This window comes from Megalops cyprinoides, chromosome 18, assembly GCF_013368585.1.
Source record: "Megalops cyprinoides isolate fMegCyp1 chromosome 18, fMegCyp1.pri, whole genome shotgun sequence".
Taxonomy (NCBI): Eukaryota; Metazoa; Chordata; class Actinopteri; order Elopiformes; family Megalopidae; genus Megalops; species Megalops cyprinoides.
Window position 1 is genome coordinate 12845288 of NC_050600.1, and position 119437 is coordinate 12964724.

The following is a 119437-nucleotide window of genomic DNA, read 5'->3' on the forward strand; positions in this document are numbered from 1 at the left end:
GCATACAGTCCAGCCTGGCCCAAACTTACCACATGCCTTACTGTTTTTGTTTCTCACTACCTTCCTGTTGTCTTTATGTCATTATACTTTTTTCCAAAACCTCTTGTTTGTGTTGTATACAACTGCATTCTCTTCTGTGCCATTTAAAAAAAGTGAATAGCCTATTCGGCTGTGTAAACAAATCACATTTAAGAACTGCAAGCAAGGGCAGTCACTCTGGGTAAGAGCATCTGCTTAGATAATGTAATTTAGTGTAAATTAATTTCACTGATTACTTCTGCTTGATGCGCTCAGCTTTGGAGCCAACCTATCATATGTTAGTGAAAATATGGTCTGCTCCAATCAGCATGACATGGAAACACCTACAGCTCACCTCCAGCATAAATACCCTTGAGCTAAGGCAGGTCAGAGAAAATGAGGCGTCAGTGTCATAATGTTACATGTTAACAGTTTAAGTATAAGTAAATAGCATTTTTCTACAGGAACGCAACTTGTGTGTATCACAGAACACAGCGCTGTACTGGATTTCAGTACAACAGAAAAAATTCTTGAATCTTGAGTTGGTTATGCTCTGAATCCCGCTGACATGCTCTAATAAAAGTGAACCAAGTCAAAGGCTAATCAATGCTTATCAGAGAATTCCTTTAATGTTTGTCAGTAACTGCAAAACTACTCCACAAAGCAAACCAAAAAGAGAACTCTGAGATCAGAGTTCCTCCAGTCTTCCTCTCTCCTCTCAGTCTCCATGTCTTCTGTTCTTTCCAAGTTTAGATTCCTTTCTTCATTTCATGGCTGTCCAATTCTCTTTCCTTTTTGAAGGAAGTCTTATCCTTTTCTCATCAGTGTCTCCTGCTGAGACTCCTGTGAGATTGGCAAACTAAGCTCCACAATGTCCTGGGCCATATAGGACCCCTTTCTGGATAAGCACAGGAAGGGCCATGTGCATTTCAAAACATGGACTTCATGCCACTTATTGTTTTGACAAATATTCTACTCACTTCGCATATATCTTGAGCATTGAGAAACTGCACTTAAGGATTCAAACTGGAATACATATAACTACTTCATATACCTTAAAAATCATTAAAAACAACATTTAAAAAAAAAAAAAAATCTCAACATACTCTGTTACACAGAATATCCACCTGAAGCTATGGACATTTTTATTTCAGTCCTTAAAGCATATCAAAGTCCACACAGACTATCTATCTAATTTCAAAATCTTTACAAATACTTGAACACTGGAATGGGATGGGCTTACGTACATGGTTGTTAAGTACTAAAATAATGCTCTGTTCCGAAGAAGTCAAACAATAAAACATGTTGTCAGTTGCTACCCTTGTAAATAGTTCAAATTAGATATAAGAGGGTTGCAAGACTATATAAAAGTTGGTGCATCAAATGACGACTTTGTCAGGTCAGCAAGTGGGCAAGTAAGGAATACATAAACTCCACAACATATGTCATTTACTAACCATATAATCCATTAATGGCGATTGTAACTGTAAAACAAAACCACATCAAGGGAACTGTAACACAGCAGTGTACTTTATGAAAGACAAATGCAGGAACACCCAAATACTGTGTGGCATTTTATATTCCCCAGACAAGCTGTAGGGTAGAGAAGCTGGTCTGTTTCATGCAAAAGACACATTAATCCTTGAAAGAAGTGCAAAAAACTGTGATGTACTGTGGAGGTTAAGTGCATATCCACACAAAGCTGTGAAAATATTATCAGTACAAAACTAAGCATCCGACATAATGAACAGACGTAAGACAGCTCCCGATACGTAACACAGTGCTCCGAGTATAATCTGAGAGGCGTAAAATTCTACCGCTTTCTTGCACAATGACAGGAAAGTGTATGAAAAGTTCAGTTAATATTGACTACTCATATATTAGACAGTAGTTTGTCTGCCAGAAACTGTGACATATTCCATTGAATTCTTTTCAAATTGCTGATGATCAGCTTCTTATGGTTAGTCAACATATAAACAGCAATATATTTCAAGAAGTCAAATATACCAAATTATACTTGTAAAAGACTTCTTTACATTTTTTACAGTTTTACAACAATAAAGCTTACAGCATTCTCAGCTGTCGTGGTAATAAAAAAATACAGATATGAATTATATCACCCACATGACAATAAACAGTCTAAGCAAAATATATAAAATATATGTCTGTTTACAACATAAAACAACTAAATGCTACAATAATGAACACCATCTGCAGTCTTGTTTACCATGAGCAGTCTTGGGTGTGTTACAGTAGGGTAATTCACATCTTTGGATTTACTTCTGAGGTGTTCTGTCCAACTATGGAAGCATGGATTGGCCTTCTCTAAGACACAACAGTTTTTAACTACCTTCTGGAGGAAAAATAAGACCATTTCCCAAGCTGCTACAGTACAAAATGTTTTACTATTTGGCACAAAACCATTTTGAGATTGCTAACTTTCCCTAGAGATGCCGTTAACTTTCTGAAATTCCTTGGAATAAGGGCTAATTTTAATATACTGAGGCCAGCGACCAACATAAATACAGTGCCTCACACATTGTGGTAATCATCATACAATGTTCCCACACATCCTTATCTATGCCTTCAGTGAGTAAACAGCTGAATAGAGTCCTTATTTTAATCTAAACAGTCTCTCAGACTTGACTGTGGGGGACCACGCAAAGAACATTTCAGAAATTACCCTTGGTTTCTTCATGCTAAATAGGGTCACAGCATGTCAGCACATCCAAGGTGTGAATGCACACAATTAGAATAGCCCTCTGTGATGTCATATTCAAAAGCAAATCCAGAGGTGTTTCCAATATGTCTGCAAAAAATAAATACATATACAAAGGGTCTTCAATTTCCTTTCATTGAGGGAGGTAAAATGATCCAGGGTGAGGTCTTCCCTTAATTCTGCTTGTGGATCACAAAGTTAGTCCGCAGTTTAACTGTTTATCTTTTATAGGTATTCACACTAACAGTTTATGTTGGTATGGGACACCAGGACACTCCTTTTTATCCATTAGCCGCATGTCAGAGTCACCTCTTTTGCGTGTTCCCCCACGCTGACAAGGAAACCTATTGATTTGATATCTTCCTATCAAGCACATCACTTTCTCCTGCCATTAGGTAGCAAGCCTGGCTTGGACTTTTCATTACTCTACTCTATATTTACAATGTTTTTTGAGGCTGTCTCTAGATGCATGCTGAGAGCCAGGAAAGTTTAGATTTGCATGGTGACCTATGAGAACATCAACAGTTTCCATGCACCGCAAAAGCATGAAAAACCCGGAGCTGTCGGCTGGCCCCGGTGTGTATAATGTCTACCCGTAAGCCCTCTGATGAAGGGATGATGGACGTCTGCCAACATCAGGGCTGGGAAGCACCAGTGCAGAGGGGGAAAAAGTGCTCTTCCCCACAGTCTCATCTCTCATCTAAACATATCCTCAGCAGAGAAACAATTTCCCCTGTTTATTTGTCATCACCATCACAAGACACAAATCTACATGGCTGTCAGTAGAGCTAACGGAATGTCAATACTGGTGTCATTTCACAGTGCCAATCATGTCCTCAAGGGTTGATCTGTAACTTGCTATTAGACAAACAGACTGTAATGTTTTGATATCCCCCACACAAGGAATACAAGGCCCTTTTGAAGACACAAGACTATATTTAGGTGCTGTATAAGGTACTATATTAAAATTAGTTTGCGTTTCTACTTAGTAACTACTGAGTACTAATTTGTTAGTAGACTAAGTAACACCTGGTGTGGTTTAGTTGTCTACAGCAAGGCCAAGGAATAGAACCAGTGTAACATAACTGAGCATGCTGCATATTGGTTTCCATTAAGGTTCAGACCACTGGCACAAGCGTTTAGGCAAACCTGAATTCAAAGGGTTTCCACAGAAAGGTTTCAAGAGCTTTCCTTTCCCCATTTCCATTTGAAAATGTCATGAATCTGGCACTCAACTCATCCACGGCATTTATTTTTGCATAGATGATTTTGATGTTGATAGTTCATACAATGTGAATGTGTCTGTGTACCCGTACCCTTATTGACCATTTGGACACTTCACCAACCGAGTAAGCACCATTTTATTACCAACACATGGCTAACTGTAATCCTTTTCAAGCAACGTTCAAGATGTGGAATGATCGGCTACGTTCTGCAGGGGTTCAGATGGGAGTTGAAGTCCAGGGATGTCGTACGTGCTCAACACCCCTCAGGCACTGGACTTCGCCTCCGTTCAGTTACCGTTACGTAACGTTTTGCCAATTGAACTCATCACACAACGGAATCAAGCTCAAATACCCCTTTAGCAACTGAACTGTGTAATTCAGTCCAGCGTTTCCCATCTTCAGAACACAGATGATTACATGTATCTAACGACGATTCTTAAGCGTGAACCTTTGTCAGCTACGACAATGAATCACTCCCGGGTCTTTGTTTTCTGTACCTCTCTACTTAGACATTTTTTTAAACCACTACGTTATGTTTGCATTTTTTTCTAAAGAATGTCGGCTAAGCAGAAGCCTGGGGCTACAGTTGTACTTCATTCCGAGGTAAAGATCCCTTAACTGGCGTACCGTATGCAATTTCGCCTCCCTCAATTTTTACGAGGCCCGTGTGCAAACCTTTAGCAACCCCTGATAAAACACAGGTAAAGTCTACATGTTCTGCTTATGGGTGGTATTACTATGAAATTCATGTTTCTGCGTCAAATACAGCCATGCGCTGTGCTTCATCAATTAGGCTATTATTCACATTTGATAATAATACTGTATCCTGCATTTTAACAATAACAGTCGGCATTAACTTGTTGTAAATGTTTACGTTATCTACGTCAACTGGTATTTTTGTCATGTCTGAAAAATATTAAACATTCTGTTATAAATAAGCATTTGCCATCATCACGTACATGCTACTCCTTTTGTGGAAAAAGGAAAAACATCTCTTTCAACCGGTATTCTGTGTGATGTAACAGACCAGCTCTCGCCGTATTCTTATTAATTCAACGGGCTATCGAACCACGATTCGTGCAATCCTTTGTTAGATTTAGTAATGATTAAGAACAAATACCATACACCAAATTGCATTTCCTATCTCCGAATCGTCGATATCTGCTAAAGCGTAGATAAACGAAAACCACCGCGAACAAGAAGAGAAATCCGAGAATGGCAGACTCGAGTCTTTGTTATGGTTCGGTTTTTATTCACCCTTAATTTTTTCCTGTGGTTGCTTACCTTCTCTGGCTTTCAGCAGCACAGTGTTGGCCACGATATTTTCAATCTCCATTGTCAGTATCTGGATCCCATGCAGGCTTGATACATTTCACTCAACTGAAAAGATGAAGATGGTTGTGCCGATGATGATGATGGCGATCAACGTATATTGTGATCTGGCACATACCAGGTTAATTGTACTTCTCCATTGCTTGATGTTAAACCCCCCACCTTAGAACTGCTTGTACAATTCACTCCCCTTGTTAGCATTCAATGCCTTGCCTTCCTTCCTGCCTCGATCACTCCCTCACCCGTACAGCCAAACCAAAAGTGGGAGGGATCACTCTACAACCACAGTATTACCGTCCAGTCCAAAGACACCAAAAACATGTAAATGAATTGATTTAATATTTTAGAACTATAATCTTAATTTACAATACCATGCTTTTCAGAGCGTCATATGCTAACAATATGTTCTTCTGTTTGCAATTGTACTGTAACACGCAATTATGTCGGTCTGCGGCTGGTCATTCGCCTCCATTTACCTAGGGTTTTTCATTTTCAGTAGAGGTGTGCACAATAAATTTGCAGCCAAGCCCAAATTCATTACCCTGTACACGCAAAGCAGTTGTAATGGAATTTCTCTGAAAAGGTTACTGTATCGGACCTAGGCCTAATGTTATGCTTAATTTCCAGGAACGCCACGATAGTTGTGTATAATTCCACGGGTGTTACCCCACATTGATGTAATTTATGAAATGTTGTTAATGGCTATATATAAAACCCACATAAACTACTTGGAGTAAATGTTGATATGTGCATTAATTTCGCATCCATTATCCAACATATTTGTTATCACACCACGTTCCAAAACACTGCCCCAGAATTTCACATGACAATGTTCACACGTGCCTGAGACGAAAAGAAATGGGCCAGATACTGGGCTGTGTTTTTTTTTTTTTTTTTTTTTTTTTGTCACTTGCCATTTCAAGCGATTTGACAAATATTTATGGATGTCGTCTTATTTCTTTGAAGCACTAAAATGTTTTTGTGATGTAAAAATAATTTTGTGTTAATATGTTGAACGTTGACAATCTTTGCTTCTCCTGATACTGAAACAAGTCTTGTAGTATTTCTACTTTATAAAGCAAGTTTTGTGTTGTTTTCCTGGGTGTATTTTCTTTATAGTGAACAACGCATTCACATAACATTTATGGATAAGATCTGAAGAGCTGCTAATTTTTATTGACTTGTGAATTTGCTGAGAAGAACACAGATTCTTCTCTTCTATTTTGAGCAATGGAATGGTATTTCTGAGGAGTATCCCTTTAGGCATCAAAACTCTCAGACTTATGTGAGATTTGATGCCCACAGATTTTCATGTAACTGCAGTATTTTGGACCTTTCAGCTTGAACCTACCAATTGTAGGTTAAAATATTTTTTATTTGTTGCCTTACATCATTATCAATATTTAAATATTCAGTAGATTTCTGTGAGGCAAACTTAACATGACCAATTCATCAATAAATTCCATGCGACTTTAAATGTACCTCTGAATAACTGAGCCATTCTCAGAAATGAAACAATGTTTTCCACCAATTACCACTGTTTTGTGTCAACAGCTGTGCTTGAACATTTTTTTAACCAATATTTATGGAGTAGCCTAGGGTATGTTTAACCAATTGAAGCCTAGGGTATGTTTATGTTGAACCAAAGCAAGCCACCTGTTTTGAGGCACTAACACCACAGAGGTATCTGAGGTTGCTGTAGGTGCAATCCTGATGTCTGTATATAAAACCACATAACACAAAATATATGTATTATTTATATGTACATAACATCCAAAAGGAAAATATCCAACATTTTCAATCCTGACTCCATGATCTCTAGAGGTCCTACTACAGAGTTTGTTATATGTCCTGCATTTCATCTTTAGCAGAGGATATTCCAGGATAAGCCTCAAACTCCAGAATGTTGTGGGAGCAGATGAGGTTAACCTTAGCCCGACTGCTGGTGATGATCAGTAGTGTGCCATAAAGCTGCTACTTTGTTCTGCATTTCAGATCCCCTCAGTACCCACAGGAGTGTTTTGATATTATCGTGTGTGCACTTTGTGAAATCCAGTCCACCCTAGCAGTTTATTGTGTATTTAGATGGTGTAGGAAGGTTAGATGGTGTAGGAAGGCAAGAAAGTGTAAGCATGTCCACACAATGCTCTGAAAGATAGAGCAATGCTAGACTTACTTCAGTACTGTCAGCAGTGCTTTGTGTTGCTGAACTTTGTTGACTTTCTTTTTTTTGTAAGAACCATCTTTTGTATCATATAGAATGAATTAAGCTTGACCATATGAAATAGCCATACCCTTGACCATACCCTTCACCTCCATTTCCTGAATTACCTCCATAGGTAGTGTTGTAGATGCATTTAACAGACCATGGAAAACTTAAGCTCTGTTCACTATTCCTTGGAGTGCACACACACAAAAGTAGGGACAAGCTCCTGGGTAACCCATATGCCTTCATTGCTGATCTTAGTGGAATGTATAAAAATAGGAGGAGCCAGGTAAATCATATAAGTTTCTAATATCCTAGAACCCATGCAAGACACACCAAATATATCACTAAATGTAAACTTTTTGTATTTTTGTATGTATTTAATAGATATACGGTGCATAATTTAATCTCCAGATACAGATAATATGAAATTATTTTATTTCAACATACAAAGTGTAAATATTATTTAAATTACTGAGCAATAATAATTCAAAAATAAGGGCTGAAAGAGTATCGTTATTGAAAATTTCAAGAAAAAGTTGTGGCCGTTGTTTTTATTTATTTATTTTTTTTTAACTTGGGGATAGTCCGGGAACGTTGATGTATTCTTTCTCCCAGTAACATGGACACTGTGGTGGCTTGACAATGCTGCCATCTAGTGTAAAATATGGTGAAGTGAAAGATGACTGCCAGTACGTAACTTCCTCGAAACATACAAGTATTATAAAATAACGACACATGATGTGAAACAACTCCAAGAATTTATAATCTTTTATTTTACTGTAGTATTAAATCACTTAGCTTTTCACATTACACATTGCAATACATGTATGCTACGGTGTTCAGGTAATTAAACGTATCATTTGTCACGTACAAATAAATATACTTCTTGGTTTGAATTACTATAAAATAATATAAATTACTATGAACTACAGTAAAATAAAAACGGAATTAATAATCCTTGCCCAACGCTTCTTTGGACTAATTCAGCTTGTTATCATGAGAGATGTTGAACTTTTTTATATTGCAACATTACGGTAAGCATTATATTTTAGTTTGATATTTTTAAAGCGAATTTAGAAAGGCTTTTAGTTCTGTTGCTTTCGTTTCATAAGGAATGTTCCTACAGTATTTTGTGCTTGAATTTATAGATTAATTAAGCATGGATATGTATTTTCGTTCAGGATCTGTTCTTGTTATTCTGTACCTTGCAAGATATCTAGCATTAGGGTATGCTCAGTCATACCTGATGATCTTTGGAGCTTTAACGTGGAGAAAAACATTTTTCCGAAAGAAATGTATGGTTTATAAAACACCAAAATAAAAACCAAAACACGTAAGAATTCCAAATAAGGATATAATAGTTTAATTTTACATTTTCGTAACAGCCCGGCTAGCTCAGTCGGTAGAGCATGAGACTCTTAATCTCAGGGTCGTGGGTTCGAGCCCCACGTTGGGCGCACACTTTTCTTGAACGAGAAGAGTGAACTATCAGTGCCGCACCTCCTCAGCAACCTTGCTGGAACAAACCGATAGGGTTCCTCAGTGACTGCCGAATTAGTTTGAATTGTGTGTGTTTTTCCCACTTTATGCAAGAAAAGTGACCTATATGTCACTGGATACAGAAAACGGGCAACTACGTATTAACAGCATTCACACTTCTTTGTAATTTATGTGTTTATTTTGTGTCATTTTAAGTAAAAGCTTCCTCTCCAACATATGCGCTAGCCGGGAATCGAACCCGGGTCGCAAGAATGGGAATCTTGCATGATACCACTACACCACTAGCGCGGGTGATAATGGTTTTTGATGACGCGATTAACACTTTAGTGACATTCTTCTTTGATTAATGAGCTGTTCAATACTTCGGACGTTCTTTGTGGTTCTAAAATATACAACTACAGAAGGTAGCGACAATTATTTAGTGTGGAAACATTTAAACAAATGAGCTAAGTTTTATAATTAGGTTTATATTTCTGAACACTTCATATTAGAGGTATTTGTGTGTTTACATGACGTTATACGTTGTGTTACAAAGGCGGTGTTCTGTCAAATTAACCAGCTGTAAAGGGTAATAACCACCTAACATCTGTAGAATTTATATCTCTAAATGTAAAGGTCTACCACACATTATTGTGTGTTCAGACATTACAGATATTTGTGTAACACCACAGAAGCCACAGATACGGGTAGGACCACAGGTATGATAGGAAATTGTCACAGCCCAGAATTCACAGGTAGGCTACTACTGTAGCACCACAAATGCAATTGGTATTTGTGAATCTTCCAGAATGAAGGGCTCAAGCCAACCCAGCTACTACCATTTGTTACAATCATCTCTGTTTTAATAAACACTCCAAAATGGGGTGAAAGTAGACAGAAACAATGTATATGTACAAATTTATCAACTCCATATATGATCAAAACATATTCATAAAAAGAAATAAACTACATTTTTAAAAACAAATTGAAAATGAATGAAAAGTAAATGACAAGTTATTAAAAAAAAAAAAACAAGGACCAAGCGTACACCTTGGTTACTTGTATCTTAAAAACATGGTTTTCATGTAAATTAGCATATATATACACATACATACATACACCAACTATAAATGTAGGCCTACATATGCATGTATAAATACACACATATTGGTAACAGTACAACCTCATAAACAGGTCATTCAAAGACCCAACGTAGACTGACTGGACAGGCCACCAGAGGTGGCTGGAGTACAAAACCGAGTTGGATATAGATCTTAAGCACATCTACAGGTGGCGAACAGAAGAGTCCAGCAGACTCTTCATTATGGTCAGTGATTCAGCTGAATCAGCTGCAGTCATATGCATGCAATACAACTGACCTTTCAATCCCCTCCCTTACCCACATGTAAGCGTACTCAAAACAAGTTAATTTTTTATGTTACCGACCCTTTTCATGCAGTCCCAAACTCTGTGTGAGCTACATTCAACTGCAGATAGGTACGAGGACTGTATATCACACTGCAGACTGCAGCTGAGGTCAGAGTGGCTGTCTACAGTCAAGACATAAAATGTGCTTATCTATACAAGTCCCTGTCCTAAGTTATACTGATCTGATACAGGAATGACAAGCATATATGTTAGACTGTAAATACTGGTGCCACTGGACTTGTCTTGGTTTGCCCTGGTACAGAATGGGAAAACGCCATGCACTTTAAATTTGTTCTGTGATTTGACAATAATATGCAATGAGGAGTGAAGGCTGCCCTACACATTAGCACAACCGACTAAGTAACTCCTTCATCAGACCTCTGGTAACCTGTCCAATCATAACTTCATGTCTTCGTACTTTTATTATTCAATCCTGAAACAGACCAGGAATGCTTACTCATTTGTGCGTTTTTTTCTTCTTTTTTTTTTTTGCAAGCTCACATTTCGAAAGCTCACACATTTCGAAACTGCAGCTTCATGACATGGTAATTCAAAGGCATATAATGCTTCATGTACCAGAATGGCACTCAGAAAGCCCAACAGATATAAATTTGGAAACATCAATGACGCATACTATGGCAGGAATCACTGGAAAAGATTCCAGGTGGAGGTCCTCACAAAAGTCAAGACCACATCACACACTCCAACCAACACATAAAGGGACTCTTTAAAGCATACTAAATAAAAGTAACACAAATTGAATGATATCAAATTAATAGCAAAAGTGAATTACTAATAATAAATTGGCATACATTTTAAAAATCATCATCTTCAAAGACTGGAATGGAATTAGCTTGCTGAGTGGAACCACTACAGGGCAAGAAAAACCCATGCTCACAGACACTGACTCCTGGAGTACCGTGCAACTTCTCAGAGTTTTGTGAATAAAAGTGTTTTGGTCAATGGTATAGCAGTCTCTCTCTCTGTTGTAATACACCATAAAGCAAAAGCCTCCCTAATCATTCTCTTAACCCTCTTTATTACCCTCTTCAGCCTCCTATTTCTGTACCCTCTCTTTCTCTTTCTTCTCAACCATCCCATCAAAAATTTCTTTTCTTTCATCCCTCACAAGCCTCAGTCTCCATCTCTCAATGTATCTGCATCATTAATGTGTTATTATAAAAACACCAAATATAGTGTTGAACCATTTCATTAGAATAGATTTTTTGTAGTACCTACTGTAATTATCTTTCCTAGTGCAGTTACATTCTTTAAGCTACATTGTACAATAGCCTTAAACCCTCAGTGCAAAATGTAAATCTGTATTAAGTGCCAGATATAATTGATTTATTGTCAGGCTATCACTAACACTGCAGCCACTGAGAAGCACTCTCTCTACCTCTCTCTGTATATTAGTGTGTTGTTACTCCATGCCCTGTACTATGTCCTACAGGATGGAGACCCCCTGTGCCTCTCAGAGTCCTACAGACTAGCCCTACAGTGCTGGTACTGTCTATCTCCCTCCCTCCTCACTCCTTTTGCACATTCTCCTCCTCAGTGATCCCCTGGGCCCTCAGCTCCTCCAGCACATTGTCCAGGTAGCCTGGGTCAGGGTACCCGTGGCCTGTCAGGTTGGAGCCGAACTCTGTCTTGTGGTGGATCTCGTTCCAGATGACGGTGTCCGACTCGCCCGTGGTGCTGGAGGTGCCCACGGAGAAGATGAGTCTGCGGTCCCAGGCTACCAGCAGCAGCCGCAGCACCTGGGAAGAGGGGCAGAGAGCACAGTGTTCACATTGTGCCCTGAGACAGCCCGCTATTCTCACACACACGAATGCAACAGTTTGTGCCCAAGCAAGCAGAGGTATGGGAGTGTACCTTGCGCCCCTTCTCGTTGTCTGGGAGGTAGCAGTGTCGTGGGAATCCTCTGGCAGTGAAGGGTTTCCCAGGGTTGGGGTGCTCAGGGCCCTGAGAGAGAAAGAGGGTACAGTGAATTACTTAAGAATTACCTCTGTTTGTAATGATGCATAGATGAGAACACCTATTCCTCCCCAAACTCAGATGTGCTCCTGCTCTCTGGTCGGTGTCTGTATTAAGTGTCATATCCTACCAGAGGCACATTCACTTCCTGTCTGAATTTTACTGTAAACTAGTGCCGTGTGCGTGTGTTGAGTCTTGTGTATATAGTGGACTGTCTGTGTTTTTGTAAATGTGTACATTGTGCGTGGTGCATGTGCATACATTTACCTGGATGCCAGGTGGGATGTTGTAGATGATCCGGATGGTCCTGCAGTCAGGGTGCCCTGGGAGAGAGTGGGGGATGACGTGGTACTCCATCTTGCCGGGGGGCTGGTTGCCCGTCTTCACCCCGTAGATGGTCTTGCAGGTGGGGCACTGCAGGCTGCCGTCCTTGTTTCCATTGTTGTACATGGCCACCAGGCACTGCAGGTGGTACTGGTGTCCACACTTGGCCAGACGCCCCACCAGCTCGCCCCGTGGCCCGCCGCTCACTACAGGGCCTTTGTACCCAGAGGCACTGCCCAGGGGCTCCATGCATATGGTACAGTCCTGGGGACAGGGGAATGGGCGTGAATAAAGGAGGGCTGCCATATTAATTAAAGTACGCTGAAATAAATATATAATGCATCAGAAATTGCATATGGTATAGTTTCAATATGCTACAGTTAATATCACTCTCACTATTATCATCATGTAACTGGTTATGTATTTATTATTTGTACTAAGGTTATTTTGTATTTTAAAGAAAGAGGAAAGGAATGTCAAAACGCGTACCTCCTCAGGGGGGTTTCGAACCTTCTGTAGGTATCTCCGCACCACCTCCTCCGGGGTTCTACCTGTGAGACAGAGAGACAGGATGGAAGACAGAGAGAAGGAGAGAGTTTTTATTTCATTAGTTGCTCTGCTAAGGCCATTGTCCTGGGCAGCATTCACATCACACTCCTATGCAGCAGAGACTGAAATGAGAACTCCTCAGTATATACCCCTCAGTGTGACTGTGTGAGGGTGACACAGTATATCTGAGTGAGACTGTGTGTCAGGGTGGCACAGTGTGTCTTTGTGTGAATGTGTGTGAAGCTGACACAGTGTGTGTGGGTAACTGTGTGTGAGGGTGACACAGCGTGTGGGGTGCACTGACTCACCTTTCCGGGCCTGCTTCTTGGTGGTTTTACGGCAGCAGTGGCCCAGTCCTGGGACAGGCTTGATGTCACTCCTGCTGACAGGGGGCGGGTGCAGGACAAGTTTTGGGGGGCGGGTCAGACACACAGGAAGTCCTGCAGCACTCATCAGGATACCTGTAATACCTGCAGGGAACAGGCAGGGGGTGGTAGTGAGGCACCACAGACACACAATGTCACTAATGCATGTGTCCATGTGTGAGTTTCTCTCTGTGATCACCAGTAATTGAGCCTGTGAGGTTAATCCCTCAGTTTACCTGCATCTGTTTGCTCAGACCAAACAGTGAGACTCATCTTTAAATTTTTTTTCAGTGTAATACCCTGAAATAGTCTGTTTGATCCTTCCATCAAAGTGTGTTTAAGTCAGTGTGGTTTACCTGTTCTTCTGCCTGTATCCTACCTAATGTATGTCAATAAGGACAACCACTCATTATTCCACGCACGTGTTATTCCTTCTCCTGTTTGTTAGTCAGCCATCTGTTTAACCCTGTGACTCCACTTACCAGCCAATGCAGGGTGAACAGGGCTGGAGCCATTGAGGTTCTTTACTGGAACAGTGGGAACCCTGAAACACAACACACACTGGAGTTAGGTACAATCCAGGAAGTACATACACACACACAGACGTACAGGAGCACACACCATGACCTGCTATAATCGGCCACTGGCCCTGCCATTTTCCCTGCTGTTCACGTATTGTGCCATCTTACCAGGTCAAAGAACCTGTACCATAGATATCACAACTAGGTCAGCTGTTGTATCATCACAACATGAGCAGAGAACCTGGTCAATAACTTTATGACTCTATTATATGGGCCAGCTGGTTACTTGTTGTGGTGGAGAATCATTATATTATCATTATTTATCTGGCAGATGCTCTCATCCATGCTCTGCATTGGATCATATCCAAACAAACATAAGCAATTTACAAAGTCATCAAGGTTCATTAAACGGATATCATTTGAGGAAGAACATCATCGGGAACATTGGTAAAACACAGCTGATAACAACGTACACAACATGGCTAAAATAGAAGTTTTCATCAGCTTTTTGCTTTCACATCTTTTCTAAGCAGTAATCTTTGGAACATCATGCCTACATTATACCAACACACAAAAACGTAGTCACAAACAGCTATCAAGCACCACACAACAAAATGCTATCACAGCAACAATTAGAGTCACTACCACGCCACACCTGAGGAGAATCATATTAGTCACTATGGTTCTGTGCGTTTCAGCAGCATGACCACAGGAGCTGGTGGTTTACACACAAGACTATTCTTGGGAATCACAACTATTACCCAATAAGTGCAAAAAGCTTTAAACTGTAGATGACTAGTCAGGGTAATCATTACAGTGTTGACCAATATTCAAACTAAACCATTGATCAGATCAATACTCACTGGAAATTCTTGATAACGGTCATCTTTCAAGATAAAGGTGGGCACAAGCAGGTCAATTATGAGCATAAAAGTTTTCTTCCTTAATCCCTCTTTTCTGGTTTGGGTGTGTCTCCCTCTCTGATACTGACTGGTTCTCTTCTGTAGCAACAGTAAGTGGTCCTTTTCTGATCTGTACGTCTTCTGTAACTCCGTCACTGTGAGTCTTTCCTCTCTTCCGCCTGTCTCTTATAGAGCTAATCCACTAGTTTCCATCTGTTGTGTGACCTCTCAGAGCCAAGCTGACACGTCACACCTAGGGATTACCTGCACGTCACGGACACCGCCATAAGGCACACACACTCCGACACATAACGACTACCTGTATACAGCATGATCCCGCACTGTAAGGCTTTTGGGATATGTGGGGAAGATTGTGTGCTCTCTTCAGAGGACAGAAAATAGTTCATTTTTTACAAGGTCACTTCATTACAGTGATTACAAGTTATGAATGGCTGGCTATAGAAGTGGGAATGTTGTGCTGATACAGTGCATTAGTATAAGCTGTCATGTAAAGGGACATGTCTTTGGGCAGACAGATTCACAGATTACTACACAAAAACAGTTTCCCATTATGACCTTCAAATTGTGTTGATCACGTTCATCAGAAAACCAGCAGGCGTTAAAGTATGTATGCTGTTTTATGTGGGTACACCATTTTAAGAATTTTATTCTACACTGAACTGTTGTTTATTGACTCAGTTGTAATGTAGGGTAAAGGAGACAAGGAAGTGAACTGAGAAGAAAAACTGGGCAAAATACTGTAAAAACTACAAAATTCACTATCAGCTGGGCAAAACACTAAATATTATCAATGTCTGCTGACAGCATTTTCTGCTTTCAACTGTCATTATATGGGATGATAGGGAAAGAGATATGGAGATAATAGATCTGTGTGTTTAAACACAGTAGGTTTATGTTTAAGTGTGAACGTGTAAGATGGCAGGGAGAGGGTGGAGCATACGGCGGCAGACTGTGAGGATGTTTAGTCACATCTGATCCTGGCTAATCTACCAGAATTAACAAACACCTCATCTGTCACACGTGTGCACCCGGAAGAGGAGTGAGGAAGGAGGGGGAACCAAGAAAGTGAGGGGAGAAAGGCTGGGAGAGGGGGCAAACCGAGAGTGAGAAACGGGTGCAGGCAGTACTTTTTAACATTACTGTTAAACTTTGATGGTCGGTGTTGTGTACAGGCTGAATAAACCCAGAACTCTCTTTGGCATGCAAACCTGCTGCTTTGGTGGTGAAGTGCTGTAACACTCTGTTTCTTACAGTTCTTACACATTATACTGTTTCATACAATGCAATTTAAAGGTTTTTCATTTTTTCGTAAAGCGAGATGACGAGAATTAGTAGGCCTACTGTGGGTCAGTTATGTTTTTCATAGTCTTCGTGCCAAATTCAGCCTTCTTGATTTAAATTACATTTCCAAAACATACATTTACTGTGATTCCTGTTCCATAGAAATATTAGTTCTTAACTGACAAATAAAGACAGGTTGGGAGCCACTTTTCAGAGTTAAGATAAATACTTGAATGTTAACACGTGACCTATGAGTTTAAAGTGTTTTGATTTAACCTTTGATGTCATTTCAAGTATTTTAAATCTAGACAGGCAGGTGACTTTGGTGAAAGGTGAAAAGAATGTGCAGGTAGCACACGTCATTAGTCAAATTAGTGACAGATGCCAGTCACAGGATCCCTTTGGAAAGCTGAATTAGATGCTCAATACCCACCCTGCTGTGATGCAAGAGAAGGAGAGGAAAAGGTAGAAGTGAAAAGGGGATGCACAGGCACGCAGCTTAGGAGGGGTCATTAGAAACTGACATACTGAGAAAACAGAAGGAGAGATAAGGATGGGGAAAGAATCTCCTGATCTGTGACGTCAGAGCTAAAAGACTCAAGTGAACAGGAGGCAGAACCATATGGAGAGAGAGGTGAAAAACTAATCCGTGCAGAACACTGCTCTGGTCCTGCATGACCCACACTGCAGGCTCACAAGCACATACACATACATACATACACAAACAATGAAGGTGATGACATCAGTGAAGCCATCCTGTTGTGGAAATGGTCTGCCTGCTAAAAGTATTACCTTGCTATTTACAAGAGTCCTATATTGCCTCAACACATAAGGAACCAAGCCAGATATTTCTCTATATATCATCAATTGATTTAGTGCTCTGGTGCTGAAAACAATAAAAAAAATCTAACCTACACCAGCTAGTAAAATATAAAGGTATCTTGACATCTGGTTTGCATTCAATATTCAAGAAAATTTAGGTGGTGTTCTGAAAAACTTGTTGAATTCAACCACTTAATCAGGTGGTAGTGCATAAGCAATACCAACCTAAATCCCCCAATCTCTTTAGGGTTTTACCCTCACTCAATTAATGGGGTACACAAGCCTTTGAACAAGTTTTTACAGAAATGAAAGCAGTTTTAGTAGAGAGAGAGGGTGAATTTCACATGTGTGTAAACAGTTTCTTTTGTGACCTTGACAGAACCAGCTATACCATTTGAACTACGTCCCCAATGCAACTGTGATGAACTATATTACAGTTTATGGACACTGGGTCTGAGAAATTAGAAAAAAAAATGGTTTTACCAGTCTCAACGAAATTGCATTGATGGTAAGCATTCCAATTGCAGTAGTAGATCACTGTGCAGTAGCAGTTTTTTAAAATAATTACATGACATTTAATGTGAAATGGAAAACATTACAGTGTATTCATATTCAGAGATAAACACTGTATCATACCACAAAATGTGTAACTCTTTCTCTTGATAGAACAGTATAAAGTCATCACCAGGTGGCACTGGCCTATATTTTCAACAGATGGCCTATGGTATCCTGCCACAAGTGGCCACACAGACCTACCCCAAAACCGCATGCACTGTGTATGGAAACAATACAACAACTGCAGCCATCATAAATGAATTTTTGCAGGCTAAATTGTTCATTTACAACACATGAATTGTTACGCCTGGTAAATATTAGACACAAGAAATATTCTGTGGATCCTGTTAAATTTTTTTCCCAAATGAACCTTTTCCCCGATTAGAATGGTTACTTCAGAGACTTAGAAGCAGGAGAACCTTGACTATTTAAATGAGATTAAGTGATCATTAATCAGAAAAAAATGTGTGTCTATCTCAGTGCCATCACTGTGGTATGTACAGATGACAGGTTTCGTAAGTTGACAGGACACATGGGAGACAAAATGAGTGAGCCTACAAATTAGCAGCACATGCCAGGTACAGTGCTTGTACTTACAATTACTGACTCAGCTAAGACACTAAGTGGTGAGCAGCCACTTGGTCAAAACATGGTATGTCAACGAGGGAACTTCATGCTAAAAAGTGTGTACTTGGCTGGACCTGAGCTGCTGGCTACCCCCTTCCCCTCACTCTCTTCCCTTAATTTTGCTCACTGCCACTCTCTTTCAAACTGTCTTCCCAGGGCAAAACACATTCCTTTCTTCTCCCTTACTATTTCAGCAAATATTGATTTTCTCTGTGTGTATGCATTTCTATCCATGCAACTAATTTGTATTCAAGGTGTTATACATGGTATCTATTGGAATAGAGCTTATACACATCAGAAAATCACTCCTTCATTTCTCCACCTCTTTCTCTCCGTTTCTCTTCTCATATCCTGCCCGCATGCTGATTAATTCAGCCTGTGGCTAATCTGTCAATATTAGCGTTTCAGTGTGCAGTTGAGACACTTCTTTGTCTCTCTTTGTGACTGTCTGAGTCTGCTTGGCTGTGCTACTCCCCCTCACAGGGAGTCTAACTGCACACCAACCCCCCAAAACCGATGCACAAAGCTAACTACTTGACAAATGCCTTAGGACAGACTTCAACAGATTCTTACAATAATGGCTGTGCCTCAACTTCTGTCTGCTCCCACCCACCTCCCCACCCTTCGGTCCTTCTTCCCCCTGCAGTAAGGCTGCATTGTGTTGCAAATGCGAACTAGGCCTCAACGTGCCAATAAAGGTTACTATGGAAACACAGCCTGCACACACACAATAGGACAGAAGGCCCCCAGGAATAAAAAAGCCTGGGAACTGAGTCAAGGGGGAGATGGGGGGAGAGTCTGTTGACCCGTGCTGACCTCACCTCCTCCCAACCCCCTCTCTTTCTCAGAAACCGTAATCTCTTCTCATGTACACTCCCTTCATCACATTCTTCCACTTAATAAATGTTCCATTTTTCTCCAGATGGTAATCAATGCCAGAAAAGCCAGCTGATTTGCCATAGCTTTTGAGCTCACCCCCTGAGCGAACTACCCAGTGACCACCTCAGAGAATCCAAAATCTACCTAAAACCTCAACAGAACTTGCGTCATCATCAGTAAACATGACCTACACACAGCACTCATCAGGTCCATGCGCTCCACCACAGCTCAGTTTCTGATAAGAGGTTTTGTTGTCAGGAGATGATCCTGGGATAAACATAGCATTGCTTTAAAAAGTCTATAATGTAATTAAATCCAGTGTACATGGGAGATTACCATCCTTACTCTAGCACTCAGTTTTAAATGACACATTTTCAGAGAGCTCCTGCATCAACAACCAGCTCAAACATGTAAAGACAACATGGGGAAATCATATTAGCAGCAACGTGTGAAAGGACAGGGTGAAGTAGCAGCTCACCCTGAGGCGATGAGCGCCCGCGACTGCGCCATAGCGATGCGGTGCAGGGCAGGACGGCTCAGCCCGGCCAGACTGGCGCGCGTGGGCAGCGGGGCGGCGCAAGCGGCCGACGAGGCGGCGGAGCCCAGGACGCGGGCGGCAGGTGGAAAGGAGGATGTGGTTGCTGTGGTGATGAGGGTGGCCGTGGGCACCACAGGGGTGGAGGTAGTGGGGGTCGTGCAGCTAGAGCCGGTTGCAGTAGAGGTAGTCTGCTGCTGCTGCGGGGGAGGAGGTGGGGGTGGGGGAAGCGGGGGCAGAGGTGGGGGAGGGGGCCGGGTAGAGGACCGAGAGAGGGTGGCAGAGGCTGTGCCCAAGAGTGAGAAGGAGTGGGCAAGGCTGCTGATAGCCGCAGTGTTTTTGCCGGGTGAAAGAGACCTGGACAGCGGCAGGGGGCGGGGCAGTGTTTGCGAGCGTTTGTTAGTAGCAGTGGACTGGCTCACCGGTGCTGGCTTGGGACTGGGGGGTTTGCTCGCTACTGTTCTACGTCCTAGCGTGTGCGCCATCGAAGTGGCCTTCACGTTAAAGACCATCATGCACTGCTGGCAGGCACAGGGCTGTCCCAGAGGAGTGAGGGAAGATGTGGAGCGCGTCCCGCTAGGGTATGTGCTTCCATTCATGGTGGCAGAAACCCCCGACACCCCCACTCCCAGAAGCGCTCCTGATCCGCTCCCACCTACGGCCCCTGGTGCCCAGCCGTGAGGTTTGGGCAGGGGCCCGGAGACCAGAGGGTAAGCCAGGTCCGAGCGTCTCTGGATGCGCCGGCGCCGCTGCGTCTGACCGTTTATCTGGGTCATGGTCTGGAAGTCGATGAGGTAGCAGAGCCCCAGGGGCGCCAGGTCCATCCAGGGCTGCTTCCGGTCCCGCGCCGCCTGGATGGCGATGCCCACATCAGTGTCGTAGGTCATCCACAAGCCCGTGTCGTTCTCCCACTCCCACACCCAGCCCTGGCCTGGAGCAGAGGTGGGGTCATAGAAGCTGCGGCGCACGGGGCGAAGGGTACCTACAGGGAACACCGAGATGGAGGTACACCACAGAGCTTCAACGCTGCACAGAGAGAGGGTTAACACCTAGCTTGTACCTTGTCTGGCCAGCTACTTAAATTTGTTCATACAGCACTTCTAATATTGTTGACTCCTCACATGGCTTTTTGCTTGCATTGTATTCTGCCCCACTTGTAAGTCACTTACATAAGTGATAAAGTGATAAAAAACTGAATAAAAGCATCTGCCAAATGAATAAATGAATAAATGTAAATGTAACACACCTGATCTGTTCCTTAAGCTTAGGCATATGCCTTTCTTACTTGTCTGAAAGTGAAAGTCCAAACATAGTAACTTTATTCATAGCTCACTTGCCTGGAGAACAGATTCAGACTCAATAACCATCTCAACAAAGTTTGTCACATGCATCAGATATTTCATCATACTCTTTTGTCATTCTCTTCAGCATCTTCTTTAAAAGTCAGAGCACATCAACAAACTTAGTAAGACTCCCAACTATCTTTCTGTGATGAAGGGTGGACTTAAATGGTGAGAATGAACTTGGCTATCATAACATAGTCAGTAAACCCCCTTCTGTAACTGTAATGTACATGTACGAATAGCTGCATACCATGCACTTTAGCTGGCTAGCTACCATTGAGTCAAAAAATGTGCGTTTAAAATGAGTTGCTATATTTACATGTTGTCATTTAAGAGACACTCTTATCCAGAGTAACTTACAAAGAAAGAGAACAAAGAGCATCTAATAATGCTGAAAGAGAGAGAAAGCTCCACGAAAGATTAGATCTACATATATGAGTGACAGTACACTGTACTCTACAGCAAATTACACTGTACCATACATAACACAGATAACTCATCAGCACAATTTGGGGAGGGGAGGTGGGGATTAGGGTACTTTTTCAATACTAAAAATAAATGGGCAATCTTCTTTAAGTTATACCTTATACCTTAAGGAGAAGGGTGATGCAATTTTGTTTTGTTAACTTTTGAATACTTTTATGCATTTTAACATTAATTCTTAATGAAATGAATCCTGATTGCTCGGAGCATAGTCACACCTTTTGCTCACTGAATTACAGTTATTCCTTCATGCTGCTTGCACCCCATGAGCACTTAGTGGCAACCAGACAGAGCTCTGACAATGGGGCATACACAAGGACTGAACCTCTGCTCTGGAAAAAAAGTTATTATAACCAAAGGGATGCAGCTAAACTCTAGCCCTGGGAAATGCTGTGGTGTAGTGGTAAAGAGCAGCTATCTAGATGCATAAATGGAAAACATGCAAGGATTGCAATCTATGTAAATCACTCTGGATAAGAGTGCCCACTAAGAAACTAAATGTAATGTAAATTTGATCGTCATCAGTCTGAAGACCAGCAAAATGCACTTTTTCCAGGCTGGAAAATCCCTGTTATTAATTCAACTACAAACACAGGGGATGTGACAGCATAAAGTAGTCTTTCCCTTCCTAGATTTTAAGTTTCCCTGTCCCTTATTCATCCCCCCACTCTTTCTTTTTCTTCACTCCCTCTCTCCATGCTCAGCTGCTCCTTCCCCTATTGTCCATCTCTCTTCTTTCTTCTGGATGACTAAAATTAAAATTCAGCATGGAAACTTTGGACACTGCTTAGTGATGGCTCCTTGGAAGAACCACCACAACAGTATGTGACCCCCCGCCCCCTACCCCTTCCAGGGTCAGCTGTGTGTGCACGCTTGAGAACATGTTGCATGCAGATTGACCAGCTGGTCTACCAAAGGACTTGGGTGCAAAACAATGGAACAGCAACCCTTTGCCTTTTCTTTGACTACCTTTCTGTCCTGCACCCCCCTCTTTTTTAAAAGACCTTAATATACTATAGCTAGTGTTACTGCACTAGAACAATCAGCGGTTGAGTATTCAAGACGCAGTGAAATAGGCAAGAAATGAGTAATTGGTGAAAAAGCAGCCGTAAACTTTTGATTCGTCTCTGATTATTCGGTCCGAGTCTGGTACTCCTTGGCCGCATGTCTGAGATGCGGCATGCGTTTATGCTTCCCATTGCAAGCATTAAAAACTGAGCACTTTAGCTAACAAAGCTATTCTCGCGCTCATTATTAGCGAAGTCTTGAGGTCTTCGTTGGTGGCCACACTTGGGGATTTGGGCCCATCATAACCATTATATGTATTTAGGTAAGAATCGCTAGTGAACATATATAGCTACTAAAGAAAAACATGTCGTGAATCAAGTATTATTTACATCTTACCTGTATCCTGCCTGAACTGGTGCATGGACTGCAGGTCTATAATATACGGCGATAGTCGGTTGTCAACCTGGCCTAACACAACGCTGCCGCCCCGAGGGTCGCCTCGAATCACCGCCTCGATATGATGAGACACCGCCGGGCTGTAAGGCCGCCAGCGCCCGTGTTCGTTCAGCCATTCCCACACGATCACTGCAGACGCCATCAACATCGTTCCCTGAGAACAGATAATAGCCGTTCATTACCGCATTGAGGTAGAAATCGGTCTGTTTATACCTACCCAACCTACATTCACTACGTGGGTATTAGTATGTGTTATAGTCTGGCTATTTGGCTCTCAGTGACAGTAAGTCTTATTGAGAGTAACAGGATCCTTATAGGGAATTTAGAAAAGGCAATGCATTTGAAATGTACATTATTGCAATTAATCATGAGTTAGCCATTGGTATATCAAAAAAAAACAAACATATCTAGTTAGCTCGCTAAATCACAGACCAGCCATTTTAGTTGGTGACTGCAGCCCTCCACAACAGTAAGAACACACCAATGTGGTTACCCTGCAGGTAACTTTAGTGAATGATGGATACGCTAATGCAATGTGCATGACTTACACATTTTACGTAGTAAATGTGCAATATAACGCTACTGTAACGTTAAGATGTAAGCCAAGTCGTTAGCTAGCTAACGTTAGTTAGAAAACCAATAGTTTTCTTAAATGCATTTATCCACAATCCCGTTTTTGTGTTAGTACTAAGACTGCGGTGACACGATCAGAAACAAATGTGGAGTTGTAACCTTTAAAAGCTAAATATTTTTCACAGATTTATTGTATGCAGGGTGTTTTCGTCAGTTGGTAGCTAGTGGTTAGTTGTTTGTGGCGTATAGCTGACGTTAGCTATATCTGTACTTGCAAACTGGGCCAGCAGAAACAAGTTTCATGGATGTTTTGACGGTCAGTGGTCAGGCCGTCAGAGATTGCGAGATTGCTAGCTACTAATATAACACTATAGTTTCCGTGTGTAACTGCTTATCTAGCTAATAGCCAACTAATTGCACAAACCAATTTTATCTGATTATGTAAACCTAACCGTTAACTGAAGACGTGGCAGAACCCAACTCACTAACAACAGGTAGACTCATGTTAGCTATGTTGAGTTGAGAATTACAATTATACTAACTACATGTTTTGTAACGTTTGGTTTGCGTGCTAATTTCCCTGTGCTATGAATAGAATTTAACGTGCTAAATCGGCAAACAGGCGAATGCATCGATGATCTCCTTTCAATTGACTGACACATTATTTTAGATTTGTATCTGCGCTTTGGTTGATCTGCATCGATTTATCTGTGTAATAATTAATGTTCACCTGGCCGGGTTTTCCGTAACGTTACATGTTATCTCAGAGTATCTACCGGGTTTCCAAAATTATCATTATTGCAGGATTACTTGTCACATGTGCATTCCAATGTAACCAAATACCCGCAAGTGCAACAGTTTAGGATGAGTGTCAACCCAGGCAATGGAATATGAAATGCTCTTTCGTACCATCATACCATCATAACATTAACTCCTTCACAACTTCCTTAAGATTGACATAGATATACAGCATGGATGTACGAATATTTACAAAAATATCATTCTCCATTTGGACATAAATTAGCATATTCACCAGTGTCTTTAGCGTGGTCCTTGTTGACAAAACGGCCTTTGTTTTCAGTCAAAGCCAAGATGAGATTGTCAATTTCTTGAGTTTTCTGTCTGCAAGTCTCGTCTCTCCATACAAACGAACTGTAACGGTATCCAGTGTCACAATAACAGCAGTGATAAATGTTATACAAACTGTAAGATGTCTTGCATTGCAGTTATCTGACTGGCTTGCTCGTAAGATAGCTATTTTTTTATACCTCAACGGAAATTTACGCTGTTTCTCTCAACGCCTCCGTTATGAGCTATCAGAAGCTCACAAGCCCCCATTTTCAGATAATAAAATGACGTCGTATCTTGTCTTTTTTGGATTATTTCTCGTCTTCCAGTGTACCCATCGCCTGTAACCGCTTCTGTGTGAAGCGTCTTTGTACCTATTGAAAGTGAGAGTGAGAGTGATGTTTGGGTGCGTGTATCATCAGGCTCTTTTCCACGCCCAGTCCGAACATTTAGCCTGCGCCAGTAACCAATCGCACCACCCTTTCACCATCATGGATTCCACCTGCGTCTCGGGATTAAGATGCTGTAAAAGTTAAACGTGAGATGGATGTTTGGGGGGTTTTAGTAGATATTTTATAAGTATTTTATAAATACAGCTAATGCTTTTATTTACGTCGAACAGGTAAAAATACAGGATAACAGCGATTCGGTTTATTTAAACGGATAAAGGCTACAGCGATATCTTTAGACTAACGAACAAAAGAATCGTCTGCGATCGGAAGGAAAAACAAAAAGTTGCGTGTGGAGATGCCGGGGATTGAACCCGGGGCCTCATACATGCGAAGCATGCGCTCTACCACTGAGCTACATCCCCTGCGCACGTCAAAGGGAACAATGGTTTCATAAGACCGTACGCGATGAAATGTGGTATCTAATGCTTCGCATTGTACTGCCTTCTCCTGGTTTTAATTAGAACTGCACTCATGAGTCTGTGGCAGCCAGCGAAACACCGACAGGCAAGGATTAATTTTAATTCTAGTCTAGTCTTCCAGTTCTAAAACGATATTATAATTTGGATGTTCGATTCTTCATTTGAAGCCGAGTGTTGTTGCTGCATATCTCAGAATCAGTATAATTGTTGAACATTCGTCCATAATGTTCCCTTCATTTGTGCTTTGGACTGAACACAGAACTAAATGTTACTAATGTAAATATAAACTAATGTTAAATAGTTGGTTAGTGTCTGTAAATAAACGCAATGGAAAATTAAATCACTAAGAGATCGTGTTACCAGGGTGCATTTCACTGCTAATTAGTACTATTCAGCTGCCTGCTTACAGACCTCAGCAGGAGCAAGTTTTAGTTCAGTGTGGATTTAGTTTGGACAACGTGAACTTCGTTGTTTCCACTGGACAGGGCACCTCATAAAAATGTCACGATTTTCAAAGTAGGAAGATGTTGATCTCATTTGAAAAATAGGATTTAAGACTTTATGCTGCACAATCGGCTCCATAGCTCAGGGGTTAGAGCACTGGTCTTGTAAACCAGGGGTCGCGAGTTCAAATCTCGCTGGGGCCTATAGTTCTTTTATACAGTTACCTCCTCAATCATGTAAATCAATAAATTAATTGCCGTTGATTTTAGGATATTTGATCAACTGGATTCACATCCTCGTCATAATCTGGAATAGAATCCAGCGCCTGGATTCCCACATTTAGCCGATGCAAATATGTTCGGGGTTTAAAATCCAGAGTAATTTGCTACTAGTTTTTCTGCGAATGTGCTTTGAGGGTTGACTATTTTGTCCATGCTTTACGTTTTTTGAGTTAGAGTGCGATATTAAGTTAATTTCATAGCCGTTCAAGTTTATTGTACATCTCGTAGATATTCATGTCACGTCTTTCAAACCACGGTATCGTGTCAACTGGACTCCTGCCATGTAACGAAATGCGAGTTATTTATCTAGTCCTTTGTACTTAAACAGTGTCTTGAACTCTGTCAGCTCAATGGTGTGTGGAGTTACATTCATCTCCATGTCCACAAATATGGGAGAAAAATGACATACTTGGAAATGTATTTTACTCCGTAAGCAGAAAGCCAAATGTCCCTTGTATTTTTACATGGTTGTGGAACATCATAATTGTCCAGTAACTGTATAATTACTCAGGTGACTGTGCCAACACTTTAAACAGTAATGATAATTGAACTCCTGCAGCGAAACTTGGAGCATGATCAGATGTTTATATTCCGCGGGTCACGTGATCGAGAAACACTGAAAGCCGCATTCGTAACATTTGAGTTTTAAAGAGACCCGAAAATAATTGAATTGTGGTAGTGTATGTAACCTATTTATTTTTTTCTGTACGAAGAATGCCATCTTTTTTTAAGAGCCCGGATAGCTCAGTCGGTAGAGCATCAGACTTTTAATCTGAGGGTCCAGGGTTCAAGTCCCTGTTCGGGCGTATGTTGTTTTGTTGTTCAGGAAGCAGAAATATTTAAAAATGAAATCAATACAATTACAGTATCTCAGATACAAAAGGCTTGTCTTCCATTTTAAATGTATTTTATTCTTTTATTTTTTGCATCAGCATGAATGGCAGGCATTTGGACACTAAGAGTGACTACAGTCTGCCAAGACAGCCAGAGACCTCAAAAAGCTGTTGCATACAAATTTAACACCCAAAGAGCCCGAAAAAGCAGCAGTTTGGTGGAGAGGTAGGGAGCAATTCTTGTAACTGATTTTGATTACCTGATGTTGCATGCTTCCACTTGGTGAGCTTGAAGGAAATAAAAAAATATCTAACAATGATTTATGATTGGTCAATCAGCATGTTGTTTGATAAGCTTGTGTAGGTGTGCATGTAACTTTCACAGTCAGTCAGAGCAGTTGAATTCTATTTAAATTATGTGAATATTGATCTAGTGTCACAACAAGGCACTGATGGTTTCAGTTGTTGTCTTGGCTTGCACCACTGTAGGACATTTCCTTTGCCTCTTTGCTTATGGATACAGTAACAAGCAGAGAAGCCAAATGATTTCAGAAATAAAGCATTTTTATATTTAAGTCATCATAATTATTGTCATATCCTTACATTTTAGGGGATTCAACAATAAGAAGTTAAACCATGTGTGGATTTGTGTGTGCATGCATTGAACAAATATTTCCAAATTACGTTGCTCAAAATGAAAAGAAAGACCCACTCTGAAACAGTAGTGAAAGTACTTAACAAGAGTTTTAAAAGGTTTGCAGAGGTTTGGGGGTCATTGCTACAAAACGTTATGGAAATGTATGTGGCATTAAATTGCTTTCTTTAATCCCGCTTTCCTTTTTTCCTCAGCATCCAAAAAAGTCTTGGTAATATTTCCATAGTACCAAACCAAATGTTTGTGAAATCATTTCATAATGTAGTCATGCATCTGATGAAATGAGTCGTGCCCATTCCAAAACTTTGATTTTATAAGCTTGTGGAAAGGAATCATAAATCAACAATTGAAATGTAGCTGTTCACGTATAGCTGAGTTGAAAAAAAATATTTAAAATAATACATTTGTAACCTGTATTACACACAAACAATTACGAAAACCATCGCACACATCTTTAATTTCAATATACATGACATACAGTATTAATCTGACACATACTTAAAAGTTTACTGTTTCAGAAACAAAGCAAATAATGTACGCATTAATCCCCTACTAAAATAAAACAATTACAAAATTTACAAGTCAGAGCTTTACAAAAATGATCATGGATAAAAATGATCGTATAAAAACATGTAAAAGTCCTGAAAACACAAGATACACCCAAGTTTCCCTTCATCTCTTGCTCTCATTATTTTTCCCTCCCTGTTTCATGTCTGACCCCCTTCTGTCTCCCAGTTTGTCCTCACAGAAGTGACCGCACATTAGTTGTCCCCTCCTCCCTTCTTCCTATTATCTTTCCTCCATTCAGTCTCACACACATCCTTCTAATATATATATATATTAGTTTTCTCTCCCTACCATCCCTCAGATCTCTTTTTCCTTTCTCCTCCTCCAGTCCTCCTCTCTCTCTGTCCTTCACAGCAGAGTCACATCTCCTTCCTTCTGCTCCTCAGCCCAGATGGCACTGCCCGAAAAGTCTTTCAGGTCTGCCAGCAACCCTCCCGCGGCTGCTCCAGTCTCAGAATTTTTCTCCTCTCCTCCTGTGCCCTTCTCCTCCTCCTTCTCCTTCTTGCATTCCCCTTTCTCCTCAGCCTTCTCTCCTTCACTGACTACCTTCACCTCCGCATTTTCCTGAAGTTGCTTCCTCTCCCTCAGGTCAACTCCTTCCAAGCTGGAGTAGTCCGAAGAGTCCTCGTCCTGCTGCTGCTCCTCTTCTGCTAGGCTGTCCTCGTCCTTCCTGCTCGCTCTCTCCCGCTCCCTTTCCTCTTCCTCCCTGTCATCATCCTCCTCCCCTCCCTCTATGTCTTCTGCCTTGCGCGGCCTCAGCCTTACGCCCAGCCTGTTCTCTATGGCCGTCACTCCATTTTGCACACGTTCCCTGACTCCGCCCTTCCCGTAGACGAGCTGTCTGACGGTGTACTGTCCATCAGTCTCCCGGTTCAGCCTCTTGTACAGGTACACCAGGAGCAGGATGAGGAGGGCGAGGAGTATGAAGAGGAAGATAACGATGCCTCTTTGTGGCTCACCATATACGACTTCATCACTTTGACCGCCCACTGCTTTGTGAGGCAAGATGCACAGGAGCAAGGCACTGAAGACTTGCAGTGGGTTTACTGTGGGTGACCTCATTGTGACTGTGAATAAGAGAGAGAGAGACAGTTTATTATTTACACTGCATATACCATTACCCAGGATAACATTAACATCACTCCTAAAATGAATATTTCTGGGGTTTTCAAATCTACTAGTGACTACTTACACACAGAGACTGGAGCTCCCATATGCTGAAAAAAAAACAGCAGTGGTGTGACAAAGTAAATGGAGATGAAGAGAAAGCTAACGAGAGGGTAAACAGAACAACTATTCAGAGCTCTCTCTGTTAATTTCTCTATACCACTAAAATCATATATAAAAACCAAAGCCCCTCCCCCACTGTCAAACAACACACATATTCTCACAGGAAGCAACTGCGTGCGGCCAAGTGTGTTATGACTCACAGGAAGTCAGACAGCTAGTGGAAACTTATTCAAGGCGCTCTTTCTCTCTCTCTCTCTCTTTCTCACTTCCGTATGTTCAGATTATTAACACCAATACTCAGTTATTAAACATGAAAAAATAAACTCAAAATGCATTGAACATTGTGATACCAATGTATCAATGCTCAGTCCAATGTGCGGTGATCACCGTTGAACTGGTGAACCTAACAGCCCAATGTCAAGTGGAGAAGTCACAGTCAGTATGCCTAATAAGAAGGTGGAGAAGCTGTAGTAGGTGATTCAACAGCATACACATTACAATGTATATATTGAAATCCCTGACCAACAGTACCATGTATACTGTTTTTGTCATGATAATAGCCTTAATATGAATGATAAAGAAAATGTTTTTGAACATGAAATAGCTATGAAAAAAATAAGCAAATTGCTTGGCGTCAGAAGTTAGACTTACTTTTTCATTTGTAATCTTTCTAATTCCTCAAAAAGTCTGTCAATAATACCAACTTGACGTGCATGAAGTCTGCCATCATTGATGTAGAGAAATCCATCATTAAGGTGTGATGCACATATGCAGAGTAAATGAAAGTAACTAATGCATTTATTTAGCCTTACCTTCAAATGCAAAATGTAACCCTAGTGTAAGTACAAAAATACGGGAAGAAAAAGAGGGCAAGAGAGAAAATAGGAAGTTCCAAAGATACGACAAGTCTTATGAAGGAAGCAAAAAGGATGGAAGACTGGGAGGAGAATAGTGCACAGTCAGTAGAGAGCAAGAGGTTAGGAAGAATGACATAAAATGGCACAGTGGCGTCTCGTGTCAGTTTAACGACTTAGAATGCGCAATTTGCAAATAACTTAATCAAGTATCAAAACTCGACTCACCTTCCTGCGTACTGCAGATGTAGATTGTAAACTGTAAATTGTAAAGGATTGAAACTGAAAAACCACCGGGGGGAAATTAAAGATGTGTGAGCAGAAAGAAGCAAGGTGGAGAGAACAAGAGTGAAAGCAGGGCGTCAAAAACTGGAGCGAGAGAGGAAGAGAGAAAAAGGGAGGGGGGGGGGGGGGGGGTAAAGAGCAATGAAGAGAGACTGCAACTATTATTAAATTGATAACGTGGGTGCTGTTGGCTGTATGTCTCCTTAGTATGGTTTTGAGGTGATTAAGTGTGAACTATTACAGTGAAAATGAGGAAGAAAGCTCTGTAAAGATAAGTTTTACCTAAAAAGATAGATAAAATGTGTGTTTAGAGTATGGCACAGTCACCTTAATTAATCTTTATTGTTTAAAAAGTATTAGTCTAGATGACGTTTACGTATGTAATGAGTAACAATACCGTACATATTTTCATAGTAAAAACTGTTGTAGTCACTAACACTACCAGAAGAGGGTATATGTTAGTCTTATGAGTTGAAATCCTTATTTGTGCTGGAGTTGTGCTACATGCTTCATTCTACTAATGAAAATCACACCGACTGCTCATAACCATAAGATCAACCTCATCTTTTGCAGGAGATTCCATTTTTTGTTAATGTTAAGGATATGTATATGTATAATATTCTGTTGTATTTAATTCTGTAAACTCACAAAACACACAATAAATCTAATGTTCCAATTAATGCTAAGCAATTCAGAAGCAATATAAATGCTTACCATACATTTATGCATGTGTTACAGTTTGAGTACAGTTTGAGTAAAAAAAAAAAAATTGATAGGTAAACTGAAAAGCTAACAGGAAGTGACTAGAACAGACTGCTGTCAAGATTTGCTCACATTTTGAAGGCCTGCAGCAGGCATTCTCCAGTGGTGCAGGTCAGTTAAAAACTGCAGTGAGTACACTGCATATTGCACTGCTGCAGAAAGTGGCTGGGGGAACAGGGTAGAGATTGAGAGATACAAGGCTAAGAAAGGCTTACTGTCAGACCACATCCTGTTTTGTGTGTGTGCATGTGTCTATGAAATCATACCTAAAAAAGCTTATAGCAGTACAGTGCAAATCCTCAAGCCCCCTCATGAGGGCTAAGATTAATAAATCTTATCTTTCAGTTTCAACAAATGGATATTTTGACATTCATCAGTGACATTATCGTGACATTCGTGATCACATTGTAATATTTTGGATGTGCTATTTTTTTTTTCATTTTAAAACAGGAGCAAATCAAAATTATCACTTTGTTTAAGGGGTCAAGTTTAGGTCCTTTCAACCAGGAATCAAACCCTTGATCTTTCACTCCAGTGTCACTACTCTGCATTCACAAATTATAGTAGTATGGACTGTATAGGAGCAACAGATATTTTAGCAAAGCATATGACCTTATGTCTATGACATACTCATGTGCATGTTTTCAGACACAGCAAAATCAAATGCAGTTGAAATGTCTGCATTTTATTAGGTCCAAAATACAATCTAGGGAAGTGACCTGAATATTAAGGATGATGAACTCAGAATCAATGAACCCAATCATATACCTCACCATACTCCTCTACATCCTGTTGCATACCTGACATAACTTCCTGTCACATGACAAAAAGTATGCCAATCATTGGACAGACAAGGTTTACTGAGGAAAGAATATTTATTTAAATCAAGTCATATAGTGACATTCTAGTTATTGGTTTCCAGAGATACATATTTAACATTATACATCCACACAAAGGAGTGTGCATGATGTAAAATATACCCGTGATTGCAAATCGCAGTTTGATTTAAGGCTGAGGTACCTGATATTGAGAAATGTCCCATCAGCATTTTCAGAGAGTAACCAGCGAAAAATCATATTTCATACTGTAGACCTTCCTCTCTAACATATAGTACAGTTTCACAGTGCACACCCTCCCATACAATGCAAACATGAAAGTGTCTAACATTAAAGATTTGATTTAGTTTACATATGACAGTCACACATGTCCTGGGAAAAGCCTGGTCAAAATCAGTCCAAGGACTACCAGATCAGATCAGTACATTACAAAAATCCCATCATCTGTTCTGGTTAATTACTAATGAACAAGACATTACTAGAGGAAAAAATAAAATCAGTTACACTCACTAAACATTTTCCCTATAATATTAAGAAAAGCATGTACTTAAGACCACAACACAAAAATACACACATGAAACATGAACAACATACATATTAAGAGTAAGCAAGCTAGCTTACCATTAAGACATTCACTAATCACAGCATTGGTAGGGAAAGACTCAGCTTTGTATCAAAATGAACATTGTTGGTATTTGTGTATTGATCCATTTGGTTTCCCAAGGCTATCCAGCCCATAGCCTGTTAGGGCACACGCATCATAATGTTCACTATAGTACACACATACAACAAGCATTGTATGTCAAGTACAAAATGCTAAAATTCAGTTCAATAAGAAACAGCTTTGCATAAAGTATGTTACTAATGTCTCCATGGGTTCATTCCAAATGTGATGAAACAATTGAGCTTTCATACAACCAAAAATACATGGTAGCAGACAGAGAGAAAAACCATGCAAACATAAATTCAAATGGAATGAAAAGAGACGAGAATTGAAGGCTGTGTGGATGTATACACACCTAAATGATACAGAGTTGAGAAAAAGATTTCTGCCAAAAAGACACATGTTTGCAGCTAGCAGCACTACCTGATAAAACATAATTACTAGAATTAAAAGATCTCCTTCATTTACGTCTTCCCTCTTTCTCTCAGTGCAGTGATAATGTACTGTCATGAACGGTCATTTCATCCAGACTGTCCTTTATTAACCCTTACTATTTCAGTAAAGTAATATAGTGTAGTGTCTAGTCAGCAACTCTACTGTATTAATTCTCTTTCAGTGCAAGAATGTATTGCAGCATCCAGTCAGTCAAAGTACCTATTCTATTCTATAACTGTTCTCAGTGAAGTGTTAATGTACTTTAATATCTTTTACTTTTATATCTTTACTTTACTTAGTCTTTAATAGTCTATAGCCGACAGAGTATGCATGTCCAGTCTGTGTTGTAACAGCCTCTCCCCCCCTTCAGACATCTCCATCCTCGATGCGCGCTAACTGTCTCTCCAGAAGCTCTATTCTCTGTCCTTGAGCAATAACAAGGGATCGCAGCGCCTTAATCTCCGCCAGCACCTCACTCAGCTGCTCCTCCTGTAACAGAAGGAGAAAGAGAAGAGAAGCTCTTCATTCTGCATCTTCATTCAGCAGTGTAGCACAGTGGTAAAGAGCAAGGCTTGTAAACGAAAGCTTGCTGGTTCGATTCCCAGCTGGGACACTGCCGCTGTACCCTTGGGCAAGGTACTTTACCCGGAATTGCTCCCGTAAAAATCCAGCTGCACGAATGGATAACATATAAACCTGTAACCCATGTAAGTCACTCTGGATAAGAGCTTCTTCTAAATGACAGTAATGTAATGTAATCTCCTCGCACCTATGATCTCCAGTGCTAAATCTCTCCCTCCCTCTCACCTCTCTCTTTGCTCTGTCCCCTTCTCCATCAGCCTCCTGAGTCACCGTCGCCACGCTGACCCCCTCGCTCTCCACGTCCCGGGTGGCGGCGTTTGCTGTAGCAGTGTTAGTCTCCCCAGCCCGCGGAGAGGTGGCGGCTGAGCCCTGGGACGGGAGCTTGGGTCGGCTCCTTAGAGTGTCCCTGTGCTTGGAGGGGGGCGCCGTGTACCCTCCGCTCAGAGACACCAGCACAGGGGGTGCGTCCTGTCCCGCTATCCAGTCCTCCGCCAGGAGGGAGGGTTCCAGACCAGCGGTGTCTGGGTACAGATCCCCCTGAAACAGATCAGACTGAGAGAGACTGTGTGTTAGAGAATGTTTCAGTAGCTCAGAGAGGTTGGCTCAAAAGCAGTCATACACACCTACAGTGGAAAAAAGAGAGAACTCTGGCTATGACAGATGCATCTCCCATCTCCATTACCTTTCTAGGCACCGTCATAGAAATGGGCTCCACCTTCCGCTCATGTAGCTTGTAAAACCTGACATATTAGAAGGGATAACAATGGTAAGAATGTGGGTGAGAAAATGAGGAAATGGTGTATGCACCTGCTGATCCAGCACTGACAGAACTAAAGAGTGAACACAGAAACGAAAGAGATGGGGCACCTGGCGATCTCACACTTGTTGACGTCCACACCCCTCTTGCTGAGGAAGCCAGCCCCTCTCTGTGGCTCCTTGCTGCTGTAGAGGCTGAGGAAGTGAACATAGGGGGGCTCCTCCGTCACCTCAAAGTAGCGGATTGTGCAATCCCCCTGACAGACAGTTGGGAGCGTGGGAATAAATTACTGGACAGTGTGCATTTCAAGCAGTGACAGATAACAATAAGCTCTTCTGTTGAAAATGACCTCCCACAACTGCACTGAAAATTATAGTCCCTACTCAGTAGATTCAATACTGCAAAACACCTTTCTACCGATCTGCCTTGTCACACAGGTATGAGAAAACCATGCTGAAGTCAGAATATAAGTAGAGAGATGATGGCAGAGATCGAAAGAGTGTATACCTTGCCACATAGGTAGACCATGTTGGTGTCAGGGTCATAGAAGGGTATGAGAACCCCATTACTGGTGTCCATCTCCTGCACTGCCATGGGCTCAGATAGGTCCCTCTACATAAAGAGAAAGATCACACACTGTAGCACAAAGCAGTATATCTCAACCAAGCTGGCAGGCAGAGAAATAATACACTGACATATAAACACAAAACACACAGTGTGCTTGTCTTGTCTGAAATGCTACAGCCCTGTGCTCCCCCCTCCCAATTCACGCTCCTCCATCCTCCTCCCTCTCCTTCTGCCGCCACCTGCCTTTCTCTCCTCTTTTTAAAATTTCCAGCCCACTGACCATCCCTCTAGTTTGCCCTCCGTTCCATGCCTTACCGTATCCCACAAGGCCAGCTGCCTCTCGCTCATGCGGCTAAATCCGGTGGTCAGAATTTTTCCATCAGAGAGAAACACTGCTCTCATTGGCCTGGAACCCTCATGTGCTTTCTCTCTCACCTGGGGATTAGATTAGTGTTAAATTGTTTGTACACTGTTCGCTTTGGGACAATGCAGATAAAATCTCCCCAAAGCAGCTAATATCTTTGTGGCAACAAAGCAATCCTCCAATGAAGAATTTAAAATACATGATTTTTTTTTGTTTTACCTCAATTAATAATCGATAATACTGAGGGAATTTTTCAATGAAAACTTTTTCGTCTGAAAATGAATTTAAAAAATTTCAATTTTTATTTTTTAGTGGAGTACTGCTTTAACATTTTGCATTGTGACTCATGTTCTCAAAACACATGCAAAATATATGCTAATATCAGAACACATAGTAGCAGTAGCAATTACTACTGTACATTCTTATTGTGGGCTTGTAAAGGTAATTGATCAGAGACACAGGCACAAAAACACACATATGAGCAGGCTGAAGGACTGGACAGGCCAACCTTGAGCACAGTTCCTCTTCGCGGGTCAATGACACGTAGAGCCTTGTCCTTACATACGGTGCAGATGGCGCTACCCTCCCTGTTCCAGCTCACACTATAGATCAGGTCAGGGTGGGCATCATCAAGCTGGTAAACCAGTTCACCTGTCCCCACGTCCCATATGCATAGGATGTTATCGCAACCTGAGAGAAACACACACATACAGGTTAATATAATAATATAATATTAGAGGTTAATATAATATCATACATCTGATCCATATCTTACTGAACAGCAAACCTTCCATTCTTGCTATTCACCACAGATTTTTGAACTTGCTGTGCGAAACCCTGTCCTGTCACATTTTCCTTTAATTTCAAAAATGTACCGGACAATCTAATTGTGACATGAGCAAGGTACACAGACAGGTACGGACACACAGACAGATTACCTGCGCTCAGCAGAATATTGAGAGCAGTCGGGTGCCAGGCCAGGATTCCTACTCTCTTACTGTGTCCCTCTAATGTCACAGCTGCCTCCGTCATGGGGCTGCTTAAACCCCCATCTGGGATACGCCACACCTGCCACACCACACAAAAGAGTATTGTAACACAGGATGATAACACATTGCTGTGTGGCAGCACACATAGCCTAACAGCTTATTCATCAGTCGTGACTCAGCACTGTTTTGTGATAAACAGTGGGATGTACAATATTTTCCGCTCATGTCCTGGTAAAACAATAATGGGTACAGTTAGACGAATGCAACCCCATTTTCTCCCTGTGTCACCTTCACACTGCAGTCCTCTGAGGCGCTGGCGATCACGTTGTCATCGTGGGGACACCACTGTATGTCAAGAACAGGGGCTGCGTGGCCACACACCGAGGGAGTGGTCTGGTCAACACGACCGCTCTGCGAGGCAGACAGAGAAAAATCTCAACATTTTTCGCCATAGACGTCTGATGAGCATGCATATGTTTAATGAATGTAAACTACAACACGTCATTTGTAAATTTTGTGAAATTATTTTCAATGAGGTGATCAGCTTTGTCATGGCCAACAGTTTCCAGCAAACACTGTATCAATCTTTATGTTATATGGATACATTCATGAATTGTCCATGTCAGCTATGAGCCCATCCAAATATTGTATGGATCAGTGCATTGACACTCTGCCTATTCTGAATTCATGCCTGCAGCTACACAGTTGTTTTTGAAGAGACATGCGGATGCACACACGTGCTCACACTGACACAGACACACACACCGCATGCACACACACAGACCTTGCTGAGAGGCAGCACAAGGAAGGCGCCCCCTCCACCAGCCTCGATGATGACAGCTATAAACTTTGGGTTTGCAGCGCAAAGAGGGCCCTCCCATGTGACACGTGTGACTCTGACATCATCAAGGCAGTGCTCCGCCTTCCACGCTTGAGCAAACACGTGTCTGAACTTGCTCTGTCTGACCACGCCCCTCCTGAAGGACATGTCTGAAAAGGGATGGGGGTTCAAAACATTTGCGTTATTGCTCTTCTTGTATCTCCTAATTTATGTCAAAGCTGACACTCTTCATTACTGTACATCAAGGAAAATCCCTCACAGAAAACACGCAAAGAATTCCTCAGCAGGTTTGTGAGATCATCTCTACATCACAACTGTGTAATTTATATGAGAGGGAAAGAAAGAAGACAATGTAGGTGTAAAATAAAGAGATTCTTGTCCTTGCTTGCAAAAAATGCAGAATGCACAGACAAGCGGACAGTTGGGGTATGTGTGCGTGAGGGGACTGGTTTAAGTACCTGTTGCTGATGCAACATACTTCAACTGCATGGGCATCAGAGTCAAGCAGGTGCCATGCAGGTCAGCTAAATTTTAATGTTATTTATCAATGTAATCACTGGCACCAATCTGTATATGTACACAGTACCTGCTTTGACCTGATAGCCGTGGGCTTGTTTTGTTTTTTGTTATTTCTTATTTCGGTGCTGCAAAGATTCACCCAGCTTTATAGTATGTGGTTTGAACATAACAGTAAATAAGCCAAGCCACACTGAGGGCCTATATATAAAGGTGTATATGTATATATAGGTGACTCAGTGTGTCAGTGTGGCTTGGCTTATTCACTGCTATGTCGTCTAAACCACATACTATGAAGATTATATATGGCTGGACCTGGGAAACCAACCCTGCAAGAGGTAACATCCTATCCACAAGTGATTAACATCTGGAAGTAAAGGCGATTCAAACTCCTATGAAGACTCCAGTGAAGATCACTGATTTTCATCTAACCTGTGTGGGAAGCCCTTGAGTTGAGGCACAGAGGACTCAAACACATGTCTGATAAAGATTATAAATCTGTCCAGCCTTGATCCAAAACAACAAAACAAGCATACACAGTATTCACACAAATGGATCATTCAGTCTAGAGCCCGTCCAAGTCTGCCACAGCCCAGTTGAGCTGATTCTGTGCTCCAGAATATCCGTCAATGCGGCCAAAATAAAATCCTGCAATCCCCGTGGCTCAGCAGAACGATGGCTGGCGCGGCTCTATAGGGACAGTGGTGAGAATTGGCATACACTATGGTTGGGCAAGGGGAGGGTCTGTATGCTCTCCACTCTTGGGGGGAGGGGTTCCACTAAACTGAAAAGAGAGAGAGGGTAGGAGGTGGCTTGATAATTCAATGTATTTACCTACAAAGTGTATACGACGATATGATTGTCTAAAAGGCAATGGCTGAAGTATTTGAATGAGGAAATAAATTTGGCTGGCACGGAAACACACCCAGGCAAACTAGGGACGGAGGGTGTAGGAACACACACAGAAACAGGAACAGAGTGGCTGGCAAAAGCTTATTACATATACAAAAAAGAACAGCAAGCAGGAAAACTAACTAGCAACACACTTAGTTGGCTATAGGCAGCTGGATTAATTCGAAGCGCTGGTACTAAACCGCTACGAAAACACGATAGCGATGGACGAACAGAATAAAGGCAGAAATGAGCTAATACATAAAATAATTACCCATTTACCGTACCTTGGTTTCAGGAAAATTGTTTCTTAATTGCAACCAGAGTGGCCGATAATACGACCAGTGCACCAGACGAGAACAAACAAGAACACAGGCAATAAAATAATCCGCCACCGGTGGTAACTTAATCCTTTCCTTTCTTGCGTCGGAATCAACGAAGCAGCAAAATACTGCGAGCAGGCATGTACTAGCTACCAGGCTAGTACAGGTGGAATAAGCAAAGAGAGAGGAAACGATCATCAAAAATGGTAAAATATTGAGAAGTTGTAGAATGTTTAGCGATAGCACCAGTCTAGCTAGCCGACGAGACACTGGGTAATATCTGAAGTTTAGTAAATTAAAATAAAGATGGAATGACAAGTGAAGGATGAAAAAGACAGAATGGATGGAGACGCAGCAACCAAATGAAAGAGGGATCTGCGGACGCTTCCCTCTCTCCGTGCTGGAATGATAACAGTGGAGCCAACACTTCCGTTCCCGACAGGATACAGTGTCACTGTAATTGGCCTAGTTGTTGTATTTAAGCCACGGCTCGTCGTTTTCGTCCCTGATTGGCCTAAATATTTAAACGCGTCAAACAATTGGCTCCTCGCAGTGCGCTTGATTTTCCGACCAGGTAAATGTCACCTGATGAGTGTTTGGTTCAGGACACAGGAGGGCGAGTTTTTAATCATGAAGGAAAACATCCGAATACATATTATCTGTAGAAATGTAAGTCACTGGAAAGCGGGTCACGTTTACCGCTCAGTGCAGATTAATTTCGTTAAAATTTGTCCACTAAGACGTCCTGTCCGTAGGTACATAGGCTACCTATATAACCTAGGTATAGGTTGTGCTTTTTGATGATAGCAAGTAAGTTACATAGCTTGCCAAAGCTTTGCTTTCTGAGGTTAACAAACTGACCCGTAGTTTTAAGACGTGTATTAAGCCTCATTTGGTCTTCTCTGGACACGATTTCAAGTAAAAATGCCTTAAATGTTCTTGCTGTAATTTTTATTAGGACTGTAAAATGGATCAGTATCTTTCTGGGAAACCCAATAATTACAGCCTGCGACAATTTCTGCACAACGTTATTAAAAAAAAAAAAAAACTGTTGAGAACAGTACAATTAATGTACATTTAATATACTGAACTGGCTACCCAGGTGATACTACTAAAAGCTGCATTGACTTCTCCAAAATGATTTTAATATTGTTTTTTCTAATTATACTAAGCTACACGGCAGTTAGTATGCACACTCTTCCCCCTTATTTTTATTGGTTGAAAGAACTGAACAGTGCACTCTATTTAATACATACTCTGCTATATTCATATTCCAATAAATGATATGGCTGTGCAAACAATTTTCATTTGTGAACTGTGAAATGCCCAGTTTTGTTTTAAAACACACATTCCTTTTCAGACTCAAGTCTGCAATTCTGTCATGATATTGAGAAACATTGCAGAAACGTGGGGCCCAATGTGTGGTCTTGATGAACAGAGGGGAAGGAGATGTCCCCTTGACATCTCAGTAAATCTGGCACGAGAGCTGGGAGGTTAAGAGCAGCCATACAGCAGCATTCTGAATTAGCTGAATTGGCACAAGCAGGGATGCCAACAAAATGAGAGCAGAAGTAATGCAAGATGGATTGCACAAGGGCCTGGACACAAATTTAGGAAGAGTTGGTGGTGAAAAACATTCTCCCAGTATTGTAAAATAATAACCTGATGCACAAGGTCAGAATCTGGCTTGGAGAGACTGAATTTCAAAATCATAGTTTGACAACAAGGTTGAACTTATGGAGGTCTTTACAAGGCATTAATATGTTCACAGACCTGTGGGTAAGAAATCAGATCCAGTGATAGTATTATTTCAGGGCACAAGGGGGCCAGGCACTTAGATCTTGGGGACTCCTGTTGAGACAGAAAGTGTCAGAGGCTGAGAGAGAGCCTCTTCGGATGAATTGGTATGAATTACCCTACCAGAGGTGAGGGATGCAAGTTTAAAAATGCACAAACCAGGCTGGATTTTAAGGAAGGCATGGAGAGGCGATAGCTTTACCTACTCTGCCATACCACCCAAAAGACTTTCAGGTAAGAGGCAATATGTATTCAACATTTGTGGCACCATTGGATCATGTTCTAGCTGCAGTCGCATTTGACCTGTGATCATGTAAGTAACGCAAATGAGTGTTAAACGGCACGGGTTCTCAATGGACTGTTTTGATAATAACGAAGTCTGAGGGTGAACAGCCAGCAGTTCCTCGGCTATCTCGTTATAAGCCAACATCGCTTCTTTTTTGCATGCAGGACACAGAAAGAGCATTGCAGTGCAGGACATTTTTATTCCTTTGCTGTACACAAACCTGACCGTGCGAACATGGAACCGCGATGACTCTTCTAATCATCACCTCAGCACTGTATACTGCGCACCGCGGCAGAGTAAGAGGACATGCCGCTGACATGCTAACGTTATTGTCAGGTAGAACGGGTACACAACTGGAAATCGCCTGCATTAAATATGCAAACGGAAAATAGAAAGATGACACGTACAGTTATAGCATCTGTATTTTCTGATGGAGGACATTATGCCGCAAAGAGGGATTCATATCAGATGCACAAGTTGCGTGTGTGCTGCAAGATACCTAGCTAGCGTGCTGTCTTGTCAGAATTACAATTAAATAGCAAAGACGCTGAATACAGTACATAAATCAAGAAATGTTTATGCAGATCGCGAGCTAGTCGATATTGGGCAGGGGAAACTAGTTAGTTATTTAGGACTAAGTACACTCAGTGATCAGATCGCTAGCAAGCTATTCTAGCTTCCACTGTCAAGCAATGGTGAATTAATTCTTGCTAGGAGGTTAGCATTAGTATTTTACGAATATTGGAATTGGAATATTGGAATGATCTAAGTAACCAGGTGTGATAACATTAATTGAAACTAAAATCTACATCATCACACTGTAGCATTTCTGGGCGTCCGATCCAACGTCAAGCTACACAGCCATTCGGACTTGAGAATTAGACCGAAGGGTTGAAATGAGGAAAAGATCAGCCTCGGGCATCTTGAAGACGCCCTTTTAATCGCTCACTTTTCATTTGTTGTGTTTGGTTTTTAATTTCAATTTAAATTGTAATTTCCCTGGTCGAGCAAGCTCCAACATACACAATATTTTGCATAAAAATACAACGAATAAACCAAAACGCAACAAGTAGGTACCCCTTCATAGCCATGTTTTTCTATGTCATCAACAGGTGGCTCCGTGGCGCAATGGATAGCGCATTGGACTTCTAGTCAAGCACTTGAGATGTGATTCAAAGGTTGTGGGTTCGAGTCCCACCGGAGTCGACTTTTTCTGTCCTTTTACCCTATTAACAATTTTTATTTAAAGAAATATTGCCCGAGCATAATCAAAAGAGAAACTCTATCGGCCTAATGTTTAAGGTATTGTTGTATGAAAGAGGAACAAAAATAGAAATCACTGACGTAGCATGTCACAAGCGGTTGGAAAAAAAGCCACTGAAAATGCGAAACAAAGCATTTATTTAAAACAAATTTAACCATTACAAGAGGTCATATTTATACAAACGCATTTAGATGGGATTATCTTATCCCATCTAAACAGTAGCATGTTATTCGTCCTCATAATAATAATAATGGTTTTCCAGTCGAGTAGCATCGCATGGGGATGCACAGTGTCTTCATACTACGAAGTTTACGTTATAACGTGTTATTTATACTTAGGCATTTTAAATCTATATACTTAAATTTGTACAACGTTGTTTTACATTTTAAAATCATTACGATTATCAGGATAACAATGGTAAAATGTATGGAGACAGTCGGGTGTTCGACATGAATCTTGTGAAAAAGCATGATGGGTTACTTTTACCAAATTTGAGAAAGGGGAATGAGGTTTTATGCACATTATGCCTTGATACTAGCCTATATATCAGATCTCAGATGACTATATAGATACCTAGGCTCTGATTTGTAGTTTATTTTGTCATCATTGCCTTGAAAGCTCGCTTGTATCAGGATGTTTCGGTATCAAGTGCTCCTTCCAAATCATTCCGGCTTAGTTGTCAGTAGGTTATGCATAGGGGATGGCCTGAAAAAAAATCCTACTGGTCATATACTGGCTAGCTATCCTTTCACTAACAAACAGCAAAGAAGTTATTTAGGTAAATTATTTTTTTTCCTCCTACAAGTATGAAGCTGACTATGTAACTAAACTACCATGTTAAACTACCATGTTGCAAATTCACTTGTCATGTGACAGTGCATTACGCATCTATCACATATGATAGCCTACTGATCAAAATTTGTCAAGAAAAACCTTTGCAATTTTTGTCTTATCGTGAGCTCACAGACAAATGAAAACGGAAACCACTTTGGTTAAAATTAATATACATAGCTCAACCGGAACTCTTTGCACGGACCAAGAAAGAAGGCAGTATATGTTGCTAGCTACATATCTCACGACCAACACCGTAGCAAGCGGCTTACTCACTTCCGTCTGGCTTGTCGCAAAAAAAATTAATAACAAGCACATAGCTACATATACGAGCGAGACTAAACAAACCGTATTGCTTTATATTTGTTCTCAGTGTTGGGATACACATTGGCAAATGGTTTCAATCATGTAGCTGCATAGGTAGCTATCTGTCATTGATCAACGAACTAACGTTAGCCAGCGGGAGCTGAACATTGAGAAGCCGTATGTGTGTCCTGTTGCCTGATCGCACCGGAGAGATAGCTTCACGCCAAGGTAAAATCATCATATAAATATGCAGGCTACGATTTTACGCATTCTTGTGTCGCTCCTTCTCATGAAATTGAGCCAGCCATGCACATGTCTACCTCTACAACAAGCGGATTGGTAAATAAATGCTGCGTTTATCGGTCCTTGCTAGCTAAGCTATTCATTCTAGGTAGTTTTGACATCGGTATGGTTTCATTATTAAGACTCACTTTGAGCCTTCCTTCAGCAAGATCGCAGATTTTGCTTGGGAGGTGGGTTAGGATGGAAATCGGAACAGGGTCAAAACGTACAAAGTCAACGTTTGATCAGGACAAGTTTTGGCGAGGGACTTGGAAATCATTGCGGTAGATGGCTAACTTACAGTGGTGGTGACGAGATACTCCAGCACCAGGCTTGAACGAATATGTGCAGGCCTCTAAACCAATGACGATACACCTACACAAGGAACTGAGTGAGATTGCTATCAAGTTTCTCAAGCTAGTGTTGACAGCACGAAAGGAATAGTTGTCGGCAGCTAGCCAGCAAGTTAATTAGTTAGCTCTCTATTTTTACGGTTGCCTTAAGTGTCAGTGTCGTTATTACATTTTACAAGCTAAAGTTAACTACTGTAAGTAGATACCTCGTTATCTTTACAACTAGACTATAGACTGGATAGGCAGAAAAATGAGATCGCTACAATTACAGCTAAATAACACGGCTAGCTGCTAACGCTGGGTACCTAACGCCAGGTCTTAACTCTAATGGTCTTTTTTAGGCCCCAGTCTACACAGTCATCCCTGGGGCTGTCGTAATGTCGGAGCCCAAGGCGACCACCCCGACCCAGGGAGATACATACAAAGGCTGGCTCTTCAAATGGACAAATTACATCAAGGGTTACCAACGACGATGGTTTGTTTTGAGCAACGGCTTGCTGTCTTACTACAGGTAAATGTCATGACGATAAGGCGTAAGCAATAAAATACATCACAAGTTTCAATGTCGTTTATTCTTTGCTATATACATACAGGACGTGTCAAAAATGGGTAGAGTTGTTCGTGGTGTAAACAATACCACGCCCACTTTTATCTGAAGAAGAATGTAGGGTTTATATAACATGGCTTTTGCCAGCCTTGGATTGTGGAATATCTCATGTAATGATGGAACCAAGGCTGATCTTAGGATCTCACTATTGGGAAGGTAAAGACTGCATGAAGTGTAAGCACTTCATGACTGGATGACTGTATTTGTAATGCCAAGCATACATTGACCAGCTTTGGCCATTTTTGGATCATGGAATCCCTCACCCTTATGTTGAGTGTGCATACTGCACAATTGTAAATGAGCTGACCAACTCCAAACCATTTTCAAGATGTGCTGAAATGTGGGCAGTACAGTACAGGATTGGGTGGTGATGAAGATGTGTGAGAGTCTGTTGTCTAACGATAATAGCCGCTTCGAACCATACTAGTATGTCCAGACAAAATTTTACTGTTAGAAATTTTGTATCCCCAACCCTGCATAAATGTGAATTGTGAGAGGTGCTGCCAGCCAGTAGTTATTGAGGATAAATGCAGTTTTTACCAACATACACTACAGTGGTGAGGTTGGTGACTGAGTGCTTGGCTTTATGTGATGTCTGACTTTTTGCTTCTTGATAACCACAGGAGGAAAGGAAGAACAACAACATAGTGGTGAGATCTAATTAGGAGCCATAACCAGTGATAGAAAATCTTAGAGTCCCATTTATATGCTGTACTCATTCAGAAGGGTAGTGAGGAATGGCTCTGATTTAACTATTGAATACACATTCTGTTTGTGACATACTCTCTTCTTCCTTGTACCTTATTATGCAACAGGACTTATATTTTAATTTGCTTTTAAAGTAATGGAAATAGGTTATTGTCTGAGTCGGAGGAAGTAACAAATTATGGAGAATGAGAATGAACAACAGGAAGTGTGTGTCTTTCAGGACACAGGCGGAAATGGGTCACACGTGTCGAGGCACCATTAACCTGGCCACGGCAAACATCGCAGTGGAGGACTCGTGTAACTTTGTCATCTCGAATGGCGGTGCACAGACCTACCACCTGAAGGCCAGCTCTGAGGTGGAGAGACAGCGCTGGATCACAGCCCTGGAGCTGGCCAAGGCCAAGGCTGTTCGCATGCAGGCTGAGTCTGGTGAGAAAGGGTGTCCACAGTGAAGGACACATCCCAACCAAGGGCAGAGGTTTTGTCTCCCTTTAGCTGTTCCAAAATGAATTTCCATTTCTGCAAAATAAACCCCAAAACTGTTTTTAGTGGTATTATTGAGAGTTGTGTTGATGTGTAAATCAGCTCTGTAAATGATTGTACAAGCATGTTTTCTGAGGGGACTCTTGTGTCTTTTCTCCTGCAAGTTGAGCTTTTTTAATGTATCAATATAACATTTAGTGGCATGATCTGGAGGACGAAAGGATCCACTGGGCCCTCCTTTTCTGTCTGTCTGCAGATGATTCTGGAGATGAGTGTCCCTCGTCCTCGCCGCCTCCGTCAGGACAGGGTGGAGGTGCACGGTGCTCAGAGGTTCAGTCAACGTTGCGTACGCTGGGTAGCAAGGTGGAGGACCTGAGCACCTGCAATGACCTCATTGCCAAGCATGGCTCCGCCCTCCAGAGGTCCTCTCTCTCTATCTCTCCTCTCCTTTTGCCTTTCATATAGTTATCATGGCTGTTTGTCTAGATCTGAATGATAACGCACGTGAAAATTATGATTGTTTTTTTTTTTTTTTCTTTCAGGTCTTTGTCAGAATTGGAGGGGTTGCGGCTCGGGGGAGAGACAGGAGACAAGATTCGGCAAGTTACGGAGAGGGCCACACTGTTCCGTATCACATCCAATGCCATGATCAATGTGAGTCTCCTGTGTGTGGAATTTGTCTTTCAGTATTTAATGCTGAGCAGCACAGCACACAGTTAGAAGTCTTGCTTTACACATTATGATGGTGTGAAACTTTCTATAATTATTTTGTAGCATCATAAAAAATATATGAATATATATTTAAAATTGTCATTTTGCAGTTTTAGCCACTACTGTGCATGCATTAGCCGCCTTTGGTAAAATTATGGCCTAACTGTCTGCTTTTGGGCAAAATGGCAAAGCACTAGCTCTGACTGTAAAGAGTGGGAAGCACCCAATAGAGTGTGATGCATTTTGGAATTCAGTTCATCGCTGGAGGCCCCTTTACATCGCCGGAGCCGATTACAGTATATGGTTTATATTGGTGTATGGCCTTGGCAAGTCGCAAGCAAGCAAGTTCATGTTTTGGAAGACAGGCTGTATATTTTATGTTGGCATTCCAGCACTGGAGTGTCTGTTACGCCTCTCTGACGTGCCCCCTTCCCCAGGCTTGCCGGGACTTTCTGGCCCTGGCGCAGGCCCACAGCAAGCGCTGGCAGAAGGCCCTGCAGGCGGAGCGGGAGCAGAGGGTGAGGCTGGAGGAGACGCTGGAGCAGCTGGCCAAGCAGCACAACCACCTGGAAAGGGCCTTCCGGGGGGCCACCGTGCTCCCCGCCCCCACAGCCAACTCCGCCACCGACAGCAAGGGTGAGAAGCTAACCGCTAACATGCAGAACGGGCATTCTGCTTTCGTGTGAAATAATCCGACGGAGTAAAAGAGACCTAGACAAAGATGAGTTAACAATGTCCAGTGGTGTATTCAATGGCAAGCTTACACGTCGCTGCTTCTGTTCAGGAACAACAATTGAAAAGCCTCCTGTTTTCATATTTTTCCCCCACATGGAGCCATTGTTCCATTCAGCAGAGGCAGTTCCACAACATTCTTAGGATGCTCACATGCTCTCACACTGATGCTAGGAAGTATCTTTCCATGAAGAGAGTTTTTAATGAATGTAAGAGCTTACCTGGATTTATAGTTAAAACAGATATGCTTTGAGTGCTTACAGATCGGGTGTGACGCAGCGTTATTTGCACTGTGAATACAAAGGCGAAGTGACGCACCTAGCTGGGTTGAATTTCATGTTGTTGTCATTAAATGTCTCTCTCTTTTTATGTTCTAAAATTATTCTGGCCTTGTCTGTGAGTCATAATTGAGCAGGTACACAGATGGATGACAGTCATATTTCAGTTGTGCATATTGTGATGAGTAGAAAGGAATGTGAGCAGCTATTTAAAAAAAATAATGTACCAGTACCTGATGCAGGAGCACACTTCCAAAGTTCACTGAAATGCTTCCGGGGCAGAAAAATATCACTTGTATCTATATGTTGGTTAACTTACCTATTAGCTTTGAAAATCACATAGCATATGTTTTCACTCTTTATTTTTGTAGCCATGTGTTTCTATCTACCACATGGAAGCAGCATAGTGCTGTTGCTGTGATATCAACATTGAATAGATAAGAGTGGCGTTTTTTCCCCTGGAAGCATTTCACATGGCCTCGGAAAACTGGAGGTGTGCTCCTGCATCAGGTAAAAGGGAAAACAATACGGGAAGAAACCTAACGCCACATGCCGGGGATAGCTGTTACTGCGCTAAAAATAGCTATTTGATCTATTGCGACGGCTATACCGCCCAGCCCTATGTACTAGATGGGAAATATTGATTGATTTGTTGATTTGATAATATAATCACTTCTTTACTGGATTGCATCATCTTAATCTAACCGAGTTAACAGGATGTTTCAGCAGAAGTATAAACCTGAACTGAAGTCTATCTCTATGTTCCTTACTTACATCACTGCTTCATATAATAGCACCATTACATTATAATATGATTAGCTGTAAAATGACTGAGTTTCTGACATTTACACAGTTGCCTCAATGGTCTTTGCTTAAAGACTTGGTCTCACCAAGAACTGCTGAGGAAAAAATAGGGGGAACACTGGCAAATAGCCATTATGCTAAAACAGCAGGGGTGATTGTACCAAATACAGGACAAATAAGAGGGAATACATCACCAAATAACCAACCTTAAATCTCTTCCTTTTAAATGATTCATTTCTGTACCACTGGATATTTGTTGTATTTTCCCATTGATGTTGTTTGAGCGGCATCATGTGTTTCTGTCTGAGCTAGATAACTGTATGAGGCAACATGCACTGTATAGTTTTTCTGATGTAATTTTAACATAACGGTGTGTAATTAGAATGTCCCTCTTCCTCTTCCCACAGGTTCTGCCCCAGGCAAGGGGGATGCAAGTGATGAAGATGAGGAGAACGAATTTTTCGATGCCATGGAGGATGCGCCGGAGTTCATCACCGTGCCAGCTGACCCCAAGTACCACAGGTCAGCCTGCCCTCTGTCGCCTTTCTCTCTCAGTAACTCAGCATTAGGGCTGTTTATAGGACAGGGTCGGAGTGTTAGTATGTGTGTTGATTGTGTTTTTCATTGCGTGAAAGAAGGGAAGCGTTCCTTTTCAGCATGACTTTAGGGTGTCTCTCCTCCCTGTTTCTCAGGAGATCGGGCAGCAATGTAAGCGGCATCAGCAGTGAAATTGGGATGGACGACCAATCGGTGAGTCATTTTTTCCCTCATGCGTCTGTGTACAATTTTATCTCTGTCTGTGCATATAGAGTTACTAGCATGGTGCTAACATTGTATGTGTGAGAGGAGACTGGGTTACTTTGGGATCATTTGATTTACTTGATGTTCTGCTGTTCTCTCACCTATGGTTGACTATGGTCAGCTTGATGACCAGTCGCTGGTGTTCAATCAAGAGTCCCCTCAGCCCCAGGAGATGGAGCTAGTGAAAAAGAGGAGGACTCGCATACCTGACAAGCCAAACTACTCCCTCAATTTGTGGAGCATCATGAAAAATTGCATTGGCAAAGAGCTGTCCAAGATCCCCATGCCTGTGAGTACACACTGTCTTTCTTGTATTCCTTCTTCCTCCTTATCTCTGTCTCTAACCTTGTGGAATATCTGAGTAGATCTGCATTTATATTTACATTTACATCCCTTCGTTGCTCTGATGAGTCTAAATGTATTTAATCAGTGAGTCGTTAATATCTCTGAAACATAGTAATATTGCATTGCTTCATTTTGAATGACTGTTAAAATTAGTAGCTACCAAATCCTGCCAAGAATATTGGCAGGGTATTTTCCAAGCTGAAAAATAGCATCATCAGAGAGTTGTCCTACCTCCATCTGTCTCTTGCTGCCCTTTTTCCGTCCCTCTGTATTTCTCTCTGTCTCTCCATCTCTCGCTGTGTCTCTTTATAGCAGTTCCAGTGTATAACGTTTGTCCACTGCCTTCATTGTTTCTCTCCCTGCAGGTGAACTTCAATGAGCCGATCTCCATGCTGCAGCGTCTCTCGGAGGACCTGGAGTACTGTGAGCTGCTGGACAAGGCGGCCAAGTGCCAGAGCTCCCTGGAGCAGCTGTGCTACGTGGCAGCCTTCACTGTGTCGTCCTACTCCACCACAGTGCACCGCACCGGCAAGCCCTTCAATCCCCTGCTGGGAGAGACCTTCGAGCTGGACCGCTTGAGAGAGAGCGGGTACCGGTCACTTTGTGAGCAGGTGAGAAGGAAAAACAGTGAATTGGGTAAAGAATTGATAGTGAAAACACATACCTTCCACTGGCTAGCCTTTAGTTATACAGTGAGACATCTGGAGACAGAACTGGCTTAATTTGGCATTTTTTCCACAATGGTTCTTTTTCAGCTGGATGTATTGATGGGTGTATTTATTGGTCTGATCTTTGCGTTCTTTCACAGGTCAGTCACCACCCGCCTGCTGCAGCTCACCACGTGATATCCGAGCGGGGCTGGACCCTGAGGCAGGAGATCGCCCTCGCCAGCAAGTTCAGGGGCAAATACCTGTCCATCATGCCTCTGGGTGAGAAGGGGCAATAATGGGGGTCAAGAACCTGTACATTAGATCTCTGGGGGAGAGGCTGGAACAGTGGGGAGTTCAGTGCCTGGTCCACCGTGCCTCTGCAGGGGAGTAGGAATAGTGGGGTTTTTGGTGTCTCAGGCCAGTCATATCCATTATGCTGTGAATGGGAATATCAATAAAACCCTTCAGGAGAGGGAACCTGGTTGGGAGGAGGGGGGGGGGTGGCGGCATGTATTTTCTGCTGTATCTCTGTGATTGTCTGTGTTGATGGGTTGTGTTGCATATCTTGAAATGTGGATTGAGGTTACTGATATATTGACCCTGTTTGGTTATAGGTATGCTTATACGTATGTTTCCGCCTGTATCTGACCTCGTCTTTCTTCCCCCCAGGTACTATCCACTGCATATTTGAGAAGAGTAACAATCACTACAGTTGGAAAAAAGTCACTACAACCGTTCACAACATCATTGTGGGGAAACTATGGATTGATCAGGTGAGAGACTGACTGTTACTTGTAAGGTTTTCTGTAAAGATACCACAGGCAATGAATTTTGTGATATTTTTTCCTTGTAATGAGATTATTTCACTGGCAGCATATGATCCTTTTTTCTCCCTCTCTGTGTCTCTCAGTCGGGTGAGATTGATGTGGTGAATCACAAGACAGGGGATCGCTGCCACCTCAAGTTCGCCCCCTACAGTTACTTCTCCAGAGATGTGGCCAGGAAGGTGAGAATATTGCCTTTAAATAAGCCTTTCAAGTAATTTTTGAAAGGTCAGGAGCACATCGACAAGCACACATGCACAGGATCATCAGAAAAATGTCAGTTGGAAAGGATTCGGATTCCCATTTCGCCCCGTGTAGGTGACGGGCGTGGTGACGGATAAGGAGGGGAAGGCCCACTACATCCTGTCAGGAACGTGGGATGAGAAGATGGAGTTTTCCCGGGTCATGCAGAGCAGCAAGGGGGGGCTGGGCGGAATTGGGGAGAATGGCACGGAGGGAAAACAGAAGACCGTGTACCAGACGCTCCGGGCACGAGAACTGTGGAAGAAGACCCCGCTCCCGTGAGTTTGGGCATCCATGCACATTTTAGTGTTTTTTCAGGCTGGCCCATCGGCCTGTTAAAACCTCTGAGACTTGAGTTAATGAATTGAGAATGTAGAGTTTGTCAGATAAGCAAGTTACATTACATTATTACATTATTGGCATTTAGCAGATGCTCTTATCCAGAGTGACTTAGATCGGTTACAGTTTTTTACAATGTTATCCGTTTATATAGCTGGATAGTTACTGAGGCACTTGTGGGTTAAGTACCTTTCCCAAGGGTACAGCAGCAGTGCCCCAGTCGGGAGTCGAACTGGCAACCTTTAGGTTACGAGTCCTGCTCCTTAAACACTATGCTACACTGCCGCCACAGTATTATTACTACGTGCGTGATCCTCACGCTGTAACGCCAAGCAAGTTGGGTCTGCCTTGCTGTAAAAACCTCTCCCTCTTTTCCCTCCCTCAGAGAGAGTGCGGAGACCATGTACTACTTCTCTTCGCTGGCGCTGACCCTGAACGAGATGGAGGAGGGCGTGGCGCCCACGGACAGCCGGCTACGCCCGGACCAGCGGCTGATGGAGCAGGGCCGCTGGGAGGAGGCCAACGCCGAGAAGCAGAGGCTGGAGGAGAAGCAACGCAGCGTGCGCCGGGAGAGGGAGAGGGAGGCGGCCCGCGTCGCCAGTCCCGCCGAGGACGGTGAGGAGGAGGGTGAGGGGGCGGGGGGAGGAACCGGCACCCAAAAGCGCTCCACTTAGTGTGGCTTACCATTCTGAAAATAACTTCATTAAAATCTAGTTCAGATATTCCCCAGTAAGTGAATGAACTGGGGCAAACGCAGTGTTGCTTGGACAGTAAGTGAGCAGAACCAGTCGTCACATACAGTACCAGTCAGAAGTTTGGACACAACTTTTATTCTTTATTCTTAATATTTTGCTATTTTAGAATAACATCCAAACTATGAAATAATATAAGTGGAACTGTGCAGTGCCTAAAAAGTGTTAAACAAATCAAAACTATTTTATATTTTAGATTCTTCAAAGTAGCCAAAAAACTTTTTTTTTTTTTAAACATTTTTTTTTAAAGATTTTCATACATAGGCATCAGTTTCACTATTTATATTTGTCTAAGAAACAAATTTAGATTTTTAGGTTTTAGATTATGTCTTTGAACGCATGTTTCCCATGATCTTAATCAGGTGCGTCCAAACTCAGACCCGGAGATGTGAGAGAAGGAGGGAGGGGAAGGAGTGATGTGGCAATAGTTGTTCTGGAAGGCAACACTAATACTAAGAGAAAAGGAGGGAAGAATGATGCAGGGTGTCTGGGTGTATTATTATTACTATTATTATTATTGTTTTGTTAGGGTGGTTAAAAACCTTTAATACTGTCTATTAGTAAAATAGCTCCAGTACAGTTATATAATAGTGAGGCAATAGACAAAAAGCATGTAGAACAATTGTAATGCTGTGAAGGCTATGGCCCCCAGTCAGTCATTCCCATGATGGATTCCCACAGATAAGCTCCTTAGGCTTTTGTGTCTGCAGGGCTTATCCACTGTTGCTAAAGCCTGGTATTTAATTTGTGATAAAAAACCACAGAAACACATGTGAGAGATTGCATTAGCATGTGTTTGACAACTGTTATATTAATAGCTTAACCGATCCAGTATTCCAGGTATGTAACCCAGAGTGTTCTGGTTACAGGTCTCAGTCTGTTATTGGCAGTCGCTCAGAATTAGTTGTATGTAGCACACAGTGTTGCACTGGTCCCGTTCTCCTCAGTCTACGCGTTTGGTTTCTGTGGTATTCACTCATGTGTCCGTTTCTCCTGCAAGCTCTCATTGAGGACTCTGATCCGTCTCTAAAAAGCAAGTACTCTCCTTTCCCACCTTCTCACTCTCTGTCTCTCTCTCTCTCTCTGCTTCTCATTTGTCCACCCAAGCAGTGAAACCCTGTGTAGGCATGTACTCACGCCCACCTTGTTTTCATGTGTGGATTTCAAGGACATTGATTACATCAAATTGGATTACATGAGTGTTCCTTCAGCCATTTCTCCTACCTGCAACATTGATCTTGTGTTTTTTTTTTTTTTTGTTTTCATCGTCGCATTGTTTCTGTTCTGTCCAGCTGACACAGTGGAGCCTTTAGTTGAACCATCTGTCAAAAGCAAGTAACACTTTCTTGCATTCTTTTCCACATCCCTCCATTTTGTTTTCTGTCCTTTCTTTTCCATGAGTTCTCTTAATTTTTCAGGCTTCCTAGTTATGAGACATCCTTAAAAATTATTGAGCAGGAGAAGCCATGAGCTCAACATTCCCTGGCTAATAAATAGTCATGCAACCCCCCAATTTTTTTACGCTGGCAGATTTTCTCAGACTTGATCATGTTTGTTTCTCCGGTGGCTAGGCCACTGGAATGAGAAAGTGCTATTGGGAATACTCTGCAGAGATATACTGAAAACCAGTCACCAGCCGATAAAGCACGACCTTCAACTGGGATATCAAGCAGTACCATTTGTCATCAGATATGTTACCAACTATGCTACCTCAAAATATCCAAGATCATAATGCAGCTGCCTTGCATCAATAGCAGAGCTGCCTTCCCTGGACTCTGTGATGCCACAAGCTGTTGGGCTAAAGTAGATGTATAGTCACCTGACTGCAGAACCTTTCCGACCATTGATTTGAAAGTCCACATAAATATGTGCAACTTTAGCTACTTGTAATTTAAAGATTTTATATCGGCAGGGCCACTTTTTGATGTTACAAGTATCTGTTTGTTCTGTTGAGTGACCTTTCACTAAGGTGCTTGAACATAATTGAGGTCTGCCATGGTTTTGAGAGAGAAAAAAAAAACCATTGAAACCATTTTGGCATCTTAAAGTACATCTATCTGTCATACCTCTGGATTTGCTCAATTAGGCAGATGGAAACAAGAAATTATTCATCAGACTTTATCCTCTCATCTTTAATGTTTAGTTCATTTGTAAATTAATTTAGTTCCGCCCATCTGTTCATTTTCTGCCCACTCTCCAGCTGACAGGGCGGACCCTCCTTTCAAAAGCAAGTAACCCGTTTTCCCTCTTCCAACTGCTTTCCCCTTTTTCACCTGCTTTCTTCTGCTCATGTCTTCTCGGCCCCATTGTACACTCCCATCTTTATTCATTTCTGTCCTGTGTGTTTCCTCCAAATGCAAACACCCGTCTGCCTGGCCTCCATCTCTTCTGCAGCTGATACACTACAGCCTTCACTCAGCCCACCCATCCAAAGCAAGTAGCACATGTGCATCATTCCTAATCCTCCTCCACTCCTCTCTTCCATCCCTTATTTACACACAGCTCTGTCCATTTACTTTGTTTGCTTCCTCGTCATTTCTTTCTCTATGCATTTTTTTCCCCTTCTAGTTGATACAATAGAAGGTCATTATGGAAATACGGTGAAAAGCAAGTAACATTTCTCATTCCATTCTCTCCTCTCAACTTCAAAAACTTTCACCTTTCTTTTTCTTGTAAAGGTGTTTTTCCTATTTTGTGACAGTTGCTTTCCTATTTAGTGACTATAACAACCAAAAAATATTAGATTCATTGTTTATAGTAGTCATATGTCATAGTGCTACATGTTCTGGTGTTGGTAGTAACATTAGATGTGCTAGTGTGTTCAGTGGTCGCAACTGTTGGAGCCTGGCTTACTAAGATACATGGTCTGCGCTCTCTATCCATCAAAGAGGATGGTGAGCATGGTATTTATTTTTGTTTATGTTCCATCAGGCACCCACCAGGACAACTACAAGGCGCTGTGGTTCGAGCGGTGTGAGGACCCCGTCACCAACGAAATCACGCACATCTACAAGGGAGGTTATTGGGAAGCGAAGGAACAAGGCAACTGGGACATGTGCCCCGACATCTTTTGATGTAATCATCACACTTGAGACTGAACTGCCTAAGACAGTTGCCATCCCCCCCCCATAAATCAATTGCTCACATTATTTTCTGTCTTCTGTGAAACACTGAGCGTAAGGGCAGCTGACCAGCTGGGTTCAGTGGGCTCAATGCCCTTGTTCTTTCAAAGACCCCACTGTTAATGAGAAGATTATCTCTCTCTTTACTTCGTACTGAGAATAAAAGGGGTGCACATGTAGTCTAATTAACCCCACCTCCCGGTGTTATTACTGCGACCCTCCTCTCCAGGGCGAACTGGAGCCCTTTATTTAACTACTCTGCTGCCCAGACCCCATTTTCCTCCTTGACCGTATAAACTCTTTCCTCCCCTCAGGGGTTTACTTGGGTGGCAGTTGAGAAGCTGGGAGGTCTTTAGTGTGTTTCACAAATGCCGTTGTGGAGTGAGTACATGAGTCTGTCAGTCAAGTTTGTCAGGCCATGACGTACAGTACGAGCTGGTTGCAGACCGGATAGCTTTAAGTGCTGCTTTTACACTCCCAGTCTGAGGAGTCGCCATGTGCTGCAGTCAGCCAATAGCACGGCTGTACTGGAATTGCTTTAGGAAGTGGCAGTGTGTAACTGAGGTGGTGCTGATGTGAAGTCTCTCTAAAGTTGTGGCTGAAAGGTCGAGACGTCACTGCAGACTTTGCCTGTTCTACAAATCAATACACATGAATAAATGAATGAATGAACACTGAGAAGTGAATAGGCTATTGCTTGATTTAGTAATTGCATAAATGCAATTCAAACCAGGCCTGTAAGTTACTTGAAATCTCTTAACAGGCACTGATTGTTTTCCATATTGACACATCATAATACTACATCATTATCTCTACAGCAGGAACCAGTTCCTTTCCATGACAGCATAGCCTGGTTCTACTTTACTGCACACACTGTACACATATGATCCTTTGGACAGTCAAATGTCACAGTGACTGACTCCAGCTGTGATTTACTGTGCTAATTGTTGTGTTTGCTAACAGGCCTCGGCCTTTCTCTGTAGTCAATCATTGGAAGTGTGAGCTGTTATAATGAAACTAGTTATAATTATTTTGACCCGATTTTGATTTTTGAAGCTTTTGGAGAGCGCTCTGGTTAATGGAGGGCCTCCCGGCGTGTCTGCAGGTCTTCATACTGTGTCTCCTGTACTCACCCTTCTCTTTATGTGCCTAATTTAGCTGAACATTTTCTCTTGAATGAAGGATGATTTGCCACAGAAATAACTGTAGGCAGAAGAAAGAGTGAGCAGTGTAGTAGTTTTAGAAACTATTTTAGAAACCAGTTAAACAGGCCTAGTTTAGAGTGTGTTTTGCATAGTGGGGGTGTTCACATGATCACTACTGAGAGATCAGTATAAACACCAAGGGTGTAACGGACACACATGAGGTAATGGACTTGTGTCATCCTGGCTCTGTCAGCAAAAACACTATACAGTATGAGGAAGATGGAGTCTACAAATATGCATAGCCTAGGGTCAGGGAAAAACTTAAAACAACAGTTTTGCAATTTGTTGTGTGTTCTAAAATCCTTTTATTTTCAAGTGTACTTAAAAACCAAGAATTAAGAAACCAAGACCACAAATCTCTGAGTATTGCAAATAACTGTGTATATTAAAAAATAAATAAAATAATGGTAATAATAGAATTATAATATGTTTGGAATATCATTGATTTTGGTATGGGTATCAAAAGATTGGGGTTTCATGATCAGTTTTCCTTCTTTAATAGAAAGGGAAGGTTCATTTGTCAGAAAGGGAGAAAAAGGTGACCTAAAATGAACTAATACTTTTATTTAGATTAGATATTCTGATTTGTGTTATGCTGAATTTTCCTCTGGTATAGCAGTTATGGTTTTGCCAGTTCATCGTCTGATTTTCATACTGCTCTTTTTCTTTAATAATATATTTTTTGTCTTTTTCATCACATGTTGTTTATTGGATCATTTTACTGTCAGCAAAGGGTTTCTGGTTTCTGTCAGGTTGGTTCATTGGAAGGTACCGCTCCCTATATAAAGTCTGTGGCAGTTGAAGATGTGTAATGACAAGAACAATGATGGTGACAATAAAAAAGAAAGAAAAACCCTTCCTACAGTGATGTGAATTTTTAGTTGTTTTTTTTTCCCACAGTGGAGGGAGAAAGACTGTTAATGTCTTTAAAATGCATTACAAACAAACTACTGTTTAAAGTGACTAGAATTCCTACTGCTGAGTTTAAGGAGTACACGCACCCAATAATTTGGGAATACTTAAAGGAGAACTGCTGGATTAGGAACTCAAACTGATGACATTTTCTTGATGGTGCACTTCGAGAAACATTATATATGCAGCTGTGTGGTTCTTTAAACGTGGCAGTAGAACAGAAATATTCATTGCGAGGCTTATTGTTATGAGTGATGTGATCTTGCATTCAAAATAACAGAGAAGAAGATCCAGAGGGGGATGCTTCTCCCTACACCACCACCACTGTCTAAACAGTGAATGAAAACTAATCGCAGAAATACTGCATCTGGACAGATGATAACACCATTTTATTTAACATCTTTTATACTGAGGGCATGCCAATTGGTACAGAGTACTGAATTGGCACAAAATGTCCCCATAAGCACTGCCATGTTCTTCCCAAAGGGTTTTCTGTTTTCTTATTGTAAGCAAAAGAATGGAATCCAGCCTATAGCAGTCAATTATGTAAAACATAAATGACCAAAGGAAAAGGTTAATAAAATGGTTGATATGCACATGTATCGAAAATCTGTTCTTATAATGTATGTGTTGACTTCATATTGGCCAATACTTCTGATCTCTCTTTGAAGCCTGATATGCATTTATCATCCACAATAATTCTACTGTGAGACACCATATGTGGCAAGAAGTAAACATGTAATGAATCATATGGAAAACATGCTGTTCACAACCAGCCTCTTCAGGAATATTTTCAAAAAATCAACTCTGCATATAAGCAGTGTGAAAATGCCAGTCTGATTTGATCAGCACACAATAGCAGATGTGATTTTGACATTTATAACAAGTTTAATCTATGACAGCAACTTCCTCCAACTGCTCAAGTGCTTTCACTCAATAAATTCTACATAGTTCAAAAGCATAAATAGACTTTCAAGATTAATATTATTTAGCCATCGGCAGTATTATTTGTGATGATGATGAACTTGGATCCTTATCCTACCTGATCGAACAATTCAGTTAAATGAATTGCAGATTTAAAGAACCTTAAATTTTATTCCATTCATCAATTATGAGCTCTGTATATAGGCCTGATGGTATGAGGACAAAATAATACATCACTCTGTAAAGTAATATTTTTTGTGTAGATTGTCTCATTCTATTTATTGACCTCTTTGTATTGTGTACTATTTGTATCTCACTGCATTGTATGTAAAAAATGCATTCAGTACCTGTCTGTTTTAGTCTGAAATCCCCTGGTATTTATCCACTTGTGTTAGTATTTCATCCAATGTATTCCTGTGTCCTGTAACATCTACCTCCATTGGTGTAACTTGTAGTTTTGGCTTCGCTGTAGTCGTGCCAATGGAGCAGATTTGTATTGAACCCGTTTTGAATGGCGGACTGGAACCTACTCTCCTATACATTAGACAGAGTGTGAGAGGCAGGAGGGGTAGTGGGCGGGCTGATAGGGCCTAACCGGCTGACTGGACAAGAGGCACAGTGTGAAAGCAAGGGTGGGGTTTACACACTGTGGTATAGAAGCTGTCTATCTGTATGACTCTGCACTGCCTCTGCAATGAGAGAGAGAGAGGGAGAGAGCGTTTATGTTACAGCATGCAAGCGCTGACAGACTGTAAATTATAGCCAGTGTGCGGGAGACGATATTTAACTGCTGAGTCATTGAATCCATATGAAAGAGGAATAGGGGGACGTACCGGAAACAGGGAGGGGATTGAGAGAGACTGAGAGGAAAAACTGGGAGGAGAGCAGTGCTCACAGAAAGAATTAAACTGGGATGTCATATCTGTTTTTCTATCTCATTTAACTACAATAACTTTCTCTTTGATTTTTGTGTGTGCATGCATACATACAAGGGCTTGGTAACTTGAAGACACTGCATGCATGTGTTTATTTTTGTTTTTGGTCAGAGTTCAAAGGTTAAAGGTTATCTTTGAAAACTGTAGCAGACAAGGGAGAGAGAAGCTGTTGCATTCACCTCAACAAAAAGGTAAGAATTCACCAGTAGGATACCTGCCATAATTCTAAAATGCTTGGGTGCCTGTGAAATGTTTCTGCAGTAGTGTTGGTATTTTGTTGGTATTGCATGTATGGTAGTAATGTTACCTTGTACTATCCTGTGGGGTGCACCAGTGCCTAAAGCAAATATTCTTTTTGACCTCCAGGAGAATTGTAAGTATAGAAAATATGTGTGTGTGTGTGTGTTTGTGTACATGTGAACATTTGCACTCTTTTGATATGGTTCAAAATGTTTGTAGGAACAGTTCAGTGTATAAAGTGTGTTTTACCCATTCCTAGTATAAAGTCAAGATGGTCAGACTTTATGCCATTTCTTGGTTTGTAGTTTTTGTCTTCATCTCATATTGTTGTCTTCTCTGTACCTGAGATTGCTCACAGGCCCCTAAACTAAGTTCACTTTAAAAAGTTTGGATCAGAGTTTGTTTGCAAGTTTTTGTCTATATTTTAGTGTGTTTGGTTTCACAGCATAAAAATTCTGTCTTCTTTGAATTGGTTTGCACATGGCGATGTGATACTGTGGAAGCTGTTGTGGGTAAATATTAATGAATACAAGAAGTTGTTAATAATTAGTCTGTCCAGACTATGGAAAATAAATGTTTTACAGGGTTCTGTGGTCAATGTAACTTGGCTGACAGATAAGGAATTACTAATTGGATAATTACTGACATGTTTTGTGGAATTTTAAAAAAAGTGAACTTTGAAATGGGAATGCTGTTTTATTTTCAAATTCACGTAATAATGGTAGAATCTTTGAGAAGACCCATTGGTATGAAGTAAAAAAAAAAATGTGCTTATCAATTTTAGTCTATCAGATACAAATACATAGATGTGAGATCTAACCACCTCCACTGCCATTATTGACATTGTGATTATTTTTGTTAATAATATAGTAGTATAAATAATAAGAAAATAAAAAGTAATGATGGTGTAAGTATTGAAAGCATTTTTCATGTTCTATTAATAATATATGCAGCTGGGTACCGTAGATCTTCCAAGTAGTTTGGGTGCAAAAGAAGTGAGCCACCTGGGATACACCTGGGAAGCTCTCTCTTTACAATGTTAAGGACTTAAAGACACATCACTCTACTGATGTATGTATGTTTTCTATGAAAATATTGATTTTGGATATTGTTTAAATGTTTTTGCCATCAGTTTGATCAATTGAGCAATCACAACTGATTGTGATACACTTGAGCGACTTTGACTTTTGCATAAGCACTGCATCACCTTGTTAATCAGAAAAGTTATTAGGCACAGGGGATGAGCTAATGGAGAAATGGAGAAAGGAACCAATGTACACCTGCTTATGAAAAGATCAAAGCCTTCATGGCATCTATGTTGTACCTGGCAAGTTATTACAGTCAAATATAGATGGCAATGAATGGATACGTAAGCTATTTTGGAAACAAAAGCTTTCTTATGAGATAACAGTGTAATAATCGTGATTTATGGGGCCCCTTTTGCAAGGGCCTCATTGAATGATTAGCTCAGATAAGGTGTGGTATCTCGATATGAGACTAGTGAACACATAAATGTTTATCCAGGTTTTACATGAAAATATTAAGAGAGCAGGGTGCAAATCATTAGTTGCTGCACTGTTTCCAATAGTGGGCACATAAACCACTATGATAGCTTTTAACAGTAACGGACAACTATATTTATCAGCATAATTCATCTATGTCATGTTCATTCAAAAAACAGTGCACCTACCACCAAACTATGAGAATTTTTTTCTCAGATAAGAGCTAAGTATTCTTGCTAAGCTTGTTTTGAAAAAAATAAAACAAAAAATAACATTTAAGGTTAAGGAATATGGTTTGTTTATGTTTTATAAGTAAGGGCAGAATGACTGGGTTCTTCTACATCTTAGGGATGCTGATCTAAGGTCATCTTGAGTATGACCAGCTGTAGGTTTTTCCATACAGCTACTGTATTTTTATGCACTATTCTGTAAATCCTATTCGATCAGCTGTTCTCTTTTCGAGCCTTAACAACAGCAGACTACTTCAGACCATTGGCCTTTACATTACTGTATTGTACAAGTGCTACCAGTATACTGAAATGACCGGTGACATTTACACTGTTTTCATTTTGTGCACAAGGATTTATTGTATGTGCCAGTAACACCCCTCCCAATCTTATTGTCTGGTAATGTATAATTTCTATTTATTCTCAATATATAGTCTATGTGTATATACTATACAGTCTATGTGTTCAGTTGTATTATAAATTGCAATATTATGATGTAATGTTTACTGTTAAAATTAAGTTAAAATTCTATGACATCATAGATGTCTTTATGTTCAATGTATATGAACATATATTGCTACACATTTTCCTTGTCCACCTCTGTCCTTTCACAGATGGAAGTGGTGTGTCTACCTGCTTTGTCCCGTGTGGCTGTGTGTGGTGGTACCCATGGCAACGAGCTGTCAGGCGTGTATCTCGTAAGGGAGCGGCTGAAGAAGAAGGAGGAGGTTGAAACTATTTCCGTGGTGACGGTGATGTCGAACCCACGTGCAGTGCAGCTGTGCAGGAGATACAGCGAGACGGACTTAAACCGCTGCTTCACCACAGCGACCCTCAGGTCAGCTGTAGTGTTGCTGAAAATGATGTTGTTGGATGTACGGTCCCGGTCAAAAGTTTGGACACACCTGGGAAACATGAATTCAAAGACATTTTGATCTAAAGACTTATGCTTAAATGCTCAAAATTTGTTTCTTAGAAAAATATAAACAGTGATATTGATTGCTTTGTATGAATTTCTTTACAAAAAGTTTTTTCAAAATATTTTTGGCTACTTTGAAGAATCTAAAATATAAGTTTTAATTTAACACTTTTTGGTCACTGCGTAATTCCATTTGTGTTATTTCATAGGTCTGTGTCTTTACTGTTATTTAAAAAAATGTAGAAAATAGTAAAAATAATAAATAAAAATAAAAAGTAAAACTTTTGACCGATACTGTAGTTTAAAGGAGTGTGACTGTTATGCAGGGAAACTACTGATGCTTCTGACTGTCACACAGTTTTGTTCAGTTAAAAGACAATTTGTGTGTGTGACATTTTCTTGTTTGTAAGACTGGGCTTAGAAATGCAAGGTGGAATTTTGATGTTATATAGAATATTGAATATTGATGCACTCATTTTTTCAATTTCTACAGAAACAGATGAAATGCCCCAGGTGCAGCTTTTGGATCAATTTTATTCTTTGTCTTACAGTGATAAAACGTTTCTACCTTTAGCACATGAACAACACAGCACTACCTATATGCTTACATAAACCTCCTTTAATATAACATGTCTATTATTTTTTTCTCATTTCAGACAATCTAGTTTCAGATTATCTGAAGATTTTTAGCTGTAGTTGTTTTGACGTTGAAATAATCTTTGAGATATATAACAATATAGCATTAGCAGTGGAGCATGTCTTTCGAACATTCCAACAAAGAAACAAGCATTGACATGGTTACGCTTGCATGGAAGGGAAGATGTAATCATAGCCACCTGTGTATGTGCAGGTGGCGTAATGTCCTCTAGTCTCTATCTGATGCATCTATCCCTCAGACTGTATCTCTCAGCTGTCTTCACTTCCTCCACAACCAGATCCACCAGCTGCCATGTATTTTCTCTCTGCTCAGAATTAATAGATGTTGGAAAGTCTCACTACACTGGAAATGTACTGTGTCTCACTAACTTCTTTGAAACAGCTATAACTGAAGTCCTCAACTGATTGGATTAGATTCTCATAATACTAAGTGATAAATTGGAGAGTGAAAACTTTTCAGTAAACAAGTACGATAAGGGTAGCCTTCCCAGGAGATGGCGTATGCCAAGACACCTCAGTCTGGAAAGGGTCACACTATTAATGTTGTGCCTCCCGCATTCCCAGTATGTGTTCCTTAAAGCGACCTGGAGGAGCTGTCACTGGTGCTCATGTGTTTGTACTGTGACTCACAATCATTTTCTTATTATGTGTAAGCAATGCCCAAGGTTGAGCCACTTTGACATAGGCGATTCAGGGCGAACTGAAATAGGGTGGCCCTTTCCAGATTGGAACTCCACTGTCTATCTCTTTGCTGAGCTGGCCACTGGAATGCAGTGTTATTTTCTCCAGGTAGAAAGCTGACTTAGTTCTGATCAAAGGTCAGTATACATTCCGTGTATTCTAACAGTGACCGCATTAAGATTAACCCAAATTAAAGAAAAATTAACCCAGGACCTGAGGCCAGTGACACGCTGTACTTTTGTCTTTAGCTGTCCTCCGTGGTAGATGTGAAGCCCACGCAGAAAGCTTTTACTAAATAGAAGCTTGTGTGTTCAGATCCTATCAATATTCTGCCATTCATTTTTAAACCATATTGCTTGGACCTAATTTCTAAATCATTTTTAACAGAACAAAACTTAAAATGTGACAATGCTTCCAAAATTCATAGACTCAATGTTATGTTTACAAATGACATTAATTTTATGATGCTTTTATTCCTCCAATGACATTACTGAAATTTCAGTAATATAATCATTTCCCTACTGGTGAACTTCCTTAGTGTCCTACAGGTGAACGTCCTTAGTGTCCTACAGGTGAACTTCCTTAGTGTCCTTCCTTAGGGTGATACGTCTCTCTTACTGTCACTTTCTCTTTCTTCCTCTCCATCTGTCCATCTCTCCCTTAGTTCCCCAATCTCAGATAAAACACCATATGAGATAGTGAGAGCTCAGGAGCTGAACACTCTCCTGGGGCCAAAAGGCAGTGATGAGGCAATGGACCTGATCTGTGATCTTCATAACACCACTGCTAACATGGGCCTGTGTCTCATCACTTACTCAGACCGTGACTGGATCTGTCTGCATATCTACAAGTACCTGCAGGTAAAAGCAAAAAATCCCGCTATTGGTTCTCTGGCAGAGTACATGAAAGTATATGAGAATGGCATTACTGAAATTTAAGTATTAATTTTGGCTGTGGACATACTCAAGTTTGTAGGGTTTAGGAGATCAGATGCACTGAGAGACAGCATGACTCCAAAATGATCACTTTGAAATCATAGCTTTTCTATGATCAATTTCTTAGGCATTACTGTGCGCTGCATCAAAACTACTATATTACATTATACAATTGAACCTTTATGAGTGTCTTTTAGAAATTTGCAGTTTAATTACATATGTATGTCATTATTTTTGGTACTGAAGAGGTCCATCTGTTGTTCTGTTATCAGAAGGAGATGCCATCTGTGCCAATAAGATATATCCATTTTGATATCTCGATTTCTGAGGCTTATTCTCTGGAATCTGTGGGCAAACATGGTTTTGGTGAGTCTAGGTGCATTTGCTTTTGTTATTAGTTCTACATTTTGCAGTAAAACTTTGACTTTAACCCTTTATTCAATCATGTCATCATCAGTAAAATCTGGCATTATCAAATACGTTAACCATATAATTTCTACTAAATAATGTTTACTAAATATGCCATTTTCATGTTTAAAGTGATAGGTCAGGATACAATTGCATATGATCTGATTCCAGCAAGAACATTTTTCTATCTTAAATCAATATAAGTAAATAAATATAACTGAATAAACAGCTTAATGGGATGTTAAAGACTTAAGCAATTTTTTCCCATAGCAATTGAGATTGGCCCCCAGCCACATGGTGTGGTCAGGGCTGACATATTCAACATGATGAAGGATGGAGTCCGACTGATGCTGGACTGGATTCAGCACTTCAACTCAGGTACCAGAACTATGTCACCAAATATGCCCTCTATTACCACCATTACTATACTAGAACTGTCCTGTAATTACCACTACAGCATTGCACCTAATGCCCTTCATCCAATAATACAACACCCATGTATTGATATTCATTCTCCCTGCATACGTCCAGGCGTAACTACTTTGTACTCTTTGACAGGGATCCAATTTGAGGGAGGCGTGGTGGACGTGTACACCATGGTGAAAAACATCGACTATCCCAGAGATCCTGAGACTCGCTCCATCACTGCAGCAATTCACCCGCAGTTACAGGTTCATTTCATCATTCCCCATTCTTCCATAAAATGGGATCTAAATGGGTCACCAGTAGTTAGACATGCTAACTTATGAAATCAAATCAGTCTTGTTTCTCTCCATCCCTCAGGACCGTGATTTCTGCCTCCTCCACACCGGTGATCCTCTGTTCTTAACATTCTCAGGAGAGACGGAGACATACAAAGGAGAAGAACCACTCTACCCCTTTTTTGTGAACGAGTGCGCATACTATGAAAAGGGCATCGCGCTTTCACTAGCCCGAAGGAAAAGAGTGGAAATTCCCTCCATACAAGTGAAAAGAGACTGAGGGAAAGACAGAAGGGTAAAGGAACTGAAGAGAGGTCCCTACAGTGATATAAAGGTGTGACTAACTGGACATTAAAATGTATTAGCACAGCACCAAGCTCAATACAGCTATGTACTATACATTTTTAATCATCTCAGGAATAGTATTATGCAAATATATAAAGAATAAATGTTAGCGTCTTGAAATAAAATTCAAATTTATTCAAAGTTTGTTTCAGGAAATCCTTCATTTGCCTTAACAAATACTTGCAGGGATGACCCAATTTGAAATATGCCACTTTAAATGTCAGACCGTATAAGTCTCCATCAGGGCCCAAAGAGACTGCCGTTTCCACCCCCCCATAACTGGTTATTGTATTCACTTGAAAGCAGACATCTCGCACAGGGAGTCAAAGTGAAACATTTGCACTTGCTTTATTCTAGTAGTAATTTTACAACCTCCCCCCCCCCCCCCCCCCCCAACACACACACAGCACACACAGACACGCACCCCAGAACATTGTAACAATGGTCATTCAATCTACACCATGAATGCCATTTTCCTTACACAAACTTATATTCCATATGTAGTGCTCAGTCATTTTTGTCCCACCCATTTTAGTTTTTCCAGTGGTTGGCTGTTTCCTGTTCAAGCCAGGAGTAAATCCAAAACACACAGGAGAGAGTACAGTAGCTTCTACACAGCTGCCTACAGTAGGTTAGAGGTTACAAGTTCATCTTATTGAACAGAAGTGCCTCAAGAGGACTGTTACTAAATCATATTGATGTAAACGTTTGTACCACACAGCAGTGAGTCATTGTTGTATTAAGTATATATATACCTCCTACCATGTGCAAGTTCTAAAAACATCTTTCTGGATGTCTTCTTACTAATGTACTGAATAAAATGTATTTACTTAAAAACTGCATTTTGTGTTTCTCCATATTCTGAATCTGAAGCTCTGTCATTATGACTGAAAGTCACATGGTACATTTTATTTCACCGGGTGGACCCTGAGAGGAGCTGGTAAGTGTAAATGGATAAACGGTGGCAGTAGTAACGGTCACTTACATTTATGTCAGGTTCATTCCTTTTAGACATTCAGTCTACTATAGTGCATAAAAATATTTCAGCTAAAATAAATTACAAACTGGTGCACGTTGACAAGTAACAGATTCAAAAACAAATGGTTTTGAAATACACAGTCAACTTCACATATGAAAATCAACTAATAAATAAAAGGATAACTTTTACAGTAGTAGAACTCAGGTTGGTGCTGTTACAACTGTAATAAGGTAAGGTACAACTGCTACTTCTAGGAACAATAAAAAATGTATAAAAATACAACCTTTGCATACAGACAGAAAAAATCCTATTTATGTTAATCAAGTCTAGAAAACACAAAATATTCAGAATGAAAACACAATGGTTTAAAACAAGGATAACAATAATAAAAGAGAACACCTGTTAAGAGCCTATATAACTAGAAAGACTGACAGATTTCTCTTTTCCAATCCTCAGAATGCATTCCATCCTTTCTTTTCCCTCCTTGTTTGTGTTTCAAATTTATATTTACATTGTCACGGAGAATTTTATGTCTGAATGCAGTGACAATTTAGGAAGCAGAAATTGGTATTTTTCAAATCAATTAATTCTTTTAATGTGCTCCACTCCCCCCAGCCCCCCCCCCCCCCCCCCCCCCCCCCACACACACACACACACACACACACACCGCTGAGGTTAGACGGAGAAGTTTGTGCTGTGTTAAAGAAGGAGTGCGAGTGTCTTTAGGCCACCCTGTAAGCTGTCATGCGGTAGTAGTTCTGGCGGTGGCTGCGTGCCGCCCACACCAGCAAGGCTGCAGCCATCATGTGCAGCGGGGAGGAGATTAGCGCCAAGTAGAGTGACCAGCCCAGGGAACCGTCAACTCCGTCAGGCAATACCGAGGCCCGGTGCAGGAGGTCCATGCCAGCTAGATAACAGCACACCGTTGCAAGGGTGCACAGGCCTATAAGCAAGGGGAAAAAGGGGTTAGTGTCAAACAGAAATCTGGCACGTGATCAGTATATCAGGGGGATATCTGGATAATGTGGACCAAGCAGGTAGCAATGTTCCTCTATATCTATATCTACATGGGCAGCAGTATAGCATAGTGGTAAGGAGCAGGACTCGCATCAAAAGGTTGCTGGTTAAATTTTCCACTGGGGCACTGCTGCTGTACCCTTAGGTAAAGTGCTTGACCCAGAATTGCCTCACTAAATATCCAGCTGTATGAATGGGTAATGTGAAAAACTGTAAACTGTAAGTCGCTCCGCATAAGCGCGTCTGCTAAACATCAAATGCCAATAATGATAAGCTCTCTCACCAGCCAGCAGGTGAAGCACTCCGATACCCAGTGTGGGGCTGAAACTGCGACACAGACAGGCACAGAGTCCAATCATTCCTCCAAGCAGCACCAGACCTAGAGATACCAGCGGAAGCAGGAACTGACACCTCCACAGGTCTGCAGAGAGAGAGAGAGAGAGAGCGAGAGAGGGAAGAGTGGCTGTCAGCGAAAATAGAGGTCATTTTTAAACTGAGGCTCGGTAGGTAAGTCTATACAGAAAAACGTGACTACTGCAGTGAGACAACACTGACTACACAGGCAATGATCAGAGAAGGAGGCACAGAAAACATTAAACCATAACTCTGGCTTGAAGTAAATGATTGTATTAGTGGCACTGATGGCCCATTTGATGGGAGTAAATGATTTATCTCAGACTCACAGGTGCGCAGAAGGTCCTCTCCACTGTTGTGATTGCCTGGTTCTTTATATTTGGGGATCAACTGTTGATGCAATGTGAAACTCACACACTCAGTCACCATTTTCGGATCTAAGAGAGAAAGAGAGAATGCAGGAGTTTCCACAGGCTGGGTGATCAGGCCGTTTACAAACACCTCAAAGAAATTCAGTTTTCATCACAAGGACAACTGCAGATTAATTACTTTGTGTGCATGTAGTTCTATTGGGTCGTACCGGGCTCTTTGTACCAGTGTGAATGGGTCGGCACCAGCACACAGCGCCACCACAGCCCCACAGTCCCGTTGAGGCGGAAGAGCGTGTCAGTGTAGGTCTTCTCATCAAACTCTCCTTCCATGAACTCCTCCTGCAAACTGCGCAGCTCTGAAGCATTTCCCTCGCTGGCAGCCGGGGGGCTGCTGTACTGGTACCAGTGCTGCGTCCCCACTGCCACAGACAGGTAGACTGTTGCCAGCAGGCTCAGGACTGACCCAATCACCAGCGCGGTGGCATATCGGTTGTCCACCATCGCGAAAGCACAGGGAGCGTGTGGAGCAGGTATGAAAGTGCGGGAGAGTAACAAATATCTCGACTTGTGTGTCTCTGTAGTTATGTGTCGTCAGTCCTGTAAATTAGTAAAACAGACAAATTTGCTGTGCTGTACAGCTGTACAGTGGACTGAGACAGAAACAGGACGCAAATGCAGTTTGGTTATGGAGCTTGGTAGCTATATTCCAGGCATATCAAATGTTCCACTAAATCGCATATGATGAGATCAACGCTTGTCCACAGCCCCGCAAGGATCCGTCTGTGTCCCTCCTGATGTTGCTGCTCCGTCTGTCATCATATTTCTGTCACCGAAGTCTTCAACTCCGTCGGCCTCGTAATTGTCGTGAATTTCTTCACCTATCACGTGGCATCAGAAAAAAATGGAAACAGGAGGAAAGAATAATTTCAAAATCGCGCCGCACTCGGTTAATCACAGCACAACTCTACGAATCAATGCAAAGGCACATACACGACAGACGATGGTTAGCGGAGTAACTAACGTTAGCCAAGTTATCCACTAGCTAAGTTAACAATCGACAATGAGCTTTGCTAAAATCTTTCCGTTGTGCCAACATTAGCAATGTAGAACAAATTCCTGAATAAGTTCTTTGATTTTTTCACTTCACGTGCATTTACGTACACATTAAAGGGAACCACTTACCCAGCACTTCAAGCTATTGTTTGTAGTAACCTTATCATTTTAAATCTCCCAGTTTTCCTTTTCCGGTGTAGCGCAGCATTAGGTCAATGGCGTACCAATCTGTGTGAACTGCGCATGTGTGTTATCTCTGTCCAAACCTGGCGATATCCCTTGTGGTGCGTGGCTATCAGCGCCTGTGAAAGGAAGGTCCGTATCCGTGGATTCACTGAATCCGATTCAGTAAGGTTTGCATCACACACGTTTTGTTTAATTCGTGCTAAAGGTGCAACACGTAGTCCCCCACGCAGTCGGGGTGAATAGCTAAAGGTGCGGTAATCTTGTTTTTGTATCACGCAGTATCTATCAGTAATTTCATTATGACGGTTATCTAATCTAGTTGGCAGTCACATCATTTTCATTTGCGAGCTAGGTCGCTGTATGTATCAGTTGATTTGTACAGACCCATACAGGGTGACCCCATTTTTAAGACCAGAACAGAAAACAGGTCGAGCATGTTCAGTCTCACATCCCTTTAAAACGCTACCAGCGGCATACGTCGTAATCGATGGCAATTTTAAGATTATAGCCCATAGTCTTGCACAACTAAGCATACAATGCAGTAGTCTACAAATAGACAGCATTTCATCGAAGTGATGACAAAGTTTTATCCATTTGATTGTAAATAAAGTTAATGGATTATTTATAACTGTAGTGAAAATCTTGACGTGTTGAAAAGCGGGACATTTGAGCATTTTCAAGGTATTTGTCGAGACACCGGAACACTCATAACTGGATCAATCTCGGTTAGACTGGGATGTCAGGTCACCGTGAGTAATCACGTGTTGAGGGGTGTGCCTTCAACCCCATCACCCCATGAAGGACGCCCCCCAAAAACCATGAAAACAAATGAAAGAAAACCTGAATTAGCAATCATGTTTATAGTCTCCCATTTGAGAAGCAGCCCAGAAATGTCTTTCTTTCATGCAATGCACTTCTACCGCACAATATGATTGTTAGATTACAGATTTCTCTGTGCACGTGAGGCTATAAATCTTAATTTATACAGGCGATTACTTGGTTGTTTAAGGGTTTTGCTGCAACATAGTTCAAATGGGTGATGAGTCATAGAAATAACTGTAAAGCAAACTAATTCATAGTAATCATTGGAATAATTTAAAAATAAAGATATTTAAATGCTTGCACATACTTTGCCACTAGGTGTCAAACTGGGATTACGCTTTCAAACAGCAGGTCTTCAGATTCTGCGGACTCAATCGCGAGGAATCTCCGGTAGTTGCAGACAGTCGTCTGCACCTTTTGTTATGTTCTCAGACTCACACCCACGCAGTTTCATGCACCTAACTCATGTCTGGGGACACTGTAAGATAAGTGAGGTAAGGGTACATACTGGGTTGAATGGGTGACAGAAATGACCCATATGACTGATTTATTCATTTCAGCCAACATGAATATAAGGGAAATTAAAACAAATCACTTTAAATCAACATGCATTACGTTACATTCAGTTAGCTTACGCTGTTATCTAAAGCGACTTCCAGCACAACAGAACATAAGTGTATCCATTGATAAGAGTTGAAATGATACTTGATTTTTATACATATACAAAAAGACGCATTCCAAAAATATAAAACATTATGTAAGCTACATTATTTGCTCTTATTGTGATTAAGTTTCCGCACCTGAATTATTAGGTTTCATACATCACAAGATTTTGTGTGTGTTCCAATGATCTTTGTATAAAAATGACAAATATGGAAAAAAAAAACCCTCGAAAACAGAGGAGAGGGAAGGACACCGAGAAGGGGACTGGAGTGTGGGAGGAGGTGGAGTGTTCTAAATATTCAGAATGCTCAATCACATCCTACGTCAAAATATGACGGACATACCTGTCTTTTTTTTTTTGTTGGTGTGTGTGTGTGTGTGGGGGGGGGGGGTGATCACGCAGTGACAGTGTGATATGCATGTGAAAGGAGTGTGTGTGTGTGTGTGTGTGTGTGTGTGTGATTATGATTTTTAAGAAGTCAGAAGGCAAACCCAATCATTGATCCATACTGTATTAAACTACATTTGGAACATTAAAACATTCACATCAATCTGAATAAGAATCATCACTGTGTCATTGTGATGACTTGCTTCAATGGGACATACAATTTTCTCGATTTATCTGTACTGTGTCTCTCTCTCTCAGGGAAAGTACATACAGATACCAAATATATTAAATGTAATTGCTCTAAAATATGGTAATAATATTTCATTAATATCAGTGATAACAACAACAAACATGTGATTCCAGTTATTTAACCATACACTAACAACCACAGGGAGCACTGACTATCTGTGTTTGTCCATCCAGCTCTCCACTACTCTCTGAATAGGGAGCCAGTTCAGAGTGTCCATGTCTGCTTTTCTCTTGCAACGCCTACGCCTGTGTTTCCCACGCAAGCTGTTCACTCTTGAGAGAAAACTCTGTGACGTATTCTAGTATGTGAAACAGCTTGTTTGGTTGCATTAGTCTACCCGACACTCTGGTTATGAGGTTGTGGGACTGTCTTTGTATTCTTTATATCTTTATCTTGTACATTTTTTTTTTCTATTTCTGTCTGTCTCCTCCTTGGCCCCTTACTTATATTTTGTTTTGACTACAAGACAACACAATATTCTGAAGTAGAGTCCATGTTACTGGTTATAAAATGTGGCTCTGGTTTGCGGATATCCAAATCAGTACATTAGTTAGACTTTTTTATATCCTGTAGAATGTGACATTTGAGAATTATGATGTCCAGCAATTTTACTTGTTATTACGATTCTTTATTTTTTAATCATTTGTGAAGTATCATTGTGGAATTACACTGGTGAATTTCAGTACTTGCAAAGTTCTTATCAAAAATAATTGAGAAATTTTGCCACATGCACATGGTTTATTTCAACCCAAAGGCCCTAAGGAGAACTGTGGACAGTATTGCTCTATTTTGCTCTTGTTTCAAGTTCCTGGGGATGTACTGTACACTGAAAAACAGCAATCCCTGTGTATCCTGTTAATTAGTTTCCTTTCAAAGTCTTATGTACTCACTCTATATCTCTGTGTATAAGGTATCAGGATGAAATTCACACACTTCTTATATTACAGATAACATGAACTGCACATTGTCCGAATATACAATGTTAACTTGTTATAATAATTGAAAAAATATATCTACTGAAATTATGACTGTGATTGTTTATTTATTAATTTCATATGTAATATTTATTTATATTAGTCAAAATATCGGTTAATAAAGTTAATATTACATCTTATTGTGGAATTTCAAATATAACATGTTTGTAAAATAGATGGCCTTTAAATTAATACTAGTTAATGCTCAGTCTTATCAAGAATTCTGAAATTTAGGAGAAAATAGATTATGAAATCGGTGGCTCATGAGTGCTGTCTTGCCTCTCTCTCTCCTAGCTGGTTGAACTGGTTTCTGGTTTCAAAGAACAGCTTCCTCCTTTTACTGGAAAAGGCTGGTACAACGACAAGGAGATCTGATAAGGAAAGAGTTCGCAAACAAAATGGACAGCATTCTTTTCCCTGACACTACCTTGATAGTTTATGTTCATTTTATCCTGTGTCACCATGCTCCCATATTTATGTCTACTGCAAATGCTCTTTATAGCATTTGATTATATGTACTGAAATATGCATAAGTGCTTTATACTATACCTAAGTCAAGAGGTAATGACAGTAGGTGTTTTTTAGATTAGATTAGATTAGATTTTGGTGTCTTAAGATATCTGTGTTGCAGAATACAAATACATAATTTTAAAACACACATAGTAATGCATATGTGTATGTACATGGGTGAAAGTGGAATCTGGATTTTTTTTGTGACAGTGATAAATCATCATTTGTATGAATGTCATCAAACTAAATAATTAATCATGTGTGTGCAAATATTGGGGGAAGTGTGCCCTATTGAGTAACAGGATCTTGAAGAAAAGTAAAAACAACTGGACTTTTAATATGATGAAGGAATAGTGATGTAAGGCTTGTATTTAATTCATATTTTATATTCATAATTTCCTAAAAAGTGTAATTGTGTCTGCTGTTTTAGAGTGGGTTAATTGCCTTTTATATGGTAAGGTAGACACAGTACTAATAAAAGTATTTTTTTTGTTTGTTTTTTTGAGTGAAAATGTTGTCCAAGAACGTGTCAGTTTTTTCTTGTGGTCTGACATAGTTTCCTTCATTCATATAAATATTTATACATTTTAAAACAGCTGTCCAGGAAAAAAAGTGTCATATTACTACATTGCAAGCCTACCTTTGGAAGGCTCACAACTAAAGAATTTTAGAATTCCCAGCGGGGACAAAGTTTGTGTTGAAAAAGATTTCCAGAAAAAAAAAATCACTGAGCAGACTTGTGCAGTCTTTCTGTGAAGTACATGTCCCACTCTTTCTCCTTTTGTAACTGAGACATGAACAAAAGCACAATGAGCTGTTGAGTGTTCACCTGACATTATATGTGGTTTAGGGAAGAATAACACTTGACATATATTCAATATGAAAATATAGACTAGCAATGCTATCATTCTTACTGTTTCATTAGTAGTATGGAATTGTTTAACATCGAGCTATATGTTATGGATGATATTAATGTTTTACTAAACTGAACCATCAGTGAATTTAACATAAACTTATCTATATGCACCAACAAAAGAAACACACATGGCTATTAAATATGCATGTATGCTCTCTTTTTGCGTTGAAAATGGCAAAAAGCTTGCTCATACGCTTATGCATTGTACTTTGATGGAAATGGAATACTTGACCCAAGCATGTTAATATTACAGAATTATTTGTGTATGTAATGTAATTATTTGGTAATAGGAGCAAAACATTTTATTGTGTGGGTAGATCTAGAAGATATCTGATCTTACCAGTTCAGAATCTGTTTAGCCTACCTGCATGCATAATTTTGAGAAAAAAATTAAAAGTAAAACTATGTAAATCAGCAAGCTCATCCCTGGTGTTCCTGGTCTTAAGCTGCTCAACCAGTTTTCACCTTACCAACACTAGAGGTCACTGATATATTCACTGGAGCATGATGAAGCAGGTATTTTGTGTAAAGACTAGACAGACTTTCCGTGTGCGTGAGAAAACTAATTTTACAAAATGTACTTCTGATACATCTAGGTCTGGTGTAAAAAAGACACTGCCTTCAATCTATGAAAACATCTGAGTATGTCTGGGGTTTACATGATACATTCGCATAACTTAAATATTCTATGGTGATTTTTTGAGAGTGTAAAAAATCTAGCTTATTCAGTTTACCTTTATGCAAAGTACATCTGCATCAGTCTGAGAAAGCAAGAATAAATGTGAATTTTAATTTGAATTTGACATTTTTAAATATTTCTTATGTATGCAAAGCTGGTGTGTCCAGCTCTAATGTAATTAAGTAAAACTTACATTAAATTAAATTAAATTAAACATTAAAATAATTAACATTTTTTGGCCCAAAATGCTGAATGACTGAGGTTCTTTAGACGACTACAATGATTCAGGGGTACTCGCTCATTCTTGAAAAGAAGACAAAAATGTCCATGAGTCACAGTATATTGTCCTCTTAACACTTTCTTTAACACTGATTGTACAGTGATGTTGAATCAATCCAAAAGAAATGTTAGAAGAAAACAGAAAGTAAGAAGTGTAATTGAAGAAGCATTAATACATTTCATCCCATTCTGTTGACATGAATAACTGGTTCTTGCTCTAGTAACGGAACTGTATCATGATCAAGGGTGTGCATTGTTAGAAATTTTGCTAATGACCAGCATTGTGTTACACACATACACACACTTCCAGTTGCCCATAAAGATGAATGGACATACAGGTACATGGCACACAGACCAATTGATTGACACTGTAAATAGAAAGAGAACCATTCCACATTGTAAAACAGCAATAGCAGAGGAAAGGACAGATGAATATTGACTGTAGCCTACAGTGGAGCAAATGCGCACAGAGACAAACGAAATGAATAAAGAAATACAGGCAGGCTAAAACACTGACACCACCATCACAGATTTACCTTCGAAAAGAGGAAAAGGAGAGTGGGAAAGAGGGTGGGAAAAAGAGAGTGAGTGCATCACAGAGGAAATATTACCTGAAACCAACACAAACAGAGAATCCTTGTATCGGCATTAGAAAAACAGACTGGACAAACACAATGGATGTGACCTCATACAAAGTGTTCCATACAGGACTGATTACCAGGGAAAAATATAGAGAAAACTGAATAAGCGCAATCCTTTGGAATAAACAGCATAAGGACTTTTCTATTTTCCCTAAAGGTAAGTAATGGATTCATTGTTACCTGAAGTGGTAATTTGCAATTGTCTTTACATGATTCTATGATTGTAGACTATTTTTCTCATATATAAAGGTTTAGTTGTATTGTTTAGTTTTTTTACATGTATATGCTTTGTACATCACATTAACAGTGTGTTTGTCACACTTTAATATTTATATGACATCATATATGTTATTGTTGGGGTAGTAAAAGACTTTAGGGAAAAGAGTTTGCAGGTTATTTGTCTTAGGTGATTTTCAGCTTTCTTTATTCTCAGGAATTCCCTCTGAACTTAAACTTAAAACTTAAACCTAAACACTGAAATGTACAATTGTGATGTAATGTACAATTTTAAACATAAAATGAATTCATTTCATTTCAACAAAACATAATTTTGATGGACTTTTGGTTATATTCATGCTTAAAATTTGAAAAAGGTCAGACTGCATGTATATGTGGAACAATGTTAAACAATGCCTAATTTGTTCAGCTAAACGGTAAATGTGCTGACCAGACCTACCATTATACATACCCTGTACATGTTCTGTACATGCCCTGAGGTGGGGTAAGCAACCTAAGTTGGCACCCCAAACATTGCAGAAATTAATAAATATGTCAATCGTTTGTGCTACGTTTGTGCCGGGTTGTTTTTTTTTTTTTTTTTTGGATGATTTTCGGATCGGATTTTAGATGAGAAATTATAATTCATGTGCAGTGATGTCATCCAGTACCACAACCATGCCCAAATCGCTCCCAAATGGTCTCATTCGATTGTACTACGTGTGTAATCATTTGTGCTGTTGTAATTTTTTTTGACGTCACCCAGCATCCCAACCATGTCCAAATCGGGCTGAAGTGGGCTCATTCGTTTGTGCTGTAAAAGTTGTAGTTTGTTCCGTTGTGTCTTTTAGGTGTGAAACGTTAACATTTGAGCAATGGCGTCATCTAGCACCCCAACCATGTTCAGTTCAGCCAGGCTGTTTTGGTTTGTGCTGTCTTGCGTTGTAAGAGCCATTGTTCGTACTACATCCTTTTAAAAATATGACATCAATGGCTGACATCATTGCTAATTACTATTCATATCCAAAAAAAAAACAACAACAACAACAACAACAACAAAAAAACAAAACATATTGACACAAACGACATTTTTACAGCACAAACGACTGACACATGAGTTATAGATTGGGGTGCCACCTAGACGAAGATGACTCGCTACCAGTCTCTGGGAATGCAGAATAAAAATACAATAATAGAATTAGACGTTTAGAGCAATAATACACAATGTACACACTTATGTTACAGGAATTTAATACCTAATCAGATAGAGAAAGAGAAATGGGACTCCTTACACTGTCTATACTGGGACTTCTATTGGGTAAGTTATATTTTATTTGCATTTACATTCTGTGTGCATAAACACTCTGCACCTTGTGATGTACACTCAAGCTTGTTGCAGAGATCTCAGAAAAGTATTTGATCCAATCTGACACTGGCCTATGCTGGGAATTTAATGAAAGTATCACAGGAAGTGAAGAGAGGCTATGTGATGATCTAAACAGTGTGTCTAAGAAGCACCTGGGGCACTGATATTGATAAATAGAGACATATTCACTGTATGTATTTATGTATGCATCTAAAATATATTTAAAACACAGAGATTTTAAAAATATGGATCTGAATGTGATCAGTATGGTAGGAAGAAATGTCATACTATGCTGCAAAAATGATACAAACAGTCCAATCATGTATTGATCGGATACAAATAAACAGTAATCGGATAGTCAGTAATGGTCAGTGCTATAAGCAAGCACATTTTAACTTCAAGATAACCGCACTTGTTTAATCAGAAGTGTTACGACTGGGATTCAGGGCTAAGATTTGAACTTAGAGGAATGACTGGATAATGAAATTATTTGTATGGCTAAATAAATAAATAAATAAATAACTGACAAGTACCTGTTCTGTATGTTGCTAATTCTTGAACTGAATGTCCTTAAATTCTGTAAAAAACAATTTGTACCCCATAAGTGAAGTGACTCACCCTCCTTCATTACCCTAGATTTTGGAGCATAAATCAAGATGACTGGCAGACTAAATATAAATGTTAAACTTACATCAAATCATGATATTTCAGCAGCCTGCTTTTGGTGAACATGTGAATATTTGGGAAACACTTTCAAATAAAAAAATCTTCTGTGCGAACTAACCATCTGACAGTCACCTGTCTGCAGATGACACGAGAGTACATGAAGTAGCTCCTAAGTTAGCCTGCTGAAAAAATTTGAAAAAGCAAGATCAAATTAGTGAGCTAGCTGTATGAAAATGTAAGCGAGCATTTGACAAGTAATTAAGAAAAAAATCGGAATTGGGGTTATGAACAGGCTCATTTGTAGCTGCAATCCTATAACTATTCTACACACTTCAGGTCAGTGTCTCAGGTAGTGATTGTGACTCTCCCAGAGGGCTTTTGAACAATTATAATTGAAAATGTCAAACAACCCATTTAGACAAAACACCTAAAAAGAGAAATATGGTCTACTTGGTAACTCAGTATTGACTTGACTGATGTGTCATGAAACAAATGAACAAAAGTGAGAAAAGGGAGATGGATAACACTGGGTATTGTTTGATTTGAGAAATGAGGCATTTAGTTTGAGAATTGAAACATGTTGGGTTTGACATTAGCATCTGGTGAGGTTGCAAAACTGATGGATGTTGGCTTTAATGGTCTTGGTGGAGCTTCTGTGAAATAGAGAGGTCAGCATTTTCCTTTTTGACAATGCTGAAATGTTGAAAGGGTGAGGGCTGAGGTATGTGAGGATGCAAGGCATGTCACCACGGGATACCCTTCTGCAGAATACCCAATGACAGTGAATACTCAATGACAGCGCAATTGGCAGTGGAAAGTGTGCATAGTGCATCAAAATATTTACAATCCTCAGCAGTTCTTACAAAATACTTGTTAATTGTAAGCGATAATTAATGGTGATCTTTGAGAATTCATTTTTATGGAAAGGATTGGAATGCATGGGTAACACACATTATTGTGAATATCATTTTTTTATGGTGCTTGCAACAGTTTTTCAGGTGAAAGAGCTGTGCACTACTTTTGAAAAAACTGAAAAAGTACTGGCTCTGTCTGTAGATTTTCCACATGTTTTTGAAGTTTAGCACATATTTAGAGATTGGATTGAATTACTTTATATAAAACCACCAGAGTAACAGTGTATAGCCTCACCCCAATGGGAGGGTTGAGCCCAGTGTCTTGATCACAGGAGATTTTTAAATAGTGTCATATTATCACATCATTGGAACTGCTACCATTTTGATGTCATTTATAAGAAATTAAATTAGATGAAAATTTCCCATATGGTTGCATGTTGGACTAATGTATTTAGACATAAAGTCATTAACTACACTTTCAGATTCAAACATTTCAGTCAAAGTTTGAAGTTCAAGAGTGAAAAGGTATCCACATTTCAAAGTATATTTTCAAAGTGTAAATGGCATTATCATAATATGCATTGATCATAATTGTGTATTCATAAAAAAGTAGCCCATGAAATTGGTGAAAAAAAAAAGACTAGAGTATGACAGTATGAGGTCATGCAGCATTTTATGGGTCTTACTTTTTACTATATATCTGACAACGTGTTCCATTAACCTCTCACCTTTTGTCTGTTTTGCAGTCATGACACAGCCTCCACCAACAACAACCACTACAATCACAACAAACACACAAACTGATGAAGATGCAACATATACAAGCAGCTCTGCATTTCCACAACCCAACACAAACACAGCAGAAACTTTAAGCATAGACAGTTCGGATGATCCAAGTGACCAAACTGCCATGTCCACAACTGCATCTTCAGTATCCAACATTAACACAATGCAAACTGTAACTGAAGTAACAGTTACTGCTGATGTAGAGAATAGTACAACTCCATTGGACACAGGTACGACTATAGATACTGAACCAAGCACGACCACACCAGATACAACAAATACATCAACTACCACAATGACAGAGGTCGACTCAACCGCTACAACCATAACTAATGATGGAGACACACCATCCGACATTACAGATATAGAATCAATCTCAAGTACAGACATTCAGCTGATCCAAACTACCTTACCAACAGAGCTTCCAGATACTTCAGGTACAACTCCACAGCCTGGCGCAATATCAGTAACAGTAACAACTGCACTTGAAACAGACACACAGCCCAACATGACAACAGCAGAAACTGTAAGCATGACAGTCACTTCAGATTTGCAAAGTGACAAAACTACCATCCCCTCTAATACAGATACATCTACAGAATCCAACATCAACACAACAGAAACTACAAATGAAGAAGCAGTTACTTCTAATGTAGAAAATAACACAACTATATTACCCACAACATTGACTGCCACTACACAACCAACCACTTGGACTGCAGGTATGGTGACCTCTGTCATAAGTCATATTGCAACTGGAGGATCAAGCTCTAACACAAATAACACAATGGCTGCAACAACCACAGTAGTAAGTTACAGCAATACAACTCCATTGGACACAGGTATGACTACAGAGACCGAACCAATCACTACCACGTTACATACAACAACTACTGCAGCTGCTATAATGACAGATGTCGAGGCAATGACCACCACTATAGTTATTGATGGAGTCACATATTCCAACATTTCAGGTACAGAATCAATCTCAAGCACAGGCATTCAGCCGAGCCAAACTACCTTACCAACAGAGCTTCCACATACTTCAGGTACAACTCCACAGCCTGACACCATATCAGTAACTTCCTCAACAGCTACACTTGACACAGACACACAGCCCAACATGACAACAGCAGAAACTGTAAGCATGACAGTCATTTCAGGTTTCCAAAGTGACAAAACTACCATCCCCTCTAATACTAATACATCTACAGAATCCAACATCAACACAATGGAAACTACAAATGAAGCAACAGTTACTTCTAATGTAGAAAATTACAGAACTATATTACCCACAACATTGACTGCCACTACACAACCAATCACTTGGACAACAGACATGATGACCTCTATAACAAGTCATACTGCAACTGAAGAATCTAGCTCTAACACCGATAACACAATGGCTGCAACAACCACAGTAGTAAGTAACAGTAATACAACTCCATTGCACACAGGTATGACTACAGATACCGAACCAATCACTACCACATTACATACAACAACTACTGCAACTAATACAATGACAGAGGTCGAGAGAATGACTACCACTATAATTAATAACAGAGTCACATTTTCCAACATTACAGGTACAGAATCAATCTCAAGTAGGCCTACAGGCATTCAGCTGAGCCAGACTACCTCAACAACAGAGCTTCTAGATATTTCACTTACAACTCCACAGCCTGACACCATATCAATACTTTCCCCAACAGGTGCACTTGTCACAGACACACAACCAAACACGACAACAGCAGGAAATGGAAGCATGACAGTCTTTTCAGGTTTCCAAAGTGACAAAACTACCATCCCCTCTAATACAAATACATCTACAGAATCCAACAACAACACTGTACAGACTACAAGCAATTCAGCGGTTACTTCTAATGTAGAAAGATATACAACTGCCTTACCCATAATTTTGACTAGCACTACACAACCAACTACTTGGACAACAGACACGATCACCTCTGCCACAAGCAGTATTGCCACTGGAGGATTTAGCTCTAACACCAATAACACAATGGTCACAACAACCGGAATAGTAAGTAACAGTAATACATCTCCAATGGACACAGGTACGAGTGCAAGAGAAACTAGCAGCATTGCAACAATTGCTCCAAATATACCAAGTAACACATCTTTAGATCCCATAAGTATGAGCCCAACAGTCCAATCCAACACAAACACAACACTCACTGTAAACTTTTCCATAAACACAGCAAGTACACATTTGAGCACAACTGCAATACCAACAAGTACAATTACATTCACACAGCCCAATGTAAACACAACACCCACTGCAAATCAAGGAACAACTGTTTCAAATGCAGAAAGTGGTACAACTACAGGGATTGGACACCCAGAAAACCCCACTTCTGATGCTTTAAGCTCATCACATTCACCAGGGTTTTCCACTGCCAATCCTTTTATAACATCAGCTATATCACCTACATCTATATCCACAACGACAATACCCACAACAATGTCACCATCATCAGAATCAGTTGTTTCACTGGAGATTTATTTAGACCTGAAATTTGAGGAGGATCTGAAGAATTCCTCTTCAGAGAAGTTCAAGACCTTGGCAAAGAATTTAACTCAACAGGTAAATGTCAATTTTAAACTTTTGTTAATGTAACTGTTAATTGACATACCATAACATTGTCCACTGTGCGGACAGTGGTGATAGAGATTAGCTGTTCACAACTTCTAAGGTTCTCTCTATGGTCAGTGCAATGATTTGTTTGTGCAATGTTGTATGTAATCAGTGTTCTTTGTAGAAAAATTAACTGTTTTCTTTGTCATTGAAACAAACTTAAAATTAGCTGTCCTTACATTAAAGGAATATTTTTGCATATGTTCCTTAGCTGGATATGATCTACAAAAAGACATATGGGGACAGCTTCAGTCACAGCGAGGTAAAAGGTTTCAGGTAGGTAAAATACACCTACGGCAACATCCAATACTATGTCAGGTTTGTGTTGTCAGATCGTTGTGCATTGTGTGAGGAGTCTTTGAAAAACAACATACAACCAGCCTGTAATATGAAATCTTGAGAAAAAAACATATTTCCATTTTTCCAATATTAAGCAGACCCTTGTATAATTTATTTATAAAATATGTGGAATTTATCAAATTATAATAAGAATAAGCATTCTCTTTCTCTGTTAGGAACGGATCAGTTGTGGTCACCGTCTCCCTAGTGTTCAGTAACTTCAGTGCTGTCCGCAACATCAGTGACGTGGTGAAGACTCTCAGAGATGCTGGCGAATCCTCTGAATTCAGTTTCCGTGGAAAGATCATTAAAATCATGCTTTTAGGTAAGAAGATTACTGTTTTATGCAAAAGTAGAAATTCATCCATCTGTATTTACAGACATTTTCTATTCTCATGCTTTTCATAACAGTTTGGATTTGCCTGGTTGTGATGTAGGTAGCTGCACATGGGTCATGTCATGATTGCTATCATGCTGCATACCACAAAACTTTCCGATTGCTCTCATTCAAATTCAGTTGACAATTTCTGTAAGCAATCAATTTCATCCAAACTGCAAAAAGAACAGTGTGTGGTTACCATGCTTGGGAAAATTAACTGATTTTGTCTTGTGAAATAGACATTTTGAAGCTGAGAAAACAATTAGCTGAAAATATTAGAGACACACTATTTAGCTTCAACATACATTTAGCTCAGCGTCCTGACAATGGTAGACCTGTAAACACTAATTAGTACTGTGTCGTCTCATTATTTAGAAAATCAGGATTTTGATAGTATGTATAGAAAAACAAAGTGACAATATGTTTCCTTGCATAAATGTGTCGAGAGAATCTTTTTGGGCATATATTTGCATGCATACATTTTAGCTGGGTGTTAGTTACATAGTGAAAAAGTGTGAAAATTTACCCAAATATCTGTGTATTTTAATGAGCATTACCATGACAATATATCATAGCTATCCTTCTGGATTGATAAAAAGTTACGCTTGAAGTAGATCAAATGTAGAAATTATTTTCTGAGATAATTAGGGTCTTGCTTAATTTGTAAGTCTGACACTGTACTCCATTTAACCTGCAAGTAACCCTTTCACTCTTTGGCTTTTTTACAGTTCCGACAAAGCCTCCAGCAACAACAATAATTATTCCCACTACACTGTCTGCTAAAACCACCACTGTTGCATCACAAAGCCAGCATACAACTGCAGTACCCATAATCTCTGTGGCAACGGCGTTAACAAAGAATAGCGACACTCAAACCACAAACCCCAGTTCAACATCTCTAAAAACAAGTGCAGCCACATCTGTACAACCAATCAGAAGTACAGCACACCCAACGAACACTGCGCCTTACTCTACAAACATAAAATCTGACACATCTGCACCATTTGCAGGGAGTACTGCTTTCACACAACCCAGTGCAAATGCAACAGAAACTGTACAAACAATAGTGACTTCACATTCGCAAAGTGGCAAAATTACCACACCTATTACTGCAGTTACAAAATCTGACATGGCCATAAGACAGACTACAAGCATAGCAGCAGTTACTTCCAATATTGAAAATATGACACCTGCCTTACCCAAAACTTTGACTGCCACAAGTAGTATTGCCACTGGAGGATTTAACTCTAACACCAACAACACAATGGTCACAACAACCGGAATAGTACGTAACAGTAATACATCTCCAATGGACACAGGTACAAGTGCAAGAGAAAGTAGCAGCATTGCAACAATTGCTCCAAATATACCAAGTAACACATCTTTAGATCCCATTAGTATGAGCCCAACAGTCCAATCCAACACAAACACAACACTCACTGTAAACTTTTCCATAAGCACAGCAAGTATACATTTGAGCACAACTGCAATACCAACAAGTACAATTACATTCACACAGCCCAATGTAAACACAACACCCACTACAAATCAAGGAACAACTGTTTCAAATGCAGAAAGTGGTACAACTACAGGGATTGGACACCCAGAAAACCCCACTTCTGATGCTTTAAGCTCATCACATTCACCAGGGTTTTCCACTGCCAATCCTTTTATAACATCAGTTATATCACCTACATCTATATCCACAACGACAATACCCACAACAATGCCACCATCATCAGAATCAGTTGTTTCACTGGAGATTTATTTAGACCTGAAATTTGAGGAGGATCTGAAGAATTCCTCTTCAGAGAAGTTCAAGACCTTGTCAAAGAATTTAACTCAACAGGTAAATGTCAATTTTAAACTTTTGTTCATGTAACTGTTAATTGACATACCATAACATTGTCCACTGTGCGGACAGTGGTGATAGAGATTAGCTGTTCACAACTTCTAAGGTTCTCTCTATGGTCAGTGCAATGATTTGTTTGTGCAATGTTGTATGTAATCAGTGTTCTTTGTAGAAAAATTAACTGTTTTCTTTGTCATTGAAACAAACTTAAAATTAGCTGTCCTTACATCAAAGGAATATTTTTGCATATGTTCCTTAGCTGGATATGATCTACAAAAAGACATATGGGGACAGCTTCAGTCACAGCGAGGTAAAAGGTTTCAGGTAGGTAAAATACACCTACGGCAACATCCAATACTATGTCAGGTTTGTGTTGTCGGATTGTTGTGCATTGTGTGAGGAGTCTTTGAAAAACAACATATAACCAGCCTGTAATATGAAATCTTGAGAAAAAAAGGTATTTCCATTTTTCCAATATTAAGCAGACCCCTGTATAATTTATTTATAAAATATGTGGACTTTATCAAATTATAATAAGAATTAGCATTCTTTTTCTCTGTTAGGAACGGATCAGTTGTGGTCACCGTTTCCCTAGTGTTCAGTAACTTCAGTGCTGTCCGCAACATCAGTGACGTGGTGAAGACTCTCAGAGATGCTGGCGAATCCTCTGAATTCAGTTTTCGTGGAAAGATCATTAAAATCATACTTTTAGGTAATAAGATTACTGTTTTATGCAAAAGTAGAAATTCATCCATCTGTATTTACAGACATTTTCTATTCTCATGCTTTTCATAACAGTTTGGATTTGCCTGGTTGTGATGTAGGTAGCTGCACATGGGTCATGTCATGATTGCTATCATGCTGCATACCACAAAACTTTCCGATTGCTCTATTTCAAATTCAGTTGACAATTTCTGTAAGCAATCAATTTCATCCAAACTGCAAAAAGAACAGTGTGTGGTTACCATGCTTGGGAAAATTAACTGATTTTGTCTTGTGAAATAGACATTTTGAAGCTGAGAAAACAATTAGCTGAAAATATTAGAGACACACTATTTAGCTTCAACATACATTTAGCTCAGCGTCCTGATAATGGTAGACCTGTAAACACTAATTAGTACTGTGTCGTCTCATTATTTAAAATATCAGGATTTTGATAATATGTATAGAAAAACAAAGTGACAATATGTTTCCTTGCATAAATGTGTTGAGAGAATCTTTTTGGCCATATATTTGCACGCATACATTTTAGCTGGGTGTTAGTTACATAGTGAAAAAGTGTGAAAATTTACCCAAATATCTGTGTATTTTAATGAGCATTACCATGACAATATATCATAGCTTTCATTCTGGATTGATAAAAAGTTACGCTTGAAGTAGATCAAATGTAGAAATTATTTTCTGAGGTAATTAGGGTCTTGCTTAATTTGTAAGTCTGACACTGTACTCCATTTAACCTGCAAGTAACCCTTTCACTCTTTGGCTTTTTTACAGTTCCGACAAAGCCTCCAGCAACAACAATAATTATTCCCACTACACTGTCTGCTAAAACCACCACTGTTGCATCACAAAGCCAGCATACAACTGCAGTACCCATAATCTCTGTGGCAACGGCGTTAACAAAGAATAGCGACACTCAAACCACAAACCCCAGTTCAACATCTCTAAAAACAAGTGCAGCCACATCTGTACAACCAATCAGAAGTACAGCACACCCAACGAACACTGCGCCTTACTCTACAAACATAAAATCTGACACATCTGCACCATTTGCAGGGAGAACTGCTTTCACACAACCCAGTGCAAATGCAACAGAAACTGTACAAACAATAGTGACTTCACATTCGCAAAGTGGCAAAATTACCACACCTATTACTGCAGTTACAAAATCTGACATGGCCATAAGACAGACTACAAGCATAGCAGCAGTTACTTCCAATATTGAAAATATGACACCTGCCTTACCCAAAACTTTGACTGCCACAAGTAGTATTGCCACTGGAGGATTTAACTCTAACACCAACAACACAATGGTCACAACAACCGGAATAGTACGTAACAGTAATACATCTCCAATGGACACAGGTACAAGTGCAAGAGAAAGTAGCAGCATTGCAACAATTGCTCCAAATATACCAAGTAACACATCTTTAGATCCCATTAGTATGAGCCCAACAGTCCAATCCAACACAAACACAACACTCACTGTAAACTTTTCCATAAGCACAGCAAGTACACATTTGAGCACAACTGCAATACCAACAAGTACAATTACATTCACACAGCCCAATGTAAACACAACACCCACTACAAATCAAGGAACAACTGTTTCAAATGCAGAAAGTGGTACAACTACAGGGATTGGACACCCAGAAAACCCCACTTCTGATGCTTTAAGCTCATCACATTCACCAGGGTTTTCCACTGCCAATCCTTTTATAACATCAGTTATATCACCTACATCTATATCCACAACGACAATACCCACAACAATGCCACCATCATCAGAATCAGTTGTTTCACTGGAGATTTATTTAGACCTGAAATTTGAGGAGGATCTGAAGAATTCCTCTTCAGAGAAGTTCAAGACCTTGTCAAAGAATTTAACTCAACAGGTAAATGTCAATTTTAAACTTTTGTTCATGTAACTGTTAATTGACATACCATAACATTGTCCACTGTGCGGACAGTGGTGATAGAGATTAGCTGTTCACAACTTCTAAGGTTCTCTCTATGGTCAGTGCAATGATTTGTTTGTGCAATGTTGTATGTAATCAGTGTTCTTTGTAGAAAAATTAACTGTTTTCTTTGTCATTGAAACAAACTTAAAATTAGCTGTCCTTACATCAAAGGAATATTTTTGCATATGTTCCTTAGCTGGATATGATCTACAAAAAGACATATGGGGACAGCTTCAGTCACAGCGAGGTAAAAGGTTTCAGGTAGGTAAAATACACCTACGGCAACATCCAATACTATGTCAGGTTTGTGTTGTCGGATTGTTGTGCATTGTGTGAGGAGTCTTTGAAAAACAACATATAACCAGCCTGTAATATGAAATCTTGAGAAAAAAAGGTATTTCCATTTTTCCAATATTAAGCAGACCCCTGTATAATTTATTTATAAAATATGTGGACTTTATCAAATTATAATAAGAATTAGCATTCTTTTTCTCTGTTAGGAACGGATCAGTTGTGGTCACCGTTTCCCTAGTGTTCAGTAACTTCAGTGCTGTCCGCAACATCAGTGACGTGGTGAAGACTCTCAGAGATGCTGGCGAATCCTCTGAATTCAGTTTTCGTGGAAAGATCATTAAAATCATACTTTTAGGTAATAAGATTACTGTTTTATGCAAAAGTAGAAATTCATCCATCTGTATTTACAGACATTTTCTATTCTCATGCTTTTCATAACAGTTTGGATTTGCCTGGTTGTGATGTAGGTAGCTGCACATGGGTCATGTCATGATTGCTATCATGCTGCATACCACAAAACTTTCCGATTGCTCTCATTCAAATTCAGTTGACAATTTCTGTAAGCAATCAATTTCATCCAAACTGCAAAAAGAACAGTGTGTGGTTACCATGCTTGGGAAAGTTAACTGATTTTGTCTTGTGAAATAGACATTTTGAAGCTGAGAAAACAATTAGCTGAAAATATTAGAGACACACTATTTAGCTTCAACATACATTTAGCTCAGCGTCCTGATAATGGTAGACCTGTAAACACTAATTAGTACTGTGTCATCTCATTATTTAAAATATCAGGATTTTGATAATATGTATAGAAAAACAAAGTGACAATATGTTTCCTTGCATAAATGTGTTGAGAGAATCTTTTTGGCCATATATTTGCACGCATACATTTTAGCTGGGTGTTAGTTACATAGTGAAAAAGTGTGAAAATTTACCCAAATATCTGTGTATTTTAATGAGCATTACCATGACAATATATCATAGCTTTCATTCTGGATTGAAAAAAAGTTACGCTTGAAGTAGATCAAATGTAGAAATTATTTTCTGAGATAATTAGGGTCTTGCTTAATTTGTAAGTCTGACACTGTACTCCATTTAACCTACAAGAAACCCTTTCACTCTTTGGCTTTTTTACAGTTCCGACAAAGCCTCCAGCAACAACAATAATTATTCCCACTACACTGTCTGCTAAAACCACCACTGTTGCATCACAAAGCCAGCATACAACTGCAGTACTCATGATCTCTGTGGCAACGGCGTTAACAAAGAATAGCGACACTCAAACCACAAACCCCAGTTCAACATCTCTAAAAACAAGTGCAGCCACATCTGTACAACCAATCAGAAGTACAGCACACCCAACGAACACTGCGCCTTACTCTACAAACATAAAATCTGACACATCTGCACCATTTGCAGGGAGAACTGCTTTCACACAACCCAGTGCAAATGCAACAGAAACTGTACAAACAATAGTGACTTCACATTCGCAAAGTGGCAAAATTACCACACCTACTACTGCAGTTACAAAATCTGACGTGGCCATAAGACAGACTACAAGCACAGCAGCAGTTACTTCCAATATTGAAAATATGACAACTGCCTTACCCAAAACTTTGACTGTCCCAAGTAGTATTGCCACTGGAGGATTTAACTCTAACACCAACAACACAATGGTCACAACAACCGGAATAGTACGTAACAGTAATACATCTCCAATGGACACAGGTACAAGTGCAAGAGAAAGTAGCAGCATTGCAACAATTGCTCCAAATATACCAAGTAACACATCTTTAGATCCCATTAGTATGAGCCCAACAGTCCAATCCAACACAAACACAACACTCACTGTAAACTTTTCCATAAACACAGCAAGTACACATTTGAGCACAACTGCAATACCAACAAGTACAATTACATTCACACAGCCCAATGTAAACACAACACCCACTACAAATCAAAGAACTACTGCTTCAAATGCAGAGAGGGTTACAACTACAGGGATTGGTAAAACTATAACACCCACTAATGCTGTTGCATTTACAAAATCTGACATGACCACAACACAGACTACAAACATATCAATAGTTACTTCCAATATTAAAAATATAACAACTGCCATACCCACAACTTTAACTACCACTACACAACCAACCACTTGGACAACTTACATGGCCAACTCCACCACAGGTTTTACAAACACACAAACTGTTACAGCTTCAACACTAAAAAGTACAATCGCATTCATACAACCGATTTTAAATGTAACACAGTCAGGTGGCACAGTAATACCTGAAGTGAGCACAAAAAGTTTTTCTCCTGCATTGTATACAACTATGGCTGCAACTAAAGGATCTAGCTCTAATATCACAGCAACCACAACCACAACTAACTCTAATATCACAACAACCACAGCAAGTCAAAATAATATAACTTCACTGTACACAGGTACTACACCAACCTCTACAACATTACGTACGACAAATAGTGTCAGATTCACAGTAACGCAAATCAACACAGCCACCACAGCCATGAAAAATAACGGAGTCACAACGCCCAACATTACAGTTACAGCAGTCTCAAGTCCGGGTATTCCACCCAGCAGAACCACCTCATCAACAGAGCCTCTACATACATCAGATACAACCCCACAGCCTGCCACAACTTCAGTAATTTCCACAACAACTGCAGTTACAACAGCAAGTGTGAAAACTGTTCAGCTCCAGTTCAGTTTACAGAAGGAATTCACTGCTGAGCTCTCAATCCCATCTTCAAACGAGTTCAAACAGCTGGCAAAGAACATCACTGTCGAGGTGAATTGTCTTTCTCTTTATTGCATGAATGCCATTGATATTATTTACAATTGCTAGCAGACTCTCTTTGAAATTGTTGCCCCATTTTGCGAAACTCTTCACAAAACAAAAACCTTTAGCAGCAAAATTGTATTCGACATTCAAGTATCAGTCGCGATCTTATCAGTACATTTTGTGGTATGACATACTTGCATAAATTGTATGCATACTTTTGAATGCATTTACAGAATGAGTTTAGAGAAATTTGCAGTTTTGAAAAAAAATTGCATTGTTTGTTTAAATACATTTGTTTTTGTGTTGTACTTATCAAACACTATGATACAGGTAAAATAACAACAAACCCCTCCAAAGGTAATATTAATTGAGGAGAACAAATTTTCAGATTTAACCAATTGGCAGACTGGTCATATGGGCCCAGTGCTGAGGTAGTTTAAATACACTCAACCACTGTGGTTGTATGTAGGTGTATGTATGTTTAGTGGTATGTAGGACCTAGATACACGTGCTCTGACACAGCAGTAATGATAGAGATGGTTAGAAGCTATATGGTGAATGGAATTTAACCTTTGGAAAGTGTGTCTAATTATTTTGTAAGGTTCCAACAAGAGCTTGTGCCAGAATTATGAAAATATTTACTATTTTTCATAAATGTATTTGCTGTTAACAACATCTTTCATATATTTTTCCACAGATGGACAAAATTTATTCTCAGAAATTCCCCAGATCCTTTATTCGATCCACTGTTCTAGGATTCAGGTATTGTGATGACTGCTTGCTTCAGGTTCTTCATTGCTCTTCATGCAACCATGTATTCTAAGAAAATGAGTGTGTCATATTAATTGGGCATTCAGCTGTTTTCAAGACAGTTACAAAAACTAAATTTGATATCATTATTTTTGATGATTACTATCCCTTTAGATTATGACTCAAGGGTAAACACTTTATGTTGCTCAATGGACTGAGACAGGGCCAGGGAAATAACTTCTGAATGGAAGTTTACTGTATTTATCCAAAGCAACTTCCAGTACTTCCAGTTTACACATTATGCATCCACTTCATTCAGAACCTGTCCGTCTATCACAGAACAATGCAGCTGGTAGAATGAAAGTTTAAAATGCTTAAGTCATATTTTAATAGAGACATGGATTTGATCATTCTTCGTTATATGCTTCATTCGCTGTCTTCAGGTTCATTCACATTGAGCTGAGCTCAGTTTGATGCTCTCTGCTTAGTTTATTTTGAGACCCAAATGTGTATAATGTCTGTAGCCCTCCCATGTTTTTTTCAATAGTGTTTCTGTTTCCCTCTTTCCCCTCTTTTTCTGACCCTAGAAAAGGCTCCGTAGTAGCAGACATGCATCTCCTCTTCAAAGAGAAACAGAGCAACGATGAGGTGGTTAGTTCGTCGTCAGTGCAGACGGCTCTGCACACGGTTGTGTCCCAAAGCACCAACAACTCTCTTTTTTTCAACATCATACCAACATCTATACAAGCTCTTGGTAAATATTTTACAAACGTCTTGCTTTCTTTGTCAAGATTTTTGGCTTTTATGTAACATATCTTTGAAAGACTTCGTTTTCTTTAGATGGTACTATCCAAATTACAGAAAATATTCAGGAAACACTATATAGATATTCAGGAAAAATAGTAATAAAAAGAGTATTTTTGCTTTGGAATGCTGCTGGTTCAGTTAGTGTGATAAAATGTAGACTAAACTGTTTAACGTATCTTGAATTTAGTTGCTATTAGTAATGTTAATGGCAGAACTATTTTTACTTTTCTGCTGACTTTTAGAGAAGGCATTTTAGTGGTGATTAATATATGACTAGCCCTCTCCTGACTTTTACAGAGGAAATATCAGTGTCAGTGAACCTCTCTCTGATTCTGCCCTTCTCATCATCTCTCAATGACTCCCACTCCCCTGAGTATATACAGCTCAGCACTACACTAAACAACTGGGTGAGTTTTACCATCATTGCGAGAGTTTCACTGCACCTTGCGCTGTTAGTCTGTATTTATTTCTTATTTATTACACTGTAAACGAGTATGTTATTTTACAAGTATTTTCTTTTTATAAGTGGTTAATATTTTTGGTGAAAAATTAAAAATGGGGTTGGGTTTGACAGAGGCCTATGGAAAGAGATGAACTAGGGACAGTGGCAAAAGCTGGGTAACAGTATGCATGCAGATGGTTAATACAGTACGTGTAGACCAGTAATGCCTCAAGACTACATAACTGCATTTACAAACATTTGTTATCATTCAAATGAACTGAATACTGAACAGCATCATAGTCATTCAAAAATATTCATTCTTTTTTTGTTCACAGCACTATTTAGCAAAGTTGTGAATTGATATGGAACAAAACAGTGCAACCACACATTATTCAAAAGTTATTTCTAGTGTAGTAAGTAGTCATGAATGTTGGTGAATGATTATGACTTCTGTTATGTCATTATAATCTTAAATGTGATTATGAAATCTTGTTTACAATGGTCTAGGTAAAACTGTATTGTTGTAACATCTCAGTAATAACGGTGATGTATGTTTATCTAGCTTGGAGCGGTGTTTTCCAAATTTTTTGGAAATGTGAGCAGATCATCAGCAACACAGTTCAGGTAAATATGATTTTGTATTCAAGATCTATGATTGAAAAAATTCCTGCTTTGTAAATGCTGGTAGAGCAGCATTAAAATGGTTATGAACAAAAGTAGCATACTGAAATGTACAGAGACAGAGAAATGCTTAATGAAATCAAGGATTTGACACACGTTTAGAAATGAAGATGGCCAACTAAGCATCAGTGTTGAGGACTTTCTATGTAAATGTGAAACAAATGTTCCGCTTAGGATGGAATTCTATGCTAATAACTTATCTAAAGCCAACCATGCTTTGCTTTGGCGTATTTGGGGTGTTTATTTCACCACTGTACATGACCCTTTATCTTGCAAGAGAAACAGTTGATACAGGTTAGTTACTGCTTTGCATTGTTAATTGAACTGAGCATTTTCTCTTTCTTTTTCTCAGAAACATAGATGGGTGGGTGGGTGCGCACATAGTGTTTAAATTTAATGTTGAGACGAGGATAGCAGATGATGTTCTGACAGCCGCTGTTCTCAACTCTCAGAGTCCCTTCCTCTACCTGAAGCATCTACTTTCAGTCAATGGTCAGTATCGACAGTAGTTTGAAGTTCAGCTTTTTTTTCAATTACAGTCAATGCAACTGCTCTCCAGTTTTAGATAACAGACCTGACAGATAACAGAACATCATGCATTGCTAAATCAATTCGAATGATTTCGTGTTTACTATAAAACAGTCAATTCATATAAAATTGGACAGAAATGTAATTTCAATTTCTGCCCAGATTGCTGGAGAGGTCAGTGTATTAACATGCTGATTTAAAAAAAGGCTTTATTACAGAATGCATTCTGCAGGTTTCCAGGTCCCTGCTGATTTTTTACTGATCTCAATGAGGATCACCAGCCTGCATTTCACAGAGGAACTGACTTATCGTGGATCCGCAACCTTTTTGCTCTACAGCACAGTTATCCGCACGTCTGTGAGTGAACAGACTGCACAAATATACACAAATGCACATACTCCATCCCAGTTTCATTCTTATTGTAAAATGTAATGGAATGCCCTTTCTTTTATCTGCACACTATTATCAAAAAAAATCTGTAACAACTCTGTGGGACCAACTCTGATGGTGGGATTTTTAATCTCTCTCCTCTGTTCACACAGGTAATAAAGCTTTACAAAGGGAAAGATGGGTTTATTGATGTCTATGTTACAAGGATGATGTGAGTATCTGAATAGGTATATGAAACCTCCGAGTCCTTTTTGCTCTTTACTGTGTAAATTCCTGCCTTGTGGTATAATGCACACAAAATGATTGAAATGATTTAAAGTTGAACCCATGCCATTTGAAATCTGATCTGCTAAAACTATGAAAACAATTTAATTATTTTAAAATATTTCTAAAAATGTTTGTGTAGAGTTACAATTTTAGTAACATGACCAGAGCTTGATTTATTTTTGTTTTGCATGACTTTGGTGTGATAATGGTCTAAATTTGACTCTGCCAGCAATATTTTATATGTTTAATGAGGTTTATTATAAAGCTATCAATATAAGATAAAAAGAACTATATAGGAATAGTTTAAAACAAAAACCTTAAAACAAGTACAATCCATTTTTAAAAGTGAAATGGCATTAACAAAAGTGGTACAATGCCATAGTACATCTTTAGGATTCTCCTTTGTATTCTACTTCTAAAATATATGTATGCTTTTTTACATTTAAGTGGGTAACTATGTTACCCTTCTGAAAGGCAAAAAAGCCATAGTAAATTTAAGATTATGTTTAATGCTTTATGACATTAATGCTTTGTCAAATTTCCTTCGGGATTAATAAAGTATTTCTTATTCTTATTCTTATTCTTATTTACAACAATCACAATTAATGTATCTATTTATCGGTGTTTTGTTCTCCCTCTCCACAGGCCTGGTTCTGTGGTGGCGCAGCTGGTGATTGTCTTTGATAAAAGTAGGATCTCCACACATGACGTCTCCCAGATTCTTCTCTCAGGCCTGCCTCAACTGGAATTCGATGGTCTTACAGTGGACCCAAGCTCCATGCAGATTGGTATGTTGATGATTCTCTGTCAGAGTGTCCAGTGTCTGTCAGCCACACTAACTATGCATATTAAAACACACATTTTCTCTTTTTCTCGCCTGCTTAATCTCAGTGTCTCAGCCTGTTACATCTCCCAGACCTTTCCCAGGGTATGCGGTGGCGATCATCGTCATGTGTGGCCTTGCCATCATTCTGCTTCCTGTAGCTGTGCTGGTTGTGAGTATTCATCTCAGACATCTCTTAGGAGGTGGAGAGAAAGTAGCTGTGTGCAGAGAGAAGTAGTTTTACAAGTGAAAGTAAAAGTTCGAAAGACAAAAGTATGATGATACCCCAGCACTAGCACATTACTGTCCATTTCATTGAATTATGAATTACTATAGAATGCAGTAGATGCAATAGATTTTTCTGACTATCTAAAGGAACATTTTATGCTTGTGCCCCTTTATGGAACCTTGTTTTATAATCACCAACTGTCCATGAGGCTTGCCTCACTGTGACACCCTTAGTGCAGAGTGAGGTAAATACATCCACACACCGTGCAGCACTACTGTATAGTGAGAACTCTTTGGAGGGCAGGCACCACTCCACTGACTTCATTCGAGCAACTTGCAGGTGACCAATGAATCACAGTGTGCCAAGAGAGTGATGTGATGAGGGAACTCTATCAGTGTGAGATCCTGGTCATTGACATCAAGTAGCACGGCCAGTTTCAGAGCTTAGCGCAAGAATTTAAAACCTTTTTATTTATTTATTTATTTTTTTTTACGGTTAATACAATTTCTATGGTTCTGTACAACTTTGTCTTGTGATTATAACTTATTCCAGCATCAGTAGGTCACAGTTCCCAATCATGTTCATACAACATACTGCAAAGTTCTGAAGCGCTGAAGGCACTCAAAGGAATTTACATAACCACTAAAATTCCAATATAAACCATACCCCTACAACAACACTGTCCACACTCTCAACCCCACAAACCTGCACTGTGTTCTGCCTGATGGTTCAAACCATGAGGGCAAGTTGTCTTCCATTTTCTTTCTTTGTAGCAATCTGGCGAATGATTTAGGGCTCGCAATGTTGCCACCTACATTACGGTACACCACGACACAATTTTTGCTTTCTCCTTCAGGGTTGTAGGACAGGAATGTGGGAGCGTTTGAGGAGGTCTCTCTCTCTCAGGTCCCAGAATTACAGCGTGACTGCAGCACATCACGTAGTCTGAGGGAAACTTCCATTGTGTGCCATGGTAAGACCACTAGCATGCTTCATGGAAGGCTTCATCGAGTTTACCTCTTTTAAATTGCCATCAGTGTCAGTGGTGCAAACATGATGACTCCACTCTCCTTCATTTCTCAATTCTTTCTATTTTACCTCATCCTTCCTTATGATTTACATTTTGGTGTTTAGAGAAATTGATTTATGGTTCACCATTTACCTGGCATTACTTGAATCATTGATGGTAAAGGGAAAAATATGACAGAAAGAGTTTATTTAAAAAGAAAGACACAAAGATCTTTACTGGTTAGTTATGACAACATATGAAAACATTAGCATACATTAAATGAAATGCACGTACACTGTTTTGAATTGCTTACTATGATTTCTGGAGATTTTTTTAAACAAATATGATCTTTTTAAGTCATGGAAAATGTCATGACTAAAACTGCCTTGATAAAATGTTACTTAAATAAATATGAACATTTTCTCTCCTCAGTGTCACATCTGAAACTAGTCTGACATCACAGACTAATCTGACAGGAATCCTTATGCACCAATCTTTGGATCAGCCACTTCAAAGTGATCACATTTCATCCTGTTAATTATAATGAACAACATATTGCCAGAGAAATAATGATTTTGTATAGACTGCTTTATGAACTGTAGTAATTTATTGATCAATCGATGTGAATATCATTGTATTTGACCTATGTACTGATAACTGGTATTGATTTGTTATATCTTGCAACAAAAATTCATGAAAACAGTAATTTATAACTTGAATGTCTAATGTGTGGAGTGTGCCAAAGACTAAATACAGCAGACTACTGCAAATGACAGTGTGATGGCATTTCTCAGTGTTCCAGAATTCAAAAGTGGCAAATTAAATGTTATGTTCAGTATATTTAATGTAAATATCTATATACAACATGTGGAACTGTATTAAAATATAGTGAAACACATTGAAGAAATATACAAATATAATGATATGAAAAGCTACTTTCAATCCCTTAAACTGTTGTTGTGCATGCTCATCATATGGAAATGTATTTTATTATGTCATGCATATTTAAAAATATACTGTGTGCACGTATTTACCAAGAAACTTCTGCAAGATTAGTGTAGACATACAGGTTCAGGTAAATGAAAGTGTGCATTCTATGAAGAGAAAATGTAACAAAGACGAGATAAAGAAATAAACAGTTAATTTATCTGATACTACCTGAAGCCATTTAAAAGTGAAGTTCTTCATATGCACCTTTTCTCTCTGCTTCTTCTGGCAGCACTCTCTTAAATTGCAGCAAAATATTATCATAATCAGTCATATTCCAATTTTTGTGGATGCAGTGGCATACAGCATATTAATTAATGATGATTTTACTGACCAATCAAAGTAAATAATAATCATCATCAATCGGTGTACAGTGAGTCCACAACCAACGGAGACCTACACACACATAATAACACACAAACTACTTTGCAGGGCCATATGCTTGACATTCAAAATTCAAGATTAGAATCACACAAAAGAGAAAATAAAAATAAAATAAAATGCTCAAATTACAAGGTTGATGTTCTCTTGAATTTGATGCTTTTTCTGACATAAATTCTCATCTTAATTCTGTGCTAACACGAGCCTAACACGTCTGTCTGCCATATCCTCGAATCCACAATCACTCATCCATGTAAATCTCTTTCTCACACTCATACACTCAAACCACCTTTTCCACCACAGTGCCACACCCATGGCCAGATCAGCTTGTAAAACACACCAAAACAATCAACACAACCACTATAGTTGTGGGAACTGTCACAGCAGAATCTGTCACCACAGTACCAATTATCATGGGAACAGTCAAACAAGAAACAGGTAGCGCAAGTTAGTGAAGCAGTGGCCCACACAATGACATTAATTTAGATACTCACCATGGAAAGGATTTAGTTGTTGCATAAGCTCAGAAAGAGAATCTGTCTTTCAGAGCCATTCAGACTTGGCTCTATCAGTCTCTCTGTCAAAGGTGTTACCAGGGGACTTCCTCAGAGTTAGGCCTCCTCCGATCAGGCTTCCTCAACCCAGTTATGACCTTAGCCACAGAGCAACAGCACTCTTCAACTCTTAAGATTGATTCTTCCCAATTACCTGCAGTAGCTGAAGAATCATAAAGCTACAGGTGTTGAAACTGAAATGTTTTTGAAAACTCTATTCCATATGCTCCTTCTAGCTACATTATATAATTGACAATGTCTTTGCTTTGGTTTTAACGATGACACATTACTGTGTCCCTCTCAACATTTCATTTGCAAATATATGTAAATTTATCTTTCTTAACCAGTTACTGTATGGTGTATATGGCTTGTTAATGCACCTTACTAGCAATGAGAAGTGATGTGAATTTAAATAATTATTCTCAAGTTTTACACTGATGCTAGAAAGTATTTTTGACACAGAAAGTTACACAGTACATGCATGGACAAGTTTGTTTGTGATGGAGTCAGAGACTCTGGGATCTTCTGAGATCAAACTTGACACTGTGATAGAGTCACTTTAGTTTCTAGGTGAATGGAAAATGTAAAAATGGCCTTTTCTCATCACTATATGTTCTAATGCTCACATCCACCATGGACATACTACAGTTTACTCTTGGACATGCACACATCCACTCTCAGCAGTGTGTGGATCCAACCTCATCTACTCGGACATGCCCATGGAATGCAAACCACTAGTGCGTTGCCAATAAACTGGCACAGCAGGGACAGCAATTTGGTGTAGTGGGAAGGAGCAGGACTCGTAACTAAAAGGTTGCTGGTTTGATTCCCCTATAGAGCTCTGCTGTTATAATCTACTGTATGTAAGTCAACCTGGATAAGAGGGTCTGCTACGTGGCAATAATGAAATATAAATATCACTATCCTCTGCCTTCATCAAATAAATCTCATTAAATGCATTTTTTATCTGGAACATTCTTCCTCAGTGAGATCAAGATGTGACATGGATTACTGGCATAACAGACTATTTATTTTCATAAGTTATATTTATGGTGTTAGTTTAGTATGAGTTTGAAGTCCTGCAGAAAACAAATCAACAAACAAACACACAATGTCCATTTTCAGTGCTGGGAAATTTAAGTGCAGTCCAAAGAATATAAATTACGCACTCCACCAAAAGATTTTCTCTGTTTAACATGATAACAATATCCATACATAGAATGACAAATTAATGAGCAGCAGCAGTCCTTCTGACACATTGTGTATTACTGGATTTCATAGTTACCATAGGTATCAATCCAGTGCATCCAAGTGCAGTGAATAAATATTGAATACATTCAATATACTTCTTGTGACAGCCAGCTGTGTTAATATTATATGATAATATTCATTGAAGAATCAGAAGGTCAACATTTAGGTCATGTGGCTGCTACATTATTTAATCACACATATTACTATGACTGGCAATGCTTTTGTACAATTTTGCCCTAGTTTCCTTTTCCTTTAAATAATATATTAGGAATTCACAATTGTGGACACAACATGCATGGATATAAAATAAATGAAAGAATGAATGGGTGAGGTAATGGGGAAGTAATCAGAACTGATCAAAGCTTTACCCACTCTAACATATTATCTATGCAGAAAGAAAGTGTTTTAATATATTGAGCTTTGATTTGCTAGTTTTCTTTAGAGGGATTAATAATGATACCACTCCAGGCATGCATCTCAAACAAAATGATTTCTTCATTTTTGGAATGCAAAATTTTAAAGTTTGACAATAAAGGATACATATTAGTTTTATTTTTTTGCTAATGTCAAATTCAGAAAGATTCTACATTCTTCATGTGATCTTAGTCTGCAGACATTGATCTGTCTATGACAGTATGGAACTTTATTAAATTCATGTCTGTCCAACTATATAGCAATAAACAAAGTCTCCACAAATGAACAGTAGTCTGAGACCAATCTATACCACATATGTAGGAATGGGACGATGGAGGCTGAAGGTTCCCTTTCCTGCCCACTTGACAGTTTTGTCATGCAGGATCCATCAGAAATGAGTTAGCATGTCTCCAGGCAGATGCTGACTGTGTAAGGGTTTGTTTAAAAATTTAGTCTTCTAGTTCAGCTCATCATCTTTTGATTGTAATCAACTTCTGCTGAAAAAAATAATTCTTCTGGTTAGAAGTTCTTCTGTAGATCCAATAAATCCATTTGGCAAAGCTTTTGGTGAAAAAATGTGGTCCATTCTTTTTTGCTGCATTATTATAACATGGGAAGTTCATCAGTGTGTGACAACCAGTAGTTTACCGGTAGTGTGTCAAAATAAGTGATGTCATTGCCAAACATGATGCTGTGAACAGGCTTGTCTTGCTGCTGACCCCACTGGAAGCAACAGCTGTACATTTAGGGAAAGACAAAAATATTTTTGTGAATAAAACATTAACTGAATAATGTAGTGCAGCCTTTTCAAAATTGGTTGTTTACTGCCCAACTGGCAAAACTACTTACTGTTTAAATCACTACAGTGGCAAACATAGAAGGTACAATTAGTTGGGTTTAAAGTCATGGAAGATATCTGATCACAGCAGCAGCTGCAGCAGATAAATTAGCTTTTAATGAAAAGTTATTTGAAAATTATTCTATTTGTATTTTATTAATCACTATAACTATTAAATACTGATTGGGCATTTGTGGGGCAACTTTTTGGCTAACCCTTTAATTATTTAATTCGTTCATAAATCAAAGGGCATTAGCCAAGAAGCTGCCAAATGTTCAATCTTAGGCTATTTTACTCCATTAAAAACATTGTGGACATTATTATATTTTAGTTCAGTTATATTACTTACTTGTGCCGTTCACATTGATTGAGTTGGGGTCAATATTTAATTGAACTTGTGCGTTCAGCACTGCATTTCTCAGAGTGTTGCCAATCTCAGCAACACTGGGCACAGATGCTGATGAGCTGAAGGTCAGATCTGCAGTTGTGATGACAGAGCCACTCCTAGAAACACACACAGAGACAGGTAGACAGGTCATGCTATCATATTCATCAATGCTATCACAGACACAAACATATTCACATGCACCCTCACACTTCTGGATGCACAAGGACATCACACACACACACAGAACACACACACACACACACACACAATGAAATAACATATTGCTCACCTGAAGCTCTTTACTGTCAAACTTATGAATGATTGGAAGGCATTTTTGAACACCGGTTCTATCTGAAAATAAACACAAAGTTCTGTAACCTACACGTAGATTCAAAGATCAAATATATCAACCAAGAAATGTATGCATATGCATATATATGTATAGTATAAAGTTCAATCAGCTGCAAAATCTATACTGGATCTGGAGATTAAACCGAAACCAAAACTATTTTCTTCCTGTTTTTTTTTTTTCTTCAAAGCAGGCTTAACACATAAGAAACTTACTTGTTGCTTAGTAATCTGCGCTCTAGTCTTAAAGGCTTCTGAAGAGGGGTTTGAAAGATCGGGTACGAATGTATCACTGGAGGTGAACTCTAGCTCCACAGTGGGGTTGGGGGCTGCAGTGGTGACTACTGTTGTGGTAGCAACAGTGGTTGTGGCAGCTGTTGTGGAATTTGTAATGTTCGGGGTTCCTGTTAAGACATAAATTCCCCAAAAATTAGACAAGGAGAAGACAATGCAGAGAAAAAGGAAAAAGTATAGCACTTGTATAGCACATAGTTGTGCTGGTATTCTGTGTTTGGGGTGCTTAGAAAATATGTAAAATGTGAAATAAAAAAGAAAAAAAACAATAAGCACATAGGATTGACTTACTTATGATAGTAATGGTGTTAGTGTCAACGGTGAGGTTGAATGTCTGTGTGATGTTGGTTTTGGTCACAGCGTCTACGAACGTGGTAACAATGTCTTCACTAGCAGGAACCGTGTTGACGACAGTTGTGTTAAACTCAAGCTCCACCTCTGCCTCTGTGTTGTTCACACGGATTCTGCTCACAGGTCTGCAAAGGAGCGGGAGACAGAAAGACAGAGGGAATGAAACAGCAATGGTGCAAAGAGAAAAATGGTCACTGAAGCCACTGGTGTGTAATTTATTCCTTACAGACACAGTGATATCATAGACCATAAGTGCACCACGATGCCAGTCAGTAAGTGGTTTTGGATTGAGAATGCATGCTGAGACATCAACTGAGACATGGACAGATGGGCTGATTTGTATCAACAAAAGAAAAAAAGAGAAAAAAAAAATTATTGAGAAATATGTAAACCAGGAATTTTCACATTGATGAAGGGATCAGCTCACTGAACCATATTATATTAATGAAATTCTAAATATGATACATTCCGACACTCTGTTTTTTAATCCAGGTAACTACATACAGTTAGTCAATCCAAGCTTTAGGCAACGACACCAGAAAAGTGCTTTTAAGAGGTCCAACAAGTCTAAATTAATTAGCATTGCACTGCATAAGAGACCTATGTTAAAAAGTGAGTCTTCCTATAAGCCCCCTATTTTTTCAGTACATATGCTGTTCCTTGGACACAAGTATTAATGAACATAATGTGAATTTCTATATCTTTCCTGATGATCAGTTCTACCAGGTGATAAGAATACTGCCAGTGCACTGAATCATATTAAAGATAGCAAACTCTGGGTATCACATAACCTAATTGTTTACAATTGGAGCTAAAATGAGAGTGACAGAAAACTGTGAAGCACCCTTCAAACACACATCAGAGATGCATTTTACACAGAAATTATTTAAGAGCAAATTAAAAACATCTGTTTTAGTTTGTGTATTGATGATCTGCACTTTTATTTGGTTTTTAGTTTATGAACCTTGTCTTATGTTTTATTGCCTCTTATTCATTTTTCTTTTTAATTACATTTTAATTTCAGGCTATCATTTTATATCTGTTCTTTTCACATGCCTGGTTTTGTAAAATGATATTGTTTTATAATTTTTTCTTTGATTTTTAAATAATTTTTGGCTGGAAACTTTGTATGAAAGATACTTATATTAATATTGCTATTAGATACATTAGATTAACATTGGTATTATTATCAACAACAACAACAACAACAACAATAATAATGTTTAGGTTAAAAAAGAACATTCAGTGGCTTGTTTATGTAGCTTACTTACCTTGGTTGAAATAGATTAAAAGATACATAGAGTTATCATAATAATTGTTTAACAAAAATAGAAGACTATTTTACTCCTTACAAACATAGGTAGATTAATTTACCTGAATGCAAGCACAATTGTGCGGATGAAAAGAACGCCATAACGTGTTCTGTAGATCTGATCAAACTGTGTGGATAAGTGAGAGAAGAAACATCTGTTTGTATTCAAGACTATGATTTTGGACACGCACTGTAACATGACAAAAGTCTACGAATGTCATTCAGTAGAACAGCAGGTAAATTACTAATGCGTTGACAATGTTCTCAGTTTGAAAACATTTTCATGCAATATAATATATTTTTTGAAAATGACCCTTGTTTCAGAGATTATTACAGAGAAAAGAGAGAGTGACAAAGATACACAAAGTGAAAATATACTTACCACTTGGACAACAACGGCTTCTAGGGCCTTGAATTCTTGTGATTCCTTATTACTTAATGCAGGAACAAATGGTTTTTGGAAGGTCACTTGCAGTGCCACAAATGGAGCACTAGGTGGGCGTGTAGTGGTTGTGGTGGTGGTGGTTGTAGTTGTTGTAGTTGTAGTTGTTGTAGTTGTGGTTGTAGTAGTTGTGGTTGTAGTAGTTGTGGTCGAAGTAGTTGTTTTAGTTGTTGGACTTGTACTTTTGGTTGTTGTTATGGTTGTAGCTGGAGCTGAAGTGGGAGCTTTACTTAGCTGTGTTGTAGAAGCAGTTGTAACACCTGTTGTTAAAGTTGTGGTAGAAAGAGTGGTGGCAGCTGTAATGGGACCTGGTCTTACTGTTGTAGTTGGAATGGTAGTGATAGCTATAGTGGGAGCTGCTGTAACTGTCGTGGTGGGAATCGTAACAGTTGTAGAAGCGGTTGTAACACCTGTTGCCACAGTAGTAGTTATGGCTGTTGTTGCAACTAGGATAGAATCAACTTTAATTGAGTCAGTGTTGATGTTTAAATCAACTATTGAATTCAGAACTGCATTTCGGAGAGTGTTGCCTATGATAGCAGCATCAGGTGGAGGAGAACTGAAGGCAAGATCTGCAGTTGTGATGACAGATCCCTTCCTTCAAAGAAACATAAACACAGATGGGCCATGTTATCATATCATATTAGGCAAAGTTATCACAGAAACAAAATTTATTCATTCATACATGCACATATGAATGAACACACGCATGCCCACACGTGCGCGCGCACATGCACCCACACACACACACACAAAATAAAATTACATATTGCTCACCTGAAGCTCTTTACTGTCAAACTTATGAATGACTGGAAGTCTTTTTTGAACACCGGTTCTATCTGGGAAAAAAAACCCCACAAAGTTTTGTAACCTACATGTAGATTCAAAGATCATTTGTATCTACCAAGAAATATAATAAATGCATCTATACATATATGAATGATGGGAATCTAGAACTGAACATTGGTTCTATGTGAAAGTAAAGACAAGGTTCAAATTATATAAGCCTACATGTTGGTTAACAAGAGTAAATTGTATTTCATGTATCTATCAACAAATGTACTGAATGCACATATTTTATGAAGTTTACTGGAAACACATGTTCTTCTAGCAACAGAATGATGTGACTTTTGAAATCCTTGATAATTTGTTAAGAAGAAACCAAATCAGATATTATTCTGTTCCTTTCTTAAAGATATACCTTCATGTCTGTTTCCCACATAAGAGGCTTACCTGTTGCCTTGTCTTCTCTGCTCTAGTTTGAAAAAGTTCTGAAGTGGGGTCTGAAAGCTGGGAATCAAATAAATCCGTAGATGTGAACTCTAGTATCCGGGTCAATTGTATGGGGATAGTGACTGTGGTAGGTATGGTAGTAACACTTGTAGTGGGGATAGCAGTTACAGTTGTAGTAGGAGCTGTTGTTACTGTTGTAGTAGGAATGGTTGTTACTGTTGTAGTAGGAGCTGTTGTTACTGTTGTAGTAGGGCCTGCTGTCATTGTTGTGGTGGGAATGGTTGTCACTGTTGTAGTAGGACCTGCTGTCACTGTTGTGGTAGGAATGGTTGTTACAGTTGTAGTAGGACCTGCTGTCATTGTTGTGGTAGGAATGGTTGTCACTGTTGTAGTGGAAGATGCTGTTACTGTTGTGGTAGGACCTGCTGTCACTGTTGTGGTAGGAATGGTTGTGACAGTTGTAGTAGGACCTGCTGTCACTGTTGTGGTAGGAATGGTTGTGACAGTTGTAGTAGAAGCTGGTGTTACTGTTGTGGTAGGAATGGTTGTGACAGTTGTAGTAGGACCTGCTGTTACTGTTGTGGTAGGAACAGCTGTGACTGTTGTGGTAGGAATGGTTGTGACAGTTGTAGTAGGACCTGCTGTCACTGTTGTGGTAGGAATGGTTGTGGCAGTTGTAGTAGGACCTGCTGTCACTGTTGTGGTAGGAATAGCTGTGACAGTCGTAGTAGGAGCTGTTGTTACTGTTGTGGTAGGAGCTGCTGTCACTGTTGTGGTAGGAATAGTTGTTACAGTTGTAGTAGGAGCTGTTGTTACTGTTGTAGTAGGAGATGCTGTTACTGTTGTGGTAGGAATGCTTGTAACAGTAGTTGTAGGACCTCCTGTTACTGTTGTAGTAGGAGATGCTGTTACTGTTGTGGTAGGAATGTTTGTAACAGTAGTTGTAGGACCTGCTGTCACTGTTGTGGTAGGAATGGTTATGACAGTTGTAGTAGGACCCGCTGTCACTGTTGTGGTAGGAATAGTTGTTACAGTCGTAGTAGGAGCTGTTGTTACTGTTGTAGTAGGAGATGCTGTTACTGTTGTGGTAGGAATGCTTGTAACAGTAGTTGTAGGACCTCCTGTTACTGTTGTAGTAGGAGATGCTGTTACTGTTGTGGTAGGAATGTTTGTAACAGTAGTTGTAGGACCTGCTGTCACTGTTGTGGTAGGAATGGTTGTGACAGTTGTAGTGTGAGCAGCTGCTACTGTTGTGGTAGGAATGGTTGTCACTGTTGTAGTGGAAGATGCTGTTACTGTTGTAGTAGGAATGGTTGAGACAGTAGTTGTAGGACCTCCTGTCACCATTGTGGTAGGAGCTGGTGTTACTGTTGTGGTAGGAATGGTTGTCACTGTTGTAGTGGGAGCCATTGTTACTGTTGTGGTAGGAATGGTGGTGGCAGTTGTAGTAGGACCTGCTGTTACTGTTGTAGTAGGACCTGCTGTTACTGTTGTGGTAGGAATGGTTATGACAGTTGTAGTGGGAGCCATTGTCACTGTTGTGGTAGGAATGGTTGTGACAGTTGTAGTAGGACCTGCTGTCACTGTTGTTGTAGGAACAGCTGTGACTGTTGTGGTAGGAATGGTTGTGACAGTTGTAGTAGGACCCCCTGTCACTGTTGTGGTAGGAATGTTTGTAACAGTAGTTGTAGGACCTGCTGTCACTGTTGTGGTAGGAACTGCTGTTACTGTTGTGGTAGGAATGGTTGTGACAGTTGTAGTAGGACCTGCTGTCACTGTTGTAGCAGGTATGGTAGTAACAGTTGTAGTGGGAGCAGCTGTTACTGTTGTGGTAGGAACTGCTGTTACTGTTGTAGTAGGAATAGTTGTGACAGTTGTAGTAGGACCCGCTGTCACTGTTGTGGTAGGAATGTTTGTAACAGTAGTTGTAGGACCTGCTGTTACTGTTGTGGTAGGAATAGTTGTTACAGTTGTAGTAGGAGCTGTTGTTACTGTTGTAGTAGGACCTGCTGTCACTGTTGTGGTAGGAATGGTTGTGACAGTTGTAGTAGGAGCTGTTGTTACTGTTGTGGTAGGAATGGTTGTGACAGTTGTAGTGGGAGCTGTTGTTACTGTTGTGGTAGGGGCTGCTGTCACTGTTGTGGTGGGAATGGCTGTGACAGTTGTGGTGGGAACTGCTGTTACTGTTGTAGTAGGACTGTTTGTAACAGCATTTGTAACAGCTGCTGCCACTGTTGTGGTAGGAGCTGCTGTCACTGTTGTGGTAGGAGCAGCTGTTACTGTTGTAGTGGGAGATGCTGTTACTGTTGTAGTAGGAATGGTTAAGACAGTAGTTGTAGGACCTGCTGTCACCGTTGTGGTTGGAGCAGCTGTTACTGTTGTGGTAGGAGCTGCTGTCACTGTTGTGGTAGGAGATGCTGTTGCTGTTGTAGTGGGAGCTGCTGTTACTGTTGTGGTAGGAATGGTTGTGACAGTTGTAGTAGGAGCTCCTGTTACTGTTGTGGTAGGAGCTGCTGTCACTGTTGTGGTAGGAGATGCTGTTGCTGTTGTAGTGGGAGCTGCTGTTACTGTTGTGGTAGGAATGTTTGTAACAGTAGTTGTAGGACCTGTTGTCACTGTTGTGCTAGGAGGTGCTGTTTCAATTGTAGTGGGAGCTGCTGTTACTGTTGTGGTAGGAGCTGCTGTTACTGTTGTAGTAGGAGCATTGGTTATAGTTGTAGTTGGAGCTCCTGTGACAGTTGTAGTGGGGACTTCAGTGACAGTTGTTGTTGGCACTCCTGAAAGAGTTGTAGTGGGAGCATTGGTTATGGTTGTAGTTGGTGCTCCTGTGACAGTTGTAGTGGGAGCATTGGTTATAGTTGTAGTTGGAGCGTCAGTGAAAGTTGTAGTGGGGGCTTCAGTGACAGTTGTTGTTGGTGCTCCTGCAAGAGTTGTAGTGGGAGCATTGGTTATGGTTGTAGTTGGAGCCCCTGTGACAGTTGTAGTGGGGGCTTGAGTGACAGTTGTTGTTGGTGCACCTGTGACAGTTGTAGTGGGAGCATTGGTTATGGTTGTAGTTGGAGCCCCTGTGACAGTTGTAGTGGGGGCTTCAGTGACAGTTGTAGTGGGGAGTTCAGTGACAGTTGTTGTTGGCACACCTGTGACAGTTGTAGTGGGAGCATTGGTTATGGTTGTAGTTGGAGCCCCTGTGACAGTTGTAGTGGGGGCTTCAGTGACAGTTGTAGTGGGGAGTTCAGTGACAGTTGTTGTTGGCGCACCTGTGACAGTTGTAGTGGGAGCATTGGTTATGGTTGTAGTTGGAGCCCCTGTGACAGTTGTAGTGGGGGCTTCAGTGACAGTTGTAGTGGGGAGTTCAGTGACAGTTGTTGTTGGCGCACCTGTGACAGTTGTAGTGGGAGCATTGGTTATGGTTGTAGTTGGAGCCCCTGTGACAGTTGTAGTGGGGGCTTCAGTGACAGTTGTAGTGGGGAGCTCAGTGACAGTTGTTGTTGGCGCACCTGTGACAGTTGTAGTGGGAGCATTGGTTATGGTTGTAGTTGGAGCCCCTGTGACAGTTGTAGTGGGGGCTTCAGTGACAGTTGTAGTGGGGAGTTCAGTGACAGTTGTTGTTGGCGCACCTGTGACAGTTGTAGTGGGAGCATTGGTTATGGTTGTAGTTGGAGCCCCTGTGACAGTTGTAGTGGGGGCTTCAGTGACAGTTGTAGTGGGGAGTTCAGTGACAGTTGTTGTTGGCACACCTGTGACAGTTGTAGTGGGAGCATTGGTTATGGTTGTAGTTGGAGCTTCTGTGACAGTTGTAGTGGGGGCTTCAGAAACAGTTGTAGTGGGGGCTTCAGTGACAGTTGTTATTTGTGCTCCTGTGAGAGTTGTCGTGGGAGCATTGGTTATGGTTGTAGTTGGAGCGTCAGTGAAAGTTGTAGTGGGGGCTTCAGTGACAGTTGTTGTTGGTGCTCCTGCAAGAGTTGTAGTGGGAGCATTGGTTATGGTTGTAGTTGGAGCCCCTGTGACAGTTGTAGTGGGGGCTTGAGTGACAGTTGTTGTTGGTGCACCTGTGAGAGTTGTAGTGGGGGCTTCAGTGACAGTTGTAGTGGGGAGTTCAGTGACAGTTGTTGTTGGTGCACCTGTGACAGTTGTAGTGGGAGCATTGGCTATGGTTGTAGTTGGAGCTTCTGTGACAGTTGTAGTGGGGGCTTCTGTGACAGCTGTTGTTGGTGCACCTGTGACAGTTGTCATGGGAGCATTGGTTATGGTTGTAGTTGGAGCTTCAGAGACAGTTGTAGTGGGGACTTCTGTGACAGTTGTTGTTGGTGCACCTGTGACAGTTGTCGTGGGAGCATTGGTTATGGTTGTAGTTGGAGCTTCAGAGACAGTTGTAGTGGGGACTTCAGAAACAGTTGTAGTGGGGGCTTCAGAAACAGTTGTAGTGGGGGCTTCGGTGACAGTTGTAGTGGGGGCTTCAGAAACAGTTGTAGTGGGGGCTTCAGTGACAGTTGTAGTGGGAGCTTCAGAGACAGTTGTGGTGGGGGCTTCAGAAACAGTTGTAGTGGGGGCCTCGGTGACAGTTGTAGTGGGGGCCTCAGAGACAGTTGTTGTGGGAGCCTCAGAGACAGTTATGGTTGTGGTTGGACCTTCTGTTTCAGTTGTAGTGGGGACTTCAGAAACAGTTGTACTGGGGGCTTCGGTGACAGTTGTAGTGGGGGCTTCAGAGACAGTTGTAGTGGGGGCTTCAGAAATAGTTGTAGTGGGGGCTTCAGAAACAGTTGTAGTGGGGGCCTCGGTGACAGTTGTAGTAGGGCCTTCAGAGACAGTTGTAGTGGGGACTTCAGAAACAGTTGTAATGGGGGCTTCAGAAACAGTTGTAGTGGGGGCTTCAGAAACAGTTGTAGTGGGGGCTTCAGAAACAGTTGTAGTGGGGGCCTCTGTGACAGTTGTAGTGGGGGCCTCAGTGACAGTTGTAGTAGGGGCTTCAGAGACAGTTGTTGTGGGAGCCTCAGAGACAGTTATGGTTGTGGTTGGACCTTCTGTTTCAGTTGTAGTGGGGACTTCAGAAACAGTTGTACTGGGGGCTTCAGTGACAGTTGTAGTGGGGGCTTCAGAGACAGTTGTAGTGGGGGCTTCAGAAAGAGTTGTAGTGGGGGCCTCGGTGACAGTTGTAGTAGGGGCTTCAGAGACAGTTGTAATGGGGGCTTCAGAAACAGTTGTAGTGGGGGCTTCAGAAGCAGTTGTAGTGGGGACTTCAGTGACAGTTGTAGTAGGGGCTTCAGAAACAGTTGCAGTGGGGGCTTCAGAAACAGCTGTAGTGGGGACTTCAGTGACAGTTGTAGTGGGGGCCTCAGTGACAATTGTAGTGGGGGCCTCGGTGACAGTTGTAGTAGGGGCTTCAGAGACAGTTGTAATGGGGGATTCAGAAACAGTTGTAGTGGGGGCTTCAGAAGCAGTTGTAGTAGGGACTTCAGTGACAGTTGTAGTAGGGGCTTCAGAAACAGTTGCAGTGGGGGCTTCAGAAACAGCTGTAGTGGGGACTTCAGTGACAGTTGTAGTGGGGGCCTCAGTGACAATTGTAGTGGGGGCTTCAGAGACAGTTGTTGTGGGAGCTTCAGAGACAGTTATGGTTGTGGTTGGACCTTCTGTTTCAGTTGTAGTGGGGGCTTCAGAAACAGTTGTACTGGGGGCTTCAGAAACAGTTGTACTTGGGTCCTCAGTGATAGTTGTACTGAGGGCCCCGGTGACAGTTGTAGTAGGGGCTTCAGAGACAGTTGTAATGGGGGCTTCAGAAACAGTTGTAGTGGGGGCTTCAGAAACAGTTGTAGTGGGGGCTTCAGTGACAGTTGTAGTGGGAGCTTCAGAGACAGTTGTAGTGGGGGCTTCAGAAACAGTTGTAGTGGGGGCCTTGGTGACAGTTGTAGTGGGGGCCTCTGTGACAGTTGTAGTAGGGATTTCAGAGAAAGTTGTAGTGGGGGCTTCAGAGACAGTTGTAATGGGGGCTTCAGAAACAGTTGTAGTAGGGATTTCAGAGAAAGTTGTAGTGGGGGCTTCAGAGACAGTTGTAATGGGGGCTTCAGAAACAGTTGTAGTCGGGACTTCAGTGACAGTTGTAGTGGGGGCTTCAGAAACAGTTATGGCAGTGGTTGGATCTTCTGTTGCAGTTGTAGTGGGGACTTCAGAAACAGTTGTACTGGGGGCTTCAGAGACAGTTGTAGCGGGGACTTCAGAAACAGTTGTAGTGGGGGCTTCAGAAACAGTTGTAGTGGGGGCTTCAGTGACAGTTGTGGTGGGGGCCTCTGTGACAGTTGTAGTGGGGGCTTCAGAGACAGTTGTTGTGGGAGCCTCAGAGACAGTTATGGTTGTGGTTGGACCTTCTGTTTCAGTCGTAGTGGGGGCTTCAGAGACAGTTGTAGTAGGGACTTCAGTTACAGTTGTAGTTGGAGCTTCTGTTTCAGTGGTAGTGGGGTCTTCAGTGGTACTTGTCAGTGGTACTCCTGTGACAGTTGTTGTGGGATCACTGTTTATGGTTACAGTAGAATCTTCCGTAGTTGTAGCAGAGTCCACAGTTGTGGTTGCAATAGGTATGTCAGTTTCAGTTGTACCAGTATTTTCAGTTATTGTGGTAGTGGGGTCTGCAGTTATTGTTGTCACAGTGACTTCTGCCACAGTTGAAGCGGGGACTTCAGTTGTACTTTGTCCAGCTGTGTTCATAGCTTTAGTTACTGCAGTTGGGGTGAACATTAACATTATAACCTTAGTTAATATTTTAATTATAGTGAAGAAGAATTAAACTGCAATATAATACTTTTAAATCAGTTTCACACCACCAATACCGGCAAATTAGCAGTATTGCAATGATACTATTGTTTACTCCCTTACTGTCCATCCATATCACTGACTAATGCTGGAATAATACTGCCACATTGCTTGTTGGTACCCTTTTACATACATCAGTCAGGCACCCTGATGTTGCCTGTAGCAGATGCCAAATTATTGCAATGACTAACATCTGCACATCTTTGTTTCTTTCAAATCTGAAAATGGAAAATTGATGTGGGTGACACTGCAGTATTTCCACCTTACATCCCATTCTCACCTAAGTGAAGAATAGAAAATTCTGGCTGGCTATAGAAATTAAAAAAAAAAAACAGTAAATTGGTACATTAACTCACCTATGAGGAAGAAAATACTAGCAATTAGTTTTCTGTTCATCTTGACTGAATTTGTTTCTTGAGAAGAGTAATCTGGAAGAGCTGGAAGGATGAGACAAGTGGCATTTTATTGACACTCTAGTGATCAAGATTTAATACAAAATGATAAATGCCTACATATAGGCAGAGCACAACCACCACAGTTTTTTTTAGAACAACACAGAGAAAGCACAGAGGCAGCAGCATGGGCAAGAATCTCCACCAGTTATATGCTATAGCAGTATACATACTAGGGCAGAAGTGGAGAATGTGTACAGTCATACGGGAGCACTGAAACCAACCGATCCCATCAGAGTCAGCTGATCTTAATCACGGTAGTAGAAGAGTAAGTAATAACAGTAAGGAAGGTTTTTGGCACCATACATATCTATGGGTATGTTCCTCTCCAAGTCTGTACATAGAGTACAGTTAACAGTAGCACAGACTAAATAGATGAGTTTTTAGCATAGATTTTAATATTGAGACCCAGTCTGACTTCCTGGTATGCTTCAGAAGATTATTTCACAAGAATAGGGCTCTGTAGGAGAAGGCTGTATCACTTGCTGAACTTTTTGATATGGTAGGATGCAGCAAATAACATGTTGTAAATGGAGCAGCAGTGTAGTCTGATAAAGAAGGAGCAGTTCTGCCAGATATGAAGGTGCAATACCATCAATACCTTTGCAGGTTATGAGACGTACCTTGAAATCTGCATTTCACCTGACAGGAAGCCAATGACGAGACTCCAACACAGGAGAAACATGCTCATTTTTTTATTTAGTTAGAATGCATGCCGCTACATTCTGTACATGTTAAAGAGGCTATATGGTTTAATGTGATGGTCAAAAGGTGAGGCCAGGGTCAATTGTGACTCTGAGGTCTTTAGCAAGCAGATTTTGTGCAACTATCAATATTCAAGGTCAGATCAGACAGGGTATTCATTATGTTTTTGGAATTGTTATGTTTTTGGTATTACCATTTCAGTTTTATCAGAATTAAGAAGCAGAAAATTAGCATTAATACAATCCTTTATGTCTGTAATGCATGCCTCTAGCCGAGAGAGTTGTAACAGCTCACCTGGATTCTGACAAGAACAGCTCTGTATCGTCAGCATAGTAATGAAAGTTTATACCATGCTTACAAATAATATCATCAATAGGTAGCATATATAAAGAGAAGAGTGGAGGTCCCCAAACTTAACCTTGTGGAATACGACATTTACCCTTTAAACTGAAACCAGAGAGAGCCTGTCCACAAAGCCCAACAAAGTTTTCAGGTCTATTCAGTAATATTTTGTGCTCAACAGTGTCATAAGCAGCACGTAAGTCCAGAACCACAGACAGAACCACAATTCTAAGATATTAGCAAATCCTTCTCAACATCACCAAGTGCTGTTTCACTACTATGAAGTGATCTGAAACCTGACTGAAGTGGGTCAAACACATCATACAATTTCAAGAACATATTCATTTCCAGACCCTCAGCTTTCTCAAGAATTTTGGATAGAAAAGGAAGATTTGAGATACGCCTGTAATTCTTCAGATTAATACAATCAAGATGAGGTTTCTTTAAATGTGTCTTAATTACATCCACTTTCAGTGATTTTGGAAAACATCCTTTAGGTTGAAATGTGTTGAATATATTCAGCATAGGTTAGCCTAATACAAGAACAGATTTATTGGTGTAGGGTTACGCAAGCAGGTGGAAGGCTCAGATGACATAACAAATTTAATTAAAAACTCAAAAATTCAGTACCATCATGATCTTGTACTGTCTGAGCATTAGAATTTAGAAAGCCAGGGAAGAGTAGAATTACTTGGAATTGGAGCCAGTTTTATTATCTGGTCTATGATCTTTTTTATCTTTTCAGTGAAAAAAATCGGTTTTGATTAATACTGCATTTTGAAGCATTACCTATTTATCACCAATAGGTTATCGGTTAATTTGGAAACTTAAAAGATGTTTGTGATTATTTTTGTTCTCACTTAAATTAGAGAAACATGAGGACCCCGCTGGGGCAAGAGCTTTCTTGTGCTGAGTCAGGCTGTCCTCCCAGGCAGAGTGAAAAACATCTAATTCTAATGAACATCGCTTGCACTCCAATTCCTCAAATCCTTGTTTAAGGGCACAGGTACGGCTAGCAAAAGGCTGTGAGCTTTTTTTGGCTGCTCTTTTGCTTTAAGGAGTATGAGTATGTCTCAGGTTGTAATTTAATTTCTATCTCAGTTGATCAACTGGCAATGAGTCAGAGTTTTCCTTGCTTAAGAGGACCTCTGGGAGGTTGTTTTTCAACTTTTTAGTGGAGTTGACAGAGTAGTGGAGCTGATATAACAATTCATAAAAAACTATTTCATTCACTTAATGGGGACATCAGTTTAGTTTCAAAGGTAATGAGAAAGTGGACCGATCAATGCAGAATCATGGGAAGCGACGGTCAGATTCATAACCTCAAGGCCATATGATAAGACTAGATCTATGGTGTGTGGCAGTGAATAGGTCCAGACACTTGGACAAAGCCAACAATCATGAAAGTAAAGGCTCTTCCTAAGGGATTTGTATCATTACCTTCATCTTTATTAAAATCACCTACAATCACAGCTTAATCTGTTAAAATTGTCATCTTAGATAAAAAGTCAGCAAATTCTCAAAGAAACACCACAAGGACCTGGAGGCTTAAAAATGTTTACTAATATAGAATATTGATAAAAGCTATATCAATCAGCAAACAGTAGGTGCTTTATGATTAATATGCATTCTGATAAACCAATATATACCATTTTTACATTTATTTTGTGAGAGTCTCTCTAAAAGCAAAACAGAATTTAGAAATCATGTAATCCTGTCGACCACTACAAACTGCTTATGTAAAAAATAAGAATGAGCTGTGCCCTTTTTTACTGGGAGTGCAAAATTGTGAGGAATATTTACCCCCTCATGTATTGCTCTCAAAAAAGTGCACATTAACCACAAGAGACAACACAACACCATATCACACTCCATTGCAGTTTCTCACATTTGTACCACATATGTAAAACTGGCAATGATAATATAATTTTTAGTAGATGATAATTGATGCCCTTATGGTATCATTTAAAAGTCATTTTCATTCAAATGAAGGTCCTAAAATGGTGCTGAACCAAATATGTTGTCCCAAACTGCGAGAGCTGACTGTGGCTGTGAGCGCACTCTGAAGCCATCTTCAGTCACTGTCCTCTGCAGTGAAAGGCAGTTTGAAGAAACCTGAAGAGAATGTTTTTTGAATGGAGAAAAATGCCAATCATCTAAGCATTTTAATAAAATGAAACAGAGTTAGGTGTGATCATATAATCAGTCGCGATGTTGCTGCAGTAGAAATGAAACAAAGCATTTTTGCCATAGTTCATCCAGCCCCCCTCCCTGCACTTCTCTACAGCCACTCTCCCAAAGAGGAAACAATGTTCCCAGCTCAGACAGCTGATGGCGCCTGAGCCCTCTCTCTCTCTATATATATATATGTGCACCCATTAAACAGGGCATAGCACACACTATTTTTATATATTTGTTATACACGTTATATTTATATAAATAAGCTGGTTGACAGAATTACATGATTTCTAAATTCTCTCACAAAAGAAATGTAAAAATGGTATATAGTGGTTTATCACAATGCATTTAAACATGAAGAACCTACAGATTGCTTAGCTTTTGGTTTGATATAGTTTTTATTATTATTATTATTGCATATTGGTAAAAATTTATAAGCCTCCATACAGAGCTCACACACAGCGTCAAGTCAAACAAAAGTGAAAGCATTACCAAGCATCAATCATTAATTATTAATTATCATTAATTATATATATATTTTTTGAAAAACGCTCACCCCTCAACAGTTTCTCCTTGACTTTGGATTTGGCAAATAAATATGGTATACTCTATTGATCACTATGTCTTCTGCACAATAGGAAACACTTAAAGTGCCAAACTACTCTGATACACTTGCATGCAATACCCATGGCTACTTTTTTACACTGCTAACCACACAGCCTACAACCAATGAGGTTGGGTGCAAAATTTGCACATCTTATTCTGAAAACGTATAACCGCCAATGGTAGCAAACATCGATAGAACCCATCGAGGAACCATAATAAGCCCACCCTACCCCTAAAGGACAAAGCCAGTGTCATCAATATGCCTCATCAGAGCCAGTTTGCATAGTGTGCTTGGTAATGTACTTTGACCACCAAGACACATGTCTTCATAACTGGAAGGAATATTACTAATTGCTATTCAGAGAAGACTATGTGCACTTAAGACCTCCCGTAATTCACATCTTTCACACCTTAACCCACACTTGTTGCTCCCAACGATAAAGATCACACATAGCTTACAGCCACACCATTGTCCATCACATACCAGAACACACACAGCCAATTCATATTACAAATAATTCACCATCCCACATGTTCAGCACAATGGAATGAGACACAGCCATATATAAAGGCATCAGATAAATATTTATATGCTTGACTCATATTCATAAATGAGTGACATAAGACTAAAATCAATCCTAACATATGTAGGAGACAACGCAGTGGCTGGGGTAATGTGTGCCTTCTTTTATATTCTGGCCTCTGCATTTTACACACATTGCATCTGTCCAAGAGCAAGAATGGGGACAATGCCAGAGAACTGACAAGAAGCATTTCAGGCAAGTCATACGTTTGAATAAGTCCTTGTTCACTGTGTCAACAGGTTTGACAGGTACTAACAGCTATGACTTGTCAACACGGAAATAGAAACAAATACCACATTTACAAATAAAACCACCTCTTGAAATCGCAGAATACAGATATAAAATTACAAGGGCTCAAGACTGGTATCTTGTAGGACAACACATGTAATGTTTATCTTTTCAGTGTGTTGACAAAGGACAACAACAATTGTTTATCCATCTGACAGAATCCAAATCAGCATGACACAAAAAAATGACATTACTGGTATTTAGAAAATGCATTTATTCTGAGAAACTTGCAATTTTTATATTATAAATTTATACAGCTGGTTATTTACTCAGGTTATTCAGGTTAAGTGCCCTACTGTGAACTTGAACCAGTAACCTTTGCTTACAAGCCATGCTCCAAAACAATTTCTGTACTTAATTCAGTAAAATACACTTAAAATACAAGTTTTGCCACATCAAAGGCAGAATTTGAAAATAAAATAATTCAGTCTTAAAAAAATCTTAAATTTGAATTAATTATTAATAATATTAATAAAGTTAATATCAGCAAGCTGTTGAGATTGTTTAGATGTTAATTTCAGTCAGGTAAGTAAATAAAGGACATCTGGATTTTTTTGGTCCATTCATGCTTTTCAAAAATGAGGTGGTTTTCACAGTTTTACAATGGTATTATCTGAGAAGAAATTTTACATACAGAATTACCTTTTTAGGTATAAATAATTTAAAAGGTGAGTAAAATTGTCATGCTTCTGTCATGCCTTGTCAAGTCCTCATCACACTCTCAAACAATTAAAAAAGAAAAATTGAAAATGTTTTTCCATTCTGTCATTCTGTCATTTTCAGCATTAATTATGGATGTGCATCTCTTTCATAAAGTCATTTGCCAAGTTGACAACACCCTAACAATTAGAATGTCTGCCCTGAGGAATCACTGCTTTTAACATAGGGAATTGTTGAGATAAAAAAGAAGAAAGAAAATAACCTTGCATGTTCACAATAAAAGTTACACCCGCAATACATTTCACAAAATATTACAAGAAAATCACACTTACCTAGTGTTTCATTAAATCAGTTGATATGTTCATAAGTAGATGGCTTATGTATTTTGAAATACATCAGTATTTCCCTACTGTCGCGGTAGTGCAGTGTGATGTTGTACTACACTTATTCAAAAGTGTGTCTCAGGCTCTGTCCTTTGAGATCAAATGATGGACCCCAGTTATGCCAAGCCTTAAATTCTATCACTTTACAAGTACTAGATAAAGAGATGTGACGTCTAACGAGACAGCAGTCATTTGAAAAATGTCTCAAAGCGCTGGTGGTAGAAACAAATGGTATTCATATGCATTCACCATAGTGTCATAACTTTGCCAAATTCCTCCTACATCTAAACCACCTTCTTTTCCTTCTTTGTCTGAGGAGGTGCATGCATTGCTGATGCATTCCTTTTAAGATATTTTGCACCGTAACCTGATCTCTGATGTA

The 119437-nt window shown here is 40.1% G+C and overlaps 8 protein-coding genes and 6 non-coding genes across 22 annotated transcripts; 7 read left to right on the forward strand and 7 right to left on the reverse strand.

Moving 5' to 3' along the window:
- Nucleotides 1-8888: 8888 nt before the first annotated feature.
- Nucleotides 8889-8961, forward strand: trnak-cuu. The gene has a single exon. It is a non-coding gene; the product is annotated as a tRNA-Lys (tRNA).
- A 260-nt stretch (nucleotides 8962-9221) lies between these two features.
- Nucleotides 9222-9292, reverse strand: trnag-ccc. The gene has a single exon. It is a non-coding gene; the product is annotated as a tRNA-Gly (tRNA).
- Nucleotides 9293-11306: 2014 nt separating this feature from the next.
- dtx4a (deltex 4, E3 ubiquitin ligase a) lies at nucleotides 11307-25065 on the reverse strand. Its single transcript, XM_036551945.1, has 10 exons — nucleotides 24901-25065; nucleotides 24666-24784; nucleotides 23000-23213; nucleotides 19713-20751; nucleotides 14109-14170; nucleotides 13570-13731; nucleotides 13202-13263; nucleotides 12656-12976; nucleotides 12287-12376; nucleotides 11307-12171 (listed from the first exon to the last, which is right to left on the reverse strand). Exons 3-10 carry the CDS (start codon nucleotides 23205-23207, stop codon nucleotides 11941-11943), a joined length of 2175 nt encoding a protein of 724 aa, XP_036407838.1. The 5' UTR covers nucleotides 23208-23213; nucleotides 24666-24784; nucleotides 24901-25065; the 3' UTR covers nucleotides 11307-11940.
- Nucleotides 25066-25442: 377 nt separating this feature from the next.
- Nucleotides 25443-25514, reverse strand: trnaa-cgc. The gene has a single exon. It is a non-coding gene; the product is annotated as a tRNA-Ala (tRNA).
- A 631-nt stretch (nucleotides 25515-26145) lies between these two features.
- trnat-ugu lies at nucleotides 26146-26218 on the forward strand. The gene has a single exon. It is a non-coding gene; the product is annotated as a tRNA-Thr (tRNA).
- An 811-nt stretch (nucleotides 26219-27029) lies between these two features.
- On the forward strand, nucleotides 27030-27102 carry trnak-uuu. Its single transcript has one exon. It is a non-coding gene; the product is annotated as a tRNA-Lys (tRNA).
- A 1234-nt stretch (nucleotides 27103-28336) lies between these two features.
- On the reverse strand, nucleotides 28337-30799 carry si:ch211-119e14.1 (protein pxr1). 3 transcript variants are annotated; one of them, XM_036551930.1, is made up of 3 exons: nucleotides 30664-30799; nucleotides 29544-29568; nucleotides 28337-29418 (listed from the first exon to the last, which is right to left on the reverse strand). In XM_036551930.1, exons 2-3 carry the CDS (start codon nucleotides 29563-29565, stop codon nucleotides 28700-28702), a joined length of 741 nt encoding a protein of 246 aa, XP_036407823.1. In that variant the 5' UTR covers nucleotides 29566-29568; nucleotides 30664-30799; the 3' UTR covers nucleotides 28337-28699. The 3 variants fall into 3 exon arrangements, with proteins under 3 accessions (XP_036407823.1, XP_036407824.1, XP_036407825.1); XM_036551931.1 differs by lacking the exon at nucleotides 29544-29568; XM_036551932.1 differs by lacking the exons at nucleotides 29544-29568; nucleotides 30664-30799 and adding an exon at nucleotides 30394-30414.
- Nucleotides 30800-33242: 2443 nt separating this feature from the next.
- Nucleotides 33243-39641, reverse strand: coro1b (coronin, actin binding protein, 1B). 2 transcript variants are annotated; one of them, XM_036551416.1, is made up of 11 exons: nucleotides 39212-39641; nucleotides 37461-37666; nucleotides 36965-37087; nucleotides 36626-36755; nucleotides 36196-36377; nucleotides 35639-35758; nucleotides 35264-35368; nucleotides 34867-35012; nucleotides 34682-34739; nucleotides 34225-34551; nucleotides 33244-33906 (listed from the first exon to the last, which is right to left on the reverse strand). In XM_036551416.1, exons 2-11 carry the CDS (start codon nucleotides 37662-37664, stop codon nucleotides 33784-33786), a joined length of 1518 nt encoding a protein of 505 aa, XP_036407309.1. In that variant the 5' UTR covers nucleotides 37665-37666; nucleotides 39212-39641; the 3' UTR covers nucleotides 33244-33783. The 2 variants fall into 2 exon arrangements, with proteins under 2 accessions (XP_036407310.1, XP_036407309.1); XM_036551417.1 differs by lacking the exon at nucleotides 39212-39641 and having other exon boundaries at nucleotides 33243-33906; nucleotides 37461-38403.
- Nucleotides 39642-41115: 1474 nt separating this feature from the next.
- On the forward strand, nucleotides 41116-57834 carry LOC118793122 (oxysterol-binding protein 1-like). Of its 5 annotated transcripts, none has more exons than XM_036551130.1 (17): nucleotides 41116-41278; nucleotides 44708-44877; nucleotides 45902-46110; nucleotides 46421-46586; nucleotides 46707-46818; nucleotides 47313-47511; nucleotides 49097-49211; nucleotides 49382-49439; nucleotides 49612-49779; nucleotides 50201-50446; nucleotides 50644-50764; nucleotides 51155-51258; nucleotides 51396-51491; nucleotides 51628-51830; nucleotides 52277-52506; nucleotides 53644-53676; nucleotides 55575-57834. In XM_036551130.1, exons 2-17 carry the CDS (start codon nucleotides 44744-44746, stop codon nucleotides 55715-55717), a joined length of 2337 nt encoding a protein of 778 aa, XP_036407023.1. In that variant the 5' UTR covers nucleotides 41116-41278; nucleotides 44708-44743; the 3' UTR covers nucleotides 55718-57834. The 5 variants fall into 5 exon arrangements, with proteins under 5 accessions (XP_036407023.1, XP_036407022.1, XP_036407024.1 ...); XM_036551129.1 differs by lacking the exon at nucleotides 41116-41278 and adding an exon at nucleotides 43609-43959; XM_036551131.1 differs by lacking the exon at nucleotides 41116-41278 and adding an exon at nucleotides 43609-43959 and having other exon boundaries at nucleotides 49385-49439.
- Nucleotides 42445-42536, forward strand: trnar-ucu. Its single transcript is given in 2 exon segments — nucleotides 42445-42481; nucleotides 42501-42536. It is a non-coding gene; the product is annotated as a tRNA-Arg (tRNA).
- Nucleotides 57835-59526: 1692 nt separating the features above from the next.
- On the forward strand, nucleotides 59527-66689 carry LOC118793394 (N-acyl-aromatic-L-amino acid amidohydrolase (carboxylate-forming) B-like). 2 transcript variants are annotated; one of them, XM_036551559.1, is made up of 7 exons: nucleotides 59527-59932; nucleotides 62325-62548; nucleotides 64632-64827; nucleotides 65175-65268; nucleotides 65581-65688; nucleotides 65869-65981; nucleotides 66094-66689. In XM_036551559.1, exons 2-7 carry the CDS (start codon nucleotides 62325-62327, stop codon nucleotides 66289-66291), a joined length of 933 nt encoding a protein of 310 aa, XP_036407452.1. In that variant the 5' UTR covers nucleotides 59527-59932; the 3' UTR covers nucleotides 66292-66689. The 2 variants fall into 2 exon arrangements, with proteins under 2 accessions (XP_036407452.1, XP_036407453.1); XM_036551560.1 differs by lacking the exon at nucleotides 59527-59932 and adding an exon at nucleotides 62089-62109.
- Nucleotides 66690-68034: 1345 nt separating this feature from the next.
- LOC118793374 (claudin domain-containing protein 1-like) lies at nucleotides 68035-70542 on the reverse strand. The gene is made up of 5 exons (XM_036551533.1): nucleotides 70260-70542; nucleotides 69287-69955; nucleotides 69036-69143; nucleotides 68636-68773; nucleotides 68035-68278 (listed from the first exon to the last, which is right to left on the reverse strand). Exons 2-5 carry the CDS (start codon nucleotides 69576-69578, stop codon nucleotides 68058-68060), a joined length of 759 nt encoding a protein of 252 aa, XP_036407426.1. The 5' UTR covers nucleotides 69579-69955; nucleotides 70260-70542; the 3' UTR covers nucleotides 68035-68057.
- Nucleotides 70543-76126: 5584 nt separating this feature from the next.
- LOC118793165 (mucin-3A-like) lies at nucleotides 76127-99495 on the forward strand. The gene is made up of 23 exons (XM_036551207.1): nucleotides 76127-76595; nucleotides 77900-77972; nucleotides 80287-82934; nucleotides 83197-83261; nucleotides 83501-83649; nucleotides 84432-85552; nucleotides 85815-85879; nucleotides 86119-86267; nucleotides 87050-88170; nucleotides 88433-88497; nucleotides 88737-88885; nucleotides 89668-91343; nucleotides 92035-92099; nucleotides 92675-92841; nucleotides 93192-93301; nucleotides 93899-93960; nucleotides 94370-94509; nucleotides 94778-94902; nucleotides 95088-95146; nucleotides 95848-95990; nucleotides 96094-96197; nucleotides 97111-97227; nucleotides 97696-99495. The coding sequence occupies exons 2-22, from the start codon at nucleotides 77933-77935 to the stop codon at nucleotides 97201-97203; spliced, it is 8316 nt and encodes a 2771-aa protein (XP_036407100.1). The 5' UTR covers nucleotides 76127-76595; nucleotides 77900-77932; the 3' UTR covers nucleotides 97204-97227; nucleotides 97696-99495.
- Nucleotides 99496-105603: 6108 nt separating this feature from the next.
- Nucleotides 105604-113253, reverse strand: LOC118793606 (GATA zinc finger domain-containing protein 14-like). Its single transcript, XM_036551832.1, has 6 exons — nucleotides 113214-113253; nucleotides 111117-112358; nucleotides 110569-110852; nucleotides 107571-108679; nucleotides 106057-107282; nucleotides 105604-105662 (listed from the first exon to the last, which is right to left on the reverse strand). Exons 1-5 carry the CDS (start codon nucleotides 113251-113253, stop codon nucleotides 106121-106123), a joined length of 3837 nt encoding a protein of 1278 aa, XP_036407725.1. The 3' UTR covers nucleotides 105604-105662; nucleotides 106057-106120.
- Between the last annotated feature and the right edge of the window lie 6184 nt (nucleotides 113254-119437).

What these genes read in the sequence shown, in the direction of transcription:
- LOC118793394 (XM_036551559.1), top strand. Translation starts at nt 62,325, where the DNA reads ATGGAAGTGGTGTGTCTACCTGCTTTGTCCCGTGTGGCTGTGTGTGGT. An exon ending in TGTGGGCAAACATGGTTTTG is followed by an intron (nt 65,269 to 65,580) that starts GTGAGTCTAGGT and finishes TTTTTCCCATAG; the next exon opens with CAATTGAGATTGGCCCCCAG. An exon ending in GATTCAGCACTTCAACTCAG is followed by an intron (nt 65,689 to 65,868) that starts GTACCAGAACTA and finishes ACTCTTTGACAG; the next exon opens with GGATCCAATTTGAGGGAGGC.
- coro1b (XM_036551417.1), bottom strand. Translation starts at nt 37,664, where the DNA reads ATGTCCTTCAGGAGGGGCGTGGTCAGACAGAGCAAGTTCAGACACGTG. An exon ending in TTGTGCTGCCTCTCAGCAAG is followed by an intron (nt 37,088 to 37,460) that starts GTCTGTGTGTGT and finishes TCTGCCTCGCAG; the next exon opens with AGCGGTCGTGTTGACCAGAC. An exon ending in CTATGACGGTGCCTAGAAAG is followed by an intron (nt 34,552 to 34,681) that starts GTAATGGAGATG and finishes AGTCTCTCTCAG; the next exon opens with TCTGATCTGTTTCAGGGGGA.
- dtx4a (XM_036551945.1), bottom strand. Translation starts at nt 23,207, where the DNA reads ATGTTGATGGCGTCTGCAGTGATCGTGTGGGAATGGCTGAACGAACAC. An exon ending in ACATCCCACCTGGCATCCAG is followed by an intron (nt 12,377 to 12,655) that starts GTAAATGTATGC and finishes TTTCTCTCTCAG; the next exon opens with GGCCCTGAGCACCCCAACCC. An exon ending in ACAACGAGAAGGGGCGCAAG is followed by an intron (nt 12,172 to 12,286) that starts GTACACTCCCAT and finishes CCCTCTTCCCAG; the next exon opens with GTGCTGCGGCTGCTGCTGGT.
- LOC118793374 (XM_036551533.1), bottom strand. Translation starts at nt 69,578, where the DNA reads ATGGTGGACAACCGATATGCCACCGCGCTGGTGATTGGGTCAGTCCTG. An exon ending in ACACTGGTACAAAGAGCCCG is followed by an intron (nt 69,144 to 69,286) that starts GTACGACCCAAT and finishes TTTCTCTCTTAG; the next exon opens with ATCCGAAAATGGTGACTGAG. An exon ending in AGAGGACCTTCTGCGCACCT is followed by an intron (nt 68,774 to 69,035) that starts GTGAGTCTGAGA and finishes CTCTCTCTGCAG; the next exon opens with ACCTGTGGAGGTGTCAGTTC.
- LOC118793606 (XM_036551832.1), bottom strand. Translation starts at nt 113,253, where the DNA reads ATGAACAGAAAACTAATTGCTAGTATTTTCTTCCTCATAG. An exon ending in TAGTATTTTCTTCCTCATAG is followed by an intron (nt 112,359 to 113,213) that starts GTGAGTTAATGT and finishes CTGTCTCTGAAG; the next exon opens with CCCCCACTACAACTGTCACA. An exon ending in GACAATGGCTCCCACTACAA is followed by an intron (nt 107,283 to 107,570) that starts CTGTCATAACCA and finishes CTCACACTACAA; the next exon opens with CTGTCACAACCATTCCTACC.
- LOC118793165 (XM_036551207.1), top strand. Translation starts at nt 77,933, where the DNA reads ATGGGACTCCTTACACTGTCTATACTGGGACTTCTATTGG. An exon ending in CATTAAAATCATGCTTTTAG is followed by an intron (nt 83,650 to 84,431) that starts GTAAGAAGATTA and finishes GCTTTTTTACAG; the next exon opens with TTCCGACAAAGCCTCCAGCA. An exon ending in TCATCAGCAACACAGTTCAG is followed by an intron (nt 93,961 to 94,369) that starts GTAAATATGATT and finishes TCTTTTTCTCAG; the next exon opens with AAACATAGATGGGTGGGTGG.
- LOC118793122 (XM_036551130.1), top strand. Translation starts at nt 44,744, where the DNA reads ATGTCGGAGCCCAAGGCGACCACCCCGACCCAGGGAGATACATACAAA. An exon ending in GGCTTGCTGTCTTACTACAG is followed by an intron (nt 44,878 to 45,901) that starts GTAAATGTCATG and finishes TGTGTCTTTCAG; the next exon opens with GACACAGGCGGAAATGGGTC. An exon ending in CTCCGCCACCGACAGCAAGG is followed by an intron (nt 47,512 to 49,096) that starts GTGAGAAGCTAA and finishes CTCTTCCCACAG; the next exon opens with GTTCTGCCCCAGGCAAGGGG.
- si:ch211-119e14.1 (XM_036551930.1), bottom strand. Translation starts at nt 29,565, where the DNA reads ATGGGAGCTCCAGTCTCTGTGT. An exon ending in GGGAGCTCCAGTCTCTGTGT is followed by an intron (nt 29,419 to 29,543) that starts GTAAGTAGTCAC and finishes TCTTATTCACAG; the next exon opens with TCACAATGAGGTCACCCACA.